Source organism: Amia ocellicauda, chromosome 8, assembly GCF_036373705.1.
Source record: "Amia ocellicauda isolate fAmiCal2 chromosome 8, fAmiCal2.hap1, whole genome shotgun sequence".
NCBI classification, from domain to species: domain Eukaryota; kingdom Metazoa; phylum Chordata; class Actinopteri; order Amiiformes; family Amiidae; genus Amia; species Amia ocellicauda.
Genome location: NC_089857.1, coordinates 34,185,901 through 34,291,783, shown reverse-complemented (window position 1 = coordinate 34,291,783; position 105,883 = coordinate 34,185,901). Strand labels below are relative to the sequence as shown.

General features: G+C 36.3%; 5 protein-coding genes across 10 annotated transcripts; 3 read left to right on the top strand and 2 right to left on the bottom strand.

Moving 5' to 3' along the window:
• Positions 1 to 1,089: 1,089 nt before the first annotated feature.
• On the bottom strand, positions 1,090 to 24,684 carry abhd17b (abhydrolase domain containing 17B, depalmitoylase). Its single transcript, XM_066711168.1, has 4 exons — positions 24,313 to 24,684; positions 21,429 to 21,903; positions 3,819 to 3,998; positions 1,090 to 3,278 (listed from the first exon to the last, which is right to left on the bottom strand). The coding sequence occupies exons 2-4, from the start codon at positions 21,893 to 21,895 to the stop codon at positions 3,059 to 3,061; spliced, it is 867 nt and encodes a 288-aa protein (XP_066567265.1). The 5' UTR covers positions 21,896 to 21,903; positions 24,313 to 24,684; the 3' UTR covers positions 1,090 to 3,058.
• Positions 24,685 to 24,961: 277 nt separating this feature from the next.
• c8h9orf85 (chromosome 8 C9orf85 homolog) lies at positions 24,962 to 33,053 on the top strand. 2 transcript variants are annotated; one of them, XM_066711166.1, is made up of 4 exons: positions 24,962 to 25,431; positions 28,481 to 28,587; positions 30,166 to 30,279; positions 32,613 to 33,053. In XM_066711166.1, the coding sequence occupies exons 1-4, from the start codon at positions 25,330 to 25,332 to the stop codon at positions 32,917 to 32,919; spliced, it is 630 nt and encodes a 209-aa protein (XP_066567263.1). In that variant the 5' UTR covers positions 24,962 to 25,329; the 3' UTR covers positions 32,920 to 33,053. The 2 variants fall into 2 exon arrangements, with proteins under 2 accessions (XP_066567263.1, XP_066567264.1); XM_066711167.1 differs by lacking the exon at positions 24,962 to 25,431 and adding an exon at positions 26,697 to 26,783.
• A 4,151-nt stretch (positions 33,054 to 37,204) lies between these two features.
• Positions 37,205 to 47,949, top strand: gda (guanine deaminase). The gene is made up of 14 exons (XM_066711165.1): positions 37,205 to 37,345; positions 40,129 to 40,217; positions 40,560 to 40,731; positions 41,307 to 41,394; positions 41,785 to 41,890; positions 42,371 to 42,398; positions 43,900 to 44,007; positions 44,397 to 44,504; positions 45,395 to 45,492; positions 45,670 to 45,737; positions 46,078 to 46,224; positions 46,704 to 46,822; positions 47,016 to 47,043; positions 47,289 to 47,949. The coding sequence occupies exons 1-14, from the start codon at positions 37,220 to 37,222 to the stop codon at positions 47,351 to 47,353; spliced, it is 1,350 nt and encodes a 449-aa protein (XP_066567262.1). The 5' UTR covers positions 37,205 to 37,219; the 3' UTR covers positions 47,354 to 47,949.
• Positions 47,950 to 61,828: 13,879 nt separating this feature from the next.
• On the bottom strand, positions 61,829 to 73,155 carry zfand5a (zinc finger, AN1-type domain 5a). Of its 5 annotated transcripts, none has more exons than XM_066711163.1 (7): positions 72,952 to 73,069; positions 69,114 to 69,557; positions 67,862 to 68,039; positions 66,431 to 66,542; positions 65,798 to 65,901; positions 64,211 to 64,339; positions 61,829 to 64,062 (listed from the first exon to the last, which is right to left on the bottom strand). In XM_066711163.1, exons 2-7 carry the CDS (start codon positions 69,126 to 69,128, stop codon positions 63,914 to 63,916), a joined length of 687 nt encoding a protein of 228 aa, XP_066567260.1. In that variant the 5' UTR covers positions 69,129 to 69,557; positions 72,952 to 73,069; the 3' UTR covers positions 61,829 to 63,913. The 5 variants fall into 5 exon arrangements, with proteins under 5 accessions (XP_066567260.1, XP_066567261.1, XP_066567257.1 ...); XM_066711164.1 differs by lacking the exon at positions 72,952 to 73,069 and adding an exon at positions 70,301 to 72,448; XM_066711160.1 differs by lacking the exon at positions 69,114 to 69,557 and having other exon boundaries at positions 72,952 to 73,155.
• An 11,998-nt stretch (positions 73,156 to 85,153) lies between these two features.
• tmc1 (transmembrane channel-like 1) lies at positions 85,154 to 104,813 on the top strand. The gene is made up of 20 exons (XM_066711752.1): positions 85,154 to 85,193; positions 89,195 to 89,239; positions 94,268 to 94,685; positions 95,025 to 95,174; positions 95,450 to 95,540; positions 95,927 to 96,008; positions 96,373 to 96,479; positions 96,734 to 96,832; positions 97,034 to 97,176; positions 97,875 to 98,019; positions 99,934 to 100,128; positions 100,420 to 100,599; positions 100,808 to 100,960; positions 101,256 to 101,384; positions 101,691 to 101,758; positions 102,156 to 102,395; positions 102,745 to 102,870; positions 103,386 to 103,464; positions 103,848 to 103,974; positions 104,206 to 104,813. Exons 1-20 carry the CDS (start codon positions 85,154 to 85,156, stop codon positions 104,436 to 104,438), a joined length of 2,850 nt encoding a protein of 949 aa, XP_066567849.1. The 3' UTR covers positions 104,439 to 104,813.
• Positions 104,814 to 105,883: the final 1,070 nt, after the last annotated feature.

Below are 105,883 nucleotides of genomic sequence, written 5' to 3'. Positions count from 1 at the left end.
GCATTTTAAATACACAGGGTTTACCACTAGATGTAAACCATTGGTAAGCCCCAAAAACAGGAAGACCAGATTACAGTTTGCCAAAAATCTTCTAAAGAACCCTATACAGTTCTGGAACAACATCCTATGGACAGATGAGACAAAGATCAACTTGTACCAGAATGATGGGAAGAGAAGAGTATGGAGAAGGGAAGGAACTGCTCATGATCCAAAGCATACCACCTCATCTGTGAAGCATGTTATGGCATGGGCATGTATGGCTGCCAAAGGAACTGGTTATCTGACAAAAGCAGCAGGATGAATTCTGAAGTGTTTACGGCTATATTATCTGCTCAGATTCAGCCAACTGCTTCAAAGCTCATTGGACGGCGCTTCACAGTGCAGATGGACAATGACCTGAAGCATACTGCGAAAGCAACCCAAAGACTTTTTTAAAGGTGAAGAAGTGGAGTGTTCTGCAATGGCCAAGTCAATCACCTGACCTGAATCCAGTTGAGCAGCATTTCACTTACCAAAGGCAAAACTGAAGGAAAAACGCCCCAAGAACAAGCAGGAACTAAAGACAGCTGCAGTACAGGCCTGGCAGAGCATCACCAGGGAAGAAACCCAGCATCTGGTGATGTCTATGGGTTCCAGACTTCAGGCAGACATTGACTGCAAAGGATTTGCAAGCAAGTATTGAAACTCACAATTTAATTAATGATTATATTAGTTTGTCCAAATACCTTTGAGCCCTCACAATTTAATTCCCCTAAAATTGGGGGGGACCACATATAAAAATGGGTGCAATTCCTACACCATTCACCCAATTTGGATGTAACTACCCTCAAATTAAAGATTAAAGATTACACTTAAAGCACATCCTGATTGATTCCTTTCAAAACTATTGTGGTGGTGGTGTACAGAACCAAAATTATGACAATTGTGTCACTGTTCAAATATTTATGGACCTAAAAACATACATACATACATACATACATACATACATACATACATACATACACACACACACTCAGTGTGACATACAACAGGTCATACAGACGAACACATAGTACAGCCAGGAAATAAAATTGTGGAGGCACAAAAATGGACAGTGTCTGTTTAATTTATTAGAACACCATGATGCAGCATAAGAAAACAAAAGTGACAAGCCATGATTTAAGTTTCAGTTTAACCTAACAAATTGTGTCCGAGATTCCTGAAACCACTGTGGCTACGTTGACCTGTCAGAGTTGAATAATTTTGGATGAACAATTGTGCAAGACTAGAAAATAAATCTGAGGTTTTGAGGATCATCATTTACATCTGAAGACCATTGCTCCATTTCTGGACCAGTCATAACTGTCCTAAAAGGTCAACTGGGAAACCAGTTCAAGTACTTACTGTCCAAATCTTGTGACCCAAGAAAACATCCGTACCAACAGACAGTTTTGTAGACAAAGTGGAGTAACAAGAGCGTCTCTAAAATGCCAAAGATGTCCTTTTCTTTCACCTTAACGTATAAAGCGTCTGTAAGTAGGATGTGTATTTATAATAATTGTTCTTTCAGGTGGGGGCCCAGCACTTCACAGCTATTGAGGTGGAAAGTTGTATGTCACTAGGAGCTGTGGAGAAACATTAAATCAGACCTTTTGAAAAGACATAATTCATAAGCCTCATTATTTACTTCTAGCATTAACGTGGTGTGGCAGTGGCAAATAACCATAGATTTAGACCATTTTGCCCCATTTAATTCAGGCCAGAATCACAGTGAACTTCTTTCTGGAAACTGGAATGATCCTGCACACAGTGTGGAATGCTCTGATAGAAATGCTTCCCTCCATTTATTTTTTAAGTTTTTTTTCCCCACAACGTATCACAATACTTCTAATTTAGATTTTTCTGGGCTAATACAGTAGTTACACAGTTTTTATTTTCTCTAATACATTTTATTTCCTATAATTAGGTTCTTTTATAAGTATAATCATTATTATTCATATTATATTAGCAACATCCCTTCAGTAAAGAAAGGTAACTTACACAAAATAAAAATTAACTAAACCAGTTGGGATAAATTGTGAAGTTTGCTATCCTTTCCAGTTTGAGGAAAACTGATATACAAATATGTATGCATAATACACAGGAATACAGAGGAAATAAAAATGTCAAGTACAAACATTATTTACAAGTTGAAAGGATGAAAAAAAGGTTTCCCTCATGACCTTCTACAAATTAATCAGCATATTATATAGCATTTCATTTACACCCAGCAGGCTGACAGTAGTCAGCCATATCTACATAGAGTAATAGTATTTCAGCATTTGTACAGTCTTCATCATTTCAATTTCCTAACCAAACAAGCTAATAAATGTAACAAGAGAAATCTGAATCTAACCAAGCTGGTTGTCAGGCTCTCTCTATAGTTTATACACAAAAATTGGCTAGAATGAGAAATTCTCTGAAAACTTTAAAAGAGCTTAAAATGTATCCAGCATTTAACAGTGGTCTGAGAAAAAAAAGAATATCTTAAGCGGATTTAAATCAAAAAAAGAATTCTTTTTACAGTTAAACTTCTCTCTGAAAAAACATTATACAGCTTATTGGAGATGTTTTAAAAATGTTTCCATATAAATTTGCTTCCGATATGCTGAACATTTGGCAACAGTTGCACAGCATTATTCTGAATTTACATTTCATACAGTACTCTTTTAAATGATGTACATTTACAGTTTAAGTATTAAAACATGAAAAAGAAAAGGAAAACAAGTTATTTACTATAATGAGTCTAGTTCAATAATGCGTTAGACTGACCTGAGTGTGTCTGAAAGTGTTCCAGGTTTTCTAGTTTCTTTATTTTTAATACTGGCATGAAAACCTTCACTTCTAATGCCTGCAAATCATAACCTGTACATTTTAAAAGGCAGCAAACATGAAGTGCAAACTATCCTCAGGTTCACACATTTTGCAATCTTTCACACCAACTTGTGCAGTCAAAAAAATGGGAACAAAACAAATAAAACCACAAGAGAAAAAAAAAAAAAAAAAAAATGAAGTTCACAGTTGAACAGGAGAAGTCCTCTTACAAATTGACCAGCTCGTGAGCGACAAACTGTTTTAATCTCTCTAGGTACTGTCCGTACAGTTCCACGTCATTGTGACCGGCCCCTTCCACCCACAGCGGCTCCACAGGTCTCTGGCAGCGCTCGTACAGAGCCAGGCCATGGGAAAAGTCTATCACTTCATCTTCTGTCCCATGAATGATCAACACTGGAGACGTGATCTTGGAGATTTTGTCAATACTGTGTAAAGAAAAACAAAATCAAACAAAAACAGTTTACACAATTTCTGATGCTGTAAACTGACATAAGCAGATATGATAAAATGCATTGCAATACATGGGAAACCCAAGTGCTGTAAGGCTCAAATGCATTCGAATGTAGGAAAGGGAAATAAAATAGCCTTGTATCCCACTAATAACTGAAACTGTAGCATTAAGGAATGCTATTGACAGCTCTTAATAGACTGGATTGCAGACAGCAAACTCATGAGCCTGTTTCAGACCACAGGCTGTAAGTCATGCAATGTGATGCTCTGTCTGGAAATTCTCATTTCCCTAATGGCCACTAGGAAGAGCCACAGCCTTGGCCACAGTTCACTGTGTCACATGATATGAGCGAGTTGGTTTCTTAAAGGCCCCCTTTGCATACAAAGCTTTTTTCTAATGATACAAATGTGTTCACTACATTTTATTTTTAAATCTACATACATTGATAATGATTGGTTTCTTAAATAATAAGTTCAGCTTCGAAAACTCATTAAAATAACTAAATAAATCTTACTTTGGAAATGCGTCAAAGCAGTAAGTCTTCTTAGTGTCTGGGAAGGCCACACGCATTCCTGATGTCAGGGGAGAGTGGAGAATGACGGCAGCGCTCTCGTATCGCGCAGCAAGGTCCACAGATGGGACAGTACCTATACTTTGGCCATAGATGATCACGTTTTCAGGACGGATTCCATACCTACAAAATGAAGGAACAAAAAAAAAAAAATTACATAAGAAAGGCTTTCCATACATTTACTATATAAAATCTGAAGCAGGCATATAAATACATAAGAAGAACATCATCCCACTCTGGGTAGTAACCCCGTGTCTGAAATTATGAATGTAAATGTGGCTGGTAATCTGTGCATAAGCAAAATTAGTTTTATTCAGAGCTACAGCTTTACATTGCTTCCACCTACCATGAAGTGACTCATTTGTACAGTACATTTGTCACAGAAAAACAAGACGTTCCTGTGGTAAAAGACGCATCCTTTTTTTTTTTTTTCTTTCCTCCTTCAAATCATATATTGTATACAAGGCGTAAACCAATACACCAATCAACAGTTATCTTTATTCTGCCTTAAACCTGATTTTGGGCCCACATAGCTTATAGAAAATAAAGTGCACCTGTGTCACAACAGACCATAAACTGCTTCTAAACAGACAGAACAGTGAGCTGATGCCAGTATAAACAACAGAAGAATAAATAATTTGGGTGCAGTCTTGCACAAGGCATCTCAAAGGAACATGTGATCTCCAGCATCAAAACAGGTTAGAACATTGAGAAAATATGCCTTAACATTTACTATAAATGCCGATTGATGAAGCAAATATGGAAAAGCTCATAGAAGTCCTTCATTTCACTTGGCAAAATGCAAAAACAAATGAAATTCATACCCAATAGGCTATTGAGGAAACATTACGAAATTCCAAATATGTCGAGTTGCAATGGAGTGGTAGTAAGAATGGTTTTTCAGGTTTACGTCCTGCATCAAACGTTTTTGCCTTCATATCTTGCTCTACAGACCTAGAAATATTTGTTTAACGCAATTTCTTAAAGCAAAAAAAAAAAAAAAAAAAAAAAACCTTGAGTATTTTTATTATTACAACAAACATACATTATATGCTATATGGTGCTGTAAAGGGAAGCTGGGTTTTGAAAGTCACAATCTAAAAAACAAACAGCAGTAGCCTATTTGGGGAATGTATTTGCATGATTGGCGTGGGAGTACATGCAAACACCTGACCTCTGAAGAATTGTCAGCTTAAGGAGGGTTCACCTAAAATAACAATTTTAATGGTCGTAACATAATTTCAAAATTGCATTAAGTCAAAATGGTATTTAAAAGTGTTTGGTGATTCAATTATAAGAATGGCATATTCAAAGCATACAATGAAACTTATCTTCTGGCAGTTTCACGTTCTACTCCTGTGATTAGTTATGATGCCTTGATCAACTTATTTCACCTCTGCAGATTCATGTTAAATGTGTTGTTGTTCGATATTACATTCTCTCAGGCCATTCTGTATTCAATAATTCATTAGATTTTTATACTTCACATGTAATTATTCTGACTACTGAACACAAATCTCTGCCTTTGCCACTGGCAGTCTGAACCAGAAATGCTTTTCACTTCTGGAACAAATTTAGAAAATGACAGATCGATGAGTATTGAAAAGCTGAACAGTTGCTGCTGAAAATGTCTTGTTTGTTTGTGGTCTGATATTCCAGTAGAAGCTACCTCATATTTGTGGGTGGGATTGGTTTAGTAGTAAGTGTATGATGTCAGGCTTCTCCATTATCTGTGGCTGGGTCGAACGGGAAAGACCGTAATGATGATCCTCTCTTTGTATCCCTTGCTTAGTCATGACAGTTCAAAGGACTGGCCGTGCACAACTCCAAACAGGGCACTGCATACTCTACTGGATTTGGGAAACTAAGATGAAGCTGGAGTTTTGTTTCATGTACAGCACATGCTCAGTTTATATTTTCAGAAATTAATGGTGAACTTCACTAGCTCCAGTAAGACTGTAGGTCTCAACTGGTAATTTGGTCACCTGATTTTCACCACCATGGGTGTTTATTATCCCAGGATTAGAAAAGGCATAAAAATAATAAATTAACAATAGCTTGGTTCTTCTCACATAGATCAGTACATTGTAAATGTCTAAGAGCAAGTTATACTCAATTTATTGTAATTGGGCATATGATCTTAATGCATTTAAGAAATGCACACTTCTCTGTCAGGTTGGTTTTCAAATGGTTTTCATGAAGTGCAGTGGTAGGAGGAAATGCGATGCAAAGCCTAGCATTTACGATGCCCCGCTGCTCTGCTCTGGAGTGAGGCAGAGGTCTTAATGGGCTCTAGATTAGTTTGATGCGGTTCTTCAGGCTGAAAGAGCTCTGCAATGTGGTTTAACCACTGCACCTCAGATGCAACATTTATGCTCCTTCCCACTCTGCCTACTGCCCACTCTGAGAAAGAATGGGTAAAGAAAAAGATCACAAAGTGGATGAAACCATGGGCCAAAGACATGCGACTTGGCAGATATGCCAGTTGAGTCAAAACTAGGGCACCATGGATTTATACTACAGCTCATTATTCTGAACTAGAATTTAAAAGGAATATAAACAGACCTCTAAATAACACATTAAGATTATCCATACACTTTTTTATTTAATTTTATTTTTTAATAAATAAACCTTAGGTTCACCACGGATCTGCAACACTAAATATTATGTCACATTTGGTCACAGAAGAACATTAATCATCAAGGATGAAATGGATTCTCAGGTCTAAGCTGTATAAAACACACTTCAAAATCTCAGAAGAACAATATATTAATTGTAACCACCGTTACACTATAGGTGGAGTGTTCTGCAAAAAATCCAGTCTGCCTGTTAAGCAGTTTTCACAGATGACTTGGATTTACTCTGCTGCACTGGGTATATGCTTATGTCTGCAAAAAGGAGTTCATACACTGATCTTTACTTACAAGAAGCAACTTTGGTGAAAGGGAAAAGGAAGGAGGAAATATTGAGTTTTGTAAATACTTTAGGTCCATAAAGGGGTTTACCTTCCAGAAACATTGCAATAAGGTCACTCTAAAAGGTGTCTGTGGGATAAGCAAAAACTCTTCATACAGATCTGCCACGGTCAAAATTATATACTGTTAGAGAGATACAATTCACAATAGTCCACAGAATGCTTTTATCAGAACAGAACAACCATTCATTCAAGCCTTAATGAAATCTAAATTTTTCAGATGAAGGTGTGTAGCTGGTTTCTATAGCAATATGCCAAGAAATAAAAACAAACAGGACAGACAGGACAACGGGAATCATTTTGTTCTTTCCTTCGGGCTACATAAACAGATTTTACACAGGAGAGTTGTCAATCTGGGATAAACGAACTATAAAAAACAAATAAATATTTTAGAACCACTCAATTATAAATCAAACTGTTGTCTTAATTTTTCCAGATGTTTTATGAAATACAATGGAGCTTAGTTTTTCCCTTTAATACTGTATTCTATGAATACAAATGAAAATGTTATTAGATCAGTTTTGATTTGTTGTTATGCATTAATCAACTTCCTTCATCAAAAGAATACAGTTGGATTTGAAGTTGTTTAAACTACTGTATCTTGGGGATTCTCTTTCTGCTGAAGTAAAGCTCAGAAAACTCAATATGTATTTTAGTGCGAGGCTGAACACAGTTCTAGCCCATAGCATACAAGACATGTTTACCAAGGGCATGTTTAATGTTAGGCCCAAATCATTCTCCATTTTTAGAGGTTTTGTTGTCATATTTGAAACATACATTCCCTAACTGGCCGAGCCTGTTCTGCACTATTCAAATGTTGCTCAAGTGCCCAAGAGGCACAGCCCACAGTATGGTAGTACCACAACAAAACAATATCCCTGCAAGTATTCATTTATTTTTAAGTTTGCTTGTTTATGTTATAGGTTTAATTATCAGAACTAAATGAAGAAGTATTTTCAATTTGTACAATTATATATTTTCAACAAAATGTAGGTCTAGTTATCAAGTGAATGATGATATGTATAAGACCTACATATTTTCAAATACAATAAGTAATCCTATAAAATCATTTGGAGTGAACCATTAGTCATGGACACATACAATTGATTTATGTTTGATGCCAAATAGATTTTTAAATAAATCAGATGGAATCCAGACAAGCTAAAAGGAATTTGTTAACACAGCAGTGGCGCGGCCCATTACTCAAACACTAGGGATTGCTTGGACCTGGGAAACATTTACCCTTGGAGTTGCCAGACCAGGAGAACCACTTACATCACTGACAAGATTTAATGACTACCACATGCAGTGGAAAACCAAAATGTGCTCATGAAATCATTGTAGGCGCCAACAGAAAGCTGAAAGGACAACCCTCAAAGAACATCCGCTTGACAAAATCTCTTTAAATCAAGTTCTAATTATCAGAAGCCTTCCCTTTTTTCAACAACAACACAACACAATTGACCAAGGAGCGGTCTGTTATTTCTTAAATTCATTGACCACCAAACATTTTTGAGAAAAAGTGCTATCTGGCAGTCCACACAGAAGGGCCTTGGATTTGTCTTGTGTATAGCATTCTGGACAGAATTTCTATTACAGTGTTTTACAGAAATCACACTGCAGGTGTCAAATATGCTACTGTAGAATATTCTGAAAATACTGTATTAACCACCCCCCCACACACACAAAACACCAATCAAATCAATTAATGACAACAATAAGCTACCGACTGATTTGTTGCATTTCCTGTATAGTGCGGGGCACCACTCAATCATATGGTCTTGGTTACTGTAGGTTTCAGTTTGACCTTACAGTATCTGTTTCCTGGCAACAAATTAATATTGCACTTTGAGGATTAGTCTTTTGGAATAGCTCCAAGATAAATTACAATTCTGATAGCAAAGGTTTTCACTCCAGTGATGGAAACAGTTCACAGAAGCACAAAAGGTATTCACCACATCACATATCACAACCATCAAAATGTGTATATCCTGCTTTCATATACAGGTAATTTATAAATTCTGAACAATTAGCCTTAACCTTGATATTAATTTCATGTGAAGTGGAAAAATGTGCTTTGTGGTCTCTAGTGGCATATATGCTGATAACAAGGAGCAAGGAGTATAAAAGAAAGAAAAAAAACAAAAAAAACATTCACATCTTACATTCATCAATGAAAACCAGTTCTGATACATTCAAACAATTGCCACTGAACTAAAATTAAACTGCTGGAATATAGTATCGTAGTAGCATTACAGTTTAATAATTTCAAAAATAGACTGGGACCCAGTTTGTTGGGAAGGTAACTATTGTTTTCTGTCCCTAGAGGAGAAGAAAATGTGTTGCTTTTGCTTTTTTTTTTTTTTTTTTTAATATAATCTTCCCTTTTTTAAGGTAATAAGAGCCATTTTTTGGGAATTGCCATATGTTTTTTTTTTTTAAACAATATAAAAATCAACCACTTAATTGTTGCTTGAAGAGGGGTAACATGCAAATTAAAACTTGCTGGGCAGAACAGACAACTACAAAACCTTTTCCACAGCAGGTCTTTCTAATTTCGGTTTCTCTGAATTACCTACACACAGATTATCATGAGTTAAAAAAAATAATAAACATCTTGGGTTTGCCACACTCTGATCAAATATGAGGTGCATTATTGGACTTCCTGCATCTTGGCGTCAAAATCCTCTTATTTTATCTGAATTTACGACAAGACATTTTATTTTGTGAGGACAAGCACTCCACTACTTATGCTTAGTCTACAGTAATAGCACAATCATAAATGAATAGGAAAGAGTTTTTTTTAAATGAGAAAATAAATGGGAAAGGGGCTTAGATCCAGGACACTGAGAACTGGCTATGTAAAGACAATTCCACATGTCCCAATGTAAATTTCAAAAATCTTACTAGATAAAAAAAAAAAAAAAAAAATCCACTGGGTATTAATATTTATGAAGGTAACATATACACATTATGCATTTCATGTGCTCACAGTTACGTTGTGCAGGTGGCACTGATAAAGGGATCATAACAAACAAAGATAAATAAAACTTCACTAGGAGACGCCTAATGACTCATGAACTCGATCACACGGCATCTCTCGCCCTGCTGGATTTACTCTGACACGCTGTCCTATCCCACAGAAATAGTCTCCCTAATGCATACACACCCACTGTACCCATCCCCAGAGCCTGAATTTGTAAACTGTGTAACAGCACAATAGCAATAAGGTGTGAGGTATGACTAAGCTCATAATGAATACGGTCATCATGAATACCAAGATTTGTGCTTGCCGATAAATGTGTGACACATAGGTTTTCTACAAATACAGACAAGTTACTCTTGGGTCCAGTCATTCATGGACTTTGAATCAGTCTAACAGCCACTAGCAATGAGGTTTATAAGTCATCCTTTATTGGTGAACAGTCAAAGATGCACTCCAGGGAAATAGAGTTTTTTTCCCCATAGATATTAAAACGTTAAACTGGAAGTGGGACTGATTTAGCATGCATATTGTTTCAGGCAATTAATACTCTTATCAACAGTGTACCTCTTACCTTGGATACAAAGAATATAAAAATCCACCAGAGACACATTTACAATAATTTATTACAATTTTTGGCAATGGACATACATTTAGATCTTAAAGATTATGGCTTATTTCTCTTACCTTAAATATTGTTGAAGTTGGCACATATTTACAGAGACAAAGCTGCAGTGCAATATACAACAATGCATGACTACATTTTAACTGAACCGTTACAAGCCACATCCACAATTCCCTTCATGTTGAAGACACTCGGATACTATGCCATAGTATCTGAGTGTCTTCAACATGAAGGGAACTGTGGATTTTGTTTATAGTAACTATGCTCTTTAAATGATGTGTTTTTTTACAGCTTATAAATTAGAAATAATACATTTTAGAAGACACTCATGCCGGTAAGACTCAAATGGTTTCATAATGATTCAGGCATAACAGCTGTAAGATAGTGACATTTTTCACTCTGGGGTCTGTAAATAATTACAGGAACTTTACACTTTCCCGATAAACTAGAATACATAATTACAAAGTATTGTACAGAGCAATGATATATTTGGATGGATAAGAAAATGATTAAATGTAAAACCCAATTCATGGTAAAAGAGGAAATGTTTTGGGCAACTGTTCAGAAAAATAAGTGGCTGAAACTGAAGCCTGGGCCGAGAACAAAGAAACCAAAGTTACAGGATAGGAATATTCAAGTCATTTTCAAATTTTAATATTTATGGTGGTAAATCTACTATACGAGTTGCTAATGCATGCATCTTCAAGTGTCTATTCTCAGCTTTATCTTAAGTCATTGATTTACAGGTTACATTAGGTAAATTAAGATATTGCTTAACAGAATGAAAAGAAATAACCACACAGGGGGAGCAAGGAAGTCTGAAAAACATCAATCAGCACACACTATAATACCTCCAATATTACTGGTACATCCTGTGTAACATTGTCCCCTATTTCTTATGTAACACCTTCTCAGAAGACGGGAATACCAACACGTTAGATACTTAAATTATATTGTAACGAAAGTCAGCACCGAAGCAGCTGTTGGAAATACTCAGAAATCCGTTAGACACAGCCAGTGCCAGATTCTATTCATTCTCTGGCTAATCAAGGGGGGATGTGAGGGAGAGCAACTTGGAGCATAAGACCGTTTACAAATGACAAGAGGCCATTTGTCCCAGAATGCTCATCTGGGAGCTAGTTTCTTGCTCCCTGAATCAAACTGCTAATCCTTCTGCATGGTTAATCCACAAAATGACCCCTCTTATTTAGCAGGTTGAGAATGTTTTAAATAAAATATAAGACCTTGAAGCAATAGCTGCTCTTTTACATATCTTGTGCAGCTACACTTTGAAAATGAGTTCATTTCACTTACAGCAGGTGCATGACATGAATGTTAATTTTTGCTGCTCAATGAGCATTAGAAACATACTGTACTGGAACCATGTACTGTGTATTTCAGGTAATATCAGAAAGACATTTAAGTGGAGTTTCTAGTTTGTTTTTTTCATAAAGTACATTTATTTCTGTGATTTCCTACATTATGATCTTTTGCAAATGACAAGAGAAGGCTCAGAGGTGAATCACCATTTTCTTTGCCAAATCACAATCTCATTCCAGTCATCTTAATGTGCCTGCCAAGCAGGCCCAATTAAATGGATCTAAAGAATAATTCCAATATCATTTCCAAAAGCTAAATTAATGTCTCTGAAAATGGTGTGCTACACAGAGGGGTTAGTCCTAAACCAAATCGCACAAACTGAGCATTGTGAAGTGCTGTAATGTAGGGAAGGTTAGTTTTAATAATCTCACATAGAAGGGTTATGCAAGGTTATAACGCACATGATCTTGTTATTATATGAAGGATGGAAAAAAATAAGATTCCACTCAGCATGATTGTAGGCATGGTCAATTAAATGTGACTGAATTGTACTGACAGGAAGGCAAGAGTTAACTGCCAGTAACCATCTAAACTAATGCAGTTTATTAATATGCAGCCCATATGCAGTACGGAAATATCAATTCACTAAATGCACCAAATTAATTACAGTGAAGCAATGACTGTTTAATGAATGCTGATTTACTCACTTTGGAGACTGAACTGGCTTGTCGTTAGAGGAGTAGCCTAAATTACACACACTAAACTAGTCAAAAACCAGTGCAAAATTATATTGATTAAGGTTGATTAAACGTCATCTCTACCATAAGTTTGAAGTGTAAAGATGTGCAGTTGTAACAGAATTGATAACTGATGTTTTGAACTCCGAATTCTTTTAATGGTTCTTCGATTTACAAGTTGAGAGTGCAGGTCCTAACTGTATTCCTTATTAACGGCTAATGTAGAAAACTATGTAGTGACATCACGTTTTAAATTTACCTGGGCCGCTTCAAAGCATTGATGTAATTCAAGTTTATGCTTTGGCAGAACTGAACAAAAACTGGGTGAAAGGTCTAAGTGCAGCTGTAAAAAGCAAAGACACAAATCATCTTTTCTCTTCAGACACATATCAAAGGCAGCCTGAGCAATCTCACTTTACACTAAAGGCATTGCAGACTAATGTCTTCCAAAAGCACGATGAATGACAAAGAAACAAGTGGTTGTTCAAGTTTCTAAAAGAACGCAGAAAGGGGGGGGAGAATATGTACATGTCCTATCTATCCACCAGATGGTTTATCCTGAGAGAGACTTACAGAGACTGAGTTGATTCATACTTCCACAATCACTCACAATGGGACCTTGGTTTTATGACTCATCTGAAGGATAGAGCAAAAGAAGGTTAAGTATCTTGCTCAGGGAAATGCACAGTCAGTCAAGGGTAGAGCTGGTCTGTACAGGTAACAAAAGTGTGCCTTATACCATCTGACCGACTCCCTAGCCTCTCTATAGTGGAGTATGCATGGGATTGTAATATTGTAATCATTCACAATAAAGACTTTTAAGATAGGAGCAATAAGATTCCATGACCACAAGCTACTATTCTGCCATCTTCCTTTGGATTGCCATTCTGAAAAAGTTACATTAAGAGGAAATCAAGACACACTGGTTTTCTGCATGGACAAAGAAACAAGTAAAGCAGTGTTAGCAGACAAATAGCATTATCCCATAAGCACCAACTGAAAAACAGGATGGAGTTCCCACAGCTTATTAAAATACATCAATGCAAGCTCTTTCCCCCCATTAAACTCAGCAGACTGGTGAGGCTTTCACACCCCTTTCACGTGTTCTCTAGTTCCTTCAGATCATTAGCTAGGCTCAATGGCCCTTTTAAAATACCCTCACGCTATCAAAGAGCATTACTTCAGACTTACTTTTGACAGCTAAAATGCATGTACAAGTAAAAAAGCTCAGATGCGATCACCCAGACTTCTCAAGGGAAAACTGCTTTGATGTGTAAAACAAGCATTTATTCAATACATTTTCCAAATCAAAAAATATCTGTTTTCTTACCCTTTCTTTGAGTAGATGATACAAGTTATTAAAGGTACGGTGCTGGGTCAAACGTTTTGATGCAATACAGTGAAAATAAATAACAGTACATTCAGTCAGCAGCTTTAAAGATCAGTCTCATGATATTTCCATAACAGTTTTTAAATGTCACTATCAAAAAAGCACAATACATTTTTCCATCTCAAACATTTAGACCTGGTTCAAATCAGTTCATTATAAACACATGGAACACTAACATTACCATGCTAAAACATTCAGAGAATTTCAGGGATGCAGAGTGCCTTGTAATGCAGAATGCAATAACCCAGGGGTCCTTTCACTTGTCGGGAATGTAAAGCAGTGCAGGAATAAGCACATTTGAATATTGATCCCCGACAGCACATGAAAAATGACAACATAAACCAGAAAAAAAACAGAACCAATCAAACCTGACAGGCAGCCAGCGGTTTACATAGAACGTGTGCAAATACTTCAAAAGTCAAATTGGAAAACTGTCTCTCTCATAACTAAATGATACATTAGAGTGTAAACCATAAATCATGATAAACAAAAAACAAACAACCTATTCAGCATCTTGGGACACAAAAAGGGTACTACTAGCCAAAACGTGATCAGTAGATCTGCCATAAATTTAGAAAACTTGCCAACTTATGACTTTGACGCAGTAAAATTTATCATAACATTTAAACATTGGATTATTAAATTCACACTCAAAACCTAGGCACAGACCAAATCAAAACTTTGCAATTCACAGATAGGTCAAAGTACAAACCTGTACCCTATTATGGTTTAATTTATTGGAGAGAAAAAAAAAAAAACACTTAAAATGCAATAGGGTACAAATTTATAAAATGCAATTCACAGGTGGGTCAGCATGTTGATTTGGTTAGCCCCAGTCTAATTAAAAAGAAAGCATTTTAAACATTCATAAACTAAAATACATACATAATAAATAAAAGCATATAATTCACAGACCTGCCTAAAATCAGAGTTTCTTTAGTGAAGAGTAAAGCAATTCAAATTAATTACAATGACATGGTATTTCATTCTGAGCAGTGTTTCTTTAATAAGCACTGCGAAAAATAAATTATAAAAAAGTGAATGGTTTAATGGACAACTGAAAGGTAAGGCTGCATTTAAAAAAAAAAAAAGTTCTCAACCATTCATGGTCTAACCACCAGACAGATTGAAACACACACACTAATTTGGCCATTACCTTAATCAAGAGTTCAGATTGAGGTCTCCAACTGTTAGCACAGGTGATACATGAACTATGTTTCATGAGAACCACAAAATACTCCAAAGTTTAAATGGGAAGCTTTTTAAGTGTCAATCTTCATCATCCGAGAACCTGAATCTCACACAGGCTTTGGAAACACCTGACGGTCAGATGATTATGATCTTATTTAAATCTAAACAGACAATACTTAACTTTACAAGGATAAAAATGTATCTTAAGTAATTAAATAAATACTATAGCCTACATTTTGCAAATTGAACCAAAGCTAGTAGCACCTTTTAGCATGAAAACTGAGGGGGACAAATAATTACTTCCAAAATAATTTGAGACAGGTACTCTGAACAGAGACTGTTAAGGTATATTTGTCTGTCTGGTACGCAGCAGACTCTTGGTGTTCAGTTAATCCCTGAACCTGAAATCTCTTCTAAAACAAATCTGTTGCCTGCGCTTTGCACTTCATGATACAGTGCATGCAAATCCTCAGCATTCCTCCTGCACAACCTTTCACACAGATCATTGCAACATACTGTTGGTAGGGTTTAGCACACTAGTTCCCCTTAAAAGTATTTTCTCCGTGAAGCTGTGGAAAGATGAAAGATGTATCACAATTTTCAAAATCATTGTTAGACACTGCAGGGCTGCAGAGTGCTTGTACCTACACCATGAAGACATTTTAGAGAACTGATGTAGCCCCCCATGAATTTCCAGTTTTCTGTAGTGACAAGTGTCTGTTCCCTTGAACATTTGGGAGAGTCTAAAGCCCTGGTATTCTCAGCAGATCAGTACAGTAAAGACTGTGGCAAATAATGATGACATTAAAAAAAACAAGTAAATACTCCGAGTGTTTGCTTCCATGGCTCACACCTTTATTTACTGGGTCATCACAGTCCATGTGAAATTAATGAACAGCTCGATCAGAAGCAAGGAACAATATTTCATGTAAGTAATACGACATTTAAATTAAATGCTAATCTCAAACAAATGGAACAAATTAATTGTGCTCCTGTAAAAAACAAACAAACAAAAAAAACCACACAAATCAGGCCAAAAGAGAGAGAACAGAGCAGCCAGTTTCATTTTCAGCTGCACCAAAATGGCTTCCTTTTCACTTGCAATGATACATTATGCACCATTCAGGTGTAGAACAAACCTCCCCATATATGCTCTCATTTAAAAATCAGCAAAAACACCAGTAAAAGACATCTGGCTACATCAGTTATGCAATTCATGTCAGAACTGCTGCAATCCCTTTGAACAAGAACTATTCAACAAGACGGCCACCACAATGTCCTGCCATGAGACATCAGAGGTTCAAGGTTACAGTTGAAATCAAATAATGTTCTTGTGTGGGAGGAGGGTGGGTACCACTGTCAATTCTAATGTAATGAGAAGACTCAGGCACGATAAGCAAATGTTTTTCCTAGGCAATCTGTATTTTAAGTAATGACCCAGGAAAATAACATCATGGCAATATAGTCCTTGAATGATTAACAATAGAAGTGCTATTTTCTTAACGGGTGCAAGAAGAGAAAATTAATCCAATTCACTTTGTGAATTTAATTCCTGTGCTAGGCAACACTAACAGGCTCCGCCCACTATTACTGGTAGCATTTATATTAGAGAAAGTAAAAGGATACCATTACAATCAGACTGTATATTTTCCTGCTGTTAAACTAATTTTAAAACTACAGTTAAGTACGGCCACTCATAGCATGAGTATGTATAGTACATCGTGTAGGTGTGACCTACGCACAATTTCTGCCCTTATACTTTCACATGGATGATATATACATGACCGAATGTCAAAAGTCATAATCTTTCATTTGTTACTGAAGAACTGCATGTCTTTCCCTGTGTGTCTGTGTAAACAAGGTCACTGTCTCACTGTGCTACGGTACTGTGCTATAGTTCAACCCCGATACCTAGAAGAACAGGGTCTGATAAGAAACAGTTCTCACCAGCAATTTGGGCTTGATATATCGTGCAAACCCCCTTATATTAAACATTACGTATGCCTTAAATTTACCCCAGTTTGACTATATATGGGTCTTCCTGAGCAGTTGTCAGGCAGAAACTGAGCTTCCACTCATCACAGTACAGACATGTGGGCCTGTTATCTTTCTCTCCTGTCTGGTCTGCATAAAAGTGCCTGTAGTTTGTAATTTCTCCAAGACTGTTCTTGAGATTGCCTCTTGAACCTCTTCCTTGCAGCTGCTTATAATAAAAACCTTTTGATTGGAGGTGCAACTCTCTCTGGATTCCTGCAACTCGTCAGTTACCGTGAGCGATTATCATGAATCTTAATAGCCAATATCTTTTTTTAGGCAAAAGGAAAATATTCTGCCCTGGAAAACTAAGTAGAACAGTTTGGAATCAAAAGATGTAGCACTGATTTAACTACGGCATTAAAACAGCAGAAAAATACATATTAAATGGAACTTCTATTCCCCAAGCTGGAAACTTCATAATCATTTGCATGTTAATGAAGTTTCATATTCTGATTCTATTGTATACACAGAAGAGTGTCCTATTCACACTTCTTATGCTTTGATACAGTGTGCAAACCAAAATGTTTTTCAAAATGTGATATCAGGTTTACAAAGCATAATAGGGGGTATCAGACTTCTCCAGCTGAGCTGATGAAGCAAAGAAATGAGCACATTTTTGGAGCCAATGAAAATAGACAGATCGGGCACTGAAATTGGATACCAAGAGGCAGCATTTAGAACATGCAGTTCTTAACTATGCCGTCAGTGCAGCCTGTCATCTTACACCAACTCACTTACAGTAGCTTAAAAATAAAAAAATAGAAAAAAACTTAAAAGCCAAGTCAGAACAGATCACGTCAAAGCAAAGGAATTCTTGATTTGTACAGTTACTCCGATACAAATTCAATTTCTGATTCATCTCCAAACATTTCTCAATGTGCACATGTGCCCTGAATAGGCCCTTTTTGGAACAGTTTGAAAGGATTCTGTAATTTCACATTCTATGGTAATTAAATCATCTGCCTAAAGAGGACTTTTTCTAAAATCCCATGCGATTTCTCCCAATACTGGTATAATTAGATAACTGTGGCTTTATTGTACTTTGACTAAATAAGATTAAATTACATTTTTTTTTGGTGCAATCATAGACAGGATGTGTGCAGCAAGAGATAACAAAATCAAACCCTGGAATAAACACCATGTGAAACGGCAAAAAGTAAAGCCTTCAATAGTGGTTAGCCTGAAAAGACAAGAAGGAGGCATGTAGGGTGCAGAGAAGTAGAAACGTAGAAAGACAACAGGTTTCAAATTGTTATAAAGGAGCGTTTATGAGCACAGATACTTGTCCTCATTAGACTTTAAGTCACATTGTTTGACGGGATATTTATAATGTGAATACCCCGAGAGGATCACTACAGCAGAAGAGCAGCTTGAGGCCATTTCTGGATTTTCCTTCCAGAGCTTCTATACAATGTCCTCTTTACCATGCAGAAACTACAAACAACTCTTCATTGTGTGAAGCTACTAAAATCAAGATTCCTATTCAAAATGTTTAATTCTTTCAGATCTTACAGATTATTACAGCTGAGGCAGAGTTTTAAACCAGCCTTAGCACAACTAGCCCATGGTTTAGGTTTCATATTGTTTAGCTCACAAGAAAAATCACATTCACATAATACAAGTTGTTTTTCTTTTTTTACATGTTGCTTGTTCAGTTACAGTCTAGCACCGTGTTAATAGATTAGCGTTGTTGGGATTCAGAAAACCTGAAATGGGACTGGGAATAATACATTCATAATAAGTCATGCATGAACTGGCGAGACAGCATGGCATTTACCAGAATAACTATATTGGTAGACTACTGGCATTAAAACTTAATGAAGTATCATGAAGAAACTTGAGTGTAGCTGAGCACTCCCACACCATTAGTGTCATTTGAGGGTTTTATTCCTCCATCTTAGTATTTTAATAGTGTATTTATAATACACCTTGGAGTCATTCGTACTGGGAACACTCCCAGGAGAATGAGTTGCACAATATGCACTTCATTCTTATATTATGTGGGCCTATGGCATGCTGTTCATTAAAATGTGCACACAGAAAGCCGATTTAACCAATAGCAATTGCTAAGAAAGACCATCTTCGATAAATGAAAACGGTTAATTCTTACAGTAATTGGCTTGTATTTTGTACTCAGACATGTCATGTTTCATTATGTTTTCAATAAAGGACTTTTTTCTCCCCCTATTACACTTCATTTTTTTTTGGCTTCTTACCCACATTGTCTTGTCTTTTTTTGTATTTATGAAATAATAAGGATAGAGATGCAGCAGACTCTATACAAATCTAAAGAGCGAGCTTTTGAAGAGTGAATTTTGTGGTCCATTACACAGACGTGCTTTACGAAGAGAGCAATAGAGTTCATCCACAGGAATGAACTAATCTTCTGCCTTATAACTGGTGGAAAAGCAAAATCAAGCAGCATTTTACTTATTATTTACAAGGCAATTAACCCATGTTTCAACCCTATAACCACCAATAAATAACTCCAGCTGGAAGCATAACCTTCAAAAGGAAGACTTCCTTAGATCTATTTGTAAGACTGTAGGCATAATTTAAGAAACATACAATGGCAGAGAGGGAAGAAAATTTAAAGCTTAGCCTTCCAGTTGGGCTGTTTATCACATTGTTTGGAGTAGATAAATGGCTCATCTCGAATAGCTTGAAAAGACTATAGGACAGGATTCAACTGTAGTGCATTCAAGGGGCAATGTACTATGCAACATGATTTCCGATAGATTTCCCATAGCTTCAATTTCTTCCAAAGATATTGGACATCACAAATCTACCCATTATGAATTAACCATGCAAAAGAAGCTATGTCTTTATTGATCAATCACACATTTGCTTTACAGTTATCATATCAAGTGCTGAAAAACAAAATATTTAAATGATCCAAAGTAGAGCTATAAACAGCATTTAATTGAATAAAAGTTTTAGCCGCCTGTTTATTGGGCCATTTACTGTCAAAACAAGCATAAAAGTAACATTTTGTTAATTAGGTTAAATATTCTTGAAAAATATTTAAAGTCCTTTTTTAAGATGCTAGATCTTTGCTTTTTTTATTTATTTTGTTGTCTGTAAACAGAACCATCATATTAGAAGATGCACATCACCTCAGATTGTTACTACGAGAGACCATGCCAGGGGCAGTGTAATGCTTAAAGGGGAACCCAAACGTATAATGTAAAAATATATGTAAATATTTGTATTACCATTTAATTGTTTGTTACATGGTTAATAGTAAATTTCTAAACTTAAAAGCTATAACTTTACAGCCCTAATCTAAACAACTGTTTTGCATATTCCAGGGGTCATAACTGTAATCTACCAGTTTCCACAGAAAGTTATGATCTTCTGTCAGAGATCTGTGTTGAACAGACACAGAGATATCAAGTGATATGGAGGACTCAGAATGTTCATGTCGGATAAAAAAAAAAGAAACATAAAAATTAGATCTAAAAGGCAAATGTCAAATCTGCCCCCGAAGCAGGGAAAAAATAAAATAATCAGAATAAGTAAATAGGTCTTATATTATATACATGCATAAATAAAGAGGACAAACGGGAGGTAAAGTCTGAATTTAGGCCTACACACCAAGTTACTAATAGAACATGTACAATAGACAGCAATAGCGAGAATTTCAAAAGGGCCAAGATAAGAAATTGCTTGCACATTGATTTGTGAAGCCTCGGGCACTCTAGATACTATGCAAGCACCCTTTTAATATAGTAGCTACTCAAATCAACTATGAAAACTGCAGAGATTGGATTTCCATGAAGATTTTGTTATATACACAACTCAATAATAGTAGGCCTATTTATATTTCATCAGGCAAACAAAGGATAAAAACAAAATAACTTTAGGTAAACAGAATAAACATCTCATATTGGGAGGCAAGAAGGATTTTTAAATCTTTTCTTACCATAAACACCCACTGTTTCCCTCTAACAGCTCATAGAAATAAGTGCCTATCAAGTCTCTGAAGCAAGACTGAAAATGGGAACATTATGCAATTAGCTCTCCAAGCAGGATGTTGAAAGTATAGAGCTCATTCCACTTAAAGTGATAGTAACTGGGGGGAATGGCTCTATTTGAATTTCAACCATTAAATCTCATGGCCAAATGATCATGCCAAATAATTGATGGTAAAAATAGGATGACCTATAGGATGATGTAGGTGGGCTCACAACAGATTTATATTGAATGTAGGGAGCTGACTAATTATGTCTCCTTTGAGAGATGAGCACAGGCACATGTAACAGTTAAGATGGACTGACTGAAACGGTTTCTTACCGTGTCCTGAGAGCCTGCCATGCAGCATCCACATCAGCGTAGAGGTTTTTCTCTGATGGTTTCCCAGAACTTGCTCCGTAGCCAGAGTAATCATAGGAGAAGACATTGCAGTTTATTCGAGAGCCCAGCCCGATGTAAAAGCTGCTCATCTGGCCCAGGTCGACAGCATTTCCATGCGAGAAGAGAAGAGTAAACTTTGCATTTGGAGAACAGCGGACAAACATGCAGGCTATCCGGTTTCCACGACTGGTCCTGGTCATAAAGCACTCAATAGCTTCCTTCTCTCTAGCCGAGTACTGCCAGTCGGCACGTTCGGAGAGGTGCAGGGTCCATCGGCTCCCACTCTCGTCACACATCAACGTGTATGTGGGGTCAGGGGGGAGGAAAGCAAGTTTGGATGCAATCTTGCTCGGACATGGAGGGCAACAGAACAGGCAGCACAGCTCACTAAGAGAAAGATTATTCATGTTCTTTTCTGAAAAGTAGAAACAAAAACAGGAGATTTGATTTAATTTTCACCCAATGTCCAAGTTACAACACTGCTACATAGAGGATGTTTAAAAAAAGCAGAGGCTTTGAAAAAAATCAAGACGTGTGCATGTGACAGATCCTGCATGTGTTAATCAACATAAGTAAGAGTCTGTATATTATATGATAAGCTTGTGCTTAAAATCTCATGCACTAATGCCAACGTACACACATTCTAGACCCAATTAAATCCCTTTCTGGTAGCACTTTAAAAACAAAAGGCCTTATTCATGAGGTATTAAGTACAGTGAAAACCTGGCCAAAGAAATGCTAATGTTACAAGAGTGGACTGGTGGAATGAACTGGCTGAGCATCAGTTTGGGAAATCAATCCCTTTTGTCAAAGGAAAATTTCCATAATCAACCAGGCTTGAAGGCTGCAGCTATTTTATTTTTGTTCATTTCGTGCAGTAAATACCTTTGCTCTGGGTTACCATACATTGTGGGTAAAAACACTTCAAATCATACACCCCCTAACAATATTCCATGGTGGATAAATGCTTAAGCGAAACAATGCTGAACCCACAGTGATTTCCGAAATCCTCAGAAGGCACATACTTCTAGTATTTTAAGGTTTTGGCAAATAGGAAAAGCTTGTTTGCATGAGGAAATGCAAATACAAACATATGCTTCTTAACTCCCCCCCCCCCCCACTTAGGATAAACAGCTGTTGTACAGCTGAACTGCTTAACTTCCTCAACGTAAATGTTAACCATTCACTGTGAAGATCACTTAAAGACAGTGAATACATACAATCACCAAGAGACTTGATTATAAAAATAAAATATTAAGTTAGTATATAAAAGGTTTTTAATTTTAAAAATAAATAAAATACCCGGGAATCCTTGATATTTTCCAAGGTTATATATCATTCTTTAAAAATGGCTTTGTCGACTTTGCTACCTGAGTTCAGGACAATGCCAAACGTTTTCCGGGGGAGTATGTATGTATGTATGTATGTATGTATGTATGTATGCATTTATTTTTACAAGCCCTGATAGATAACCCTCCTACTGCATGGAAACCATCATTTCCCCTCCTGTCCTGTAATAGCATCTCCAGGAGTATCTGTCTTCATCTTATTTAGCTCCGACTGCTGCAGGGGATGAATTAAGCGTTGAACGTATGGAGGCGAGCTCCTGTATTGACCACCAGCACTTCAATCCAGGCCAAGACAATGTGGACGTGAAGCCAAAATCCGAACATTGAGTTTTCACAAATGTGAAAATGATCATACCCTGGGTCAAGGTGAGATGACGTACTTTAATTACAATTACAAAATGATGTCAAACAAGGTTAAAATAAATGAGCCGTGATGAAGATTTTAACGTAGCTGCTGTAGAAAGCGTCTCCACGGGGGGTTATTTTTAGTGCCGGGCGCCTGTGCCACCAGCGGGCCTTCGCTTTAGATACCAACTGTTAGGTGAACAGATCATTTTAGTTATATATAAAACCAATTAAATAAGATCCATCTCGAATATACATATATATATTCAAGATGGATCTTATTTACACCCCCCAGTCTCTCTCTCTCTCTCTCTCTCTCTCTCTCTCTCTCTCTCTCTCTCTCTCTCTCTCTCTCTCTCTATATATATATATATATATATATATATATATATATATATATATATAGAATTGTGCAGTTATTATAATAAAGCCAGAACAAAGTAGATTTGTAATGGTTACTATAACATGTAATACAAAGAAGCTACACTGTTCAAAATACTTTGTGGGGAACCTGTATGCATGCCAGTAAAGTTTGTACCCACCAAGAATACATTAGGATGTTCACTCTTTACAATGTATACACTTCTCTTTCCAAGGGTACATATTCAAGCTCATGACTTACACATGATGAATGTTCAATTACTTTCCCATTTTCCATTAAAACACTGCAGGACACGACCGGGGGGACAGCATTGGCCTAGAAACGCAACATATAGGATCTATCGGGTGACACAGACCCTGCACTATAATGGGTGGGATGACTGAAGGAAAAGCAAAATGAATCCGCAATGGGAACATCACTACACCGACCAAGAGACCCATTTCAACCTTTACAGCGCTCCCGAGACACCCATCACCTTAGTGAGCATTTTACATGGACTGAGGTAGTTTCATATATTTATATCGAACAAGAGAGACATTCAGCCATACATAGGGCTTGTAAAACGTGTTTAAATGTATATATAGATAGATAGATAGAGAGAGAGAGAGAGACCTTCACATACACACACACATACAGAATCCACCGGTGATCTGCCGCATCCCATTTTCGATGTCCAGTAAGATGGATCACAGGTGGACCAATACATAACGTAACTACAAAGTGGATAAACAAAGTAAGTTTTACACACCTCAGACGTCCAGTACCAACACGGGCTGATGGTCAGGGTTAGGGTTATATCCAGGAGTCCCAGGAAAAGCACACGGTGTCTCGACCCCCCAAACGTAAACGGCTCTCCTCTGCGGGACACGCTGCTCTACGTCCTTTCGCTTGGTGTGTCGACTGACTGGGCAAATAAAACCCAACTTGGCTCAGGTTTGATCAGATTCAATAATCCAGCGAACATGTGGGACAATGATTTGGCCTTATCGATTAGCTAAAAAGTGATCAAGAGCCTTCGATCTGGTTCACCTTAACCCAACCCGATCCGACAGCCTCGGTCCACAGCCTCAGTCCCGCTACAGACAATAAACCTCCCGCACTCTCATTGGTACCTTCTGTTTTCACAGGCGACGCGGTGATTAAAGACATTCCCTAAACGGACAGGCGGCTCCACCAATCACAACGAAGCAGAATTCGAGTGTCGAGGAAACGCGCCAATGAAAATACAAGGAGGAGAGGCAGGAGGCGGGTGTTAACAACTGCAGAATGAGGTAGCCGCATTTAAGGGGTTGACAGCCACTGAAGGGAACCAATTAGAAATGACTGGCAGAGATTAGGCCAATCCATTGACAAAAGGCGTAGTCTTTCGGTGAAATGACGTAATGTTAGGACTTTCAGGGAGTAGTGAAACGCCGGCCACAGTAAAAAAAAAATGAAAGAAAGGAAACTCAGATATGAACCAATCGCAATTCACGAACTAATCAGCAGCTATCCAGTGCGAGCGAAATAACGGACGCTTTCTTGTAGCGCAGATTTCCGCAGGTCTGCGCAGATCTGCAGAATTCCACCGACCCCATTGGCGGAGCGGCGCAGATACGCGCAGAACTGCTGCCACAAGAACTCCACCCATGCTCCAGTGTTGCCCAGGCGTATGACGGAAGATATCGAGCCATCTGGTTCCGGGTTAGGATAGTGTTTGGTTTCTCCGGAGCATGTGGTTTTCACTTCGCTTTTTGATTTTTCTCGACAATATTTGTGTTTGATCATGAGTTCTCAAAAAGGTAATGTGAGTCGTTCTCGGCCTCAAAAGTACCAAAACACCACTGCCTTCAAAAACAATAAGTACGTAACGAGTGCTCAGATAAAGGTGAGTAGAGTATGTACATCATGATGTGTGTATACAAAAACTAACGTCTAGGTGTGTGTGTGTGTGTGTGCCCATGAATATTTCAATTGCTACTGACTAGACACGTTGTCGTCCTGTGATTAGGTTGTATAGTGGTAAATAGTTGGATGCAGTGGTAGTGCAACGTGTTGATGTCATTAGCCCAGCTTTGCAAATGTTATGTATAGACTACATTGGCCATAACTTTGAAAAAAGATCAACGTTTCACTTTCAGTATTTACACTTCACTATACTAAAAAAACGTGTTTTGCAAAACGGTGTCATTGGCCATGTAAGCTTACTAAATGAGACCTGTTGATACTGACACATGAACAGAGAAGTTGCATTGTACTACTAGTAGCACATGGCATGACGTATTTGTGTATTTGCTTGACATAGCACCCTCGTCATTGAAATAAATGTGCTAATGTCATGTGAGCTTTTTTCTGTCCTAACAAAATTAGTATGCTTTGTATTTTATATAGGACATGCCGGTTCAGTATTACTAGTTTACCTCGAGCTATCCAATTTACACAGTACTGTTGCATTGTTTGCTGATTATCAGAGACCTAGTTAGTGTAAATGAATAATAGCTTTCCATTTGAACCAATGCCGTGATCTTCATAAAACCATTGCTTACCCTGAGATAAAGCACCTTTGTTCGGTAGTGGTAGTGTTTAACAATGTTATGTAAATGAAGTTAAAGGCTCTTAAGTTGCAGTGGTGATCTGTAACTTAAATGACATGCAGGTGTTTTCCATAAAGGTGTGGCATTATGATGACTAATGTACATTTCATAATACATAGACTAAAAGTCAGAATGATTCAGTCATGCATGTTAGAGACACTTATTTTATTACATAACATTGTTTTTCAGAAGATGTAATTAAGGGCAGATAGAATATATTTGCAACTAAGTTACTTTTTTGGTCAAATGTATTGTTTTCAGGTAAGTAAAGTGGGAACAGTGCTTATACATTTTTAAAAGTGAAATGGGCCAACAAACCTATCATGTTTGAAAAGTAGTTAATAAAGAAATAATTGGCACAGGCATTTTTATGTTGTATATACCCATGATATTCAGAAAATGTCAGTGATGCACTTGTTGCTATTATTGATGAAAACACCATATCGGTCCAAAAAGTTATATATTTGTCAATGGTTTTAACATTTTATTTTTATGTTGCAGCTAGGCAAACTTTTATGATAACCCACAGGGGCATTTCCAGTCTTATCTGATTTCTCTTTCGGATATTCCTTCTATGGCAGTAAAGCTTTCAACTCGAGATGCTAAGGTCTTCCAGAGCTGCATTTTAATTCATTTGTCTGTCACGGTATGTCATATTAAAGATGGTTCATACAAATATTTTGCAGCTTGAAGACACTTTCCCAGAGAAGCTTGGCCAATTGATACGAGAATTGTGAAGGCAGAACTGTCAGTAGTGGCAAGGAAAAGCGCTTTCTGCTTGCAGTAAATTACCATTTCTGTGCCTGCTTATCCCCAGCTTTTGTTTAAGTGAATACATTCCTTAGTGTGCGTTTGCTGTAACTTAGCAACAGGTGATTTCTTCTGTAACAATCGCACGGCTTATTACTGTGACTAGAGACGGAAAAATACAAAAAGTACCTAAAGAACCTGCTAATGTACACAACACATAGGCTAGGTTGATTCTATTTTTTTTCTTTTAGGAAATGCTGCAAAGCAAAACTACATAGCTTATGTATTTTTAAAGATACATAAATAATACACATTTATATTTTGTTCTATTTAGTCTATGCCACACAGGGAAGTAGAAGGGTCAATGAATGCACCATTATACAAAAAAACCTTTTTCCTACATTGAAAGTTGAAAGTTGTATTTTGTTTTTAAATGTAGCCTATATCCCATATGTGTTGGGTGTCTCCTAGTTTTAAATTTAAATAACATTTAAACGAGTCACTGTGTGGAAGACTGTGGATAACAGTATAGATCTGCATTGAAACCATGTGATATAAGGACAGAATTGTCCACCTTATTGGATGAATGCATTGTTAAGAATCTAGCATATATTATGTGTATGGTCAGCTATATGCTCCTTATAACTTCCCATTTTATTTTTGTTAAAATTTTCATTTGTTCTTATATTATGGCCTTTTGGAGAAAATGTGCAGCTGTTTAAATTGATTATACTTTCTTAAATACTAGTAAATATCTGTTTAGTTCTTATCCCTGTAATTTAGTCTAAACATCAACATAGTTCTTTTGCAAAATGTCATTGAAAAATGATCTCAAATGTTTTTTGATGACTAGCACAATAATATGAACCGTCACCCATAAACACTGCTGACAGGTTTGTGTAGCTGGATTCTGTAATTATTATTGCATGTATTGTAGTTGCTTTGCATTTCAACAGATGTTTGAACACATGATTTTTCAGTTAGAAAAGCTAGAAGAAATGTTTTTTTCTTTGACTTTACGTAAGTAATAACACAATGTCACTGTATCCGTTGTTTGTCATTTATTATGCTGAGCAATGGAGTTCTTTTCTTGATTCCAAATGGGCAAAAAGCAGCCAGATGTCGACAGTGTTTGTAACTTCCTTTCAGTTGGCTTTTAGAGAGTTTGATACATATTTTTTAATTCTTTTTTTTTCCTTTGGTTTCTGTTGGGTTTTCATGGCTTTTTTGGGTAAAGTATAATAACTGCTTTGTGTGATTCAGAAGGTCAGGTGCAAAGTAAATTGTTAACAAACTGGCCTTATTTTAGAATTAATAGAATATATAATTTTTCAACGGTATAATGTTAGATTGTAAACTAATACTTGTACAGCATTGTGATACAGAAGCATCTTAACTTTACAAACATAAGTTGATTGGCATAATCAAGTAAAGGTAATTCAGTAGAATTACAGAAATTATGTTTTTTTTTTTTCTTTTGTAAATTTTGTTTTACATCCTATGGTTTATAAAGATGTTCATAAAAAATATTTTTAACTTGTTTTATTTTAAAATATCTAATGAATATGTGATTTATTTTTTTACACATTTTAGAGAGCAAATGCAAAGGTCCACGATGGTGTTTGCCAGCGCTGCAAGGATGTGTTGGAATGGAAGGTGAAATTCAACAAGTACAAACCCCTCGTTCAGCCAAAGACATGGTATGTTTTACGTTCACTTTCCGCCTATGGTTTTTGTTCTAGCATTGTTTCAGGGCATGTTTGGTTAATGTTTATTGTATTTTTATTAACGATTACAGAAAAATAGAAACCCCTGCCTTGCAAGTTATTACAGTGCTTTATGGTAATGGGTCTTTCACACCATTTAATTGCAATTAATCCATGCGTTTGGGGGATTTGATTATCAGATTGTTCTATTATTGGACAAGTTCAATTTGTAAATGCATAGCTCTGTTCACAATATGGCAGGATCTTGTTTGCCTCAAGCAGAAGCATGTATGGAAGCAGAGCACAAACTTCAATTTCAGATATCTGCTAATTTTAATTTTCATTTACATACCATGAAAACCTATTCAGAATTACATGACCCCCTAAATGATTTGATGTATATATGGCATCTGCTCAGGGCTCCATGACCACAAGCATTGCTTAACATTAACTCTTAGTTAGTCTTTGCTTGCTAAAGAATTGAGGGGACGTGTTGATGTGGTGCATAGCTGTAACACACGTTGGTTTTGCTGCTGAATGTTTTAAGGAATACATCAAAGCCTGATGAATCATTAATGATGTGATTGATCTGTTGTTCAGTTTAGACCCAGCTTTTAGTCATATTAATCACGATACAGAACAGTAACATGGCATCATGTTTAGCTTGCTCTGTGATTAATGGATGTCAAGCGTGGATAGGAAATTGATCACAATAGGCATCTTGTAAAGATGGCATAAAATACTAATTTATAATACTCAATATCAAATATTTAAAACGTGCTATTTAGTAGTATGTATTTCAGATACCATTATTATATTTTCGACCAAATTTAAAAGCTACCTTGTCTAAATGCAAAATGGTGTGTGATACAGAAATACATTTGCATGCAATGGCAAACCACTCCCATGGATATGCTATTAAACTGAGAGCTTGCAATGACCCAACTCATTTCCTTCTCCACAATATAATTAGTGATTCAACCTCTTCTGTAGAGGAATTCATCATAGAAATGAGACCATTCTCATCATATTTTGGATCAAACATCTTGATTACATTTTGTAAAGATAATGTCTGTGTATTTCTTACTGTACACCCCAAATATTCTATTTTGTTCATGTTTGTATTAGATTTATTGTCCATTTCTCAAGCTTTCTAAGCAACTTAAGAAACAGGTGTCAGAAGAAGGTGTCGTGTGTTGAACACCCTCAGAAACATTGTAAACAGACTACAGACTACTTATCAAGCTAAGAAGAAATTGGCTTACAGTTTTAACTGAATATTTACTTTCAGTCTGTCACATGATCACTGAACATTCATTTTTAGTGGCATCAGCCATTTCTCTTTATTTCCCTGCATCCAATGGACTATGAACACAGTGACAGAGCTCAAAGTGAGAAGAGTTCATCAATTGTTTTTAGTAAAATAAATCTCTTCAACTTATTAACTGTTTCACTGATAATGGTTTTTCTTTCTTTCCTGTCAGGAAAGGTTAATAAACATTGACATTTTATCTTCCTTGTGTATACATGAATTGAAGGTGTTTATTAATACAGGTTTTAATTGTTTTACAGTGTTAAGTGTCTTCAGAAGTCTGTGAGAGATGCTTACCATGTCATATGCAAGCCATGCGCACTGAGTTTGGAACTCTGTGCCAAATGTGGAAAGAAGGAAGACATTGTCATCCCGTAAGTTTTCACTTTAACAGGCAATGTCATGTGTGTGTAAAGGACCACGTATCCAGAGAGTGTGCCCGGGTGCTTTGTTGGAGTGAAATGTAGACTTCTGTATTCAGGCATAAGAAAATTTAAATGTGTAATCCCCACCTTCTGCTGGTAAATACAATACTGACTCAAAACATGGACTTGAATTATTTACAAACTGTTTTGAAGATTTTGATGAATATTGATTTATTGTATTTATCCTGATAGTATTACTAACACCTGTTAATAGCAGTATTATGTGTCTGGTTTAAGGAAGTGCATGAGTCTGGCCTCAAATAACTTGCAGCCTGACTCTTGGTGCTTATTTAAATAGTCATGTTTACTTAAGAAAGCCAGTCTACACAACACATTTAACTTTGACAAAATGACCAATCCTTTCAAATGGGTCAGGTTGTTTTTTGATCACTGCATCTGTTAGGCTTGTAATAGTTTTTTTTGTAACCGTTATACTTGTTTTAAACTTGTGTGAAAAAAGTGTGTCACATTGAAATAGCACCACAACTAATCAAAGTATTTACTGGTTGGCGGTGGCTTAATTTATTTTCCATTGATCTCCCTTTGGTTTCTCATTATCCTGCCTTCCAGAAACTACTAATTTTATACCCTGCTTTGTTAATTTCATACGTTATATAAGAGAGGAAAGATGAAAAAACAGATGGCATGAAAGTAAATCATACTTCTGGCAGTAGCTCAAGGTTTCTGTGACTAACCATCCATGGCCTTACGTTCTCTTACCAGTTTATGAGACTTTAGCCATCTGTCATCCAGTCTCTTTTGGAATCTTTATATTTTTACACACACACTAAACCTGTTTAAAAGAATAATACTAAATGTACATTTGTAATATTTGAGCAAAAACATGCCACAGCACATAAATTGGTGTCATAACCCTGTGCATATGTCCTGGTGTGTTTAATTTAATTTGACCTCTTATGGAGAGAGAATAAATCCTCTGCTGAATCACTGTCAAATGTTTAACAGGTGATGATTTTGTATTAAGAATCGATTAACTGTTTGCTTTTCTTCTAAAGAATTAGTATTTTAAGACGTTCAAATAAGTTTATTATAACAACCAAGCTTAATGATAGGATTTTTGTTTTCTGCTGAATAGGCTTTTTGGGTTAAATTATTTTCATGGCCAAATGTGTAGGTTTTACTTTAAAATATTTATGCTTGGTGTTGGCATCTTCCTGATGCCTCTATCAATGACAGACTGCTTAAAGTTCTTAACATAGTCCTCAGTCTGTTATGTCATGTTTCATGTGTAAGTGAATACCCAGTGTCATCATTCTGCCCCTAATCACAATTTTGGGGGCCTTTAGATTTCATTAATTTGTCAGATCGGATATAGATGCAGTAGAATGACATTCTATCACTTTCCTCAAATGTTTGTGTCCTCCTTATTTGAATGAGCTCTTTTTAGAATGGCCCCCTGGTGGAATTACTTGAACAAAGTCAGCATATCAGTGTTACATTCTTTTCAGTCTCATAAAATCTTGCAGCTTATTAAAATTCTTCCTTCTAAAATCATCTTTTAAGTCATGAAACTCACATCAGATGCGATTTTTAATTTTATGATTCTATCATGACTGTACCACATTTGTAGCTTCCTGATTATTAAACCATTGACTCATTAATCTCTTTGATCTAGATCACTATCACTTTTGCTGAGCTGTCACTACTGGCATTTAAGGAGACTTAAATAGTTTTATACGGTCTTAGAATTATATATATTTTATTGTATTACATATGTAACATGAACTCACTTTCTAAAACCATCAGTCTTATTTTAAGCTACATTCTTGTAACTTTTTGAAATATGCTCCAGATGGTGGCTATTTATTATACAAATTAGTCAGTTCCTTTCATAGCACTAATAGCAGCTAGATTTGTCCTGGATCTGGATTTTGTAATTTGCTTATTTATATGAATACCTAATGTGTACATAAAACTGATTTTTACCATACCTTTGAAACATATGTACTGGTGCAAGACTTTAGATTATTAAAATGGAAAATAATTGTCTTTGGGAGAAATTAAAGACACATTGAAAAATTGAAAAAAAGAAAGCTGCCCTAGTAAGTATTTTTAAATTAATATGATCATGAAGAGGGATATACCACCTCTTTAATTTTGAATAAAACAAAAGCATGTTCATATAAAATCAGTCTTGGCAAGGCTTAACAAAGATCGCGTGTGTCGTTACACATTGTCCAGTACATATACAGTACTTCAGAGCTATGAGGTTTATTTAAAACTTTCTTGACCTGTGATGTTCATATTTGTGTGCTTTTCAGGCTTGGTGCTGAGCAACAGACAAACGAATGTGAAGTACAGGATGTCTGTCCGAGAAGAGACCGGCAAAGGAGAAAAGAGGAAGAGGAAGACAATGACAGTGACTTTGATTTAGACGGTGATCTTGATTCAGACTCTGACCGCGATATTATAGCCAATCCAAATCTGAAAGAACAGCCTACGGAACAACAAAAATCAGCCAGTCCGATAACCACTGGTCAGAAAAAATTGGAGTCGCAACTAGAATTACTGGATACTGATCCAGACAAGGACTCTGTTCCCGATATCTCTTCTGTAAAAATAAACTAGCGGAAGGCTTTAATATTATATTTTAACAAAGTGACAAGTTCCAGAACATCTAGCCATTTTTGTACACATTTAATTCTCATTGTGTCATACATGATTGATTGGTGCATTGAATAAAAAACAAAAGTTAAATTATAGCTTATGGTCTAATGATTTTCTGACTCTAATCAACATTGTGATTGACAGAAATTAAAGAAGTTCTGGTAATGAAATGGCATTTGATGGAACAATACATCTCCATGCAAAATATTGTAATGACAGTGTTGCACATGAAGGCATTCTCCTGTAATGGGGGTGGGATTAGACCTTGATTGTGGCCAATAGTTGATTGTAAAATAGTTGATTGGTTATATTGCCTGATATTTCCAGATATATGACAGTCATAATGTTTCACTTCAGCTATGAACTGATTGCTCAGTCCCACAATGTGTCTAAAATGCAACTGAACACACGTACATTAAAAACAATAAAAGAAAATGGATATATTAGTTCTAGTTAGACTGCAGAATGTTAGTCAAGGCATAATTAGTTTCTGTATATTAAGTTTTCCATTTTATTGTATTGCCCACTTCAGAAAATACCCCTAAATATTTTATGACAATCCACATTAATAATAATAAAACTTACAATATAAACAAAAAACAGTGCAAAAGACATGTCTGGATCTTTTCCCTTACCGTGAAATGTTGCAGCCCTGACTGCTCAGCAACATGAACATCATATAACACATGACATCATATAACAAACTTCTAAAATATTGTTATTAATCATCACAGTGCATTTGCATTTCTTTTATAATGTTTTAGATTACCATAGTTCACATCGGTTCTTTCCCCTTTTCTATATATAACACTTGCTCTTCCATAATGTGACGTAGTACCAAAGGTTCATGAACTAATTATCATGTGCTCAATGACCAGATTACGTTTTTAGAGTGCAAAATGCTGGTTTTAAATAGCCTGCCATCATGACTACTTCTTCTACTTCACTTGCTAGATTTTGTTTAGTGCCTCATTTAAATATCAAATCTAGATAATATGCATACAGAATTCCCAGTTCCCCAGCTTCTCAAGTTCAATTTGACATTTGTAAGTAGTTACAAAATATATATACATTGGAATTCGTTGTGTGCTGAGCTCAAAGGACAGTAACACACCAAGAAAACCCAAACAATATGACAGATACACTATACAAAAAGTGCAATAGCATTACAGCATCCACAGTGCAGTATTTCATGTAGGCTAGATAACAACTACCAGACTGAAGATCTGATCTCTGTTAAGTGCTATGTGCGGGCATGATGTTATTTTATTTATTTGGGGTGCGCACTATGTTGGGGAATAAAATCTTATTCAACCGACTTAATTGACCATAATGTCTCACGACTGCAGAGGAACAAACATCTCATGGGCTGGGTGGCTTTCATCTCCCACAATCCCCAGAGCATTCGAGCATGTTCTGCTGTGGTAGATCTTCTCTGTGATGGGAGGTCAGCCCCCACAGCTCCGTGCTCTTTGGCAGTAATATTACCATACCAAACAGTGATGGGATGCGTTAAAACTCTCTATGGTACATCAATAAAATCTCAGTCCCAAGAAATCTCAAAGTCAACTCTTTCCACCACAACATCCTGTATTACAATTGATGAGTACTCCACTTTATGCCTCCTAAAGTCAGGAATCTTTCTGACATTTAAGCAAAAGTTGTAATTCTCGCACCCGTCAACTGCCAAAATTGACATGGCAGCCCTGTGTTTTTCATGAGTGAAATACAGTTCAAAAATCCAAGTCATGCAAAATGCAGGGCCCTAACGATGATCCAACCTGAATCATACCGGCTAAGTCAATGAAAGCAAAGGACTTCCATGGTAAAACAAAGGAAAATACTACTGTTGAAATATTTTTCTGCTGTTTTTACTGCAAGTTTTCTCTCATAAAATACCTCATGATTACAATCCAAGCTAGACACACCGTTAACTGTTTTTCACACAGCTTTAGCACTGCATTGCCATCCATTTTTTACTAGAAGAGATTTCCCCATTCTTTGCTACTTTTCACTAAGGTTGTAACATTATTTTGACCACAATTTACAACAACTGTAACGTTCTCCATCTTGCAAGTCACGTTTCCTGTTATAAATTCACAAGTTAATTACTTCTGCAAATGGTCATGTTTTTCCTTTCATTCATCTTTTTTATATCAATGGCATACACTTCCAAAGACTTATATTATGTGCAATCTAAAGAGTATTATTTCACACCTGTTAATTCCTTTCCCTTTCAGTCACAAAGATAATCTTGGTGGTATTTGAATTGAACCCTGTATAACCAGAATGCAAACATTAACACCAGCACATACTAACAAACATATCACAGGGTTGCTGGGTGGAGCTCAAGGTTAGCTTTAAATACATATTTTACCAAAACACATCTTTTCAGAGAATACTTGTAATGTTAGTCCTTTACTTTCCTGTAGGATAGCACTAACATGCTTCTTGCATTACTAGTATTCATATTTCCCTTGGCCCTTGACTGTGACCTAACTTCTTGTTTGATTTTAGCTTTTATTATCCAGGATGTCAGACCTCATTTATTGTGTTCACTTGTGTACATTGGAATTTGTAAAATGTGTTATACTAAATGTAAATCTGAATTTGTTTGTACTTAACTGTATTTTTGCACTTTGCACTGGGCTTATGTTTTGTAAGTCGCCTGGATAAGGGCGTCTGCCAATAAATAAATAATAATAATAATATTACAGCCCTGACAGAGTATACAATAATATGCTTGTTTTCTTGACTAAACAACTGGCTTTGGACACTGTGTGAAAAAGAACTGTGCTGGTAGCTCTACCCCCTCAGACCAAGGTATGGGACAGGTAGTACTGACTCAGGTCATGGTCATGTTCACAGAGAAAATACCTGGGATCACATGGCATTGAACACCCCAGGGTGGTAGAGCCTTGGACTTTGAGCACAGTATTTTTGTCACAGAATAATGTGATCACCTTCCCTTCTCCCCTTTTCCGTTTGCTGCCCTTTCTGTGGCTCTGACTGAAGCGAGTCCATTTTGCAACCTGCGGTTCAGATCAGAGGAGACTGGGGAGTTAAAACTCTGTGACAGAGCGGCAATCCAATATGAGTAAGAGACAATAAACAGACGTTAGACACACGTTCCATTGCTTTACTGGAAAGAAATACATTCCCAAGGCCAGAGTAAATGGCAATATGGCATTGTTCAGACCATTTGAATAGGAGACAAAAGGCAACTTTTATATTTAACATTTATATTTAGACTAAATATTTATTGAAGAGCTATATATTTATTTTGTGACTCAGAGATTTAGGATTTAGCTAAATATTTTATCAAACGATAAATATTTGTTTTTCAAAAATGGAGATTTAGCATTTATTTAAGTATTTATTTAAATAGCTAAATATTTATAAATGTGGACAAAAAACTAGATTTAAGTTAAATGTGTGAAAAAGGACACTCGAAACAAAGTGTGTGCTGTTTTCCATTTGGTGCCCCATACTATACTAGGTTAGGGAGGACAGAGAACGTAGCACAGCAGTCAATACACACATTCACAGACATGCACAACTATGTACAGTAATTATGCAGTTCATTTCAATGCTCATGGGGCCTGGATTTCATTATCCTAAGTGACTGAGAGCACAGGTGCAATGAATATAGATACAGTGATTGAGAAGTACTGGAAAACCCACAGATGTGATCTTTGAACCCTATAAGAGGAACAAATAAATAATAGACATGTTGTATTTCTGTTCTCTTCTCTACAACATCATGGGTTGTTTGTTTGGTGTTGTGCTGTGTCAGGCACAAAATGGCCACCCTGAATGACACAAGTCCACACAAGTCTTGGGGGATGATTTATTGACTGTATAAACACACACTAAACACACTGCTAAACATTTTGAAAGTATATTTACCTATGTGCTAACAGTAAATAATCATAGAAGCATAGGACAGAAATGTCACAAAACAGAAAACACTGTTATTCAGTTTCATGTGGTATGAAAACATGATTTATCTTTAGATACAATATAGATTCTACGAAACATATTATATTAGTAGCAGTAATAGTAGTAGTGCTAGCAGACAAGGTATTCATTCTAACAGTGGATAGAATAATACTTTCATTGGAATTGAATAATGCTTGAATCATATCTTACACTTACAGGCAGGAGGAGCCCTGTCTGGGGTAAAACGTGATTTGACGCCACCCCCACACACACATATAAATGATGGCGCTATGCTGGGTGCTGATCTTCAGCAGACACTATGAGCTCTAACGAGGCGCACACAGAGGCGCACAAAGTGTTCAGAGGGACATTCATTCACTCCACTCACAGTGCGGCTGTGCAAGTGCTGCGCAATGCTGTCCTGGGACTGAACAGGAAAGGCAAGGTGAGGTTTATTACGATTAAACCTAAAACACTTGTATTTTATTTAATCACTCGAGACTATTTCTGTAAGAGGAACATGACATAGTATTTTTCACGATTATGTCCGTAATGTATTGTGATAAAGGCAGTTTTATTATAGTTTGAGTCTCATTAAAAAATAAATAGCCTACTGTACTTTATATAACCTAAAATAAATGTACTATTTACTTTCGTTTTATACTACTACTACTACTACTACTACTACCAATACTAATAATACATTATTATTATTATTATTATTATTATTATTATTATTATTATTATTATAGAATCCAGTAATATTTGATCTATATAGCTAGTGTATATATGGCTATATGTATGTATATATTTCTATATTTCTGTGCTCGATCTGTACAGTGACCTGGACTGCTGGCACAATTCTAGTAGTAAAGACGTTTGTTTGCAAAACAATTCACAATTACGAATCTAATATTCTCCTGACGTAATTGACATTAGTTAACATGCATTTCGAAATGCAGGTTTTGCACTCGTAACTATCACAAATTGTGTCTAAAAAAGCTGAGTTAAAAAAAAATGCTCAGATCGACGTTTTGATCTTTTGGACATCCATTACATCGCAGAAAGGGTGTTTTTGATGGGAAAGGAGAGATAAAGAAGAAAAAAACAAACGATGATCTAGACCATGACAAATGCAACACATGTGAAGATATCAGTGTCTGTTTCAATAGGTCCTGCAGATACAGCAGCGATAAACATGCAAAAAAACCAACACAACCTTCCTAACAGCATACCATAGTTTAGTTATTAAAACAAAACATCTATCTTCTGTGGAAATTATTCATTAAAAAATAGAGCTACCAGTGGAAGACCTTGAGTCCACCTCAGATACAAGAAGACATCAGAGCATAGAGCATTGTGTTTGGGTTGTAACTATATATTTAATATTACATTTAATTAAATCATTTTAAGACGGTATAACAATTATGTTTGTCTAATTGTCAGATTGTATGTATAAAGAACATGTTCTCATATTCTCAAAGAACATGAGCTGTCTATGGGTGTGTGTTGCTTCTACCAAAATGTGGATGGTCTTGTTTTGATCAGTAGACTGTCTGGTTCCAGAATATGTCATCATTGTCAATATTTTCTGAGATTTTGAATTCCTACTCAGACCAAGTATTACCCCACCCCCCATTTCAGAATGTGGCTAGTGGTATATTGCCAAGCCTACAATAAGTCCTGAAATGTGTGTTATTAGTTATTGTAATAATAAAAAGCATGTGTATATACACACATGTTGTCAGGATTTATGGTTATTGGCCACAATAGATATATTTACAACTCAAACACATAATGCTCTACCCCCCTACGTATTGATGTACCCTGAGGTGAACGCAAGGTCTTTCACCTGCTGCTGGTGTGCTTTTCCTTGCTGTGAAACGTAGCTAAATATTACAGTGTACTGTGGGGTTCCGTCCACAGCGAGACTCAAACCCCGTTCTCCCGCCACTGTGCAGGACCTTACCGCAACACCAGGCCTCTTTAGCAAGGATTCAGAATCACTACACTACCCTTCCCCCCCAGTAGTTAGAGCACGTCCTCGTGCTGCTCCTACATCTCCTGCCCTGAGATGGACTGAAGCAGGCTCAGCACAGTTAAATGTACTGTGGGTCTGGCCACAGTGAGACCTTACTGCAACACTACAAGGCCCAGACCTAGGTATATGTATGTATATATATATATATATATATATATGTAACTGAGACCCTCACCAGGACAAGTGGTGTAGAAAATGAATGGATGGATGGGTGGATGATATGTATATATGTATATGTATATACTACCGGTTAAAAGATTTAGAACACCCCAATTTTCCCAGTTTTTATTGAAATGTAAGCAGTTCAAGTCCAGTGAATAACCTGGAATGGTACAAAGGTAAGCGGTAAACTGACAGAGGTTAAAACAAAAAAAGTTTAGGTTACCAAAAACTGTTATACTGTTATTCATGGGATATCAAACTTGGCAATCAACACAATAGTGAAGAGTACACTTGGGATTAAAGAGAAGCACACGGATTTGGTGCCCTCTTAAGGGTACCAGAGGGGATTGTCAGCTTAAGGGGTTAAATTTTGTTAAATAAAATGATCCCATGATTCATTTTTTATCTTCAATTGTTTATTTGTTCTATGCTTTAATTTCAAAGTACAGTGAGACATTAAACTGCGTAAATTTCAATAAAAATTGGAAAAATTGAGGTGTTCTAAAACTTTTGACCGGTAGTGTATATATGTATATATATATTTACACATATATATATATATATATATATATATATATATATATATATTTACTGTATAACTAAGATATAACTCTTTGATAAAATTAGCAAATACATATATGCAAGTGGTGCAAACACATTTGTTTCTAATAGCATTAAAACACAACACACATATCGGCTATGTAGACAAAGGGTGGTTGGCTGTTACAATTAACATATATATATATGTATATATATATATATATATATATATATTAATTGTAACAGCCAACCACCCTTTGTCTACATAGCCGATATGTGTTGTGTTTTAATGCTATTAGAAACAAATGTGTTTGCACCACTTGCATGAAGTGTCCTGAAACATCAGTAACTGAATAATTTTTCAATCCTGATAATTATATTAACAGGATGACATTGATACCCAAGATAAGAGCTTTAGGAATGTTTGAAATTACTGTTCTGTGTTTGGCTGGTTTGTCATATGTGGTTTGTAATATGCATTACAGATTTGCTTTATCGGGGGTGCTCATGAACTGGAGAGTTTATCAGAGGCATGGCATTTCAAGATATCCGATGTCCGGCAACTCAAACAACGGTCAGTATTAATGCTTCCATTTTGGAATATATTTATTAAAACACAAGGAAAGGTATACGTCTTTGATAAAATGTTACGTTAACATATTAGTTTTCAGCAACATAGGGGCGTTTAATATACTTAAACCTTCTTATTAATAATGATTGAATTATAGTTTCTTAGCTTCACTGAGTTTTGGATGTCAGAATTAATATTTTTCAACAGCTTAGAAGGATTTAATTATTTGTAAATGGTTGTATATACTGTCAAAGTTATTTTCAGATAAGATCTTCCTTTTTGGAGGGTGGCACAGTAAGGTTTGTGGTGTTTATTTAATTATATTTGCACTTTGGTGTTTTGCAGGGAGTTTTTCATGCCTGGTTTGGTTGATACCCATATTCATGCACCTCAGTACCGCTATACAGGAACCGCCCTGGATCTTCCCCTTCTCGAGTGGCTGAACAGGTACACATTCCCAGTGGAAATGAAGTATGGAGATCCCAAGCTGGCAGAAGACATCTACACTAAAGTTGTGGTGAGCTGGAAATCAAACAGAAACTACCTCAATTACCTGATTGGCAATGGTATTAAAATTCAGCAAGATGAGTGAATTAACATTAGCATTAGATTATCTTTATATCTTATATCCTCTTGATATTGCTTTCTAATGACAATAGAGAACATGCTATTCATGAATTATAACCAACTAGGCTATTAGTAGTAGTAGTAGTAAACTGGCATCTTTATTGTCAGTTAATTAATCACAGATTTTCCGTAAATCTTCTTCACTTTAAACGTTTTTTGGTCATAAAGTCAAGGAATGTGTCTTTTACATGTGTGACTAAAATAGTCTGATATATAAGTGCCAAAATGTATTGTATGGAAAATAATTCCATAAAGACTGTGAACACATTGGTATTGGCAGTTATTGTACTTTGGAGAGTAATGCAGCTTGGTGAAAGATTCAGTTAAGTTCTGTTTGTACATTCAAAAGGAACGTCTGATCGCTTATGTGATGCAACATCAATATTTAGTACATTGAAAACGAAACTGTGGTAATTGAAATACAAAGTATTCCTTGGAAATAGCTAACAATTTCTTATGCTGTAGAAAAGAACCCTGAAAAATGGAACAACTACAGCTTGCTACTTTGCAACCATTCACACTGATTCATCTTTGCTTCTTGGAGAAATTGCAGGTATGTGGTAGATTTCTATGAACAAATCCAGGAAGAATTACAGTATTCAGTCTTAAATATTCAATTTGTTTTTTTAATTTGACTTAATTTGACTGGTTTTAAACAATAGTACCTCAGTCATACAATTAAATAAAGAAATACTGAGCTGCCAATCAATTTTAACTTATAAATAGTCAGGAAATTGAAGTAATACTGAAATCAATACATAATAATGATCTGCAGCAAAGATACAATATAGTACTTATAAATGCATATGATGATGATATTTAGGGTATAGTATGCAGTGAGTCAGGAGCACAACTGCTGTTCATTACAGAATAGTAATGCCTGGTGTTAATGGGTATGATATAAAGAACAACATGTTTTGTTGTTGTCCTTTGTGTTTCTTAGATAAGTATGGGCAAAGAGCACAGGTGGGTAAAGTTTGTATGGATACAAATGATGTTGTGAAAGCCTACAAAGAGACCACAGCAGATTCTTTGCAAGAAACTGAAAGGTAGAGTTTATCCAGAAATATTTTACATCACAGTACACTTCACAGATTTATTGTTAGTTTTGAAGTGTGGCAAGCATGTCACTTTGTGCATGGCTGGGTTTAAAGTACTGCCAATTTACTCTTGCATATAAGTAGAACATCTAATAATGAGGACCTATGTGATGTAGCCTTGAACAGGTGTCTTCTAAAGTGAAGCCAGTACATATCATTTAAATGCTTTTAAAATATTTGCATGTGACATAAGCTAGATGTACTTTTATAAAATGGTGCCAGTAGTAATTATGTTATCAGAGGTCGATATGAAAAAAGCACAGAAATTATTTCAAAGAAACATCTTACAAAAGAGCAAAGAGTACATAATTTAATGTAGTCCTAATTGAAGTGATTTAAACTAGAGCATGGTACAAAATCTGGTGCAAGATTGTGCAAGGTTGTGTAACCCTTTGTTGTATTTAAACGATTTTTATTGATAACTTACAGGTTTGTTATTGAACTTTTAAAAAGAAAGGTAAGTGTTCTTAATAGAAGTAACTGAAAATCTGACTTGCTATATATATGTATATACTATTAATATCAGTTAAAAATATTTCTATGTACATTTTGTTTTATGGTTCGAATGTTTCTGAAAGTGGAAAGGTTTATGCAAACAATATTTTGGATTAAAACCACGTCAATAACTCAGGACAATATGGTGACATCAGATTTACACTCACCTAAAGGATTATTAGGAACACCTGTTCAATTTCTCATTAATGCAATTATCTAACCAACCAATCACATGGCAGTTGCTTCAATGCATTTAGGGGTGTGGTCCTGGTCAAGACAATCTCCTGAACTCCAAACTGAATGTCTGAATGGGAAAGAAAGGTGATTTAAGCAATTTTGAGCGTGACATGGTTGTTGGTGCCAGACGGGCCGGTCTGAGTATTTCACAATCTGCTCAGTTACTGGGATTTTCATGCACAACCATTTCTAGGGTTTACAAAGAATGGTGTGAAAAGGGAAAAACATCCAGTATGCGGCAGTCCTGTGGGCGAAAATGCCTTGTTGATGCCAGAGGTCAGAGGAGAATGGGCCGACTGATTCAAGCTGATAGAAGAGCAACTTTGACTGAAATAACCACTCGTTACAACTGAGGTATGCAGCAAAGCATTTGTGAAGCCACAACACGTACAACCTTGAGACGGATGGGCTACAACAGCAGAAGACCCCACCGGGTACCACTCATCTCCACTACAAATAGGAAAAAGAGGCTACAATTTGCACAAGCTCACCACAATTGGACAGTTGAAGACTGGAAAAATGTTGCCTGGTCTGATGAGTCTCGATTTCTGTTGAGACATTCAGATGGTAGAGTCAGAATTTGGCGTAAACAGAATGAAAACATGGATCCATCATGCCTTGTTACCACTGTGCAGGCTGGTGGTGGTGGTGTAATGGTGTGGGGGATGTTTTCTTGGCACACTTTAGGCCCCTTAGTGCCAATTGGGCATCGTTTAAATGCCACGGCCTACCTGAGCATTGTTTCTGACCATGTCCATCCCTTTATGACCACCATGTACCCATCCTCTGATGGCTACTTCCAGCAGGATAATGCACCATGTCACAAAGGTCGAATCATTTCAAATTGGTTTCTTGAACATGACAATGAGTTCACTGTACTAAACTGGCCCCCACAGTCACCAGATCTCAACCCTATAGAGCATCTTTGGGATGTGGTGGAACGGGAGCTTCGTGCCCTGGATGTGCATCCCACAAATCTCCATCAACTGCAAGATGCTATCCTATCAATATGGGCCAACATTTCTAAAGAATGCTTTCAGCACCTTGTTGAATCAATGCCACGTAGAATTAAGGCAGTTCTGAAGGCGAAAGGGGGTCAAACACAGTATTAGTATGGTGTTCCTAATAATCCTTTAGGTGAGTGTATATATTTCAATTCTAAATTAAAGTAAGTAAAGAGGTTTTGTGGTAATGTGTGAAGATGACAATGAGTTTTCTCTTTCAAGTATGCACACGTGAAGCCTGTCATAACCCCCAGATTTGTGCCTTCCTGCTCAGCAAAACTCCTAGCTCAGCTGGGGCAGATGGCAATAAAATATGATCTCCACATTCAGGTATTATTTTTAAAATTTGCTCTGACAGTATCATCTGAATTGTAATCTGGTTCCATCTGCATTGAGTGAAAGTTAAAATTAGTATTATCACTATTAGAATAATTGTATTTATTAAGAATCATTTTTGTAATGACCTTGAGATATTGCATGGTGGAGAGGACTAGTTCAACTCTTACTGATAACACCGTGAGCCCAGTTGAGCCACCCAGAAGCCCTGATTGGGAATATTCTGACTTCAAGATCTTATGAAAGGATAATCTATGGAAATAAAAATCTTTAGACTTTTCTCTTTATTATTATATCTGTTCTGCTGATATGCATTTGCATTGATGAAGTATTTCCTGATCTGCTAAGTAGAGACACTAAAATTCAAATTCTCTTTTAACCAGAGTCACATTAGCGAGACGACTGCAGAAGTGGATCTTGTGAAAAACAACTTTCCTGCCAACACGTCATACACAGATGTTTACAATAAGCACAACCTTTTGACAGACAAAGTGAGTATCCCGATGTGTATATATTATGGTTTTGGACTCAGATCAGTAGATATTGTCTGCATTACTTTATTACAGCCATTTAATTTATTCCACAGTGTGAATTTTCGCAATAATCTGAACTACCCTACTCAAAATGTAAGCATATGTGACTCAAGGATTTTATCACGGCGTATACTCAGCAAGTGTAACAGTAAAAAAGAGTAACAGTCTGGAGTCTACGTGGACTCCTCACTTTCTCCATCCAAACAATGTAGGGAAGCAATAAATAAAGGCAAACAGTGTTAGGGTATATTGTCAAAAGTGTAGAATTGAGAACAAGGGCAGTAATGTTCAGACTGTACAATGCACTAGTTAGAGCTCATCTGGATACTGTGTGCAGTTCTGGGCTCCACACTTCAAGAAAGATATCGCTGCTCTAGAGGCAGTTCAGAGGAGAGCAACCAGACTTATTCCAGGTCTGAAGGGAATGTCCTACTGAGAGACTGAGGGAACTGATCCTTTTCACCCTGGAACAGAGGAGACTACGTGGGGACTTGATTCAAGTCTTCAAAATCATGAAAGGCATCGACCACATCAAACCAGAGGAGCTTTTCCAGATCAGCAGGGACACATGCACCCGGGGACACAAATGGAAATTGGGCTTCAAGGCATTAAAAATGGAAAACAGGAGACACTTCTTCACATAGAGAGGCGTCACAATCTGGAACAAACTCCCCAGCAATGTGGTTGGGGCTGAAAGTTTGGGAACATTTAAAAATAGACTGGATAGAATCCTTGGATCACTCAGTTATTAATGTACACCAAACGAGCACGATGGGTCGAATGGCCTCCTCTCATTTGTAAACTATGTTCTTATGTTCTAAATGTAATGATATCCTCTTGTTTTATAGACTGTGATGGCACATGGCTGTCACCTTACTGATGAGGAGCTGGAGGTCTTTAGAAGCAGGGGTGCTGCAATCTCTCACTGTCCCAATTCCAACATCTCGTGAGTGCACTCAAACACAAGTCTGTTGGACATCAATATCTTCCAGGTGGTTCTGTAAGAATCAAATGGATTGTAATGATCTAAGGATGCATTGTGCAAGACGGCAAAGGTTAGAAATCACACATAACAGTTGTGATTCCCTTGATCATCCATCAGTGTTTGTCTGTCTATCTGTAGGCTGTGCAGTGGGATGCTAGATGTTCGGAGAGTTCTGAAGCACAACGTGAAACTGGGACTTGGCACAGGTAAACTGATTCCTGGAACCATCACATATTGGTGGCTCCTTGCTTGCTAGAGACTTGAATCTACCAAAATGAAAGTTGCCATCAAGTATTGGGAATGGAGTTCACAATGCTAGTGGATCAAAATGTTCATCTACCAAGTCTGTTTTATATATATATATATATATATATATATATATATATATATATATATATTATGAGTGCTTGAGCAGTTATATTTTAAAACAACTTAAGTCTGTTACAAATACCTGTAACCCACAGGCTGGATTGGAGTCCTGCTCTTTTGCTCAGATTCCAAATGTTAGCAAAGCAAAACTATATTTATTACAAATGTTTCCCATAGATGTTGCTGGTGGCTATTCTCCTTCCATGCTCGATGCTATCAGACGAGCGGTTGACACATCCAAGGCTCTCACTATCAATAACCCTGGATATGAAACCCTCACCTACCAGGAAATCTTCAGACTGGCTACCCTAGGGGGAAGCCAAGGTGAGGATATGGAATTGAAGGATAGATCCAATGAAGTGAGACAAGTATAACAATTGGTCTGTATTACCTGTTAGCTGTAACTTTTCTCTATGGTGTGTTACACTTATACAACTGGGCAGATAGATGACCTCTACCATATCTTTCATGTTTTAATGCCTCTATAACATATTCTCTGGCATATTCGGTTATTACATTTTTTGGGACAACACGTCCAGATTCCGGTGTTATTACATTTGGCATTTTTGACACTTGCTATGTAAGGATTCATAGTAATCGTTTGTAGATTGTTCATAAGAAGAATGATCCTCTTTATTCGTGTAAATCTACATGTGTGTATTTTTGTATTTTTCTGTTTCACATTAAGCATTTTTCGTTTTTGAGCAAGGACTGTACATTTAAAATCGAGTACCTGCTAAAATAAACTGTACTGGGGAACTGTTTTCGATCATTTGCTTAAAAGGCAGTACTTGTGTTCACAGCTTTATGTTTGGAAGACACCATTGGTAACTTTGAAGTGGGGAAGGATTTTGATGCAGTTCTAGTCAACCCATCTGTTCCAGACAGTCCTTTTGATGTTTTTGAAGATGAAACGGAGGAGGTATTTCAATTTCTTTACTCACAGTTAATTGTTCATTATTTATTTAGCAGCACTAATACATTAAGCCAACTTTAGGAATACGTTCCGGTGTATGAACTACAGAGCAAGCTATTAAAGATGGAAAAATTATAGGGAGTCACAGTGGCAAGATCTGAAAATCGATAAACTTTATTTGTATTTTCTGTTCTTTCAGATTATTCTGGAGAAGTTCCTCAATTTAGGTAAGTAATAAATGTTGTATCTTGATATACAGTATGAATGGAGGTGATTTATCAGAATTGTTCACCTACTCTTCTAATATATACTAAAAACAAAATTAGATCCCTGCACAAAATAATTTAGGTGTAGATCTTTACTAGAGATATTCAATTTCATTGCAAATGTAGCTCATTTAACCTCTGTCATAAATCAAATACTGAAATCAAGACACGAGACATTGGTTTAAGTGTAATATTTGTTTTTTCAGGTGATGACCGAAACATTTTGAAAGTTTATGTTGCTGGAAAGAGAGTGGTTCCTTTTAAAAAGTGACTCTAATAAAAAGTAATCATGGGCATTTTAATACTCTTTAATAGGTTTTTATTTGTTTAATACTTTATAGAATACAGTATATTACTTTAATATTAAGTCAATTTGAGTCAATTTGTATGATTTGTATGCGGTTCCTTACTTTATTGGTATTTTCTGTTCAATCCATGTTAGGAAAGCATCACTTTTTTTTCAATTATGTTATACATGTTTGCCAAAAACATAGTTAAGACTAGCACCTGGATAAACAGTTAACTTAAGCCATACATGCAGAACCATAAGATATTGGCACTAGAAGGGTTGTGTTATGCATGTATTAATGTTTTCCACTGGCAAAATTGTTTCAAGAACTTAATGTACGACAATTAAATTGCAGTTGCATTTGTCAGTGAATTAACATTGTTATTTTAATATCTATATACATATTTTTTTTTTTCAGAACATTTATATGGATAAATAAGGGCTAAATATGTTTGTTATTATTGATTTTAGACTGTTCATATATTTCCATGTATGACTGTGTATCAGGATAGTAAACCTACAATTTTTCATGTTCTAAGCAACCATAACTTATTAAACAAATGTTTCTTGCTTCTTTCTATTATTACTATGTATGTATTGTATTTAAGATGAGTAGCAAAATGACAGAGATAGTATAATGCCAACCAGAAGAGATTGATAGTATAAAGATTGTCTCATTACACAATGCCACACCTCAATAACACAGACATCCTTAAATCAGACATTAGAAAAAAGTTGAAAAAGACACACTGAGTTCATTGTAATCTGTGTTACAATTAAATACTCACTTAGGCATTTTCCAAATTTTTGTATTGCAAATTGTGACAAAACGGTATTGGTAATGGCCAACTCCAGAGCCTTGACAGGGGCCTTAGAAAAGAGCTCTGAGAAAAACAGCACCTGGGAGAACCATTTCCACACCCCACCCTGAAAGAGACAATTCTGTGATCAAATATGGACCATTTATCTACAACTTGTGCTTCATTTGTGTGGACAGCAGAATTGAAATATGCACCTGAGCTGCCAACCAATGCCCCATTTCCCTGTTTTATACATGTGGATCCCAAGTGCAAATATTTTCAATTGTAATGTGATACTTATTATTATTATTATTATTATTATTATTATTATTATTATTATTATTATTATTATTTCTTGGCAGACGCCCTTATCCAGGGCGACTTACAACATAAGTGCAAAAATACAGTGAAGTTATTACAGGTTAATCATGATACAGCTATTCTTGGAATATCTGTTTTGTGGGTCTCAATCTAATTTATATATATATATATTTTTTTTTTTACACAATTTCCATGCTATATTTTTCTTCAAGAAAGCAGATTGAAGCAGGATGGAATACTTATATAATTTGTCAATAATTTAAAAAATGTAATCCATTATACCCATATTCCTACACCAATTCCACATTCAAACCTGTTCAAAATCTACACATCCTGACTGTAATAAAATAAAGGCTGCATCATTCCTTCAGCAGAATACAATTCCACACACAATACGGTTCATGGACCTAGATAACCCTTTGATAATGTACATCATCAAGGATTATAGCCTACTTGTCAATCAATCCAACTCAGTAAACAACATTCCTAAGTCACTATACAAATATAAATTGTACAAGAAAAAATGAATGTGCTTGTAAATATACACTACAATTACTGCTACTGACTTGAATAAAATATACATAATTCCAAAATGAAATCAGAATGAAATGCAAAAACTGTTTTAATCTTGAACAAATTGTAAAAATAATAGAAGGTAGCTGTAGAACTATTTTCTTCCACAAAGTCAGAGTCTGGAGTCAGAAATCAACAGGTTTTATTATGAAGGCCTTCAGAGAGACAGGGCGCACACAGGCAGTCTCCTGGTATGTGTCCCCAATTCTGAGTTGACAGCATAATTTTACAGACACAAGATTGAGTAAAAACAACTCCATATTAGTAACATACAGACAAAGCGGATTTTAACAGAAACAGTATATAGATTTGATGAGCTCAGCAACTCCACAGACACATACAATGAGCATCGAAACTATCACAGACCAGTTGTGTAGTGGTAAAATAACCCAGTGAAGTATTTAGGCCAAAGATGGGGTTGCAACACTTAAGCGCAGTGTAAGCACTCTGGGTGGATATGGGATCTCCCCTGAGTTGGAGAGCAAACACCAGGAGAGGTTCATATGTGGGCACACACACACATACAGAAAATAAATAACACAAAAACAGACCCACACACATACACATTTCCTAACAAATGTTTGCCTTGAGTTTGTGTGTAGTCATACGATCAGAGTTGTATTTAAACATTATAGTTTTTATACAATATAGTACAATACAGTCTATTACAGTGCAATATATTATAGTTACAGTTATTATAATTAATGTATCACAGTGCAGGATATTGTACAGAGTATTATACAGTACAGTACATAGGGCAAAGCAATAGGCTTCTCTAGGGCAACAGTTCATAGTTTGTGAATAATATGAGGAATAACATGCATTTATCTGAAACTTGTAAGAATTATGCAATAATATGGAGACATTTAGGATGTCCCCTACAACTCTTTGTCCACTATTACTCTGCCCCCTCTATGGCAATTTCTGCTCTCCTATTTTTTGTTTTTGTGTGAAACCTTTTTTGTCACATATGTTACTGTTGTATGGCATATGTTGCTCCTTTATGACATTTGGAAGCATATGATACTTTTTGGTCATGTATGACACCTTTAGGTCTTGTATGATACGTGCTGTTCACGTATGACACTTTTGAGTCCCTATGTCATGTTTTGCTCCTGTATGGCATTTGTTGGTCGCATGTCACATTTTTGTGTCACATATGACACTTTTTAGTCCCACAGAGCATGTTTTGGTTGCATAAGATACTATGTGATATTGTAAAAAATGTTATTATGATTATTATTATTATTATTATACTCCTCATCTAAAAAAAATAAAGAATATTATTAATAATTTCATCAAACTGATCGAGTACTAATTGAGAAATGCACATCACTAATACCTACATGTGTGGATCGACATTCTGATGACCATGATTTTTGCACATCCATTTTACTTTAAATCAAATACTCTAAATTCCTTTATTGATACATATGTTCAATTTCCCCTTTTCATCAAAAATGTGGCTAACAGGAGGAGGACTTAATTGTACATTATATTATTCCAGACTTTACTTGGTTACAATTGCTAAATTGTAACTGGATTATATGCTCTTTTCCAGGAATGGACAGGAGCAAAGTTACTAATGTTTTGCATACTGTGCCAAGTGCAATCAGATAATACAGTGCATAAGGCAAAGTGCAGCACCACAAATTATTAACCCCACTTATTTTACCAGTGCTATATGGCTCCAAAGCAAGAAAGTGTTTTGTACAACCACACTCAAAACTAGTCACTGTTTAAAGTTTCTTGTGTTTCTGCTTTTATGAGTTAAGCAAATGTTGATCCGTGGACTGTACAGATCTCGATACTTTTCTTGGACTACTGTACCTAAAATTACATTGGGGAACCCAAGACTAATGCAAATCTCTGCGTGTGAAACCAGTTTAACTTGGTCTACCAGATACCTGTTTTGTCAGGGTTTATATGAGAAAAATGAATTTTTACCAAGCTATACTACACTTAAACCAAGAGTAAATCATCATGTTCTACTGTAGTAAACTTATCCTAGAAACATTTATCATAGTATATTATGGTACTTCCATGGTTTGGTGTAGTTAATTGCCTTCTATTGAATCAAGACCCAGTGCAGAGACATGTGAGTTTAACTTGACTGGGCCAAAAGCCAGGTGCAGGTGTCACTGTTTAAGCACCCTCTGTCAGTCTCTCAGAAGTAGATCAGTTGAGACAGATGTATTAGACACTTCTTTATATGAAATGGGCTCAGTGGACATTGCAAATGAGAAATGCTTCAGCATCTGAATTACGTTTGGATTATAATTACATTTTGATACCAGTCTTATAAAAATCTGTCATTCTGTTAAAATATTGAATGTCTTCATGAGGAATATTTAATAGAAAATACAGGACTTTAGTCATCTGTTGAAGATTTATATTTTATGGGCATAGCTTGGATCAATTTCACATAAAGCAAAAAACAAAACAAAACAAATCAAACAAAAAATTGCCAGTCAAATCTGAATAAAGCCATTAAGGAAACAGAGGTTCCCATTACTTGTAGCTTCAGTTTGTACAGATGAGTCAAAAGTTCAGGCTGGCATCAAGTCCACAGTGTGTAAAAAGACGTCTGTTCACAGAAAAACAAACCCTCAGTTCCAGCCCTCCCAAGCCACAATGCAGCAGATTTGGTAGGTGTCTCACAAATCATCAAACGGTCAAAATGTGCTCAATTTGTAATTTTTACAAACACTTAATTCAGCCTGAACTTATATATATTGGAATATAGAACCCAGTCAAACCTGGGTCGTGTGAATACTTCCCTAAAATTATAAAAATGTGTAAATATATTGTTTTGAATCAAGAGGCCACTAGGGGGTGCTACACTACATTAAATAAACTATCAACATGTTTTTCAAAAGGGGCAAAATAAGCCTTTTTTTAAACCTAATTTATGCATCTCAATGACTTACTTTGCACCTTTTGAAAATCAAGCTGTATATAACCAATTCAAGTGTTTGTAATTTTTGTAGACACACACAGACAAACACACAATTCCCCCTGCAGCATTCATTACATTACACAGCTTGAATGAGATAGTAAGATAACTAAAGCAGAGCATTTTTTACTCTTAAAATACTGCAGAATATTTTAAATATTGTAGGAGTTAAACTGCTAAATGTAGCCTTTGCATTCTTGTCACGTAGACCATCCTAATTGTCTAGAGAAACTTTATTACAGTTTTAACCATGTTAATATTAAATGTATAGATGCTAAATGCCCTGAAGGACTTTAAGTAGGAATAATTATTCCTTTTTATTTTGTGTTAGATTTGATAAACATGCTGTCAAAGCTTACAGTACCAAAGTACCTCACAATCTCTTCCTTCAGTCCTCGACCACTCTATATGTCTCTTTATATTAACACATATTTCCCTACCTAAGCTGGTGTTGCCTATTCCCCCCTACCCCTGTAAAAAACTAAATTCCTCCCTGTGATCATACATGACTTAACAATGATATTCTAAACAATAATGTTTTCTTTGAAACATGGACACAAACATGCAGGCATATAATATGCAAAGCCAATGAAACTGTTCTCCTGCCTCCCAAACTTTGAGATTTACTCACGTTGTTAGCCCATATCACCCGGACCGTATGAGGCATTAGATGCTTGTGCAGAAAGGCTCCTGAGGCAGAAACAGCCGACTTTCCTGCAGTAAAACCCACAGTATGAACACATACACTCTTGAGACAAATAAGCTAGCCTTTGTGCGGTATTGAGTTACTTAGTGTCTCTCAGGCTGAGGAGTGAGTTGACTCTGTGCCAGCTGTCTCAGTCATGGGGGATTGCAAGTAGGACTTAGAAGGAATAAGGGCAAGCAGTTAAACAGAGTTCAAGCCGGTTGTAGATCTTAATGACTTAAAGGTCTGCCAAGATTTTCTCAGGGGAGGTGGACATACAAAAGCAAACAGAACCCTTGTACAAACACCAATAAGATTACATTTCATTTTGTCTGAAAGCTTAGACATTTTCCATTTTCTACACACGGTGTAAAACCATACATGTTCAAAAAGGACAAAACAAAAACAAAGCAAATAACAAAAAACAAAAACAAACATTTGAAATATGCAAATTAGTGCACTTTACTGTAAACTGTGTTTTGTTATACAATCCAGGAATGTTTTGTAATTATCTTGATTCCCAGAGGTATTCTATAATGATCCAGTGTTGTATATTACTTCTTCTCTCAGGAAACAAAGTAATACCAAACAAACAAACAAACAAAAACAAGACACACCGTTTCAACCCATAGCCTAAGCAGATTAATTACATGATGTTTACGAAACTTAATAAAAATAGGATGCGATTCCAAAACAGGGTTTGTGTCTGTTTTACAGTGCTGGAAAAACACAAACGGAGTCCAAGCCACGTGAGTGAGACATGACAGTGAGATAATAAACAGACAGAGCTTCATACAGGCAGTGTCTATCTTTGCCTCTGGACTCTCAGAAGTGCTGAGTAAGCCTGTGAAACAAATCTGGATTTGTTTGCCTAACAGCCGGCCTCTCCAGATAGAAGACACTAGCAGCACTATGACGCAGTACCTTAAGTGTTGATCCTGGTGTTGTAATAATGAGCCTTATCATTGACTGTCATTAGTGTGGAAAAGGTCACAGGCTGGCTTTGTTTCCCACACACAGCTCTGATCAGGAGTGATGCGATCAAAGAAAGATACAAAAATGGTGGCTTACAGGACATGTAAACGCACACTGGAATCATAAGTAATTGACGTCACATATGTAGTGAAGTCTATATACAGGATTCTATTTCATGAATCTCTTTAATGCATAATATTAAAATTAATATGCACCCTCCATTTTATTTCTGCTTCCATTTGGTTATTGGTTATTTATTTGGGCATTTATTGGAGGCTTTGTGAAAGAACCTGGCATATGGATCTTCTGTAGTTTTAGGTGATGATTTTCACCTCGTGACTTTAGCAAATGCCCACAATAAAAGCCAACTCCATAAGCATCCTGGATTTTCCTGTTTATTTGAAATAATATGAGACAAATAAGAAAACTATCAATCTATCTATACTTCTGTACCACTGCGCAACAGCCTGCTATCATAAAACATTAGAACCAATTGATTTACCTCCAATGTCATTTTTCATGTTGTCATTCAATAAATCAATAATTTCAACCTTTAAGTCAGTTATTTGATATGCTGCATGACTTTAGTAAGGATGAATTGTTAGGGGCATTAACATTCAGATTGTATGAGAAGCAATTAGTATTCAGAATTGTAAGTGTCTGGGTAACATAACTAATTACCCTGTTGGTATCTGCACATTATTTCATAGTTACTCAAATATACTGCAGCAGCATGTATGGCTACAGTACACTTTTATTTAAGGAATATTGTTAATGTTGCATGTACCAGAATAGTAGGTTTGTCCTTGCAGACTGAATAGGTTTGTATTTCAGATGGAACTAGACAGTCACCAATTTTATGAAATTATGTAATAAGACACACTACTGTGCATTCAGTCCTGTAGAACATCAAATGGCAAATGACACAAAGGTCAAGACGTTTTCTTGACCTCAAACAAAGTTTAGATCTGATCTTTAGCACTCCTTGCATTCTTCAACTTCAGTATATAAACACACTTGAATTCCAAAATTATTCTAATTAAGCTCAGGTTTGTATTGAGATTGTAGAGAAAAAATACATACACAAATACAAATAGATAAATGCAAAGTACTGCCAGAATGTAGCAGAAATCCAGTTAACATATAAATGGGACATTTTTTAACTGAAGAAAGCAGCCTATAAAACAGATGTTTATCTTAATTGGTCATTGTCCCTTGTAGAAAACGTGTTAACAATATGCTTAGAAATACAATGAAAAGCAAATCATTCTAAAGAGACAATGCTATATACATATGTATAGTAAGACCTTGCAGACACATGAACAGAATATTGTCTTTAACAATGTAAATGTATTTATTTAAAGTTATTCGCAGATCTTCGAGTCTAAAGAATTTTAGGGTCACTTTAACTGTACTCAAAAATGTCAGTGGCGCTGTGTAGGAATTTATTTGAATTTATTTTAATGTAATTAGTCAATCCAGAAATAGACAATGTGATAGTAGTGTTTGGGAAAGAAACGGTAACTAAAAGAAAACAATGCCCCTCTAACGCTCTTTTGCTGTGTAGTTATGGAGCTGAGGGCTATGTGATCCACACTAAAAACAATGAAAAGCCCTCCTGCAGAGCAGGACGCTAGCAGAGCTGGGGGTAGCTTTCATTCCTGTGGCTTAATGAAGACAAACAAGAAAAGCCAGGAAACACTGAACAAATGGCACTGTGTCACAGGAACAATGTTCTCACTCAGTATCAGTGCAGTACGCCTCAGCGATGATGTCATGTACCAAGTACCAGTTTGGCTCCATTCCCTGCGCTTCCTCTGAGGGAGACATTTCTCTCACTTTGCCTTTATCAAGCAGAACTGCATAACAACGTGTTTCATTGTTTCTCTTAAGTATGATTTATATTATTTATAGTATTCACATATATATTGGGTTAATTTAGAAAAGAAAAATGTATCAACAATATCCCCCTTTTTAAGCACTTCTTTGGAATCAACACCCTGAGACTAAACATGACGCAAATGTAATCAACTGGATTGAGGTGCCCAAAGACTCCAGACCCCATAACACTCCAGATTTTCCATAGGATTTCTATGCAAACTGTACCCCACCTAATACCAACAGGGCACATAGGGACACATTTTGGCACAAGGATTCAGCTAGCAAGTGAAACAGACTGAATCCACAGGCTTGAAGCTGTAGTCTCTGGTAGTCCTGGCAGATGCTTGTATTGAGTGAGACACTGTGGAGCCCCAAATGCTCTTTTCTCTACCTGACAATAATTCATTTCTATTATTACCTCGTCACATTAAACTGTATTTCCTTTCAGTTCTTGTAATCCGAGACTGGAAAGGAGGTTGCAAAAGTAGAAGCCCTATTGTCTGATCGAACTGATTTTCCTTTCTAATGATCTGCTTTCTCTTTGACTATATTTATTTGGGATTTGTTGAGGAAATTGCATTTGAGTGCCTCCATTCGTCTCGTGAATTACCCTCTAGATGGCATCACTGTTGCTATTTGCGATTGATCTACACATTTCCCTCATTAGAAATGTTCCCTTGGCTGCATCAGGGTTGCGAAAAACAATCTACATTGCAGAAGTTCTTAGTCATTCTGTAGTATTTAGTTTTCCTGTAAATGTATGCATAATTAAGAGCAACCTCGAATGATGAAAATGGCAACTAATAAATGGTTTTCCATTTATCATGAGCAAGATGATCTTAACATGATAATACTACATCATTAATAGAAGCAAGGAAAGGAGTACAATCACACAGTGAAAACAGAATCAACCTTTGAATGCATTTTCTGAAATAAGCTTATTTTTGACTGTATTAAGAGGAACAGCAGAAAATGTGAGCTCAAAACATTAGTAACACAACAATAGTGGCTGCAATTTCCCTATCAATTGATGAAAGAATACCACAGGAATAATGCCTGAATATCTCATGCAGTTCCTCAGAGCTCTGATGGCATTTCACCATACCATCCAAGAAATGACAATGGTTTCCCCATTTAAGTGTTTTCTCTTTACACTGTTAATAAACATTTTCAAAGGCAATTATACACAATTGCAATTTTATTTTCTTAATAGGATTTCAGCAACATGGATATATTAATATATTTATTAGTACAAAAAACTAAACAATAAGTACAAAGCCCACGTTTATACTTGACACAAGTGTCTTCTTTTCTCCCGGGTCCTGATTCCTTCAACTTTGCTGATTTAAACACCCAGCCTTCACTAAGAAAAGAGATAGTTCCTCCCAGTAAAGCTGATGAGCTACAATGATCTCTACTTTGAATCCAGTAGAGTTGACATAAGAGCTTTATATCCTACAGCCACCGCCTCCTCCCTCCCTCCTCCTCCTTGTTAACTGTCATTAAGGAAACCCAATGGTCAGGATCAACACAGCCTGGTTACTTATTTATATAGCGACCTGTGAAAAGGGCAAGTCCTGCAATAGCTTTCTACTAAGTAGTTCAATTTTAACCCAAGCTATAATACTATCATTGGTGATGCAGCACAAGTGTCCTTGCACTGGACTTTTCCCTGGACCTTAAAAGCCAAAAATGGCATGTCTGAGCTTAGTTGTTTGGCTCAGGTGTGAACGCTGTCCCATCCTATTGTGTAGCACTATAATTGCTGGTTCTATATTCCATTTAGGAAAAGAAAGTTATATTTTCTGATCATCTTGGTATGCACTAGTATGATGGAAACATTTCCTCTCCACTCTTGAATAATCAGAAACAGGTAGCTGGCAATAGATCTTCAAACAACATTATGTATGGTCTGAAATACAGATACAATGCACACAGAAGGAACATAATTTATATACTACTAAACACTATATGAATACTTTTAAAATAGGCTTCTTTAAGTGTTCTCAATTAATACTCTTTGTAAGTCAGTCTCATAGTACAGTTAAGAAACTGAAGATGTAGCTTTATTGGACATGCTAGTTAGGATTGAAAGAATCATAAGTGCTACACAATGTAAAAAAGAGTGTATTGAGTGGTTGTAAAAAAAGAACAGCAGCCAGTTCTCTGGTCCTCAGTTCCTCCTCATCAAAATATGAACAAACACACACCAAAAAACATCTAAAAACATAGTTTAATGTTAATTCAGTCTAGTCATGTATTTGGCAGACACAAGTTCAGGCCCGAATGATTGGAATTTGTTCCCAGACTTCTCAATGTCAGGAGCATAACCGCACAGAGGAACAAAACCCCTTCATCTTTAAGTCCTTTCGTTTCTTGTGCAACACATACAGGCTTTGGTCATGATTTGGTTCTCCCAATAACAAGCCAAATATTCTAATATTATTAAACGAATTATGAAAAGGTGGTACAAGGTTTTTGTGTACTGTGGAACTTCTATTCTAGGAGGAGCACGAGGTCGGCCTTTCTTGCTTCACAGAGGGGATAATATTCTTCTCAAGATTAGAATCACCTCCTCTGTGCAAAACTCCAATGGTATTGGTATGTTGAGATCACTTATGAAAACAATAAATCTTACAAAACACGAGTGAAAGTATATTTGGATGGATCAATACATACATACATAGTTAAACATGTAAATAAATAAATACATAGATTTTCTTCTCCCTAAGTTTAATTATCAGACCTCCATAAACCTGTTAGTAATTTAAGAATGTTCTATAGGTTTCACAGTTTTCCTTCTATAACCTGATGTTATTCTATTAAACAGACATCTCTTTAGGCAAAGAGATCTTGATGGAAAGCAGCAAGAAGCATTATACAACATGGTACAGATTCATACTTTCTAGTTTAGCAGGAAAACGTGCCACTCTACAACACACGCACAAACAAATGTAACCTACTAAGTAATAAATAATATTTTAAAATTACCTCCATGATAATACAAAGAAAGAAAAGAAAATCACAACACAATAAGAATATGATATCCTAATCTGAAAGTTAAAGGGTTTACATAGTATTGTCTGACATCTGCAGTTGCACATCTTTCGAAACATAATAGAAAAGAAAGCTCTCAGGTTGAAGAGTAAAGCACTATAATCTAGTTATGTATTGAGAAGATTTAATAAATGTAAGCCTTCTGAATCAGAATTAGGATAGAGGTCGATCCACTTTCACGTAACATCTGTTGCCAGACTCATCTTGCCATCCAAACCTCCAAACACTGCATATACATGTGCTACAGATGTTGTTTGTTCATTCTGCTGGATTGTCCTCAGTAAAGGTTGACAGAATAGGAAGCTGTGATCTTGGGTAACATAACCCTCTAACGTCATTTGGGGTGTTTGACCTGGAACAAAAAAAGTTAATTTTGTTATGCTCTGAAAAAAGCTAAATGTCTCATCCTGCTGATTTGCCTGGCAATATTTGTGAACAGAAAGTGCATTCTTCTATATACTATGAAGACACAGCTGTGGATGTCTGTGTGCCACCACAAATGTCCAACAGTGTACAACAGTGTGGGAAAAGAGGAGTGTGTTGAAAGCAAAAGGGGAGCTTAGCTGATACAAAAGCATCACATTTAGCCAAGAAATCATTCAGGCTTTTTCTTTGGGATGAGAAACATACCAACCCAGCTATAAACTATTTGCAGTCACACTACACTATTATTCTTTCAGTCACAGATCTATACTAAGATAGCTTTACATTTTCTGGTACAAAATCCTGAATCATTTGGCAAGAATTTCAGACAACAAATATACAGCAGCAGTTCACTTTAAACATTGTAATGGAGTGGCAACCAAAAAAGGGCACACTGCATCAAGCCTGTGAATACGATTCAGAGACTCTGGGAGTGGTTGTGTTAAGAAACTTGGTTCTGATTTGATTGTTCTCAGCTTCTCTAAGACACCCTGGTCTGCCACTGTTTCTGTATGTATGTTACAAATCGTTTAATTGTCTGTGGTGATTGTTGATTTGCAGTGGGGTTTAATTTTGGGACTGTTGTTATTATTATTACTACTTTGCTGTCTTGCTGTTGTCTAATGCACTTGAATTACAAATAGGAATTGTTATACTATGCTAAGGTTACATATTGTAGAGTGATAAGAAAATCACTGAATTAAAAAAGTGATATGAAATCACTGCTCTAGAGGCAGTTCAGAGGAGAGCAACCAGAGTTATTCCAGGTCTGAAGGGAATGTCCTACTGAGAGACCGAGGAACTGAACCTTTTCACCCTGGAACAGAGGAGACTACATGGGGACTTGATCCAGGTCTTCAAAATCATGAAGGGCATCGACCACATCAAACCAGAGGAGCTTTTCCAGATCAGCAGGGACACAAATGGAAATTGAGCTAAAAGGCATGCAAGACATCAAATAGGAGACATCTTCACAGAGAGTTGTTACATCTGGAACAAACTCCCCAATGATGTGGTTGAAGCTGACAATTTGGGAACATTCAAAATAGACTGGATGTGATCCTTGGAACATTTAGTTACTAATGGACACCAAATGAGCAAGATGGGTTGAATGGCCTCCTCTTGTTTGTAAATGATGTTATGTTCTTATGAAAAATAGAGAAATGGAACAGTACAGGATATCTAGTACTAAAGCACCGGGTAAAACGGTCTCCTCATCGCTTGCTTTGGAATTCACTGTTCCATTAAAAGGTGATATTTAAAAAAAAACAAAAAAACATTATTTATTGGATTTGAAGTCAGACCCATTCCCAGATAACTAAACCAAACCCAATTAATGAGTCTGGCATTCCACTAGTCAGATTCAACAAAGCCAAATAAATGCTTGGAATATGACATTAGTGGTTTGGTTTTAAATTTTCATTTAATTCAGCCCCTGGTAATTTTTTTTTGTCCTGATGTTTTATTTTGTATTGAATTCTCTGAGCATTGGACTTAAGCATGAATAGTCACTTTCACATTTTTTTTTTTTTTCAGTATGGTTACAGCTGTCATTTCAGCTGTTACCCTCAGGACATTTGCTGACACTATCACACGTAATTGGGAGAAATACAACAGGTGCAAAAAAAACAATAGTGCCCCCAAAACATCTGACCTAACAGCACATGGCACATTGCGATGGTTTACTTATTTTGTGTAAAGCTTACCATTACAATTTAAACAAAAGGATCAAGACAGCAGTAAGACAAAGCCCTGATGAACACAAATTAGTAAATTAGGCAACATACCTCATGCGATTTCTGTATTTAATACCAAAATGTTCTTATATGGTTGACTACATAGGATACACACTGACCAAGCACAATGCATAATAGAATATAAATCCCAGAAATACAGTTCATGTTACATTTGCACACTAACTAGTCAGTACCAAAACATCTGCTGATCCGTGAATAGGAAGAAAAAAAAAATCAAATCAAATCCCCCAGATGACAGGCAGGATCAGCACAATTCAACAGGCTCAGCAAGGACATCTCTTAATATTTCAGCTCATCACAGACCTGTCATTATATAAAATACCAATCCTAACCCAATTCTCTCTGGATTTGCAGATTGAGGACCAAGAGCATGAAGAGTATTTGCCCAAATGTGAACCCTGGGTAGTTAATGAATCACAGAACTGTACTTGTGAATCGCCACATTCAGCACTACGAATTTTACGATCTGTATTTCACAACAGCTCCCTTCTAAAACCAAGGCGCTATCGTCATAGAAACAGTCACTCCTAACCTCACACCTCCTAAAGGGTCCTCGTGTTCGTGCTTCAAGCTGTCAGTACATACAGCACAGCTTTGCGTGCACATTTTCAGCAGTGCACATTCCGGTGCTTTTCCAATGCAGAGGGCATGAAATGCAAGTCTGCAAAACCACTCACACTAGACTGCTTCACCCACCCTGCATTTGTTCCATTTACCTAAAATTTGTATTTTGTTTCCTTGGGCCTAATGGGAAGACTTGAGTCTCTGTTAATAAAAGATCAAAGGCTGACAGGAGGCAAGGAAAACCAATAGGGACTGTGAAAGCTAGAAGCTCTCCTATTCTCATAAAATTGAGACTTGCATTAGGAACAGAGCAGTAGACATCAGATGCTATGAAATGAATTCCAAAAAGGACACAAAGGAAGGATCCATTATCTTGCTTGCTTGAAAACACTGAACAATATGGAAAACTGCAGATACAGATCTATATGTAGGGACAGTTGTTTTAAATAAGCAGTGTGGCAAAGCTTTATAATGTCTCTCTGTACATAATTTTATTTACATGATACAATTTTGCATTAATGCCAAGTAACAAGAGTATATGCAATACATAAATATGAACACACTTTGTACAAATTTGCATAACTAAAGTTAAAATTAAAACTGAATGGATACATACAATTCTTTAAAGCAAAACCTCACATCCCTACAGGAAAAACAGTGCTGAGCAGCCAAAAAGAAAAAGTTCGAACAAATAGAATTTAAAAAAAAAAAAAAAAAATCTATATACAAGAATGTGTTATCACACTGCTAATTTGTATAATAGGTATACATATATACTGGGGTCCAAATGTTTTGCTGCATATTTCAGTAAGTAGAGAAATCTAACATCTGAAGTGGGATTCAAAGCAACTTTATTAAAAAGACTAAAATTGAAATTCCGTATTAACAAAACAAACATCCACTTGTAAATGTTGCTTTAGCCTTGTAAACTTGTAATGCAGTTAAATTCTCAAGGCTCTAAGAAAACCCTTTCTTAATTCCAGAAAGAGGAAGCCAGTCAAGCTGCTGAATAGATGACTGAGCTTGTGCAGCAGTTTGCATGACCCCCGTATGCACGTGTGTGTATACATAGCGTGTTTCACATACCCATTAAGTACACATACACATAATATATACGTAAATATCAGCACAACCTCTAGACATTACAAAAACCTTTCATTACAGAGGTGAAAATATTGAACAAGCATTAGTGAAGTATATTGCCATTTCTACAAATCAGATATTTACATTGTCGTAGATATGCAATCCATGCAATACACCCAATAATACTACACTCTTACACCCAAGTAAAAACAGAAAAAGGCAGGCTAATTGGGCATGGTTTCAGGCATCAAATGACCATCACATTCTTAATGACTTATAATATATAAGCTGCATACCTGTTTTAGTCACTATTCTCCTTTGAGGCCAATCTTTCATGTAACAAAAGCAACGTGAGGGCAAGAACCACTGACATGACACTTATTTTAGCAAGTAATTATATTTTGTTTTATGCATACTATTTCTTTTTTCAATAAATATAGGATGGTGTTTCAGTACTTTAACAGGTGGGCAAAACAAAACAAAGACATTAGTTCCATATGTCTGCATTAAACATTCTTAAAGTACCACATAACATTGACAAATGTATGGCACGAACAAGGTTTCACTAGTTCTGCTGCAACTCCACAATAAGGGATTTTGGCCTCATATCAAGATATACAGTAACCCGAGATGAAGTGAAAGACCAAGGATCTTTAAGTGGGCTCTGGAAGGGTCAACACAGCTCTGATCTCAACACTTCACCATATTACTGTACAGGGGTACGCTCTAGTGTAGGAAGTCTTACACTGGCCTTAAGCAAGAAGTTAAACCATGTCGGATGCACAAAAAGCAAGTTACTTTGACATGAGATCAACAAGGTGCACATCTGCTGTGGGTGGGGCTTCGATTTGCTGCAATTTACACAAACTGTGAAATACATCAGGCTCCTCAGTCACGAGATGTGGAGTGTGAATGTGGGGACAGGACTGCTAGCATTACGAGACACTAAATGATGGACCAGAAAGACTGACTGCTGCTCATTCTTCAAAGTTAAAAAAAACAAAACAAAAAACATTTAAAACTTCAATTTTACCTTAAAACAAACAAACATTTGTTTTGCGGATACTTTGTTTGAAGCAATGTAGGCTTTTGGACCTTTTCAAGCCAACATTTTTGCATTCCAACAACAAAAACAAACCCATGAGATTTGATTAAAGACTTTTTTGGCACAAATATAAATAAACATAGCTGAACATAGAGGACATTAAAGGCTGGAGGACAGTAATGAGATTTCCTGAAATGATGCCCTGGGCTGCACTTTTTTTTTTTTTTTTTTTTTTTTTAATCTTGTATATAATTTTAAACAATAGATAAAAGATACAAAGAAAAAAAATAAATGAACATCAAATAAGAAAAAAAAAAAAGTGATCGTTCATGCATCTGCTCTGTATAGGATTCTCAAGATCGTAATAAAAAAATTAGTCCTTTATCCACTCAACAGTGTTCTGTGTCATAAGGCTGTGGACCTTATATTCTCTGGATTTTGTCAGCAACAATAACAGGGTTTTCTTTTCTGATCTTTGCAGCCGCTTCTGCTTTGTAATCGTAAGGACAGTTGTGCTTGTCTGAATAACGGTGCAGTCCACAAAACAAGTTCCCACACCGGCAATCAAAACCTGTGACAGAAAAGTGAAAAACATTTAGTACATCTTCAGAACTTTCGGTTTATCTGGGTTAATGTCGCGATTCCTGGTTTAAAATAAGCCAAAATCTGTGTAAAGCAACTTGTGGGATCTACACATATTGCACTTTACTTTTGCTTACCTGTTAAGCCGACCTTCTTCCTGCACATAAAACATCTATTTTTCTTAGTTTTGGGCATTTCTGGAGCCTTCGTCTCATCACTCCCTGGTGCACTGGGGTGTGAAGTTGAAGCAGTCGGCTGCGTTACAACTGGAAATAATAAATAAAAAATGGTTAGCTCTATTTATTCGTGTTCATAACCTTCACGTCACTTCACAATTTTCCTTTTGGGTTGCGCATTAGCAACGGGTTATTTGATTAACATTCTTTCAGTTGTGCGATTCTAGATTTTTTATATATATTTTGCCTGAGGAACAATTTAACAACTTGTCCATGACTCCCCACAGCTGTGGATAAATAATTCACGAGGAACACGCTGTGCAAAACCGTACACTTAATTGTCTATTTTCACTAAAATTTCTCTCGAACTTCACATTGGTTCAGAATTAACCTGGGAAAGGCCAAAATTTGCTAGTATAAAAAAAGCAATTATCTCAGCACAGTTTGAAAGACAATGGTTAAGAACACGAACAATAAGCACAGTTGCAGAGTAGTGTACACGCTCTCATGGTCATGCAAAACAAATCTAGATACAGTAAAAACAATGTACTCCAAATCTACTCCCTCAGGTAAATAAAAATCAATGGCCTCATTACACGCTCACATTCAGTTCCTGGTGGTGACATGCAGAGCAAACTAACGAATGCCTCACCAAGCCATGCGATATAAACCAAAAGCACCACATGATTTCATGGAAAAACTAAAAGGTCAGGACAAGGCAACTACATCAGCCAGGTTTTAAAAATAAAAACAAAATGTAGTCCAGTCACAATGTGCTCTTCGTTCACTTCCCCCGGAGACAATCATACAACTTTAGCTGTGCATTGGTCACATTATCAACTGAGGTGATGCTAAAGTCAAGAGCCTTTTAAAATGTAAACCACATTCTGTAAACTGACACCTTGAACGATACTGGTGTCATTTAAATTGAGTGGCCCTGCCTTTCAAGCTGTGCACCCTGGCCTAGTCATAAATCAACACACTAGCTGGTAAACAACCACAAATTCCAGAGCACGAGAAAAGCAATGGCATTAACAACAATGAAGCATCTCTGTCAGCAGAACACAGAACACTTTCTGAAGGTCATTTCAGAATCAAAATAAATCCTCGAAGGCTTGCTACAATCTGAACTAGGTTGCTTGGGACTGTTTATATCAGTTAAGGCTATCAAATGACACCTTTCCACAGAAAACATGCAGCAGCTGCAGAAATTGTGAGGTCAGGACATTTTCTGATAGATGTAGAAAGTGCTGTGTTATGTAGATTCCATGTGTAAACTTAAAACTTTAGGGCAAAAGAATACAGCCACCAATATTCAAATAAATCCAGTCTGGTAGTGAATGTGCTTGAAAGTTCAGTTCCTGATGTGGAATAAGATTTCACTGTCACCTAGATTAGACACATACCTTTCCTGGCAGCTATGTAAACCACCCTCCCCTTCATAGCATTCAGTTCCAATGCCGAGTTACCCATTTCCTTATGAAATGTTTTTGTATTCATACATTTAAATTGTATGGCAAGTGAATGCAAAATCAAATGCAAATTAACCTGGTTCTGCTGGCTCTCCTTTTGGGGATGTCACCTTGTCCTCCCTGGAAATGCTCATTTCGGTCATCTGTTGTGTTACTGGCAAGGAGGCACCTGGCATACTTCTGGCAAAAGCAACAGTGTATAGGTTAGTATCCCACAGCATAATGCATTTACACATTTCCATCCCTACAAACACTTCCTGCTGATAGCTAACACTCAAAATAATCTACATAGATATTTGAGTCACGGTTTGTATTGGACATATGAATCTTAAAAAAAAAAAAAAAAAAAAAAGCAGTGCAGAAAGTATACACTTTGTATTTAGCGAATCCATTTGATTAGGAGAAAACACTTTTTTCCCCTGTGAAAACAAATAATCTACCCCTCAGGTTCAACACAAGAACAATTATATAACAGTTACCTAACCATAGAGTTCACCGAAATGTAATTCCTAAACATTCCAAATTTAAAATTCTTATTAAGACTGTGGTGAAATAGAAATCTTTCGGGAATTGTTTCAGTAACAAATCTGATATCCCAGTGCACGGCTGCATAACTTAAATACATTTACACAAGTACATTTATTCTGTCATGTGTGTTTAGGTATAGCAGTGCAGAAATCTGGCAATATAAACCGTGCACTCCACTCACCTTGATGAATCGGCTACACTAACAGAAGAGACGTCCGAGTTACTTAAGCTGGCTTCTATTCTCTGGATAGCAGAGGCTTCTGAAGAAGGACTACTGGATACACTGCCAGCACCTATAAAACAGACAAGAAACACTTAGCACATGTTCAGGAGTAGATTTAAGCACAGATAAACAGTCACATTTACCAAGCACATGCACATAGATGGGGCACAATATGATGAGAAACAAAATGGAACTACAGGGGGGGAGAAAGTCACTTTTCCCATTTTCACTAACTGTTAGGCATCAGAAGCCAGGCTTCCAAGCACCCATGTTAGATCAGATATTCACTCCCACCATTTTACCTCCCACAATCTAATTCATTGAAGCTCAGGGGAATGCTTATTAAACATGCAGATAACGGAGCACACAAAAGCAGGATTAAAAGACGAATGTAACTAATCTGATCTCCATCAGACAATGTGATCCACAACAAATGTACAGCAAAGAGAATAAGTGAAAGCTGAACTTCGAAGTATTGTACAAGCTTAGTCTAAAACATCATACTGCAGGTTTGGTTTCTATCAGAGACCAGAGCCTAGCCTTTTAACTTTGAATGTACATTTTGGGGGGTTTCTGAACAAGTCCAATACACTTCTATGCTCTTTTTGAGCCAAATATTTGCAGTACCTTTTCTATCAGCTATATTATCACTAGACATTCTCCACATGCATTATTTTAACATTTCAGCATTTGCATACATATCCTCCCACAAGTTTAAGATGTACAAATGATGCAATAGTGTCAGAGCTATCCCCAACATCAAGAGTGTACTACATGGTTCATTCTCCCAACAATGAGTAACAAGATCAAAACAAAACTAAACCCCCTCAGGGGCAGATGATTGCTATGCCTCAAACAAATCTTGTTTGAACAAGAGGAGAATTTAAGAAATCTAAAAAAAATCTGAAGGTCAGCGAATCAACTGACACTAAAAATAAAAAGACACAACGTGTTGTGTATGGGTGTACATAAATTATTAGACTATATATATTTATATTTTTAATTTTAAGAACTGCCTTCAAGTCATTGTTCCAGACTGATTAGATTATTTTAAAGAAGCTTAGCAGATGAATCAATGGTCTACAAAACAAAGCTCCAGCCAATACTGGTAAGCAGCTATCTTGGGTTACTAGAATGAAACATTTGAACAAAAGATTATTAAACCCCCCAAAAAACAGGGGGAAATATTTGTAGCTGGATATCCAGCAATGGCTCTGTACACGGAATCAGTTCAACATGGCTTCAAGGAATTCGAAAAAACCAATACACTTCTAAAATAAGCCCACAACAAAAGCACTTTGTCTTGAGTTAATATGGGGCGATTACAGAATAAGTGCCAAAGAGAATAGAAGCAGCAGCATCAAAACGAGGGGCTGCAGTTAATCTTACCAATCGGGCTCATTGGACTCATCCTGCCACTGCTCTGCTGCCTGGTCAAGTAGTCTTTGTAGCACACCGAGCACATCCCGTTTGTCCTAGGATTCCCATAAAAGCCGCAGCCGGTTGTACACAGCATGGGCACCGGGCTCTGGTTCGTCTCTTGGGCCATATCTGTATGCTGTTGATGCTGTAAAAGAAACCAGCAAAAAGCCATTAGGAGTTGGAAAGCACACAAAATCAATCGAGGACAGCACAAAGATCTCATCCGCATTGCAATCTTTTTGATAAAGACAACGATGTTAGCAATTCTGATGACAAAAGGAAAAAAAAAAAAAATCAAAACTCCCAGATTTTTTTTATTAACATTTGAATGGACTTTTACGGTCTCTTGCCTATTCAACAAATTCTTCTGGGAGGTATGCTATTTATGGATCTAAATGCACACTTGAGAGAGAGAGAGACCCGCCTTATTAAAATGGGCAATCTTCACAGACCAAACAAAAAATATAGCAGACAAACTGCTAGACCCAGTGGCATGGCCTTGTACAATAAAGAGGTCCTGATGTCGACAGCCATGCAAAGGGACGAAGAAAATATTTAGGCTTATGTGTTGAAATGACTGAAGAGTGAAGACTCCTGCTGTTCAGTGAAGGTGGGCGGGAGGATTTATTTAATATTCCAGAGCTCCAATAGATTTAAGAAAGCTTTAAAGAAGCAAAAGCAGTAAAAATGCTCGACTGAGATGTCCCACTGATTTGGCAGAAGTCCCAGCAACACATTACAATGTTCCCACTATCACCTCCAGGTTTAGTCATCATGTTCAGTTTCAGACTCTTGCAGTTTAAACATGCTGGACATTTTCTGGGAACTGTGATGATACAGTATTCCAGGGCTTTGAAAAACATCTGATGTGGCATTGACAAAGCAATTACACAGAATGACTTTCAAAAGTTAGGAATTCAAACTATATCGAACACCCAGACTATTCCATCTATATTATAAGGAATATAAAGCAGAGGGAGACATTGAAATTATGAAGAGCAATAAGCATACCCAGATATTCAGAAATATGAATTTCCTTCCAATATTTGTATTATACACAGGAGGAAGAAAAAAAAAAATCCAAGGAGAATCCTACCACTACCCTCCTCATTTGCATGTGTGGGAACCAGTTTCCTCTAAAGTAGTCAGACGCATAAAGAAATTAAAATTTGCAACAGCAAATACATAGTACTGTAGAAGAAAACACTTTCAAACTTACCTTGGAAAGAGGCATGAAAGAAGATAAGCCAATTGTTTGTCTTTTTGTAGGCCTCTTTAGCGTGCTGGTATCCTACTGTATTGATTCCTCTACTTAGATTTTTAGAAGTCCAGAAGAGCTAGAAGATTTGATAACTTGCTCCTGGTGCAGACTGCACAAGATATGGCCCACTTGTTTGGTTTGTTTTCTGTACTAGAAAGACTTTACTGTATTCAAAGTGGATCCAGCAACACTTGCTTGGTGTAGATTTTACACCACACACAATTTACCATGTTTCATCCAAGAGCATCTGGTTTTGATTTATATCCCATGTTTCCTGTAATCCAATTAAGGAATCTTGAAATTTTGAACAGAAGTTCTCTGGTATGCTTGATGTCCAATTGTAAGAGGAAAGCCAATCTGTCTGTAAACCGCCACCAAAATGTGGCACGGCTCAAATCCAGGCTGAAAAACAAAACCATGTTCCCCAGAGACATCTATGGTTAAATAGAGTGATTCAACTATTGTAACTGAAGTTTAAAACTAATGGGTATTAATAAAAATGCTGTTGCTAATAACCCAGCCTATTGGATATATGGCATGTAATTATCAACAACAAAAACACTGTTGCTTGTTCTTGCCTTGAAGCGATCACTGATGTGGGTCTGTCCAATCCATAGGACACTTTACTTAGGAAAGAATCCTATTTTTACTACAAACCAATGCCACAAATTATGAGGCCAGAGTAACTAAAGAATTACAAGTTTAACTGGAAATAATTAAAATAAAAACATGCATTGTGAAAAATACATTGTTCAATTTTTGGATGGGATTTATGGGACGTTTTAGGCCATGCAGTCTAGTTACCCGTTTATGGAAACAGGAAGGGTGTACAGTTACTGCCCACAAATGATGAGTAGGCTAAGTATTGCTTAGAGAAGACATTTCACAGAAATACCCAACATACACCTATATACATATACACACACACACACAATATTATATATATATATATATTACACACACGCACACATATACATGTCATTATATACACACACAGTGCTTTTTGATGCAACTATGTTGTTTACTTAAAATGTGCTAAACCAAATCATGGGAAAGTTTAACTTCAGGACAATGAGCAGCAAACAAATCAAGTAGCAATTGAAACTACGTTTTAACCAAGTAGCTCAATTGTTCCAGTCTTTTACCTTAAACGGTGATATGCAGAAACCCACCATCTCTCTGGTTGATAAGTTATGGACAGTAATGTGTTACTTGTCAGGCCTATTGGTTATATTCCATTTGCCAGTTGCAAGTTTAATTAACACTTCTCACACACTGACATCCATGTGTTAAAAGCTTATCTGGGGTCACCTTTTCAGGTCTTTAAGCCTGGAAACCGCGCTAGATTTACTAGTTGACATACAACAAATCATAAACGTTAAGAACTCTTAAAGATCACCCACATTCCACACTTCATATACAACTTTTGTTTTTTAAAATATGAACCGGTCAGATCTACACCATGGTCTCTATTGACAAAAATCATCCCACGAATGTCACACTAAACCAGCAAAAGCAGGTTCTCTCACAATCCCCATTGTTCACTACGAAAGAGCGGGATGTGGTTGTGAAAATTAAAGGGCAAAAACGGGGCCACGATCGTGGAGAGGTGGTGTAACAAACGGCACACAACAACAACAACAACAACAACGTCGTGGTGTGTAACTTCACATCGCTGGAGTAAAGGGCAAACCGCTCTGACACAGGTTGTGCCTCCCCCGGCCCTGTTACCCGGTGCGTCACGCAGGTTTTCCCTGGAAGGCCGACCCCCCGCCCGTCACGGTAGGCCCGCTGCGGCGACTCGGCTCCGGGCCCCGGTCACATGGGCGGCGCAGCAGCTTCCGCCTGTCACACGGGCCTCAGCACCGCGGCTCTGAGATCAGCGCTATTTTTATCTCACGGCTCCTCCGCCGAGGGGAGCGTCTCACTGGGAGCCTCCGACGCGCAGGAAGGGCCACAACCATGACGGACGGGGTGGTGCGCAGGCAGGCACACACACGAGAGCTCGATCCGGCATCTTTGGGAAGAACAAACAGCCCATTGAGGCGCCCGTGTGACCGAAACTGCTGCCTTCCGTGTCGAGAGAGAGAGGGAAACGAGGGCAGAACAAAAGCCCCAAGATGGGCCGCTTCTCACACAATAAGGGGGTTTTCAAGTTACTGCCGACTAAACACTTTGATACCGTTTCCCCACAAACGCACAAGCAGATCATGACACAATGATGCAAACCGTGTGAAAGGTCGGAGCCAATTTCCGCCCTCCCACGTTAAAAACCACCCAGATTAAAACGCATAACCTCCTCCCACCGAATAAATAAAATAACGACATTGACTTTTTGGTAGGGAGGGAAGAGGAAGAGGAAGAGGAGGAGGGGGCTTATCTATACACGTCTGTGCCGGAGGTCACACTGTAATGGGCATTTCGAGACGAAGTTACACATGATTATACCTTGCCATTAAATCGACAATATCCCCAATACCCTTTCTAAATCACCAACACAAACACGCCAGACGCCGATCAATATCAGACGTCAAAGTTGTCCCGTCTTTGCGGTCTGACCCGACTTCTTCATCCCAATAAAATACACACGAAACGAGCTGCTTTCATTCTTCAGTTTCAGTAAGGACACACAAAACAAATTACGGAGCTATACATAGACATAGCACGGAGCTATATATCAACTGGCTAAGAGGGAGGGGGGGACTTGGCATCAAGCCTGTACACGTTTCTGGATTTCCTATAGTATAATTACTCCATCTTCTACGAATCAGTGAGTCACTGCGAGTATCGAGAAGGAAGACATTACAAAATAAAGTAGTGGAGAGAAAACTAACCAACAACAGAAGGCACAGCGATCCCAGAATTCCCCAGATAGAGCCAATACCTAGTCGTGGACAAGACAGGCCGCAAACTGGTCTCTCAAAAAGACTGAGTCATGCTAAGCAACACACCATAGTTTATTTCACCCCCCAAAAGACAGGGATTTGATCTCCCGCACACGCCACACTAAAGATGTTCTCGTCCGTATGTCGCAAGGCCACTCATTTGCTGGTCATCGTGGTCAAATGACCCAGCGGGGCTTTTCAATGAACCCGGGGGTCTCCATGCTTTGTCTGCTCTTTGTTTCCTGCATCTTCCTGTTTTGACAGCGTTAGCAACACGCACGTCTGTCCATACAGTCCGCCCGAGTCGAGACGGGCTCACCGAGGACATTTCTAGCCAACGCGAGTCGTGAGAAACGACGTTTACAACAGGGCACACGCAGCACAGAGCATCAATAATGTCGGAAGAACCATTTATATTAGCTACAGTACACTTACATAAGCTGTGGTAAGGGAAAACATCTGCCCCTTTGTTTCCAGCCGTACACCACCACTACTCCACCGAACCTGGATGATTATTCCAGATCTATAGCGTTTATTTCTCGAATTCGGATTCTCGAACGCGGACTGGCCTTCTTTAGACACGGATCGTTCCTTTTGTTCTACTTTTTCTTTCGTTCTTTTCACCTTTGGCCATGATCGATGGGGATTTTTGTGCCCGCCCCCCCCAAACCATAATCCTATCGAGACTTGATTCCCCCTGGCTTTACAGACAGAGAGACCGAGAGATAGAGAGAGAAATCCATTGCTTTAGATTACAAGCCCCGCACTGCCCCCCCCCACCCTACCCCACTCCCTGTATTTTTCGGTATTCCTTTCTTCTGTGATTCCATGCTTCGTTTTAATGCAAAAAAAAAAAACCAAGGGGAAAATAACATTACAAAAAGAATAGTTTTTTTTTTTCTTCGCCTTACCTGATGATTAAAATTTGGATTATACAATATGTGGTTTGGCTTTCCTCCGCGGATAGTGGTCGTTGTCCGTCCTGATATTGTAGCAGCTCTTGTCTTCTGTGTCTCCGGTTTCTCGAATATGAATTCGGCGTCTGCCTCTCTTTCGCTGTTTGTTTCCTTCTTTAGTAAGAGGAGTGGCAGCGGCGTGACGTCACGGCACATGAAACCCCCTCCTGATTGGCGGACGAGAGGGCACTGGAGCGACCCAGTACAGTACAGCACATTCGGCGCGGAAGGGGCAGGGCAAGACATCATCCTCTACATGTGAGGCCCGGGGCAGAGGGAAGGGTACAAATAAAATTCCCAGGTGATTGAGAAATTACATGCTGACCGCTCATTGCAAAACGTCCCCGAGCCACGAGCTACTAAAACATCCCAGTGGGGGTAAATAACACCACTGCTTTTGGGATGTGCATTTTGTTTGTGCATCATGGTGATTGAAATAGATTGGGGACCCTGGGTGTAGTCCTGGTCGAAATGGGCCTTTTTTTAAATTATTGTTTTCATTCCTTTGCTTTGAGGCAACCACGTGACTCCAACAAGACAGATTGAGGACACTGTCAAACTAGTTGGAACAAGCAGTGGGTCCACAGAGGGGTCCACCAAGACCAACTAAAACATGTATGGTGGTTATAAGCTGTAGAACAGTAGGTTGAGGTCTTGTGGTTTCTCCAAATGTAGGTGCTTAATAATTAAAGACACCGTCACATTTAAAATAGGAGATTTAAATCAAGTATTCAAAGAAAAAATACATTGAAAATTAATGTATACTGTTTCAAAAATGCGAAATTATTGAGTTGTTTCTTCTTTTTGGCCATTCAGTGCTACACCAGTTTAAAATGTTCAGGTAAAGTACCATATTGGGAATGAAAGTTTTTAACTGGAAACTTATAGCTGTGAACCCCATTCTTATTTAGAAACTTCTCTCCAGTTAAAAATAGAATAGTGTTGACAACAAGTAGTCTAATATAGACTAGTGAAACTCTTGGAAGAGCATACTGGGAACTGTTATTGAAGCTTGAGAAAGTACATTACACACAATACTTCAAAGTGAACATCTTTATTTAAATATTTTCATAATTGTTGATTTTTACCATGTTTACATATTTATATTTATTTTGAAAAATCTAGACAATGTTTAATTTGACTAAATTCAGAGCAATTTCCATTTTTTTTTTCAACCTGACAGTTAAAGTGGACGTACATCAACACATTGCAGAATCAGATTCTTTATTGTCTGGCATCTTTAACATTTTTGCTGTCCCCTTTAACCCTTGAATTAATCCTATAAATACCAGGATAAAAGATATTAAAATGAGCCATTCAATTTGAAAAGAGTCAACTGTACGTACACAACAATGCGAGATTATACACATTCACTATCATGATTTACATTATTTTAAATTACAATATGTGGTAAAGAATTGGAAATTATCCTGTGAGAAAAACAAAACAAATATGTCTAACTGATACAGGAAAATGTTTGGATTAGAAAAGAAATGCTAACAAAATCATAATGTGTAAAACTCAATATTTACCATAATTAAGACCTTTTTTGAGAGTGTACACTGCTACAACTGAGATTGAATTCTACTTAATTATACAGGAATATACTAGTGCTGGAAAGGGGATCAGCTCTGAAGACAATCCAGCACTTACAGAGGCCGATGACCAGGCATTTCATAGAATTTGGTAAGACTACATAATCATATAACATACAAATGTATATATTTTGAGACATAGACAGCAAAAATGATCCTTCCATCAACATAGGAGCAGCTCAAATTGTAAAGCTAATCTTTCAAAAATTAAAACTTAGTTTCTTATGTGATTTATTAATAGCACACACACATATCATATGTCATTATCGTCATCACATATACATATAGTATCATCCACTTTCATGTACTTTTTTTTATTGACTTCCAATGTTTCTTTCATTTCTTAGACAGTATAACTTTCCAATAATAAAACACTGTAAGATTGACAGGAGCATGTCATTTAGAGCCAGGTTCCCAGGAACAAACAGTCCTCAGTTTCAGCTGTTAATGAAACTGAGAAGACCAGTGTGGTGAATAGTGTAGAGCAATATGTTGTGTATCTATGCATTGACATGTCTTCAGATGTAATTTCCATAGTATGCTTGTTATTCTGTTAAAAGTGATTACTTATTAGACACTATTCTAAATATGTGTAAAGCTGTTAAGTCTTTTGTTTCAGTGCTAAGACAACTAGGTACCTGAAGAAATTGTATAATAAAGCAAATATTAGTAAAATAATAACTGACTTCATAACAAATGTGTTTAGACAAGTGGGGACCTGCTACATTGTATTTTAGAAACTCTTTGTTTCACAGTTCTTACAGACATAGATTTCAGACTGATATGCAGAGCAATTTGCATGTATGCTTTCCAAATTTTAATAGTAATTTATGGCTATAACCTGCTGAAATATCCTGTGAATTTGATATTTTCCTATTACAGTCTCTGCATGATATGCAAAAACGTATTTGTACCGGTAACTTGAATATTGTGATTCAATTACTTTACTGCTACAAGAATTTAAATATTTTTTGTTTGTGTAAGTCTTCATCTTTATGTAACTTATCAGTCGATTGTTAATAAACATCAATTGACATTTTGTTTCCAATTGTATGATTTTAGCATCCTTAAATAACATATCTGCCTTATGCATGTAGTTCTTCTTGTTACACAGGTGAGAACCTAATGTACATTCCAAATTTGACATTGGTTCAGCTTTCTCAACAAACCGATATGTTGCTGAAGTATCAATAGTATTATTTTAAATAATTTGAGTCTCAGAGTTTCATTCACACTTGTTACATGACAGCTGTGACCCATGGCCTATTTGCCTTCACACATATTTGTAGTTATTCTTGTTACAAGGCTTTGAGTGTATGCATCATCAAATGACCTGTTGTTGGAATTGTGGGCCTGTTGGTGCAGTGATCTAGCACTAGGCTGTGTTTGTCATTCTTTGGTCACGCCTAGTATAGCATGACTCTCTCAGTACCCATTGTGCTAGGTTTTGTCCTTGTGGGCCTAATTGTGAAAGGCTTTCAGCTGTTTTTCATTATCTAGTCCAGTAAATAATGATGAAAAATGAATGAATTACCTTCCCTATCCTTTTGTTACCAAATAAAGTGAATGTTTGTGATCACTGTAAGCTAATCGTTATCATTATAGTTGATGGAAATGGCTTGTTTTTGAAGAAGATGCTTTTTGTAGCATATGTGGCCCAAACAGGGAGTGGTCTTCTGTGGTTGACCATACTAAATCAGTTTAGAATGGAATTTGTCAGGTATGCCGTGCTTGTCAGAAGCTAGTTGCTGAAATATAATAAATGAAAATCATAAGATGTGCCTCGTATATATATATGTGGGTGTAAGGAAAAATGTATTGTCTTTTTTGTCAGTTAGTTATGTTGGTTACCTGAACCTACTGGGAGAACACACGAGCACACCCTCTCTACAGCATAGCCTCAGAGAGGATAGGAAGGTCTTCATGATGAATATGTAAGTGACTCCAATTGTGCATGAAGTATTTGAGCATTTGAGTTGAGTTGAGTGACTTTATCTTATAACCGTTTCTCCTCCTAGGTACATCCCTTTTTGGGCAGTAGTGTGTAGTAGTGGTTAGGATTCTGGACTCTGGACTCTGGACCACAGGGTTGTGGGCTCAATCCCAGGTGGGGGCACTGCTGTTGTACCCTTGAGTAAGGTCCTTTACCTAGCTTGCTCCAGTAAATGCCCAGCTGTATAAATGGTTAAATGTAAAAAATACTGTGATATCTTGTAACAATTGTACGTCACCCTGGATAAGGTATGAGTAATAATACTTAAATAATGAGGTCAATGAGCTCATTGTCATATAGAACAGTCAACAATTTCTAGAGACACTCTTGCTCCATTGTCCCTATCTCTTAGACCAGTTCACACCTGAAGCCCAACAGCAGGGGTCAGATTGGCCTTGTTTGCACTTCACTGTCTGGATTAAAGGCAGTTTTTGTCCTTGTAGCCTTAATCAGAGACTTGACTGAATGCATTGATCTGCATGAATTATCACTCAAAAGCAGTTCCTTGTTCATGTGAATTACTCCAGTGGCCAATAAAGCCACACTTCTATTGTTGTAACTAATAGCCCCAGACAAAAGATGTTTATAGCCAATCTCCTAAGAACAATGATCATTCATATCCCGTCACTGCTAGTACCTGAACATTTCCAATATAAATGAACAAGGCTTTAATTTATTTTCACATATCTCTGTTATATAACATAATATAAGAACATAAGAAAGTTTACAAACGAGAGGGCATTCGACCCATCGTGCTTGTTTGGTGTCCATTAATAACTAAGTGATCCAAGGATCCTATTCAGTCTATTTTTAAATGTTCCCACATTTTCAGCTTCAACCACATCGCTGGGGAGTTTGTTCCAGATTGGCTAGCAAATGTAACAACATTTTTATTTTGAGGAGAAAAATAAATGAATGATCTAAATTATAACTGTATCCGTAACAACAGAGACATACATACACTTTAGCTTTTTATTGTGATAGAAGAAAAAAACTATTTTCCAATACAGTATTACACAAACCAGACAACTGCAAATACCATTCAGCCTAACATTTGCTGTGCTGATATCAGCAGCATTGTGACAATAATCTATTTTGGACTTGAATAACACAATGTGCTTTTACATTCATCTCTAAATTTGAAATGATAGAAGTAAACAATTCCACGTATCCATGGAAATTCTACTCACCTCAGCACGTAACCTGCATGTGAGTTCTTAGCTCCTTACAGTGCAAAACTCTCTCTGTATTGCATTCATATTCAGCTGTGACCCCCCTTCACATACCGTATTTTGGAATCTTCAAGAAGTCTGTTTTTTGGAATCAGAGTTATGGTGAAATATGTATGTTACATAACTTAATAAAGGCATGTCTGTCTCTTCCTGTAGTTGACATACAAAGTAAATGAATGTGTCCATCAGGAATGCCAGGGAAAAATGTGTTTTTTGAACTCATTGGTTTGGAAATACGTATATCAAAGTGTTGTTTGTCTAACTCTTTGCAGACTTCCCCCCAACTTTCATAGATTAATAATGGACTGATCTTATGCTAAAGTGCTGCTAAAGGTGATCACATGCACAAGGTATTTGCCCAGAGCAACATGAATCAAAGAATTTAACAACCCCCCCCCAAAAAAAACAAAAACAAAAAAAACAACAGCATATAGATTCCTACACATGCTCACAATACACAAATCTCTCTTTTTAATCTTTATGTAACTATGTAAAAAAAAAATGAAAAAATAATGAGTTGTCATCACACAAAACATGTTAAAATCAATCAACCAATCCATCCATCAATCAATCAATCAATCAATCAATCAATCAATCAATTTAATCAGTAATCCTATCACCTTCACAGTAAATTCAAATGTCTGCCTACAATGTGTCCTCTGTGGTGTAACTGGAATGTAAGATTAATTTTGCTAATCAGCAGAATAAGGATTTTAATTAAATTATGGGAGTTTTTGTTACTGTATTGTTCAAGCGCTGCATTTCATGAATTCCTGAATTTATGAATTATGAATATATATGTGTTTATTTCCAGTCCTAGCTAGTCCATATTTCAAAACCAATATATTCTGCTTTGCTTGCAATAGAAAACTATGTTCATTTGACAGGAAGTGATGACGTCCAATCTCATTCAACATTACTGACATCACTGGCATGTGTTTTTACATGTCTAAGAGATTAAGGCTAATATATTAAGATATCTGTCTAAGATATTGAGTTATAAAATATGAAAAACCTGAAATTAAAACATACCACTTTTGTGAACAGATCAAGATTAGGTCTGAAGGAATATTAATTCCCAGCAAAATATTTGTAACAACAGAACTGGAAGCTTGATACAGAAGACATAATTGGATGTCTGAGAGATCCCATAGCAATTACAACATAAATGCAATCTTTACGATAAAAATAACTATCATTATTTAAAGTATAGAAAGTGCACAATTAAGTGAAGCAATATCAATATTTTATTTATTATTATTACTCTTTCAGAAAAAGGAAAGGCCCATGCTTTCTGTAGCTGTGTTAATAAGCAACATATAACATGTTGATCCTTTTACATAACTCATGCTGTAAAGGACAAACACTCTTACATGTAAGAGAATTGGGATTACTTAAGTGCAGCTAATGTCTGGGCTGCTCTTTAGCCTCCACCTGTCTATGTCCCTCTACTCAAAAGAAATATTCAAAAATTACATTCTGTCACACCAAAAAGGAGAACTTTGAAGGAATTTGATGTCGTTACTCATGATCTTTCTATCTATCTATCTATCTATCTATCTATCTATCTATCTATCTATCTATCTATCTATCTATCTATCTATCTATCTATCTATCTATCTATCTAAATTGGTGTAAAACAAATAAAGGTGAAGAAGAAATATTCTACAGAACATTAAAACAGCAAGTCCAAAATCAGAGTTCTCGGTGAGCTGACCTCTGCATGTTCCTGAGATAGGATTGTGTAACTTTTTGAATTGTAAAAATATAATTTTTCAACTGCAAGATATACCTGTCCCCTAATATCAATCTACATGCCCTGTACCTGCTGTCACAATCCTGGTGAGCATAAGCATGTAGACTAGACACACATCTGTTGCCTTATGTTACAGTAGTCAAGTGGACTCCCTCATGCCTGATATTAAGCCATTCTCTCTCTCTCTCTCTCTCTCCTCTCTCTCTCTCTCTCTCTCTCTCTCTCTCTCTCTCTCTCTCTCTCTCTCTCTCTCTATTCATTATTTTAAGCTGTTAGTACCATTACATAACAGCAGAGCTTTTTCCCAGGGGGGTTGTGGTTGGGAATGCAGTGTTGGAGTATAAAGGAAGTTAAAGGAAAATGTCAACTGTTGTCATGAATCAGCTTTTGTCAAAATCTGCTGCAATATTAAGCTAAACACACCTTAATGTTTAAACAAAAGTTGTGCATTTATAGATTTATTCACATGAACTTAGCACTATCCCTTTTGGATGCACAATCTTGCTACAGAACTAAGTGACCATAAGTCATGACTATCTGATATACTTCTATTTGTGGTGCTTCCAGTTCTGTTGTCACAAATATGGCACTGTAAAATTCCTTAAAAATAGATCTTGATCTGTTTACAAAAGTGGTACCTATAAATATCAGGTTATTATCAGCATTAATATCTTAGACATGTAAAAACACATGCCATTGATGTGAGTAATGTTGAATAATATTTGACTTTATCACTTCCTGTAAAATGAACATAGTTTTCTAATGCAAGTAATATGGACTCAGTGATGCAGTCAAAAGCTAGGACTGAAAAATAAAAACATTCAATACAATTGGTCATGACAAACACATTTTTAATCTGATTATTTTTTGATTTGTGAATTTCTCTTTGTAAGATATTGAATCCTTAACACTATCAACAGATACCCAACAATTTCTGAAATTCTGTGAAGCGCATTGTCATTCATGTGATTCTGTCAACACTTTGAAGAACATATTTCTAATGCGACACTCGTTTCTACGTTTGCAGTTTGCAGTACTTGAGAGATCACAAGGACTTTAAGAAACTGTAAGTGCCAAATCTGGCCATAGAGAAAGTTTCTGGGATTGATTGACACATCTTCCAGTCATACAATGGTTTTCAAACCCTTTTATTTTGCCTCAAAACATTCAAGCTAAATTCCCATAAAGAATCTGCAGTTACAAAATGTTCATATATGAACACATATTGTACATATATTAATGATATCCATTATGCAGAAATAAATAATATGGCAAGTAAAAAATGTATTTTCTTCAGCTCTATGTTGTAGTGTCAGTAAGATATTTTGTGGGTGAAGCATTTGTTCTTCAACATGATATTGACACTTCTCTACATATAGAGTCTGTTCAAACCTATATTAGTTATTATGCATTGCTCCTGCCAATCCCCTAACCTTCAACCCATTTCAAATGTGATGCCAAGTGCTGGGCTAGAGATTGAAAAAAAACCCAACAAAGCATGTCTTTTGTTACATTTTATTTGGTGAATATTAGTATAATTTTATTCAGGTAGTTCATGAGAGGTGTGAATTCAGCATTATATTTATGGAAATGAAAACAAAAAAACAAAAACAAAAAATCCCTCACAAAAAAAAACCTTGTTGCCAAGATATAATTAACACAAGGACATTTTATTGCAACACATGAAATGACTGGAATGCTATAAATATAAGCCTCTGTATAAATGATTCATTGTCAGTCCTATTGTAAAAATACACACTTTCTAAATTCAGTATGTCTCTCAAGTGTGTATTTGCTATTCAAGGGCTTATTGAGAGACTTGAAGTACATGTTATATAAGGCTGCTTTTGCTTTCTGCTTCACTACTTAACTTTGATTAGACTGGAACAATTAGTACAATTTAAGAGTTTTGTTAAACTGAAACTTAAAATGATAAAAGCTAGTACTTGGTTATATACTTAATTTATTACATTTCAGATGACTAAGATGTTAATCTGCACATCTATGAAATATATAAATACAACTAAATATATCCATATCCACATACACCAAGAAACACACATGTATATATTTTCTTTATACTGTTGAAAAATATACTATTATTATTTATATTTTTTAATTTATCACGCTGGAAATTAAGACATGAAATGGGGTTCAACGCAGTGTGTGACTATTTATTATTATTTATATTATTATTTCTATGTATTACTATTATTATGTATGTAATTATTTATTCCGTTGTCTTTTAAACATTTTTTGGAGACTATTCAAAAGGCTATTTGTTGGCATAGTCAATATGTACACCAAGTGCCAGTGTGCTTTGTTATAAACTACATTGGCATCAATACACTCCCTTATGGCTTTGTAGTACAGGCCTTGAAGCAAAGTTAAAAATAAATATCAGTGATATGTGACTATACATAAATAAGGCTGTTTTTTGCCTAACTTAATTATAGAAGTCAGATCTTTTGAGTAGCAGATATATTTAAAGGTCTTTCCTGGGTTCCTGAATAGTTGAAAATGTCATCTTGCATGATCATAAGTTAAAGGTAGCATTGAACAAGACTAATTTATTAGATGGTTGATTGATGTTTTTATATGCCTCGATGGGTAGGTAGAACAATGTTGAATACAAACAGGTATTAGTAAATCATAAAACATTTGGGTGCATTTAAACCCTGACACATGTTTTCATTTGCCAATATATGAAGTGTAGCAACAGAGCAAGGACACCGCCAATCAGGGGGAAGCAGCATTCTAATTGGCCTAGGAAGTATTGATGTAAACCTAGCCATATATATATATATATATATATATATATATATATATATATATATGTAACTGGTTAAACAGTCCTTGCCGTTGATCCTTGCAGACCCAGATATAGCATGTCTGAAACATTAGAAGGACACTTACAGTGAATACAAGCACAGCAGCTGAACGGTCTGGTTCTGATCATGAAAATGGTTAAACAAAATCTGGAGCCACGCACATATGCTTTCCTGAGTTGCCCATATCATGTGAGGCACCAGGGACATTTTAAAACTCATTTACTCTTTTTCGGTATGTATAAACAGTAAGTATGTGAGTTTAGTGTTTCTGTCCTTCGTAAGAATGACTTTGGTTTTATAGATTTTTCTTCTGTTTTAAACCCTTTCTTCTGTATTTAATGTGTTGCACATATTTTTTAATCCCAACAGAAATAATAATTTCTTTATGTCCATGTCTACATATCTTCTGTTTGTTTTTAATAGTGAATTATTATTATTTATTTAAGTAATTCATTATTTTTGTAAAGCATACAGAAAGCCTGTTCATTTTACAAATAATGATCAGATCATAGAAATGTACTTCTTTCAAAAAGGAAAGTAATACAACTATTTATAAAATACATTTTTGGATATTTCTTATTTTAACTTTGGTATTTGTCAGTATCTACATTTGTAATTAATTCAATTTTTACAATAAAAGTGATTGGAATATAACAATATAATGAACATAATTACTTTATATTGTGTTTATGCAGTTCTTAGAAGCTATTTACTTGAATGGCTCAAGGCCAGATGCCTCAAGAATACAAATCTTTAATCTTTACATCCTTCAGAGTCTCTGTTGCATCTGTATTTGTTTGAATGAATGAATGAATGACTTAATGGATAAATGCACTAATATACAATCATATAGTTGCTTTATTAGGAATATGGAGTAGGAATAGGCAGTTCTTTCTGAGCACAACAGAGAACCCTGTGTGTCTGGGACCATTAATCAGTAGTTTTAATTAGAATCTTTGAAAAAGAGCAAGTGACACATTCATGTGATGCAATGCGCTATCCAGATATTCTCTGCTTTGCCATAATACATATTTCACATCTTGCTACATCAATATATGCCATTAAAGACAGATCATGTTACTTTGTTTTGAAAGCACCTTTTAGATTTCCGCAGGCTTACCCCACACACAGCAAGCTAAATTTAGTTTGAGTAACACAAGCTATTCCTTATGAAGTCAACTGTATGAAGCCTTGGAATCTGTAACATTATGTTATTGCTGCATTTGTTGTTTTATATGGATTTATTCATTCAGTCCTTGGACAAAGCTTTGCTCACTCATTTTACTAAACTACCCAATAATACATAATTTAAGAGAAAATTCCAATGTGTTCATTGGTATTTTGACTATTTGTTAAAAAAAGTACTGCAGTTACATGCAGAGGAGCTCTTAAGGGTATTTGAACTTTTCTGCCCCCTTGTGGACATTTATTTATTTATTGAACAGAATCCTTTTTTGTTGTAAATTTGGGATGATAATAATTTCATGCAAAAAATAAATTGCCAGATATATGTAGAATAAAAATGATGTGAAGCTTTGAATATGGAAATACAAAAAGAAAAAAGTTGGTAAGTTTTTGTTGGGTAGCAGCACACCCGTATATGTGTACATGCTTAAAATTATGTATTATTATTTTGCTGTATTGTTTTTCTACACATTTCAGCTCTTTATATCAGATTGATTTGACAGTATTCTCTCATTGGTTTTAAACACAGCAGTGCCTTGATGCAGAGGGAATAGAAATGAAGCAAATAAGACATCCATTCATTCTTTATCTTCTGTTGTGTGTCTGTAAGATGATACCCATCTACAATTTTAAACTGACTACATATGTAAGTGAAGGTGGAAGCTTAAGCTATTTTAAATTATACAGCTATTTCACCTTGTCCAGATTTTAAGGTAGATTATAACTTTTGAGTCTCATTGAATGTACATAAGTAGTTGTAGGATAATATACTTTTATCTGTACTGTTTATACAATTCTTTGAATTAGCCTTTTACAATGAGAGAGAACAGTAACTTAGAAAAAATATATAATCTATATAAACTTTAGATTTAACCCTAAAGCTAAGCCTATGCATATGTAATTGCTCATGAGCATTAACTTAAATATTTGTGTATACAATCAAATGACTCTTTGTTATAATCTCTTTATATTAACATTTGTTTTTGTGGATATGGAAAACAAATTCAAAGCCAATTTAAAATTCATAATCTTTAATGTAATTAAGGGAAATTCCTACATTCAAGAAAAACTCATAACTATTTATGTAATGGAACTACCTAGAAATATTAATATAATTGTGGGACCTATCTATTTTTCTTTGAAAAATAAAATAAAATAAATCTTTATTTCTACTTGTTGAATTATTTCAAGAGGTTTTCATATATTCCCCCATATTACTGCAGCTCTCATAAATATGCATACATGCATTTCAATTTGCGTTTCCTGTACCACACAGTGAAGGGTTGACTTGAACATCAAAACATTGTCATTATTTTGGCTAGAGCTTCTATACCCAAAAAAGGAAGCTAAAGCTTCATGAAAAATTTAGCAGTAGTGAAATTCATTCCTTCTAATGTTTCACTCAGTGTTGTTCTTGCATTAGATCAGTGAATGGCAGGTAAAAGTGAGCAGCTCAAGTGAAATGCTAATCATCTAGCCAAAAGCACCTGAATCATCCTAAACATTTTTACTACTTTGGGGACCTGAGGGAGCAAGACTTGGGAATTGTCTGCTGAATCGCAAAGATGCCACGACATCAGAAACTTATCACCAATGAAAGTGATGGTAATTGTATTTATTATGTTAATTATTTTTTCAATTTTATATTTTGTTTTATGAGATATATGACAACTGATTGTCACAGTATATTTGCTGTGTTTTAAAAATATATTATAAAGGAAAGAAAGCATCACTCAAATCTTAAAATTTAATCTGGGTGTCTTAGAATGGTCTAGAATCTCTATATTTAAACAGTATGATTTTATTTATTTTATTGCTGGTGCTGTGGTTGAATGAAGCTTGTCTTTTGTGGTCTATTAAATTATTCTAAAACTGTAAGAACTGAAAACATTACATTGTGTGTTTTTGAATTATAAATGTATTTGAATGTTAAGAAAGACACAGATGTTAATATGTAACTTGATTGATTCACAATAAGCAGTTCTTATTGTGAATATTTATTACTGGACTCATATTTTAACTATGGTTGCATTGTCAAAGTCAGTAGGCATAACAAGATGAATCGTTGAACTGCATTTTATACATATATAGGCTGTATTGTTTAATTTAAAATAAATTGTATCTTAAAGATCAGTTCTCCTAAGACCGTATAACAATGGTATGTTTAATTTAGTATACCCAATAACCATGATACAATATACTTAGCTAAACTATTTCCAAATGTGCTTAATTGATGGTACATAAACAAAGGGGATGTATAATCTTTGCACTCAATTTTCATAGAAATGTATAGAAAGTTAACATTTTTTATACCCTATGTCTTAACTCAGTTTAACTGGAAACTGACAGATTTCTCCAGGCTGAATCACTGATCAACAATCTCTGAGATAATGTCATTGATAAATAACCATGTTTTAATGAACAACAGTCGTTCACGTAAATCACCCAATAACATGCTTTCAAATGAAGGATTGGAATGCAATGTGTATTATTTTTAATTTTCTTGGCCCACAAACAGCTCAAAGATGACACAGTAGGCTCCTTGTAACTAATGCATCTGCTATAAGTTCATTATATAGGCAAATAAGGAACCAGCTATATTGTAGGATCAGCTATATGTCACTTTCTGAGTTGGCCTGTCCTGTAGTCATTTACATTTAAGTATTGACCAGACTGCGAGCCCTTGGTCATATGAGAGCAGTGACTGAGAGCCTTATAAAAGTTATATAAGCCATACAGTACAACAAATATTGGAAACAGATCCACATGAGTTTAGCTTTGTTGGACTTATGAAGCTGAGCTTTATTTAGGTGTGTGAGTGTTAAGATAGCCACTCTAATCCATTTTCCTTAAAGCTCAATAAAGGAAAGTGCAGGCTGTTTTTCCCCTGCAGTCATTTCTGTCACACTTCAGTTTTAGGGATGTTTGTTTTTCTCAAATGAACTAAAAGTTTCAGCTTAAGGTATTCATGAACACAATAAGAAAACATTTAATTTGATATTTGTATAACATTGTAAATGAAATCTTGGCAAAGGGGACAACTTAAATTGAATCCAACAAAGTGTATTAGAATGAGTCAGACTAGTGCATCACTGTGAATCAGGCGAGCTGAACGGTCTGATACTTAATAAACTATCGAAGGTATGATCATTTTGTACTGTAGAAAATGTAACAATTTAGTGGATCCTATGAAGGGGTGAAGCTCTTTAACTGAAAAAGCATGACAGGGAATAACTTGTATCGTACCAGAGATATACAGAAACACAGTCTGTGAGGTTTTAGCACTGGCACACACAAAGACACACACATATTTGTAAGGACCCACAGACATAAACACACATGGACGAATGGGACCCAACACGTTTAGAGTGAAAAGGAACAAACAAGGAAAGCAACAACAGCTGCCAACAATCTATCATAGTCAGTATTACCAATCGGAGGCCAATTCCAAATTAAGGTGTCCGCCCCGCTGACGTGGGCCAGGCCGACCTACTTCTGACCTACCCGTGAGTCAGCTTGTTTCAGTTGCATAGGTGAGTCAGTTTGACGAAGTTTTGGTTTTGACTGCATTAATGATCTAATTGGATATGAATATCTTCACCTCAAATCACCTTGGGAACACTTGGCAACAAAGTTAACTACACCCATTTTTTAAGGAAACAAACTTGTCTGTTTCATGTTGAGTTGGAACTACTACACAATCGACAATTAAATGACGCAATACAATACTCTATCAAAAACAGTGAGACACAAATTGATGATCTTAAGGAAGAACTGAATTCTGTACAGGAACCTTTGTCTTTTCCTGTGCCAAAGGGAATTGCCTGTCATTCTTTTGGGCTTCTGGTTGTAGGTATTGATTTCACTATATCCTGCTTAACGAATGTCTGTCACTCCCACATTTCCCCTCTAAGACTTTTGTCTGCTTACTGGATCTATTGCGAGGCAGCCCTGTATCTCAGTGTATGAGACCAAAACTGCTATTTATGCCTGACACTTACAATAGATTGGTTAGACCCAGTATTCGTGTAGATTGATACAAGATCACTTAAGATAATCTGTGTTACTAAATTGTTACTACAAAAGAACTTTACAATATTCTTGTACACATGAAATGTAAACTTTATTTTGATGCAGTAGTCTTAACTTTCATCTTGACTAGAACAAAGTGCAATGTACTGATTTCCGATGAACAGATCATAAGGTGACACGAGCAGAAATGATCAACATTTTACAAAACAAGTTATTTAGTACTAAATTTGTGAAGTTATTCAATGACTCATCACTATTGAGATGAGTATTAATATTATGAAACCCAAATAAAAATAAATGATAATACAAAAATGGTGAAGATTTACACAGTGACATTAAATGGTTATGGAGACTGATAGATCTCCCTGCTCTCTGAACTAAGTATTTGTTATCACAGACAAACCATTTATACTTCACTATATACATAATATTTTACCTGGGTATTGGAGATGCATACAGATTACATGTTATTGGAAATGCATTTAACACCTTAACCTAATAAATGCAACACTCAGAATGTTAAAATTGGCAAGAACTAAATGTCTAGACAGTTGCATTTTAAACAAATTAAGATTGCTTCTTTTATCTGGACAGGTTCACGTTAACTCTGTTCACATTTTGATTTTTGAACACAACAATATGGTACCAAAATATTTTCAATTCATATCAAATGCATCAATCACAAGATAATAGTTGTTCTGCTTGTACTTTAGTTAATACATCATGCTGCTTCTTTGCCATTATATTCTGTATGCTCCATAGACATGCCTTGAACATAGCATTTACCTGTGATAGTCCTGGTTTGTTAATAGATTTGTACTGCAGATAACTGCAGCAAATATGCCTCTATTTTGTTCCCTTACCTCAGTCTGCCCCATTCCCTCACTAAAGGCCTCTGATGGAACCGAAAGGTGCTTCATTATAGGCCTCTTTGTATCCTTTGTAAAACATTACTCTCCATGTAATGATGCATGTAAAGTGCAGATCCGGTTACACAAAGACACAAATGCTAAGTCTGTAAACAGGTATTCATTATTTAACATGCGCCTTTGTTCCCATACTCATCTGACAATGGCAAACCAGATTAGGAGAATAAACTAATTGTAACCTCCCTTCCAATTTTTGCATTGAAAAGGATATGGTGACGATTATTATAATATGCCGCACATGTGCTGTTATCTAATACTGTGCGTTTAGTCAAACATTTTGTAAAAGAAGGTTTTTAAAAGAATACAAAATTGATGATTGGTATATTTTGAAGCTACATATAAACTGTACCATTAAAGTGGAACTGGCACGATTCCTAAAATCAAGGTTTTATGGGTCTTTATGTGTTGTTATAGTGTATAAGTAAGATACATACCACTCTTCCAGGTCAATGCTATCATTTAAGCAACTTTGAAAAATGTAAAATGTAAAACTTGTATATAAAACAGAAGCTTTTTTTAGCATTATTTAATTGTTAATATTTATTTATTTGTTAAACATATGGTTTTAAACTGAATGGGATAGCACAGGGGACTGTCTTGCTAGTAGTTATGGTCATATATTTATTTTCTGTTCTTTCTTGACAGTCAGCATTGAGGTGGACAATGAAGATGATGAGGATGACAAGATCGGTAGGATAATCAACTTTCTTTCATCTCGAAGACGTGTGTGGACAATGTGCTGCAGCAGCCCCAGGCCTTGTGAAATTAGGTCTGCTAAGCCTGCTGGGAGCACTTGCGCCCTCTCTTGATCCTCCAGTCAGTCAGGAGGAATGTATAGTGAAGAATTGCTAGCAAAGTGTATGTCAGCCTGTCGAACTTTAGAGCTCTGGTGTCAAACACAGTGAAGGTAGGCTGTGCTGTCAGCTTTTGTAAACCTGGTCTATATCTGAAGAGTCACCTCTGGCTGGAGGGAGGCACCCCTTTGCTCTGGACAATGCAAACAGATCTGTTTCAATTTTGCTAATTCTAATGCTTTGATGTAAATATCAGAATTATTCAATACGTACTTTTTAGTTCTAGAATTCATACTATAGGTGATAATGAATGCATACACTGCTGGATGAAGGCCTCCCCAAGATGTTTCCACTTGCTTTTGATCTAAGCTAAAGCTCTTCCATGTTATGCCTGCTAAGTTTATTATTTAATCTTCCCATGTGTCATGTGGTTGTCTTCTATGTCTTTTTAAATCTCTTGGGATCCATTCAAGGCCTTCCTTTGTCCATCTTTGGTCTGTTCTTCTTGCAATGTGTTCAGCCTTCAAATATATATATATATATTCACACTAGAAAATATCTTCAATATTGCTAACCACAACATTTCAATGTTGACATTTAAATGTTGAAATGCAATAGTCAGTAATGACCTTGATTTAATTTAAGCACCATACAAGAACAGCAGGGTTAAAAAACTAAAAACCTTTAGATAAAGCATTTTCTGTAGATGGGGTGAATTCAATTACCCCTTTATCCCCAGATATGGATTTTAAATGGTAGTATAATTCAGGGAGAAAGGGCTATAGAACAAATACATCATTAATTACAAACTTGTAGCCTATTGTGTTTTGATTTATACTTATAATGGACCCTGATAGAATGTATCTCCGTTTACGACATACTGAAAAGGCAGGACCCCATTAATTAACATGAGTTTCAGTGGGAGATTACTCTGGTTAAAACAGACTCGTTTATGTAGTTTGCAGTTTGTGGGTAGGTCAAAGTTTTGATTTGGTCTATCCCAAATTCTTACTAGATATTCTGTGTAAATTATGCAAAACACGTATGAGTTTCAGTGTTCTGAGGGCCAACACAGGTTTCTTTTTAAGCAAACCCATTCACAGACACACAGAGAAGCAACCTTTACAAGTGTAACATTAGTGAAAGGCTTTGTTCCTACCACTCAACTCATGTCTTGTCTTTTAATTCTGGGGCTCTAATTTTACAGATGTCTGGTTCAAATAACTACTGTACTCAAGTGATAGGTAACAGATAACAGGCCCTGGGATTACCTTGGGAACTTGACTCTGTAAAGAGACCTGACCTCCTTAGAACACACCTGATTGTAGTTCAGAAAGGATTGAGAAAAGCAGTATAGGCATAAGAAACCTAATAATAATTTTGCCTTTCCTGAGTAATCATTCCATTGCAATGTAATGGTAATTTGATTTAGGAAGATTTCACTACATCTTTGAATAGTGAAGTTTTGATCAGCTATGGTACCACCATTGTTAGAATCTTTGCAGTACACTTAGCAGTAGGTGTTGATACATTACATTGTCTTTGATTCCAATTACAGTCTCAGTTTTCTTTTCCCCAGGTTAAATAAAAGGGACCTTTTTATATATATATATATATATATATATATATATATATATATGCTATAAATCTGGATTTTAGAAAATCCCCAATCAGATCAGATCTTTCCAGATTAGTGATCTTTTGCCTGAGATCTTTGCACACAGTTCTGACATTCCCTGCATGTACTGACTGAACTGCTATTGTTGCAAACCATGCTTTTATACCCAGTTGGGAATCAGCTTCCATAGGTTTAGTGAAACTAGCAGAGAGCCAAAGAAGCAATGGAAGGATTACAGCATTTAAACATGAAAACTTTGATTTTCAACATTTTACAAGGTATGAATACATCTGAACATAGTGTATTTAGAAATGAGGTATTTGACAGACATGCTACTGACATAATAATGATAGTCTTCAATTGTTCTTACACATTTTCTGCCTTAAAAGAATATACTAAGGATGAAGGATATCTTTATAGAAGTGCACTTCTGACTGAATACTGAACATGATTTGCATTAATCAGGAGAAGAGATAACGGGAGGCATCCTTTGGCTGCAGTCATTTTTTAAAATTTACAATAATATGTCTGAAGCTAAATTACTGCAATGGGCTGAAATCCAGACGTAAGGGGAGTAATAATTCTAAGCCATTATCTCTGACCTTACTGATACATCCATTTATGGGGAAAGCTTTGAGACACATCTTGAAATTTAGCACTAAAGCACACACATATTGACTAAAAAGCACTTTAATGTAAGTGTGAGTGCATCTATAAATTAATTTATGATAAATCTACAGAAAGCTGTGGTGAGTTCATATACGTAGATGTGTCAGTTAGAGTAAATTGGACTCTTATCTTCAGCTTTTGAATCTGTTAGCCATTCCTTTAGTCTGAGTCTAAACAACATTAGCTCACATGGTCTGCGGACATTTGAACAAAAAACAAACCCACTATACCAAAAGGCTAGCACCTGTGCATGGTAGGTTTATGTTTGAAATCACTGTGACAGGCTTATAAAGATCAGTGTTACCCAACCAGTGTGCTGTGGTACACTTGGGTGCCTTTAGGCTTGAACAGGTGTGCTATGGAACACATGAGAACAAATAAATACATAAAAATAAACCTTAATGACAACCTTATTTTTCTAGGGACTGTAATCCTAACCCTAGCCCAATCCACAATGTAAACCTAATTCTTACCTATCATTTAAATGTAAAATGTTGATAAATGACTTAAAATAGTACTCTCTAAACAACATAAATATATGAGGTTCCTACAATATTTATACCTAATTAAAACTGATCAAATTTTCAATTTTTTGAGATAATGTATTCTTTATAAATAATTCCTAATAGAATTTCACAGATCTTTACATCAGGACAAGCTCAGGTTTCTCTCTGAAAGTATTTTTTTTTTGTTACAATGGTGTGGGCGGGTGGAAGGGGTTGGGAAATGCTGGTATCGATGACTAATGCTGTCATGTAGTAATGTGTCAGGCTAGCTTGTTCCCCAACTGGGGAGACTGAGAGGAGAATGAGGGAGCAAGGGAGGTAGGGGGGAGATATGAAAGTGTAATGTAGAGGTTAGCACAGGATTGATCTGGAAAAGTTACTTGCCATCTACCCAGTATCTGTAAACTGTAGTGGAGCACCTTCCTTTGGTAGTTGTTTTCGTAATTCATAATTATAAAAAGACATGCATTTTTTCAGTAGGTGTAACTTGAGTGCCAAAACAGCATGTGTATCGCTCACCTTGCACTATGCTGGAGGTATCCAAGTTTTTAGAGTTTTTTTTTTTGCTGATATAATTCACTCTCTACACCATGTTATGAATTATTCAGTTGGTTTGTTGAGTGCCAGAAATCTCTTTAGTTTTTACATTGCTTTCAAAACCAAAATGTTAGCTTTGTGTGTGGGAGTACGAAAAACTGCAGCAGCAACAATATTGGCACCTACAATCTTTCAAAATAGTATATGTAAAATTGGGCACTCAACTTACACACACAGAAGAACACAGAACACATATGCTTCTCTACCAATTCGCATTTCTTTATTTTATAACACAATAATAATAATAATAATAATAATAATAATAATAATAATAATAATAATAATAATAATAATAATAATACATTATTATAATAAATATCTGTTCTGGGTATGGATTGTTTAAACATTGTTAATACATGTTTAAGATTAATTGTTACAACAATTATGTTTTCTGTCCTTTTGCTAGCCCAGTTCTCTGTAATTTAATTGATTAGCTGAACTAATGGATGCATTTAATACTTTCCTATACTATAATAATGTTATACCCAGTGCACAGTGAATCAACAGAAACTTCAAATCCAACAGCTGTAAAAAGAAATATTCAATCTTAACTTTAAAAGAATAGTATATATATTTAACAGACCATAAACTAGAATAATTCAGTTGGCACAAGAAACAGAGGGCACTGTGACCCTCCTAATAAGTAACTGAGCTTGATACCTCTGGTCAGTTATGCGTTTTATATTTACAGTTCTCAGGATGTATCAGACATGTTTCCTTTACTTGTCTTGTGGTTGCTATCTTGTCTCTTTCACCTGAATAATTTATGTTAAGTTAAACTAAGCTCGTATTAATGTGGTGGCTGCAGTGGCCCTCCTCATTACCCAGGGTAAACTGTATAAATTGAAGTGCATAAGCATAAGCAAAGTCAATCCAGTGCCTGCCTGGCACTCAGTTAGTATTAAAATCAAATAAAGGTATATTTGATGTGTTTCTTCTTAAAGGGCAGGCAGTTACAGAAACATACATGGATACAAAGATTATATATACAGATCCCAGTGTTACCATAGGGATTTCAGTACAAATGAGCATTATATTCCACTAAGAAAGCTTTATTTCTTTGCTGTGCAGCTAAAATACATGAAAAACAAGTATCAGATGAAGCACAAATAGCTTGGTTAGCTTCTCGTGTCTTTCGAAAACCTATACTGCTGCCCAGTTGAAATCTGATGTCCTATATGACCTCTAAATAACTCCTTGCCTTCATCACTGCTATTGACAACACAGTGTTACAAGAGAAACTTCGTATCCATACAAAGTAAGAGACTTACAACTTGTCACCTACCGTGCGGTGCTTTCCAGAGCAGACTCGGGTAACATTTGTGAGTCTTCCATTTCCCACTGTAGGCTCCTCACAAGCAGGAACACTGACCTGGACTATTTTCTCAGTCAACATTGTTTCATGACATTTTAAATAATAATCTCTGTTTCTTTCTTGCTCTCCTTCATACAGTGATATGCCTACATGTAAGTGACAGTGGAGAAGATATTTATTTGAGTCGTATTGCTTTATATTTGTCTTTGAATGTTTAAGATACAAGTTCAGGGGAAGAGGGGTCTGAAGAGGAGAGGAAGCACAGCAAGCCTGCGAAGAAAGTGAACTCAAGGAAAAGGGGAACAAAGGCCACGAAGGAAAAGTCGAAAGATGACACTGGCAAAGGGAAGGGCAAGAGGAGAAATGACAGAGGGGGGAACAGGAAAACACAAGACGACACAGAGGAGACGCCAAAGCACAAGAAGAACAGAAAGAACGAGAGGACCAGAAAACAGGCCTCTGAGGAAGAGGAGGAGGATGAGAATGACGCCAAGAGGAAAAAGAAAGGCAGAAATACTAAAGAGGAGCAACGTAGTGTTGATGTAAAAGACAAGAAAAAAAGAAAAAAGGACTCAAAGGCAAAGGTTAAAAAGAATGACAAAAATGACAAGAAGAAAAAGAAGAAGGCGGAGTCGAGGTAAAATATTTTGTTTTGGAATGGCATCATAACAATCTCAATCAAATGAGACACGAAGTTCAACAAAGTTCAAAGTAGGGAGTATTTTCACACTGTTTAATTTTACACAATAATGATCACGTAATTATGTGATATGGATCATTTAACACTAAATATCACATATATCTTTATATAATATACAAATTACTTCAGATCCAGTCACCAAACACCAGCACCAGTCTAAATCAGTGATCTATGTATCCTTCAAATGAACACACGTGATCCACCTGTACTGACATGCGCATCTAACAGAGGTCAAAAAATATGAAAACTGTGAGGTCTCTATTGCTGTTCTTCCAGTTCCAATTCTGAGGATTCGTCCGAGGAAGAAGAATCCCTTACTGAGGAAGAACTAGCGAAGCTGAAGGAGGCTGTGGAGGAAAGGAAGAAGCTCATTTCTATCTTGAGAAACAAACCATGGCGCATGAAGAAAAAACTGGAGACCCTTAAGTAGGTGAAGCTAAGGATTTATGAATGGCATGTCAGTCCAGCACTGTGTTCTGGAAGGTCATAGCATGTTTTGTTTCTTGTCCAAATTCCATCCTTTCTTTAATAAACAGAATTGATGAAGCTGCCCAGAATGACCAGCTTTGCCCACCATAACTTATCAGAATGTTATAACTGATGACTCGGCCCCCTTGTATTTTATCCATTTGAAATACTAAGTGTACAGGAAATGGCATGTGGTTAAATCTCTGTGGTTTGTTTTTATCCTTTTTATCCAGGGAGGCACAGGAGTTTGTAGAGAAATTTGAAGGCGCCCTTGGCAAAGGAAAAGGTCGAAAATTTTATGCATTCAAAGTGATGATGCTAAAGGTAAGGTTCACTTAACAATATAATTCATTCTCCTTGTAAGAGCATGGCTGACTTAAAATCAATTTCAATCTTTTTCTAATAGTGTTTACTGTCGGTGTTTTAACAGTAGAAATGTATGGAGAACAATTTGTGCCAAAATCCAAAACAAATATTAAGAAATTAATAAATGCATGAATTATGAAAAGAAAACATTAGCTAAATAAATAAGTATGTTTTTCAATTTTTGAATTAATTACACATTTCCACAAATGTAAAATAAATACCATGTGTAAAACAAATGAATTTTCTTTCATTTGGATTACACACCAGCTGAATTCCGGTGCAATAGCTCCACCTTGTGGTTACACTACAAAGTAATACTTGTAACAGTTTATTTTTCCTTTCAGAAATGGATGAAGTTTCAGCGTGATTTTGAGAACTTCAAAACAGCTTGTATACCTTGGGAAATGAAAATTAAGGAAATAGAAAGTAAGGCAGTCTTATTTGTACATTGCACAGTAAAAGAAAACATCTAATGTGTCAAGAAATAAAGCTGTTTCTGCTGGAAAGGCTTTAGGTTAAAATGTAAGTCTCACATTGTGTGCTTGACACTGTTCAGTACAGTAATGTTAAGTTCAACTGCGACTTGAAGATATCCAATAAACCTTGAGGGGGAAGAGTATTTAGTTGAATAGCTGAATTTATAGATAAAGGTATTGCTTAAAAATAATTATGATGGCTTTAATTTGATTATGCTTGAAATGGATATATTGTTGTACTTGGAACAGCAGCCACACTTTGACATGAATTGTCAAATTGCAAACAATTCTAACCATTTATGTGGCCTTTTAAGGTCATTTCGGTTCCTCTGTTGCCTCCTATTTCATTTTCCTAAGATGGATGTATGGAATCAATATGGTTTTGTTTGGCTTGACCTTTGGCCTTGTTATGGTTCCTGAGGTAAGAAAACTGTTAGTAATTTTGTAATGTTACATATTACACATACAATTGAATAACAATCTATATTCTTCTTATAAATAAATACAATATAATGTAATCACAAAACAAAATAAATAATCACTCAATTTGAGCTTTTCCTTTGTGGCACTATATCTGAAAATGATACAGACTCAACGGACTCATGGCATAAAATACACAATGTATTCTCTTCAGTGTTCGGCTACGTTTTGAAGTGTCAGTGTTTTCTTTTCAAGGCACTAATGGGGAAGCCTTATGGCACTATGCCTAGGAAGACTGTACCAAGAAACGAGGAAGCCACGGCTATGGACTTCGCTGTATTGTGGGACTTTGGAGTGAGATTCTTGTTTTGTATTATAAACCTTTCACTGATAAGACAACAGCTTTCCAGGAATTATATTCAATGTCTTTTGTGTAGAAAACACAAACAATAGAATAACAGTTGTATCACAGATAAATCATGTTTTTCTTCTTATTTCTTTTAACTTGGAATAGCTGCAACAAACAGAAGGTTGATATTGTGTATTATTTTCCAGGGATACGCTAAGTACTCAGTGCTGTTCTATGGCTACTACAACAACCAGCGTGCTGTTGGGTGGCTTAAATTCCGCATGCCCTTGTCCTACTTTCTAGTCGGAGTGGGAACAATTGCTTACAGCTTCATGGTGGTGATAAGAACGTGAGTATTCAGTACTTTGGATTAAAAAAAACATCCAGTCATATTTTTGTCTTAGTTTTTTCAATAGTCTAAGTTTAGTTCTGAGTCTATTGCTTGAGTCAGTGATTCCTTTCATCATGGCAGGAGATATATTACACTGGCCTGCAGGCCTTTAAAACTCTTATGTGGGATTCACTGTGTCTTTTTATGAGATGGTATGTTTGTTTGATAAACTGTATTCTTCCTACCTTTTCCTCCAACTGTGTGTGCACATTGTCATTTGACTATGCAATTAACCCTATATGAAAATAGGTAATTGGTAATATTTTAATATAATTCCTCACATACACTTCAGTTTTTGCAATCAATGGACAATATTGTGTTTTATCATTCTGCCTGTCCATCTTATCATAATCAAATTATTAGTGTAATCTTAACCTGAATCACAACACATTTGTTAAAACTGTTTGGACAAGAACATCCGTGGATATTGACTGCTGTTTTGTTTGAACAAGAACAACGGTCTGCATTTTGGTTAAAAAAAACGAAAACAGAATTTGCATTTGCAGAAATCTCACATTTGCATTTGAAGCTATGGAAAAAAACATTCCTATATCAGTTTGTGATCAAGTGTATTGTGGGTAAAAGCATTTAGTGTAGTTTGTTATTGAGATGAAGCTGAAAAATAATATGTATGTGCAAACATCTGTTACCCATAGAATGGCGAGAAATGCAAATGAAGAGGGTGGAGGAGATGACACCAGTTTTAACTTCAGCTGGAAAATGTTTACCAGCTGGGATTACCTCATTGGCAATCCTGAAACAGCTGACAACAAGTTTGCCTCCATAACCACTAGCTTTAAGGTATTTAATTTCCAGTTCTAAAACAAAGTGGCTGTTTTAGAAACATATCTATTTTTAATTTTGTGCAGTGTTTGTTGCATAAGGTTTGTTTGTTTAACAAGGAAGTATTTTTATCAGGCGAGCTAGGGCATGATCAGACAACTTTAAATATGGTATGTGTCATGCCCTAACTGATTCACAGTTCGCTCATAGCTTTCAGTGTCTCGTTCCTGGTTTGTCTGATGTAAGGTGGTAAACAGAGTTAGGGCTGGATTAAATCAAAACTTTGACCCACCCGCTAATAGAAAACTACAGAACTGTACTCAGTTGCGACAGCATTTTTAGTAAGATGCCACTTTCTTCTAATCATAAATGTAACCGCTATGATGTACAGTGAGGGAAAAAAGTATTTGATCCCCTGCTGATTTTGTACGTTTGCCCACTGACAAAGAAACGATCAGTCTATAATTTTAATGGTAGGTGTATTTTAACAGTGAGAGACAGAATAACAACACAAAAATCCAGAAAAACGCATTTAAAAAAAGTTATACATTGATTTGCATGTTAATGAGGGAAATAAGTCACCAAGAAAACAATTGGTAACACACTATGCCGTGAAGGACTGAAATCCTGCAGCGCCCGCAAGGTCCCCCTGCTCAAGAAAGCACATGTACAGGCCCTTCTGAAGTTTGCCAACATCTGAATGATTCAGAGGAGAACTGGGTGAAAGTGTTGTGGTCAGATGAGACCAAAATCGAGCTCTTTGGCATCAACTCAACTCGCCGTGTTTGGAGGAGGAGGAATGACCCCAAGAACACCATCCCCACCGTCAAACATGGAGGTGGAAACATTATGCTTTGGGAGTGTTTTTCTGCTAAGGGGACAGGACAACTGCACCGCATCAAAGGGACGATGGACGGGGCCATGTACCGTCAAATCTTGGGTGAGAACCTCCTTCCCTCAGCCAGGGCATTGAAAATGGGTCGTGGATGGGTATTCCAGCATGACAATGACCCAAAACCCACAGCCAAGACAACAAAGGAGTGGCTCAAGAAGAAGCACATTAAGGTCCTGGAGTGGCCTAGCCAGTCTCCAGACCTTAATCCCATAGAAAATCTGTGGAGGGAGCTGAAGGTTCGAGTTGCCAAACGTCAGCCTCGAAACCTTAATGACTTGGAGAGGATCTGCAAAGAGGAGTGGGACAAAATCCCTCCTGAGATGTGTGCAGACCTGGTGGTCAACTACAAGAAACGTCTGACCTCTGTGATTGCCAACAAGGGTTTTGCCACCAAGTACTAAGTCGAAGGGGTCAAATACTTATTTCCCTCATTAACATGCAAATCAATTTATAACTTTTTTTAAATGCGTTTTTCTGGATTTTTGTGTTGTTATTCTGTCTCTCACTGTTAAAATACACCTACCATTAAAATTATAGACTGATCATTTCTTTGTCAGTGGGCAAACGTACAAAATCAGTAGGGGATCAAATACTTTTTTCCCTCACTGTACAGGTTTGCAGTTTGCTATTAACGGGTGGGTCAAAATTTCGATTTAATCCAGCCCTTAGTTTAGTTGACAGTTTTATTTCAGTCACAGTTTCTGTCAAGATGAGTACCATGGCTCTGAACCAATCACATCGCTTCAGTTTTGAACAATTGTCTGCCAGTGCCTGGTCTCTGTTATACTGATTTTGGGGAAGAGGAGTTTTGAAATCTGAGCAAATCTCTCACGAAACTAAATAGTCACACAACCATTTATTCAATCAGACTCTTTCGGTGACAGACATAATCCACAAAGCCCATATTTTTTGTAGTCTACAACATTGTACACTAGATACATACTGTACTGGAAACTGCTAGCTCATGCTCTGCTGTTAATTCAAATGTACCTGGGATGTGCTGAGGTCCGTGTAATCCGTGAGCATCTTTCTTCCAGGAATCCATCGTGGAAGAGCAAGAAAATCGTAAAGAAGAAAACATTCATCTGACTCGCTTCCTGCGGGTGCTCGCTAACTTCCTCGTGCTGTGCTGCCTCGCTGGGAGTGGCTACCTCATCTATTTCGTAGTGAGGAGGTCTCAGAAGTTTGCGCTAGAGGGCCTGGAGAACTATGGCTGGTGGGAGAGGAATGAAGTACGTATAAACTGGAGATGATCCCCCAGCATTGTCAATCAATATTAAACATGCCAATTAGTATTTTTACATTGGAGCTAAAGTAAAATGTATACTAATAAAATACCTTTTATTTTTTCCCGTTAGAAGTGGAAAGATCATTTTATTTTTCTGTGATGTCATTAACCTTGCAATCTTGTGTATATGCAGATATTATTAATGGACTTTAGACATTGTTAAACCATGTAAGTTGTCTTAAGGCATCTTCTATAATAACCTAATAATACAAATGAATAATTTCTACTTGATAAGGTGAATATGGTGATGTCACTGCTAGGGATGTTCTGCCCAACACTATTTGATGTTATCAGCGCTTTGGAAAACTATCACCCTCGAATCGCTCTGCAGTGGCAGCTGGGGCGCATATTTGCCCTGTTTCTCGGCAACCTATACACCTTCATCATCGCACTCATGGATGAGATCAATCTAAAAGTAAGCTGTCTAACAATTTTAATATTAAAATGTATTCATATACATATATTCTTTTACTTTAGCAATTATAATGAGATATTCTATCTTACCATGGTTCATCACACCAAATCTCCATGTAAGGAATATATCAAATGAATGCCAGAAAGGGGAAAAATTAAGTCTTGTGGACTTTCCTGCAATAAAGAAATGACTGCTTAATTAACTGTAGCGAGAAGAGGAGGACATGGTCAAGTTCAATATGACAATATGGGAAGCAAGTCTTTACAATGGGACTTTGACAGGAAATGCAACTGCCCCCCCTATCAATGTGGATCCTGCCGATGTCCCAAGGGGTCCCTGCTGGGAAACTATGGTTGGACAGGTAACACATTCCCGTACTGCTGTGTTTTCTCTAGCTACCCTTATGCCAGTTTAGTTTTGTAAATGTACTATAGTAAACATGCCTTAGAAACATCATAGTATCCAGCAATATTTCAGATAAAATATACATTTTTCGTATCGTCTCCCTTTTCATAGTCATGTGACATATAGCAATGTGGAACTCTGCTTCTGGAAAAGGGCTTTGTTGTACTTGTAAATTAACAATGCAAATAAACATGAATTTGGTACATTTTTGAAATTGTGAATTCTGAACTCTCTATCTGATGCATTGACAGGAGTTTGTGCGTCTCACTGTTTCTGACACTATGACCACGTATATAACACTTCTGATTGGAGACTTTGTTAGGGCTGTCTTTGTACGATTCTTCAATTACTGCTGGTGCTGGGATTTGGAGTATGGCTTTGTAAGTATTGCTGAGGCACCCAGAACCGATTGCAGTGTGTTTACAGTTCTAGTAACTTTATAGTTTTTACTTTACAGTTTAACTATATCTCAGAAAGATGGGTTCCTTCTGTTGCATGAAATGGCATAGATATGAAAAAAATTAGAGTGTATCATTCAGGAGATTCATGTGCTTTAGAGCAGAGAACACAAATGACAGAAGTGCATGAATAGATTTGCATGCTTAGTTAGGTGTAATACAAATCAGTAATGAAAACTGGGTTGTGAATTTCTTTCACCCATGTATATTATTCTTTCTGTCTTCAAGCCTTCATACTCAGAGTTTGATATCAGTGGGAATGTCCTTGGCCTCATTTTCAATCAAGGAATGATCTGGTATGTAAGACATTTACTTAGATATTTCATGTTCTCACTTGTGGGCATCGTAAACTTATGAACCCAATTAATGCACTTTGCAGATAGATTACATTATTTGAGAGTGAAATGGTTGGCAGACTATTTGATTCAATTACATCGGCTCTTACATAATAATGTCAGACTACCATATTCACAAATATTTTCACATGTAGCAATGGCCTAGCATAATCATTTATAGTGCCACTGAATATAATTGCTTTAATGTGGTGCTGTGAAAGTAAACATCGCACGAGCCTACAAGCTGATCTACCAAAGGGGGGATGGTGGGGAAAGAAGTGTGAGACTAAAAATGAATGTTTCGAGGGCAGGTGCTTCATCATTGACTTCACTTTGTGTTTATCGCTTATCCCCTAAGGATGGGTGCCTTTTACGCCCCCTGCCTTCCAGCCATCAATGTTCTTCGGCTCCATGTGTCCATGTACCTGCAGTGCTGGGCTGTAATGTGCTGTAATGTTCCTCAAGAGAGAGTATTTAAGGCCTCTGGCTCCAACAATTTCTACATGGCCATGCTGCTTGTTATCCTGTTCCTGTCCACTCTGCCAGCCGTCTATACCATTGTTTCTATCCCACCCTCCTTCGACTGTGGGCCCTTCAGGTAAGAAAGCTCAATCCGCAAAGCAGACACATCACTTTCACCCCCTGAGCCTTTTCACATTGACTGTAAATGATATTTATAAGATGCAGTTCCACTAGAGGGCACTGTCTGTATGAGCTATGTCTTCCTGTGGATTTGAGCTCTGTACTGGTATTGATAGTATATCTGTGTGTGTGTTTTGTACCTTAACTGTCATGCTGTAACAACTGTAATTATCAGTCTTATTTACATTTAATAGTAGTTTGATACCAGTGTTCTATTACAATCTTTCACAGACAATGTTGGTTTAAACAGACCAAAAACCTAATTTATTCTTATAGTTTATTTATTTATTTATTGTTTTATTTAGTGGGAAAGACAGGATGTTTGATGTCATTCAAGAAACACTGGAGAGTGATTTTCCAGCCTGGTTTGGGAAAGTTTTCAGTTATGCCTCAAATCCTGGACTGATTCTTCCATTCATATTGCTCATGGTGTAAGTAAATCAGTCAAGTTTTGCTTTATAGATTATTTTCTCAGAAACATCTTAACATTGTGTTACAATGGGGCATAGTAAAAATACAGTAGAATAGTTATATAAAAAATAGAAAAGAAATAATAAAATACAAAACCTATAATCAGATTTTCATCATTCAGATTAGACTTCCACTGCTTAAAATAGTTCTGTGAGTAGAAACATCAGATCAAGCTATTTGATTATAGTAAATTCAGTGTAGTGTAATAAATAAGTTTTTAAATAAACATCAGAAAATAATCTCCCAAAGTATCATGTACAATATTTACATTGTACATTTGTACATGGTATAGTAATAACACAATACGAAATATTTTATTGAAATTGTTATTAAAATGCTGTAACTGCATTATAGCAATGTTCTGAATATTTTGTTGGGTTGTTGTTACCGATTATCTTTCACATTAATTGGAAAACGTTGTTTGTGGTTATTCACAGAACAAAAATAATCCTTTTATCATTCGTTTCCGTCTCAGTTTAGCAATCTACTACCTGCAGTCCACATCCAAAGCATACAAGGCTGCAAATCTAGACCTGAAGAAGAAACTTCAGACCGTAAGTCACATTATGAACTTAATGTTTTCATTTGGAAATGTACACAAGAATATAAGAAAGGCTACAAGAGAAAGGGAGCCCTCATTTCTGCTTTTTGAATTTGTTTTTGGAATAGGTTTTAGCTATGCATTTCTTATTTTCCTTCAGATGTAAAGGAAATATAATCACAGTGACATTGCTGTCTGATTATGTTTACAGGAGGTAACATTCCTCTTGATTAGACTTGGATAAATCACTGATAAAACCAAGCTGATACTCGATATTTTGAAACCTACAGTTAAATATAATTATGCAAATATAACCCAAGGTGATACTACTTGGGATAAAGTCATGAACCGCAGGTACACTCATCTTGTCTTAATTGATTGTGTTTTCTTACCCAGCAAAATGAGGAGAATAAAAAGAAAAACAAAAAGGCAGCTTTAAAAGCAGCAAGTGACTTGGAGGAAGCCAAAAATGCTGTTGCTCAGTCCACACAGGATAACAGCACAAGACAAAATAACACGAAAGGTAGGCGATAGGGTCATCTTTGTCTGCTGTTATGCCATAAGTCATAACAAAACAGGGCCATTAGCCATTTTAGCAGAAAAAACAAAGTCAGGGCTTCATAGTGAAAATCACTTTCAATATAATAAGTGACATGTGATTGAAGCTGTGTTATCAAAACCTAAAGATAAACTTTTTTTTTTCAGTTTAAATGCTGTATTGGTGCTGATGTTTGTTATCATTTCTCTGTTCAAGCCGATATGAAAGCAGGAAGCAGAGAAGGAGAGATGTCCAGTAGCGGGCAGAACCCTGGACAACAGTGCCCTTCAAACGGAGGGGTAGTACATCCCGGGGGGCTCCCACCTCCTAGAATCACTGTGACTCGCCCCCCAGGCCCGAGGGCTCCAGGAATGCCTGGGTATTTACCTGGATACTCACGGCATCCAGTACCACGACCACAGAGGGGTCCAAATCCTTACCGGTACTGAACTGGCTGTGTACATTTTTGACGGATTGTATCAGTGATTTGAACCTTAAATATTACAGTGCACTTTAAAAAAGCGAAAAAGCTTTTATAGTTATTCCAGAACTTTCCATGGAGATGTTATGCTTCACTGAAGTCTCTTAATTTACAAGAAAGAGAACCCAATGCAATTGATGAACATTTTATAAAAGAGTTGAATTACAAGTTACAGATACAAAAATCAATTTTCTAAAATTTGTTTTCAATAGTTGTCGCTGTTGATCAATGTTAATGTTAAATATTTATATTGTTTATTTTATTGAATATATTATGAAGATTTCAAACACTCTTCTCCTACTTTCCCTATCAACAAGGCACTCAGGAAACAATGAATGTTATAATTTCAATACTGTTTTTATTTATTGGAAATGTTACTTTTTATTTATCTCTCAGAATAAATATTTCACAATTAAAGCTTCCATGTACTATTTTTATTTTATGTATGCACTTTTTTATGGGAAAACAGTATGCTGTTTATAGAAGCCTTCTCTTATTGCATAAACATATCTCACATGACCATAAAGGTCTAATTATTCACTCTTGCTTTTCTAGTGATAAAATTGCATTGTCCAGATAGTAACATTAACATTTAAATACAAATGAAAGATTTATACACTGAGACCATTAATAATTTATTTTCTGTCATTTGAGTCCTAGGCAGGTCTATGTTATTTCTTCTGTGTTCAGTGTATATCACATCCATTTTTAAGTAATATGCAGTTTTGTGTTTAAGATTAGTTTTAAATCAATTGCAATAATTGCATGTACATTTGTTTTTCTTGATACCAAAATCTCACAAAATGAACTTATTTGAATTCATAGCTATTATTAATTATGCTAGTAAATGGCTTTTGTTGTTTTTGATTTATATGAAATGTGTAGGAATTTGAATATGCATTTAATTCATGTGACATTTTAATATCAGTCAGCCTGTTTAAAAAATGTATACGTAGAAAAAGCAAGATGTCGAATGTTTCCTGCTGGAGCATTCATTTATCCTTGTTACTGATCAATATATGAGAATATCATACCGATTAAATGTACGTCTCTTTCGCTATTAGACCAATACGAGTTTGAAATCTTAGTACATTAGATATATATTCTGAAAAGAAATATACCTCTGGAAAGCATTCTATCTAATAACATGTAAGTATTTGGTATTTGTGCTTTTATGTAAGAATGATGGTTTTCAGATTATGCTAAACAGAATTGAACCAGCCCTATCAAACTTGTGAAAGCAGCAACACGTTATAAAATGAATAATTGTACATAGTGCAGCTGTTCATCTGAGAAGCAGGGGAATGACTTGTGTTCCTTTACATTATTCAATGAGGGTCACCTGGTTCAAGGCAAACCAAGTTCAATTGTCGTGTTGATTTCTATGAGCAGGCCTTGTGAGTATGTTGCTTT

Bases quoted from the DNA above. Each gene is read 5' to 3' on its own strand.
- abhd17b (XM_066711168.1), bottom strand. From the start codon at position 21,895: ATGAATAATCTTTCTCTTAGTGAGCTGTGCTGCCTGTTCTGTTGCCCT. The intron at 3,999-21,428 runs GTAAGAAACCGT...TTCATTTTGTAG, and splicing joins TGGCAGGCTCTCAGGACACG to GTATGGAATCCGTCCTGAAA. The intron at 3,279-3,818 runs GTAAGATTTATT...TTCTTTACACAG, and splicing joins TGCTTTGACGCATTTCCAAA to TATTGACAAAATCTCCAAGA.
- c8h9orf85 (XM_066711166.1), top strand. From the start codon at position 25,330: ATGAGTTCTCAAAAAGGTAATGTGAGTCGTTCTCGGCCTCAAAAGTAC. The intron at 28,588-30,165 runs GTATGTTTTACG...ATTGTTTTACAG, and splicing joins CTCGTTCAGCCAAAGACATG to TGTTAAGTGTCTTCAGAAGT. The intron at 30,280-32,612 runs GTAAGTTTTCAC...TGTGCTTTTCAG, and splicing joins AAGGAAGACATTGTCATCCC to GCTTGGTGCTGAGCAACAGA.
- gda (XM_066711165.1), top strand. From the start codon at position 37,220: ATGAGCTCTAACGAGGCGCACACAGAGGCGCACAAAGTGTTCAGAGGG. The intron at 41,395-41,784 runs GTATGTGGTAGA...TGTGTTTCTTAG, and splicing joins GCTTCTTGGAGAAATTGCAG to ATAAGTATGGGCAAAGAGCA. The intron at 47,044-47,288 runs GTAAGTAATAAA...TTGTTTTTTCAG, and splicing joins GGAGAAGTTCCTCAATTTAG to GTGATGACCGAAACATTTTG.
- zfand5a (XM_066711160.1), bottom strand. From the start codon at position 73,152: ATGTGCCGTGACGTCACGCCGCTGCCACTCCTCTTACTAAAGAAGGAA. The intron at 68,040-72,951 runs GTAAGGCGAAGA...TTTCTTTTACAG, and splicing joins ATCCAAATTTTAATCATCAG to CATCAACAGCATACAGATAT. The intron at 64,063-64,210 runs GTAAGCAAAAGT...TTTCTGTCACAG, and splicing joins GAAGAAGGTCGGCTTAACAG to GTTTTGATTGCCGGTGTGGG.
- tmc1 (XM_066711752.1), top strand. From the start codon at position 85,154: ATGCCACGACATCAGAAACTTATCACCAATGAAAGTGATG. The intron at 85,194-89,194 runs GTAATTGTATTT...CTTTCTTGACAG, and splicing joins TATCACCAATGAAAGTGATG to TCAGCATTGAGGTGGACAAT. The intron at 103,975-104,205 runs GTAGGCGATAGG...TCTCTGTTCAAG, and splicing joins AAGACAAAATAACACGAAAG to CCGATATGAAAGCAGGAAGC.